This window comes from Cololabis saira, chromosome 12, assembly GCF_033807715.1.
Source record: "Cololabis saira isolate AMF1-May2022 chromosome 12, fColSai1.1, whole genome shotgun sequence".
Lineage (NCBI taxonomy): Eukaryota > Metazoa > Chordata > Actinopteri > Beloniformes > Belonidae > Cololabis > Cololabis saira.
Window position 1 is genome coordinate 32,567,387 of NC_084598.1, and position 143,398 is coordinate 32,710,784.

At 40.2% G+C, this 143,398-nt stretch overlaps 8 protein-coding genes across 16 annotated transcripts in view; 5 read left to right on the forward strand and 3 right to left on the reverse strand.

Moving 5' to 3' along the window:
• The first annotated feature begins 9,047 nt into the window (after positions 1–9,047).
• LOC133456550 (succinate dehydrogenase [ubiquinone] iron-sulfur subunit, mitochondrial-like) lies at positions 9,048–12,389 on the forward strand. Its single transcript, XM_061735047.1, has 8 exons — positions 9,048–9,184; positions 10,211–10,344; positions 10,450–10,535; positions 10,633–10,769; positions 10,881–10,997; positions 11,262–11,363; positions 11,717–11,839; positions 11,922–12,389. The coding sequence occupies exons 1-8, from the start codon at positions 9,125–9,127 to the stop codon at positions 12,000–12,002; spliced, it is 840 nt and encodes a 279-aa protein (XP_061591031.1). The 5' UTR covers positions 9,048–9,124; the 3' UTR covers positions 12,003–12,389.
• A 4,895-nt stretch (positions 12,390–17,284) lies between these two features.
• atp13a2 (ATPase cation transporting 13A2) lies at positions 17,285–40,832 on the forward strand. Of its 2 annotated transcripts, none has more exons than XM_061736638.1 (29): positions 17,285–17,420; positions 23,141–23,217; positions 24,600–24,767; positions 25,193–25,251; positions 25,364–25,430; positions 26,575–26,654; positions 26,853–26,930; positions 27,004–27,073; positions 27,176–27,310; positions 27,401–27,467; positions 28,254–28,385; positions 29,692–29,853; positions 30,469–30,579; positions 30,685–30,731; positions 30,833–31,021; positions 31,116–31,322; positions 32,654–32,761; positions 33,011–33,167; positions 34,112–34,223; positions 34,337–34,461; positions 35,196–35,374; positions 36,371–36,463; positions 36,544–36,623; positions 37,775–37,927; positions 38,033–38,129; positions 38,592–38,815; positions 38,904–39,055; positions 39,185–39,357; positions 40,556–40,832. In XM_061736638.1, exons 1-29 carry the CDS (start codon positions 17,408–17,410, stop codon positions 40,721–40,723), a joined length of 3,483 nt encoding a protein of 1,160 aa, XP_061592622.1. In that variant the 5' UTR covers positions 17,285–17,407; the 3' UTR covers positions 40,724–40,832. The 2 variants fall into 2 exon arrangements, with proteins under 2 accessions (XP_061592622.1, XP_061592623.1); XM_061736639.1 differs by lacking the exon at positions 17,285–17,420 and adding an exon at positions 20,545–20,650.
• An 81-nt stretch (positions 40,833–40,913) lies between these two features.
• On the reverse strand, positions 40,914–51,761 carry szrd1 (SUZ RNA binding domain containing 1). The gene is made up of 4 exons (XM_061736640.1): positions 51,615–51,761; positions 48,944–48,993; positions 47,439–47,705; positions 40,914–42,892 (listed from the first exon to the last, which is right to left on the reverse strand). Exons 1-4 carry the CDS (start codon positions 51,660–51,662, stop codon positions 42,781–42,783), a joined length of 477 nt encoding a protein of 158 aa, XP_061592624.1. The 5' UTR covers positions 51,663–51,761; the 3' UTR covers positions 40,914–42,780.
• An 8,218-nt stretch (positions 51,762–59,979) lies between these two features.
• On the reverse strand, positions 59,980–63,656 carry smim1 (small integral membrane protein 1). The gene is made up of 3 exons (XM_061734877.1): positions 63,570–63,656; positions 62,092–62,254; positions 59,980–60,799 (listed from the first exon to the last, which is right to left on the reverse strand). The coding sequence occupies exons 2-3, from the start codon at positions 62,187–62,189 to the stop codon at positions 60,676–60,678; spliced, it is 222 nt and encodes a 73-aa protein (XP_061590861.1). The 5' UTR covers positions 62,190–62,254; positions 63,570–63,656; the 3' UTR covers positions 59,980–60,675.
• A 2,153-nt stretch (positions 63,657–65,809) lies between these two features.
• Positions 65,810–86,552, forward strand: cdk11b (cyclin dependent kinase 11B). 6 transcript variants are annotated; one of them, XM_061736641.1, is made up of 21 exons: positions 65,810–65,833; positions 68,144–68,274; positions 68,511–68,650; positions 68,795–68,922; positions 69,033–69,177; positions 69,770–69,924; positions 70,143–70,268; positions 70,349–70,447; positions 72,440–72,571; positions 72,653–72,727; positions 73,642–73,764; positions 73,933–74,150; positions 74,268–74,358; positions 74,437–74,558; positions 74,646–74,751; positions 74,911–75,032; positions 77,118–77,225; positions 77,608–77,724; positions 78,088–78,236; positions 85,215–85,404; positions 85,971–86,552. In XM_061736641.1, exons 2-21 carry the CDS (start codon positions 68,164–68,166, stop codon positions 86,061–86,063), a joined length of 2,550 nt encoding a protein of 849 aa, XP_061592625.1. In that variant the 5' UTR covers positions 65,810–65,833; positions 68,144–68,163; the 3' UTR covers positions 86,064–86,552. The 6 variants fall into 6 exon arrangements, with proteins under 6 accessions (XP_061592625.1, XP_061592626.1, XP_061592627.1 ...); XM_061736642.1 differs by lacking the exon at positions 65,810–65,833 and having other exon boundaries at positions 69,788–69,924; XM_061736643.1 differs by lacking the exons at positions 65,810–65,833; positions 73,642–73,764.
• Positions 84,406–103,939, reverse strand: mmp23ba (matrix metallopeptidase 23ba). Of its 2 annotated transcripts, none has more exons than XM_061736648.1 (8): positions 103,421–103,939; positions 95,530–95,662; positions 94,537–94,676; positions 93,889–94,056; positions 93,619–93,783; positions 90,241–90,351; positions 88,014–88,140; positions 84,406–87,930 (listed from the first exon to the last, which is right to left on the reverse strand). In XM_061736648.1, the coding sequence occupies exons 1-8, from the start codon at positions 103,530–103,532 to the stop codon at positions 87,756–87,758; spliced, it is 1,131 nt and encodes a 376-aa protein (XP_061592632.1). In that variant the 5' UTR covers positions 103,533–103,939; the 3' UTR covers positions 84,406–87,755. The 2 variants fall into 2 exon arrangements, with proteins under 2 accessions (XP_061592632.1, XP_061592631.1); XM_061736647.1 differs by having other exon boundaries at positions 95,530–95,666.
• A 17,146-nt stretch (positions 103,940–121,085) lies between these two features.
• Positions 121,086–132,147, forward strand: ubiad1 (UbiA prenyltransferase domain containing 1). Its single transcript, XM_061736649.1, has 3 exons — positions 121,086–121,260; positions 126,345–126,966; positions 130,796–132,147. Exons 2-3 carry the CDS (start codon positions 126,402–126,404, stop codon positions 131,281–131,283), a joined length of 1,053 nt encoding a protein of 350 aa, XP_061592633.1. The 5' UTR covers positions 121,086–121,260; positions 126,345–126,401; the 3' UTR covers positions 131,284–132,147.
• A 5,200-nt stretch (positions 132,148–137,347) lies between these two features.
• mib2 (MIB E3 ubiquitin protein ligase 2) overlaps positions 137,348–143,398 on the forward strand; it is a 50,753-nt gene continuing 44,702 nt past the window's right edge. The window contains exon 1 of one of the 2 annotated variants that reach the window (XM_061736653.1): positions 137,348–137,497. Coding sequence is in view for 1 of the 2 variants with exons in the window: in XM_061736651.1 (XP_061592635.1) it covers positions 143,268–143,361 (94 nt within the window). In the remaining variant the exon portion in view is untranslated. Of the gene's footprint in view, positions 137,498–142,677; positions 143,362–143,398 lie in introns of those variants that run through there. The other variant, XM_061736651.1, reaches the window with a different exon arrangement.

Consider the following 143,398-nt stretch of genomic DNA (forward strand, 5'->3'; position numbering starts at 1 on the left):
ACCTTGAGTGGAAAATCTTTAGGAAATACGCGATCCACGGTCACGACCGCGGGTCAAAGCCTCCCTTAACGGATTATGAAGCAGCAGATGAGATCATCTCCAAGAGGCCTGGAGCTAAACATAAAGCATTAACATTTTAAAATAATGGAGATGTTTGTTTTCTCGTAATGTTTAGAGGAAAAGGGGAAAAGAAAAGAAAGGCTCACCATGCAAATGTATGGGCACCCCCAACAGATGTGAGTTACCAAGGCCTCAGACCTCAGTTAGGACTGTTTGGACTATGGTTTCTTTATAATCTTCATTTGGAAACATTTATAAGATGGACATGTAGCAGGGGAAGACAAAAAAAACTCAAAGCAAACAAACCAGAATAGAAAAATGATCTGATATCTGTTTCCTCAGTCACTTCAATTCAATTAAGCTTTGTTTAAATAGTGTCACATCACAATGTCATCTCAAGGCGCTTCAAGAATACAATCCAGCTCATAATTGCCTAGCTAATGAAGGCAACAGATAGCATCAAAACTTTTCTGTGATACAATCCCCCATCCTGAGCAAGCACCAGGCGAGTGTGGAGAGAAGAAAACCTCTGGCCGGACCAGACTCACCCGCGTTGAGTATGTAGTTAACAAAATGGGAATTATCAACAGACAAAGATCTGGAAAACTAGGACCAGATTGCTAGAAATTCAAAACAAAGCCCCTGTTTGATTTCAAACAGACTGATCAGACTCTGAAAATGCGGTGATTTGTTCTGCCGCACGTCAACATCTGCACAGATGTGGCAGACGGTCGTATTTGTGCAGCACTGTCAAGCAGAAATTTGAAAATGATCTTCTTTTTCAAGAAGAATTACCGTATTTTCTGGACTATAAACCGCTACTTTTTTCATAGGTTTTGAACCGTGCGGCTTATACAAAGGTGCGGCTATTCTGTGGATTTTTCTTCCACCGCTCGGGGCGCTCTAACCAGAATTAGAATCAAAACTAAGACAAAATAAATGCAAAGAAGAATACGCTACTTCATCTTTAGCAGATAGAAGTAGCAGATTTCAAACAGATAAATAGATAAATAAATACCGGTTATTTTCTCTTGGTTCTGTCCCGTTTTAATCAGCAAAGTTGCTGCCGTGTTAAAAGACACTGTTAGGAAAGGATCTATTTAGGTACAAACATGTACATCATTTACAGTTCAAAGTCCTTCTGTACATGTAGTAAATATCTAATCTAACAACATAAATATCTGCGGCTTGCATATCTTTTTTTTTTTTAAATAGAGCGGATGCGGCTTATATACAGGTGCGGCTTATAGTCCAGAAAATACGGTATATTCTTTTTCAAGAAGAGAATTTTGCCTGATCCATTTTTTAGATAATAATTTGGAAAGGGAGAAAAAAGGTGGAGAGATAAATGAAAACCCATTAAACTATTAACCACAGAGCGTGATCAGCTACGACTTGACCTTTAGCTACAGCCGGCGGAAAGAGAAACGCTTCACTGTTCGAGGGGAAAGTGGGATTAGTTGCACAAAGGAGGGGAAAATAGCTGAAGATGAAAAGGATAGGTTATAAAAAGTGACAAAAATAAACTTTCAAACAATTTCCAAATGTTATTTTGGAGATGTTTTAGGGTTTGAACCTTTACTTTACTTTAATGACAGTGATTACAAAGGGTCATTACAAAGTGCCAGGGGCCCAGAGTAGAGCCGATGAGGCGGCTCAGGCATCTGGTCAGGCAGCTTCACCAGTGGGGTTTTCTTGGCACGTCCCACCGGCCGGAGATGCCAGGAAAAACCCAGGAGACATCAGGGAGACTATGTCCCTCTGCTGGCCTGGGAACCGCTCCAGATTCCCGCCGAGGAGCTGGATGAAGTGTCTGGGGACGGGAGGTCCGGGCTTCCCTGCTCAGGCTACTGCCCCCATGACCCGACTCCGGGTAAGCAGGAGAAGATGGATGGATGGATCTCCACGTTTAACATTCTTGGCCGCTGACTCTTCCTGTGCAGGATTGTCCTGGTAGCATGAGCTGAACAGACTGGATGCATCCGGATCTGGCTTCACATCAGTCTGTGGTTAAAACCCGCTCAGTCAAATCCTTGACAGTTCAATCTCCCGCAATGGATGCTGCTCGCTTCCTTTTTTTCTGTCGCAGCGGTTGTTGGAGCAGCAACCTCACTTTACGTAACCAAAGAGCCTGCCACTTGGAGGGTAATATCTGATTGCGTCTCCCAAGATTGAGTGCCTTCTTCTTGCCTTGCAGATGTTTCCTAAAGGAGGGAGGTGGCAGCTTTTACAGCTAATCTATACTTCTTTTTTCTTCCATTAACATCTCAGCTCCTCCCGGCAGAAACACTCAAGAATTGAGGACCCAAATTTTTGCATCTGGTCTCCCTTGATCCATTCTGCATCAAGGGAGACCAGTGTGAGGCCTTTTTGCCAGTGCAAAATGATGTCAGAATGTGTGCTACATGTGGAGGATTGTGAATTATTTTCCCACTTTCCCACAAGGTAAGTGAGTCCTACGACCTCTTGCTTTTTATTCCTTGTCTTCGCAGTGGGCATTTAAGCGATTCTCCTTCTGTGCTTGGTGATAGAGGGGGATCAACTACCAGGTCACAGGAGGAGACCAGATCCAAAGAAGAGGGAAGAGAACCTGCCTCTATAGAAACCCCGCCCGTTCCCTCTGAAAACAGCCTGATTGCATCATTTAGGGCCAATCCCAATACACCCCCTACTTTCTACCACTAGCCCTCCCCCACTACCACTACCCCTAAAAAAGAAGCCACAGATTTTAGGGCACTTGAAATCTTCCCAGGGGCCTGTCCCAATACTCCCCCTACCCCTACTTTCAGCACCACCACTAAAATCAGGAAGCTGAGAGCCAAAAGCTGTTTTAATTTCAGCTGTAGCGCTGTTAATATGCCACTTTATTAAGTTTAAATATTGAAAAAGTAAAAGTAACCGTTAAGATCCCCAACCTGGGCTCAGTTTATCCAGGTCAACTTGCGCCGTCGGGGAGAAACCTGCAGCTCTGTGGAGAATTACCGCTGGCCGAAATAAATCATTTAGGAAGATAAATGTTGGTTAAATAGATGAAATCTAACAGCTGTAACTACGCCTGTTAAGAAATTTGCTCCGAAAATTTTGGCGATTTCTGCCTGCCGGCTCGGAAGCTGATTTATGGGTCCGGGTTAAATCGACACAGAGCCTACGGCGTAGGGTACGACGTACAGCGCGCGTCGCCGCGTAAGCTACACCGTAGGCTCTGCGTTGGTGTAACGCGGAACCATAAATCAGCCTTTATTCTGGCGAGGTTTGAAAAAGACTTTGCAACAACGGGCAAACGAGTGATTATGTACATTCACTGAGTGAATATTATGAAAGTAAAATATATATTTCTCACTAAAAATGTAATCAAAACGCATTTTTATGCAGAAACTAACTGAAAATATTGATTTTATTCACTAAAAAAATAAGAAATGTCCGCCATGTTTTTTTTTTTTATTCAGTCCGCAAATGAAGACGAAAAGCATTCTGGGAAATTTTTCTGGCCCTAGTTCAACTAGGGTGCATCCGAAAACCCTCGATCTGTAGATATAGATTCATAGCCACTACCCTCGTTTTCTCCACTACCCCTAGGTGAAAAGAGGAATTGGGACACCACTACCCTCACGGGAACGCGCAAAATTTAGGGGTAGGGCTGAAAGGTAGGGGTAGGGGGAGTATTGGGACAGGGCCTTACTCTTCTCTTTATCATTGCTTCAGAAATATCTCCATTTATATGTGAGTATTGACGTATTCTCTTGAGAAACTCATTAAAGGATGAGATTTTGGTTTGGTTCAAAGCAAATTTTCATTGGTTTTCTTTTCACACTTCTTCTACTGAAGATGCCACCAGCCTTCTTAATATTTGCACACTTGTGTCCTTTAGTAAACACTTTTTTGCCTCCGGTTGAGGTCAGGCCCCCACAGCCTCTTGAGTTGTAACATCTTACTTACTGTATAATCGATACGGACATTTAAATTGACCACGGAACTCTGCTTGTGTACTACTTTACGAGCACTTGAATGCCGTTTCATAAAAGCAGCCAGTGGGACTCAGACACCTCTGCGGTTTCAGTATCGAACACTTTACACACACCGTTACGCAACTTGAGCCGGCAGAGCCGCCTCCGGAGACCTGGGTTTTCCTCTGAGGCGGTAAATCAGCTCGGCGACAGAACAGCGCTGCCTCCATCTTAATGAAATACTATAAGTGTATACTCACCACCGCGCTGCAGAGGCGGGCCCAACACTAATCTGTTGAAATATAAACGCAGCAGTCTTACGACTTGGAATTAGCCAGTGACTTTTTCTCTTAAATTTATTTTATTTATGTAGCACCAACTCAAAACAAAAGCCACAGCCAAGCTCTTCACAGAGAAAGAAGATAGCCTAAGTTAAATGTAAATCAAATTCATTATATACGAATAATGACAATTAATTAAAAGAAAAATACGTTTTTTTTAAATCTAATGAATGAAAGTCTTTGAACAACTAATTTCTGTTGTAAAAATTATTGTATATTCTTCTATCTATGAAGAATGTGATAAAGAAAAATCATCATGACATTTAAATCAAAATAAAACAATGACGCCTCCTCAACTTCAGGGTCAGATATGGAAAACAAAAGAAAAAATTGCCCTTTTTCTGTATTGAATATAAACCTCTGGTTGCAACTGTAGCTGAAACTATACAGCAGGTTTTTTATGAAAAAAGCCTACATTTTAAGTGCTTTGCCACCTCAAGTGACAAACAATTACACTTTTAATAAGATAAATAGAAAAAAATATATATTTAAATAGGAGATTTTATGAAGGAATAAATAAATATATACTTTCTGGGTGTGTATGAATGTATATATGGGCCAAGCGGGACGGGGGACTTCCTGGTCCTGTTCTTGTTCGTCACGGGGGTTGCCGGGTGAGGGTTGGTGGGGGACTGGACTTGTATGTTGTGGGTGTATATATGTGTATATCCATACTCCATATGTATGTGGAAATGTGTGTATGAACAGAAACAAGTACATGTGTATGCTTTAATGTGTGTATAAATATCTCTGAGTAAGAATCCTTGTAATGAATAAGATTGTACACGGGTGAATATAAATTCAGATCGTAAATAATGAATGCTTTTACATAGATGAATACGGGGATTCTGGGTAAATGACTCAGGTGATTAATACTATACCACAATTTATATTTATAAAATTGTTACTATTAATTTGTGCAACCTTAAACTATGTCAAGTTTTTTCTTTTCTTTCATATTTAATAACGAGGGTCCAACTGAGCAAAATAGTATTGAGTTCAAGGCCTAGGAGTTCATACGTTTTTTACTTCTTCCTTCTCCTTTTTCGAGCATGACACATTTGCCATTATATTTATTAATTCTGGTCTACTTTGTTTACGACGGTACATTTATTATTTAGTGATTAATATAGTTTTTTTATGTTATTGATTTATTGTTCTGCTGTTTTATTTATTTATTTTATGATTTTTTGTGTGTGTGCTTATGTTCGGAATAAAAGATATCAAATCCAACACGACATATACTGTGCATGGAGCAGATAAAATGTCCTGAGGAAAGTAGACCCACGTTAAACGCGCTAGTGAGATAAAATCGTAGCAGTAAAAGTGCAACAAGCCCTCCTGGTGTAAAAACAACGAACATTGCCCTAATGGCCAAGTGCAACATAAAAAACAGCATCTTTGTAGAGCTGCAATAAATGACTAAGTGGTATTGTTCATGGCAGATATGGCCTGTGGAGAGAAGCTTCTACCTAAGAGCTTAGTCCTGGACATCAGCAGATGCATCCAGGTAGCCTCTGGAACAGTTCATGGTAGTGAGCGTCCCCCACAATCCTCTGCTGCCTGGACCTGCTTCCCCTGATGTTGATGCCTGGAGGTCAGGCAATAGTCTTGCTTGATGCGTTCGGCTCAGTGGATCACCCTGCTGAAGTCCCTCCCGTTCTCGACTTAGAGAATAAGAGAGGTTGCGTCCCAACCCGGCGCCGGAAGCCGGTTCGAGGGAGAGGAGCCTGACAGCTGGTCCCTCTGCCTCCACTTGAACTTATGGAAACTTAAGGAGCTAAAGGCGACTCTGTAATCTGAGAGAAAAGTGCCCTATTGAGAAAACTATAAACTATGATGCTATGTAGTCTTTTAAATGTGATCAAACAAACAAAAGGGGAAAAAGAAATTATGCTTTTAAGAGAGAGTCAAAATATAGGTGGTAAAGGCTCAGAAAAGCTCCGTGATAGTTCCTGTCACAGTTTACTTTAACTTGAAGTGATGTAAACTGTGTTTTTAATATATTTTTGATATATTTTTATATAATATATATATATATATATATATATATATATATATATATATATATATATATATATATATATATATATATATATATATGTATATATATATATATATATATATATATATATATATATATATATATATATATATATATATATATATATATATTATTATATTATTTAATATAATTTATTAAATTAAAAAAAACATTAAAAATGTTTAAAATTAAATGTGTTTTTAATATATTTTTGATATATTTTATATATTTATATTTTTTATATTATATATTTTTATATCATATATATATATATATATATATATATATATATATATATTAAAAAAAAAAAATATATATATATATATATATATATATATATATTTATTTATTTATTTTTTCAACATTACTGTCGTATCGGATTAGAGCAGTCCAGCTGATAGATAACAAAATTCACTAGTTTTTCCAAATCGCTCCAGGAGAATATGTAGGTGAAAGAAAAATAGCCCTAGAAACATGATTAAGACAACGAAGCCATCAAGAGTAACTACACAGTTACTGTGTTTCATTTCAAATACAACACTGTTTTGTTTGAATTTAGAAGCAAATGATGTTAAAGCAGTCGAGACCTTTGCATATAGAATACATACGTGTAATGTAACGAGTTTTATTTGGCAAGAAAACCATCAAATCTGACTTTGCTTTGTCACAGTTTTGCACAAATGCAACATTAATTTTCTTGACCTCAGCATGCCGTAAGCAGGAGTCTCTAATGAAGCATGCACTCGTGGCAGGAGCAGGTTACAGCCAGATGGATCTCAGAGTAAATAAAGGAAACCAGCAATGGAAATAGAAAGGGAAGTAATCCTCTGAGAATTTATGTTTACTTCACTGATTGTTCCTAATCTGTTTCAGCCTTAAGAAGTCAAAGAAAAGAAGGATTGCGATGAGAACAGGTGCATTAACATACTGCCTGTTTTCACGACAAGGGAAATACAGTCAGAAAAAACCAACCCACACACATAGAAACCACCATCCTGCTCGGGAAGAGGAGGAGATGTAGAGCTGGAGCAGGGGTGGGTGGAGGATGGGGAGTCTGGGGGTGGAGGGAGGGTCTGAGTTTTTCTTTTTCTTCTTTTTCTCTCCTCTGTCATGTTCCCTCTCATCTTTCTTCACATTCTCTCCCTCGTCTTTGTTATCTTTCGTCAGCTTCTGCTGCTTGTCCCTCGCGTGTGGTAGTCATCTCTATTGTTTAGTATTTTGGTAACAAAACCCCACAGATTTGATTGGACGAGGAGCTTGATCTCCTCCTCCGGCTCGTGGGCCTTGTAGAACTGCTTTCTGTCTCTTTTCGCCCTCTTTCCACCGGTTCATCTTTGCTGTCAGTATAGTGAATCGCTGCCTCCACCCGTGTAATCCCACATGCTTTTTGTCATCCATTGCTAAACATTTCAACCCTGACTTCATTTATTTCTTGTGAACATGTACCTCTCTTTGACAGTCTTCCTATAGATCTGATTTGGTTAAACCTTTCCTTTAACTGTTTTCTGACCTCCTGGTTCTCAACCTGATGAAAGTCTTGGAGAGCTTTTTTTTCCTTCCTCTCCAAGGAGTTAATTCTCCTTCTCTGCCCGAGGTGGCACTGTTTTCCTTCAGTCTGCTTGAACCGACACCCTTGATGCCTCCAAATGTATACTGTACTTGTGCTGTCTTAACACGTTGAAGCAGGACTTTTCTTTTCTTTGCATTTAAGGATGTTAAGTGGCTACGGGAGTGAAAACTGTACTAAGTATTTGTTTTTTCCATATTTGAATCCATAACTGAATTCCTTGTCATTCCTGATTTTGTTGGCTTTTAGAGAGAAAAGGTGAATCTTTTTTATTAGGGATTATATATATATATATATATATATATATATATATATATATATATATATATATATATATATATATATATATATATATATATATATATATATATATATATTTCCACATTTTTGTATTTTTATATTAGTTTTAGTTGAGGAATTTAAAGTTTCTAGAGTATTGAAGAAAGATTTTGTATCTTCTTTGTTCAAATGACAGTTATAATTGGTTCCTACAGTAATCATGCAGCTTATCTATTTACAGTTTACAGTTTATATATTTCAATACAGAGTTATATCTAATTAACAAAATGAAAATAAAAATAAAAACATTCCCTGGGTTCAGAGGTATATATCATTGGCTTCTGCATCTCAGGCCAAATACAAAATCCTGGGGATACTGAAAAGTTTGGCTGCATATTTGTGAGCATTCAAAGTGGTCGAGGCTGTTTTTCAGATGGAAAGAGCTTTAACTCTTCAAATTCCTATCACACTACAGTGTATGTAACTGACCCTCCATCACAGCAATGAGAATTGTGAAAGAGCTTCTTGTGTAAGCTGCCTTCAGTGGCTTGCGGGTATATTAGGTAATCCCAAATATACTTCGTGTATAACTGCGACCCTATTAAGTTAAAATTGTGCTCATGTGTTTTTATATACAAATATTAATGTATCATACTTCTTTTGTCATTGTCCTTCAACCGTAGCCCGAAATATCTTTATAAAGTGTCTGTTTGGCTTCCGGCAACCCTAAGGACCGAGCCATGAGGGTGAACCTGAAGGCAACAGCGGTGACGTCACCCCGACGTGGCTATACATAGCGGGCGCGGCTTCTTTTGTGAAGCAGAGTCCACCTTTACCGTAGTGGCGTTACTGTTAAATAATAACATATTTATATATCCAGTAAGGAAAGATGTCCGTCGCTTGCCTGAGCCGAAATGTTTTGGCATTAAGGAACTCTGGAATGATGGTGGTAAGTATTAAATAGTTTCATTTTATTCAGTATAAGAGCAGGTTTGCCTCACAAACTTCTGATATGTTATAACCTCACATATGAGTGTTTCTGTTGTTAAATTAACTCTCAATGATGTTAATAGTTTTCATAATGTTCAATAAAGACCAGGGAGTTAAATTAGTTTTCTCATTGAAAAAGGGGAAATTAGACATCTTGATATCCAGCTGCAATTTGCTTGTGCAATATGTTTTTATTTATCATCTCCTACACAATTGCATACTGGTGAATCTAGCAGGAAAACACATTAAACAAAACGAGTCCACTTGTTTTTATTGATATACTGCACTATTTCATAGCAAAAACCTATTTATAGTTAAGGGACTGAGCTTTTGTGTAGCTCCATGCCTCTTGGAAACTTATACTTTGTTTATTCTAATCTTTATTTGCTTTTAGCAGAGAATTTATGGTATATTGACAAATGTCCTTGGCTCAACTGAGCAAAACTTTTTCAATAAGTGCCTTTAAGTTGATCTTTTATTGTCCTCCACGAGTCAGTTAGGTAACTATAGGACTGCTGTGATGTAACATTTCAGTGTCAGTTCATCCAACCGGCCACTAGAGGGAGACTCGGCATTATGTTATGGAACCAGTGTAACAACCTCGAGACGTCCAAAACACGAGATAAACAAGTCTTACATGAACTATGTCGTCTTTCTTGTTTGGTTTACATCTGTCACATTATGTTAATGTGAATTAAAACACTTTTTAAACTGAAATATTAAAACCTAAACGTGTAATTGTTGTAATTTGTATGAGTTGATCATGCAAAGTTCTTCTTATTTTAACCTTGACTGACATAACCAAGAGTGAGGTCAAGTTATGATGTTTTTCTAAGTTTTATATCTGCTATTGTTTGTTTTTCCCAACCTTGAAAGGAAGTATTTTTAGTCGAAGGGATCATGTGAGATGAAAAAAAAACTTATTTTCAAAGCGACTCCAATATTGATGCATAACTCCATCTCGCGTTGGGTCCCTGTGATACAGATGGTGCGGTATGCTCAGACCGCAGCCGCTCCGGCTCCAGAACCCAGGATCAAGAAGTTTCAGGTTTACCGCTGGGACCCTGACACCCCGGGGGACAAACCCCGAATGCAGACATATGATATTGATCTCAACACGTAAGTCAAGCCTGGATCTCACAGTATTTCTTTTTTTTTTTTAATGATTTTTACAAATTAACTCCACAATGTTGCGTCTAACTGACATGCCCCGTGTTCACACAGCTGTGGTCCAATGGTTCTGGATGCGCTTATAAAGATCAAGAATGAAATGGACCCCACTCTCACATTCAGACGTTCCTGCCGTGAGGGTAAGAAAAAAAAAGTCCATCTTGTCTCGAATTGTGTTTTTTTTTCTTTTTTATATTTGCCAGATTTTAGTGATGTAACATCTGCAAATTTCTTCAGGTATCTGCGGCTCCTGTGCCATGAACATAAATGGAGGAAACACACTGGCGTGCCTTAACAAAATTGACAAAAACACCAGCAAACCCACCAAAATCTACCCACTGCCACACATGTATGTCGTCAAAGATTTAGTGCCCGTAAGTACCGCGATAGCCGTCCCAAACCGTAATCACCAAATGAGTGGAAGTGGCTTGTGAGGACGTTTAGAGTATAATGAGCATCTGTGTTTGTGTCATTAATCCCACCAGGACATGAGCAACTTTTATGCACAGTACAAATCCATCGAGCCGTACCTGAAGAAGAAGGACGATAGTCAGGAGGGGAAGCAGCAGTATTTCCAGTCAGTGGAGGACAGGCAGAAACTGGTAAACGGGGCTCACAAACATCCCAGCAGCAGTCACATCTTTGAACAAGCAACATGATCAGAAATAAAGTTTCCTGCAACGTCACATGTGGCGGAGAACAGATGCATTATTGACCATCACATCAGTCCTGCATTAATCTCTAATGTTATTGAAGAGAATTGCAATTCAAATTAAGTGTAAAATCAGTAAGCGTTTCCTGCAGTCACAGAAGGTTACAGAGGAAGAATAAAAAAACGTCCTGATTTTAAATCTTTACCTCCACAGGATGGTCTATACGAGTGCATCCTGTGTGCTTGCTGCAGCACCAGCTGCCCCAGCTACTGGTGGAATGGAGACAAATATCTGGGACCTGCGGTCCTCATGCAGGTGGGTGAAGATGCACTCCGAACATCTAAGGTTTCCATGTTTAGTGATAAGATTTATATCCGGATTATTCAAATAAAGATTGACGGTAATCCTTGGAGACAAGTTTATTTGAACCAGATCTGTATCAGTCTCTCCGATGTGCTTTGACAGTTCAATATTAACGTTTGAGGTCACATGTAATCATAAACTAATGAATATTGATAACGGTGAGCTTTTTTCTGGGATAAAGGTACTTTTTAAGCTAAGAACTGTCAGTGCGTTACACATGATGCAACATGTAGGAGAATGACTCCAAGCTGCGAGCAGGAATTGCTGAGTGCCTTTTTAAATCTCTTAAACTTGTTTCTCCACAGGCGTACCGATGGATGATTGACTCCCGGGATGAATTCACAGAGGAACGTCTGTCTAAACTTCAGGACCCCTTCTCTCTGTACCGCTGCCACACCATCATGAACTGCACTAAGACGTGCCCCAAGGTACAGCTCGCATACGTGCTCATTTTCTCACATGCCTGAGAGTTTCCGTGTCTCACCGTCAGTCTCACAAACTGCTCCACAGGGTCTCAACCCGGGAAAGGCCATCGCAGAGATCAAGAAAATGATGGCGACCTACAAAGAGAAGAAGGCGGCAGCTTTGTGAACGACTGCAACATGAAAGTGGCTCCAGATCTATTCCTGATACCTCAAACCGAGTTGAGACAAAGAGATGAGCCGACCTCAAGCTTTTTGCTACATTAGCACTTTCTATGATATTGATGAGTGTCTGAGGTGTGTGTGTGTGTGTGCAAATGTGTGCGAGTATGCAGGTGTGTGTGTGTGTGTGTGTGTGTGAAGGTAAATGAAATTCTGTAAAAACAAGCAAACGGCATATATGCTGCGACACTATGGACCACAGTTGTGCCGTTTGCCTGCAGAGCTGAAGCTTCAGACTAACACGACGCTGTAGTTAGTCGTGTATCATTAAGTTATGTATCTCTGGAGCTCTGTATGGCGGTCACGTGGATGTTGAAGAATAAAGAATAAACAATAGTCTCATTGTCAGCTGTTTCCAGTTACATCACAATACATTTAATGAAGCATCTTACAACCTTTAAGGTATTATATTTTCTTCAATACTCTGATAATATAATTTTTAATGAAATCCTAAAGTTCAAAGAATTGGTCTGTTTCTCTAGATTTGTAGGGGGCAGTATCAAAGGACACAAGGAACTGCGTCCGGATGCTACTGTACAGGTGTATAACCACTCAGAGAAATTAAGCCTGTGACGTCAGCAGACCAACAACAGATTGGTGTAAACAAAATACAGCCAAAACGTGCAGTGCAGCAGGAACACTGCAGAAGGACTTGTTGATCCAAGATGTTATTAACAATTCTGAGGTTCATTTGGTCTTTTTGGGCAGGGCTCTTGGACAGTCCTGTACAAGTCATTACATAAGGGCCAGCTGATTTTCAGGCCATATATATATGTATATATATATATATATATATATATATATATATATATATATATATATATATATATATATATATATATACATATATATCATACACACACACATGTGTATATATATGTGTATATATATATATATATACACATATATTAGATATAAATGTGTGTATGTATATATATATATATATATATATATATATATATATAAATCCTGTATGTGTAAACAGAAAACAAATATGATGTCACAGCACATTATTAATTTGATTTGTTTCATTTCTTTATTTACTGAATTTCCACAGCCCTAATAGAAAAGATATTTAATGCATATACCCCTTTTAAAAAAGTAGGTTTTGTAGTGTCTGTGTAAATATAACATTAAAAATGCAACTTTAAGTGTTTAATTGAATTTCCTTTATCAAACACAGAGACCACTCAGTGTACACCAAAGCAAACAACGTGTCACTTGCATGTTGTAAAATTTCCAAAAGTCATTAGTTATTAACTGTGAATGTTTCATGGTAACTTTTATTTTAAATGTTACCCAATAACGAGCTCTGTGTACGGTAACAAATCGTGGACAAGCCGGACCTCCACCCCACCCTGGACCGACAGAGGAGCTCCTTCTCTAACACACTATTACAGCACCGCTGTCGAACAGACGGATACAGAAATCTTCCCTGCCACATGCCATCTCCGCATGTTTCTAGTTATAGCACACAACTGACTTTTCCTTGCAGAAGGGCAACATTTGCACATTTATTATTTACTGTATAATTTCTGCTGCACACTTACCATTATATATGTATAGGATGTAAATATCTATAGGCATTTTTAGATATTTCTTTTTTTTTTTAAGGAAAAAAGACATCTCAAGCAGCCTGTGCTCATGGGATGTCACAGAATTTGGGTCGGTCTTCATCAACAGTATCAGAGAAACTCAGAGAAACCTTCAAAGTGAAATATGACATTCGACATGGACATGAAGACATTATGATTTTAGGATGTTTAAATAAAGGTGTGATGGAAAATTCAGCCTTGGCCACTTGATTAAACCAAAACTGCTGAGAGCAAAATAATAGCCTTGGCCCAGCTAAATGTACAGACTGGAAGTCTGCCCCAAAAAGATCACACTGACCTTTAAAGATGTTTTTGTCTCGAGACACCTCGTGTATGTTTTGACCCTTTTACATGCAACTGTTAAATTAAATCTACTGAAATCTGGATCAGCTCTCAAGTCTTATTCTTGGTAATTTACACACTCAGTTTCAGTCCAGTTATTCACCTAGTTGGAAAGAACGTATAATAGAGCATTAGATGGGTTTTTCCACAACAAAAGGTTGATGCTGCACAGTGGTAAACATGTTTCAGGTATCAAAGCAAGGGGGAACTGTTTGTTTTAAAGCAATAAAACTTTTAAGTATTGGTATGTCATATGCGGTTTATGTCCTTTTACCAGTTCAATGTGGAGCTGAAGTTAGTTGGAAATGTATAGCACTGATCTACTTTGCATTTTAGCCAAAATCCACAATTTTAATTTAGATAAAAGAACGAATATTGCTGTAAAGCTGGCAAAGCGGAACACAAGTGGACTCAATGACCTTTATTGAGTTTCTGAGGATCTGGTTTTATTTACATGCCAATGTAGAAGATTACAATAGAACAAAGAAGCATCTGATTATCTGCTACACCCATCTCACTCATGGTGCACCAACAACCAGAAACAGAAACTATTGGAACTGGGAGATAACAATAAAAACACAAAACGGCAAAACCACACATATAAAATCACAGTTAGTGAAGGAAACGTGACGTCCAAAAGAATATGGCATCCCATAAGTGCCTGCCATCCCACCTGACAGCACCCCAACATGAACAATTGAATAAATTAAAAATAAATGTTGGGGTTCCCCATGGATCAATTTTAGGCCCATTACTTTTTAATCTATGCATGTTGCCACTTGGGGATGTTATCAGGAGACACGGCGTTGGTTTTCACTGCGATGCCGATGATACACAACTTTACATCGCTGTGTCTCCTGATGACATAGAACCAGTTAACGTTCTTTTAAACTGTATTTTAGAGATTAAGTCATGGATGGCAAATAATTTCTTTCAGTTTAACCAGGACAAACCAGAGAACCTCAGCTGTGGAACAACCTACCAGAGAACCTCAGGGCTGCAGAGACTGTTGACTTTTTTTTTTAATGGCTAAAGACCTTCCTTTCTTAGTTTATATTATATGTGTCCCGTGTGGGTATCAATGTGAGGATGCCTACCAGAGAACCTCATGTGTGTGAAAATGAACTGATGAGTGTTTTTAACCATCAGTGTGTGAGTTTATATGTGTTGCTGTTGATTTTTGTCATGGGTTTATCAGACTGATCACTGACTGTCATATCTTGGCAGATCCTGCCACGCCTTTCTGCTTCACTTCCCACTCACCTGTTTGGTCTCCACCCATTTCATCACCTGGTCCCCATCAAGCTCATCAGTAGCTCCTTTCATATATGGGCTGATTCCGCTGGCTCTTTGCCAGATTGTCTAGTTTGTTTAATTAGCTTTCCAGCATTTGTTCATCCTGCCTGTCTGTTGGTTCCTGTCACCCTGCTTGTTTCTCTGTGTACTATCTGTCCTGGCACCTTTTGGATTTGTCTGCCTCCGCTGCCTGCTGGCCTGGATTATTGACCTCTGCTTGTTTCCTTGGACTTGAATAAAGCCTTTCTGACTATTCTCTGTCTCTGCATTTGGGTTTGTCTAGTTCCGAGTCATTACAATGTTAATATGTAAAGCACTTTGGGCTACTGTGTATGAAAATTGCTATATAAATAAAGTTTGATTTGATGCAATATTGAAAAACAAAATAAAATTACAATTTTAATTCAGGAAAACTTGTTTTAAAAAAAATACAATTATGGGTGCTGGTGGCATGGGTTTAGGTTTCTTCCTTGTTGACCTCTGGGTGGCGTGGTTCTGCCCTCCCTCCTCCACTGTAGTTGCAGTAAAGCCTTGTTTTCACTTTGCACACACACATTTACACAGACATACACACCTGCTCACTCACCTACCGTACATACTCACCCCACAGTTTTGGGGGATGGATAATCGCAGTAGCCTAGTCTTGATTTAGTTTTAGAGAACTGGAATGGTTGCTGTTTGTGTCTCTGCCTCTTTCTGTTTGTTTTCTGTCTTGCATCAAGCCAGAAATCTTGGTGTAAAAAAGTTTATCACTAAATCTGCCTATTACCACCTGAAAAACATTGCTAGAATTAAGGGGATTCTTTCTGCACAAGACATGGAAAAACGTATTCATGCATTCATATCCAGTAGGTTGGATTATTGCAATGGCATCTTTACAGGCCTTAAGAAGAAATCTATCAGGCAGCTGCAGCTGATCCAGAACGCTGCCGCCAGAGTCCTTACAAACACCAGGAAACTGGACCACATTACACCGGTCATGAAATCACTACACTGGCTTCCAATGAGTCAAAGGATAGATTTTAAAATCTTACTGCTGGTCTACAAAGCACTGAATGGTCTTGGACCAAAATACATGGTTGATCTGTTAGTTCCCTATGAAGCTCCCAGACCCCTGAGGTTCATCTGGATCTGGTTTGTTGTGGTTCCCAAGAACCAGAACCAAGCAAGATGAGGCAGCGTTCAGTTATTCTGCTCCTCACCGGTGGAACAAACTTCCTGTAGACCTGAGGTCTGCTCACACTGTCAGCTCCTTTAAATCAGGGTTAAAAACATTACTGTTTACTCAAACGTACTCCTAAATTAAATACTTACCTGCTGTACTTTACTGCCCTTACTTTGTAACAACTTGTGCTTTTTATTATATTACCTCTTTTCTTATCATTTTATTTTATTTGTTATTTAGGCTACTGTTTAATTGTGCCTTGCTGCTTTTAATGTTGATGTAAAGCACTTTGAATTACCTTGTGTTGAATTGTGCTATACAAATAAAAGCCAAATAGATGCCCCCCCTATATATATATATATATATATATGATAAAAAAAAATAAAAAAAGCTTCCAACCTCTGGAGTCGAGCCTCATCCTGCCACACAATGATAAGAAAACTGGCTTATAGGCTTCCTGCCTGTCATTGCTGGTACCTCTGAGTAAAAAATAAAAATAAAATAAAATAACATTTTAATATAAATAAAATAAAATAAAATTTTAAAATAAATAATAATAAAATAAAATTTAAGACGCACTTTCACAAAAGGTTTCCATGGTAACGCCATTGACCGCTGCTCAATAAAATCATGTTGACCATATTTAATTCCTTATGTATGAACATAATTGAACTTTTGATTAATAAATGCTTAAGTAGTGTAGTCGACCTTAAAATCCCACGATGACAAAAGTTAGGTGATATAGAGTAATAAGTAATATGTTTTATAAAATGCTGACTCTGACGTCACGACTGTTGCGGTTCAACGGTCACGTGACAAGTTTTGGTCGGTTAGACTTGCCGTAGCACGAGAAAGCAGCTGCTGCTTCATGTTTTTAAAGACGATTTTACGCCTTTTTAGAAGACAACCTGCCATTGAGAAGAGATATGGGGAGCCTGCTGTCGTGACGGGGAAATGGACAGGCGTAGTAAGTGTTTATGAATGCTTTTTTGTCGTTTTTCTTGTCCCACTGTGACTGTAGCTGCAGCAGTTGTGCTTTTATCTATGTTTACAGCAGATACAATCATCTGCCTGCTCAATCTATCTCCTGTTTCTCAATAAAAAGACACGTAAAAACATCCTTGCAAAGTCTAAAACTTGTGTGCAATATTACACGACACTTTTTCTATCCATATAATTATTTTTATATAAGGCAGTGCGCGTTTTATTTTTATTTTTGTTTTTACTTTTTATTTTTTAATTTTTTATATTTTTAAATGTATATGGGTGTTTGGCTTTTGGAGTGTTTGATTTGTAAATGACAGTGCTGTGTGTGTGAGATGGAGAACCTCCCAAAGGGATTAATAAAGTCATCTGAATCTGAAATGGCAATAATTAGGCTGAAAAAAGGGGAGTTAGTTCAAATCTTCATTATAAGTTTACTTACTTGGTGATCATTTCTCTGGTAATTTAAATCACCATAACTAACGAAATAAAAACACAAACAAAACAACAACAAAAAACATAATTATCTCTACCATTCGGCAAAAATAATTTGTATAATATTCAAGATACTCAAAATTTAAGCCAAAACTAGCAATACATAATGAACTGCTTCTGTATGGCTAATACGGATAAATTAATGTTTTTATATTTAATACAACCTTCATATATAACAGTTTTGGGCACCCATAAAAAAATCTAATGATGCTGTGATTAAAAACTAATTTTTAGTAGTTCTGGTCAATTTATAAGAGGAAACAAAAGTCATAAACGTTTTGGATAGATTTGGGATTGTTCATATAAAACATAATCCAGTGGTTGAAACAAGAAATCTATGGTCCCTGTCCACGGTCGATGTGTGCAAATCTAGTACATAAGGTTTTACGGGACCTAAACTTAAGGCCAGTTGCTTTCTTAAAACTAGATAAATGAATACGTGACACAACAGCAAAGAAGACTTGTAATCCAAACATTTCACATAGGAATTCAGTAAAATAAATGTACTGATATGTCAGATTTAATTTTTTGGTCCAATTTAGGGTCATGGGGATGGGATGGGCTGGAACCCAATCCAGCTCTCTCCAAGCAAACAGTTCCAACCACCAAGCCCCATACCCCCTCTACTTCTGCTGATCTGCAGATGTAGGGCATCTATCTTACTTTTTCCGGCCATCTTCCATTAACTGGACTTCATGCATATCAGCTGATACTGATCATCAGTGTTTGGGAAAGATTTGAAGACTTCCGGCTCGATTTGAATGTTACTTTCCTAATCAATCAATCAATCAATCAAATTTTATTTATATAGCACCTTTCATTCAGGTACATGAAATACAAGGTGCTTTGACATTTTGATTGAAAAATAAGCATAATAAACAAATAAATAAAAACTGGGAGACCAAAAAATAAAAACTGGGAGACCAATGCGCCCTGACATACAATATAGAATATATAAAATTTATAAAAAGATAAAAGTTCAAGGATTAAGGCTAAAAAATAATCAGTCCACAACAATATCTATAAAATCACACAGAAATAAATACGCTTAATTGTTTATCAATTGTAAAATACAGTTGATGGATGGATGGGTGGATGGATGGATAGGCCTTGACTGACGGCACCAACTCAGGGTGAGTTTGGCTGCCTAACCTCAACGGCAATAACATAACCCATGTAAAAGTTGTTTTTTGACATTGGGATCACAGCACAACACACACCATAACTTAAGTTAGGTTTGGTTTAAGTCTGGTAATGTCTAGCCACTGGACAGCTGCCAGTTCCATACATGAGAACAAGAGTTGGTCAGATTATGCTCAAATGTGTCTGCTATACAGGGTTGTATATCCTGCCAGTGAAGACCAGTGTTGTGTTATTTGAGGTTGAGGGTTGCTTTTTGCTTCATCAGCTCAGATGACTGTCTTGTGTCTGCCTCGTCATTTATGCAAGTTCCCTATTTCCCTGTTTTGACACTGCAGAAAATGTGGCTCTGTGTATTCAGGGTGAAACTGAAAGTCTGGAATTTTTAGGTTGCTGTCAAAAATTTACTGAACAATGTGACATAGGCGTTGTAAAGCTGTCTTTTTTTTTTTCTCTCTTTTAGAAGCTATAAGTGTAGGAGTGGCTTATAATAGCACTATTGATTTATCTCTGGGACAAGATGAATTACAGGAGGCATATGATTGCTTTCAGTGGCCTTGAATTCCTGAGGCTGTTGAATCTGTCAGTTTGGGTGAGGTATGTGAAATGGTTCATTGAAAATATTTGAAATGTAAAAAAAAAAACCCTTTGACATTATCGTAGCCAAAGCTATTGTTGGAGATTGTCTTTGAACATGTCATTTTAAACAGTATGAATTACTGAAAACCCTGGTGAATGACTTAAAGACTCTTTGCCACAGGGTTTTGATTGCAAACCTGATACTTTTAGCTGGGACTCACCTAGTTGGATTACAGCCAGCATGTGAAAAAAAACAACAACTCAGCCTTGAAAAACTTCCACATAATTACCCTAAAAGTATTGCTACTGTAGTTTGTGCAGTGTCTGTACACAGCAACAGGATGATTTCCAGCACAGCACATGAATACCTCCTAAGGTATAGTATAAGCAGCCTGAATTGTGACTTACACTTAACATAGCTTCTTTATTATGAGAAAAAATATAGTCTTTGTTTAAATGTTTATTTTGGTGGTTTTGATAAGAGAGCATCTATGTTGGTATGAAAGGAGATAACGTATAGTTGATGAGAAATATGCCTCTCTTGATGTATTTGTGCAAAAACATCAATATATATCCATTTTATTGCTTTAGTCCTGTATTCTTTTCATCGTTTAATTGTAATTATAACCCAATTTCAGGTCTTTTTGCATTTCTTAGTGAACTGAATGGCATTTTTGTGGATTATTATGTAGCCAGGACCAGTTTCCTGAGCCTGTTGGACGAGTTAAACTATGCGAGGATCAAGGCTGATTTATGGTTCCGCGTTACACCAACGCAGAGCCTACGGCGTACTGTGCGTGTCGCCGCGTACCTTACGCCGTGCCCTACGGCGTAGGTTCTGCGTCGTTTTTTGCAGAACCATAATTCAGGCTTCAGAGTCTGCAGCGCGGCTGAGAGCGACTGCAGCGCGACTGAGCTGGGTTCACCAAAGGAGCGCCCAGATACATTATAAACTTAACATTTAAGGGGAATATTTACCGCATAGGGTTCGAGTTGACGGTAAGATCATGTTTTGTTTCGGTGTTTTCCTCATAATTAAAACCGGAAGTGAGCATCCCGATCTAAACTCGACTCAACTGAACTTTAAACTTTCTTTAGTCCTCTCGTAAATATTGTCAAAACCCCGACTTTACAGGCAGAGTAGCGAATAAAGAAAACACCTAGGGCTTTATGGGACATTTACTGTCCTCTATAGTCTTTTAAAAGTTTTTATTAAGTTAATGTTTGTCTTTGAGCTTCAAGTCTTTACATACTTCATTAGTTTATGAATGTTGGGAAATGTTTTTATTTTATTTTTTGGTCATAGGGGCCATAATTCTTAAAGTATTATTATTAATTGATAATACTTAATTATAATTATTATTAATTATTAATTAAAGCAGATAAAGGGCCACAAACTGTACCTGGGTGATTTAATTAAAAGTTTACCTGCTGACCCTAATATCTTTTTTTATTTCCTTAAAAAAAAAAAAAAAAAACTCAGGTGAGGGCTTGTTCAATTTGATCAACTTTAGTTAACCGTTACATCTTATATGCAGATTTGGGAGTGTTTTATAAAACTTTTAGGTGTTCATGTTGGTCTGGAAAACATAAGCTCCAGGTGTGAGAGCATTGTGGTTTAGTGGTTTTGGTTGCCTCGCTGCTCTCTGGTTTCTGTTTGATTCCTGGCTGCATGGTTTCATTGCAATTTGCATGTTTTCCCTGTGCTTGCATGGATTTTCTGCCCCCCCAGAGGAATCTGGTGTTAGGTTAACAGGGGATTTTTAAATTACCCGTAGTAGGAGTGAATATTTGTCTTAATGTGGCACTGTGATTGACTGGTGCCTTTGGCCCGAAGCAAGCATAACTCTGAATAGGAATAAGCAAAATTAGGTAATGTATGCATAATAACATCAAATCCACTGCATTACTGACCTGCAACTGCAGAGAATGTTATTAGTCCAGTCTGAACATAAACAGCACTGTGCTCTGACACATTAAAATACTTTAAAAAAAGTTGGACACGATTTTCCTTCATCTAAAAAATAGTATTGACTTAGATGGTTCAGCCCCAGGTGTATTTTGCCCATGTGTGGTTTATGGTGACTATTCAGTATTCCTTTGTTTAGCATAGTTTGTTGAATGCACCTCTATTTGCATTCTGGCTTCTTTTTTAGGAATGTATTTGTTGAAATGTATTGCATGTATATGTAGGGGAGAAAAAAACCTCCCCATAATATAATTGTGACCACATTAACCAAAATGAATCCTATGGATGATCACATTCAATAACATTTACAGTTACATCAAGTTAAAACCTACATTTGTTTGACATTAACAGTAGCAGTAGTGCGGTTTTAGGTAGGCATGTCAGGCCTAGATGGAGATCAGTTTTAACTCACTAGAAGCCTCTGCTCCTGGCATTTGGGTGTGTCTTCATCTAATCATAAGAGATTCAGAGAACCCAGCATGTGAAATATATCAAACAAGGATGTGCATACATTCTGGTTTGGTGATGTTGTTTATAGAAGGGTTGTTACTGAACGGTGGTGAATATGATTCTGGTATCAAGCCAAGAGTGATCAAATATCTTTTAAAAACCACAACACTTTTCAATGTTGATATGTTTTATATTGTCTGTGTATTTTTTCCAGTTGAGCATGGAGTTTAAATTAGTTGCAAATTGATGCATCCTGCTCTTGTTGGCAGCAATAACACCATAACACTGCCTCAACCATGTTTGACACATGACAATAATACTCCTACCATCTCCAGAATATTCTGTTATCAAAGTTGTGAAGGGCTTTTCTTTGTCAATGGAAGCTAAATTAATGAAAATACTTTATTTTTAAGAATGTAACAAACTGTTAATTTGGCCACAACTAAGGTTTATTTTCTCTCCTATTGATTATAAGTTGGTTTTACATCTTAATCATGGCATCTTTCACTTGCATTGAGATATCTTTGGACTTCTTATTGGTAGTTCCAGTCAAACAGCTGCCAAATACCAACCCCAGTCCTTTCATCTGATTCATTTGTCTTGGATTAATGATATAAATAACTCACTAAGCGATTAACTGTTTTTTTAAGTTAAATGAGTCTCAGAAAATGTAGTGAAACCTCTCAAAGCTGTGCTACAAACCAATCCAGTTACAGCTGAAAATCCTTGCTTGGTGATGCCAACAGGACCACATCATCCACAAGAAGATGAAATCCTGACACTTGTGAACCAAGCACCCCTGCCCTTGGCTTCAGTGAAGAATATCTCAGTTAAATTCCTCCCACCTGGACTTTCATCTCCTCATGCATCCTTATCTCTTTCTGCGTCATTATTAGTAGATGGCAGATTGCACGGGAGGAATCAAGGATGTGGAAATTAGTAATCGAAATGAAGGATGCGGATCACAGCTGTGTGTTTTGCTAATATTGATTTTGAAGGTGTGCGTCGTGATGCTCACTTTGAAATATGAGAACAAAGGGTGTGTTACCATTATGTATCTCTTTCTTCAGGTAGTGTGGTGGGGCTGCAGAGCGGGCTCCCCTCACCCAGTCCTCGAGACCCCCTGCTCAGTCCTGACTCTCACATGGTAAGATCCTGCTTACTGTTTAACCTTCATTGATAGTGACTGCTAATGTGGCAACTATTTTTTACTGTATCAACAAAAAGAAACGAGTCAAAATGATAAAAGTAATGGTGGAATCTGAAGCGTTTGTGTGATTTGCTTGTTTGACACTGATCAGATGTTGATGTGGACCAGCTTCTGTGCTTTATAATAGAAGGTGAAACAGGCACAAAAAAAAGAACTCTGTCAAATAATTAAAATTTTTTTGATAACTACCTTTTTTTATTTTTACCACTAAGCTTTAGTTATTGGACTACGACGGAGTATTAGGGCCAAACTAAGACAAAATTGTTTTTGGAAATTACAAGAATAAAGTTGTAAAATTACGAGAATAAAGTCAAAACCTAATGTTGAGAGAATAAAGTCGTAATATTACAAGAATAAAGTCGTAAAATTACGAGAATAAAGTCAAAACCTAATGTTGAGAGAATAAAGTCGTAATATTATGAGAATAAAGTCGTAATATTACGAGAATAAAGTCGTAAAATTACAAGAATAAAGTCATATTGTTGCGAGAATAAAGTCGTAATATTACGACTTTATTCTCGTAGTATTACGACTTTATTCTCGTAACATTAGGCTATGACTTTATTCTCGTAATTTTACGACTTTATTCTCGTAATTTTATGACTTTATTCACGTAATTTCAATTTTTTTTTTTTTTGTATTAGTTTGGCCCTAATACTCCGTCGTATTGGACAGATGGTCTCAAATGTGACTTTAGAATAGTTTACAGATGAGGTTGTAACTTCCATAGTCACCAACTATAAGATTCAAGTTATGTGGCTGCAAACAAGCCTACGTCATGAACCCTCTGCCACCATACTGTGACGTAAAATCCTGGGAAAATGTGTTATATTTTACAAACACATTTTTTAGCATGAAAAGATGAACTCCAAATTATTTGCAACTGGTCTTATGACCCTTCTGGGATTGGCGGGCAGCAACAATTGCTTCACTTACATCATTACTGACGTCGTTCATTCTTGGCATTTTGTTGACATACAGCTGAATGATTCAGACGTTAGTGGGTTTGATTAGCAGCACCTGGCTCTAATTCACATGATTAGTTCCAGTGGAAACAGGAAGCCAGTACTTGGTTTTCTTTACTGCTTCTGCATTTTGGCTTACTTTTAAATCAGTAAATAATGACAGTAAAATGTGAAATGTGTTGTAGTTAATTTGAGGTTTTGTTTTACCAAAAATGTAAAGACCTGTACTTAAAGTTGGAGCAGAAAAATAGTGCACTAGATGCTTGTACGTTCTGATAAACATTTTGTGTGAATAAATCTCTGCATGTGGAAGTTAGTTGTTTGAATCTGAATGGACTGTGTTTGCTCCACCAGGACGTTCAGGGGTACAAGTGGGTTCGCTGGAGGGTGTGGTTGTGTCGTTTGGCCGCCCTGCTGTCCTTGGGTCTTCTCCTGATTGTGTTTCACTGGCGCCCACGCATCGCTGTCCTTGCCCGCTGCTGCTCCTGTCCTCTGGCTTTGGCAGATATTCTGCTAATAAGAGTGAGAAAATAAACCCACGTGCACAACTAAAACCTGACTGGCACCTGGTATTAGCTCTGAAACTGAACACCTGTCACTGTGCTTTCCACTTCCTCATGGAATAAGAGACTTGGATATTATTTAGGCTCATTAACACATATACTGGTTGATGGTAAAATGTTGCTGTTAGACTAACACTTTAGTTGACCATGGTGCAATAAAAAATAAATGAAAAAGGATGAACAATGACAGTTAATCTAGAGCCTGCATATACTGTAATGTTAATTCTTTGCTCTACACTTTTTCATTGTCTTTTTTTAATTAAATTCTCTGCATGAAACTTGATGCCTCTTTGTTCACAAACACTATGTCTTTTCTATTTCCTGGGTTGGTCAGTCAAGCGGTCTGATTCTTGTTATAATGAATGTATTTATATATGTGTTCAGGACAGTTTCGGCCAGCAGCATGTGGTGCAGGTTCTTACAGAGGAGGTGGAGGCGGGCAGGTGAGGGTCATGTTTCTATCCAGCGCTATCATGTGTGTATTTACTGAGACCTGTTTAAAAGACAGATGAGAAACCACACCTAGACTCTGCTTACCCAGCCGTCTCCCTGCAGTTTGGACTTGCTGGGACAACTGGAGGACAATGACTGGAGAGATACAGTTCAGCTGTACCAGGAAGAGGTAAAGAATATGAAGTGTGTGTTTTTTTTGTTTTGGTAAAATTATGTGCTGCTCTTGAGAAATTGACCTATATTATCAGAAAGAAAGCTTCTGAATTTTATGAAATTTGGAAAATGTTTTTGGACCTTTTGAGGGTTGGTGACATAGAGGGGACAGTGGAAAAATAGGACAATGGAGTAACACCTCATTGGTTCTCAGGAAGGCATGAAGTTACAGACATTTGAAATTTTTGTTGTTGCTATTTAATTATTTTTTTATTTTTATTTTTTTTTTATTTCTTCCCTTATTATTATTATTATTATTATTATTAATGTAGAACAATTTGTCTGGCTACATAAATGTATCTTTAATATCTCCATGGTACATCCACATCAGACAGTACTCTATTTAATATTTTTATTTTTTTCCCCACTTCTGAATTAATTCATTATTAATATTTGGTACAAATGTGTACAAATGTATTTATTTTACATACTGCCATTTGTTTTGATGTTATAAGTGTTGTTGAATGTTACTATATTACAAAAATCAATAAATATACTGTATTTTCTGGACTATAAGCCGCACCTGTATATAAGCCGCATCCACTATATTTTTAAAAAAACAATAAAAAAAAGATATACAAGCCGCACCTGTATATAAGCCGCATCCACTCTATTTAAAAAAAAAAAGATATGCAAGCCGCAGATATTTATGTTGTTAGATTAGATATTTACTACATGTACAGAAGGATTTAGAACTGTAAATGATGTACATGTTTGTACCTAAATAGATCTTTCCTAACAGTGTCTTTTAACACGGCAGCAACTTTGCTGATTAAAACGGGACAGAACCAAGAGAAAATAACCGGTATTTATTTATCTATTTATCTGTTTGAAATCTGCTTCTACTTCTATCTGCTAAAGAAGAAGTAGTGTATTCTTCTTTGCATTTATTTTGTCTTAGTTTTGATTCTAATTCCGGTTAGAGCGCCCTGAGCGCTGGAAGAAAAATCCACAGAATAGCTGCACCTTTGTATAAGCTGCATGGTTGAAAACCTATGAAAAAAGTAGCGGCTTATAGTCCAGAAAATACGGTATGTTTAAAAAAAAATGATGTGCTGAGTGATGTACCTGGCCTTAGAGTGGTTTTTACTGTGTTACAGAAAACCAAACTGCGGTTCTACCTGTTCGAAGGGCTGCGCTACATTTGGCTGGACAGGAGAGGGGCGTTCTGTCGTGTTAGGTACTGTAGCCGGTTGTAATTAATAAGAGTTCCCTGATGACTTCTCTCAAAATTGTACTGTGTATTTATTTACTTTGTTCCCATATGTTATGAGTTGACTAACATAGAAAGAAGAAAATATCTAAAAAAAATCATCCTTTTAAGTGATATTATCACACTTATTTCTGGTGTTTGAAACTCTCTTGTCTCTGTCTTCAGTGTCCTCAGTGAGGACTGGACCTGCAGAGACTTGTATGGCTTCCAAAAGGGGCTGAGCCCTCTGGAGCAGAGCCTGAGGTAGGAGAGGATGCTTGAATGCATGGAGAAGTTTTGAATCATAATCGGTTTGCTGATCGCATTTAATCTTCAGGCGACAATTGTTTGGGGCCAACCTCATTGACGTGCCTGTGAAGTCTTACGTGAGGCTGCTGTTTGAGGAAGTGAGTTGGAAAAATCTCATGCAATGGATGTTTGAAGAGCTGGAATCATAGTTTATTGACAATTCAGATGTAATCTTCCCTTTCCCTTTTCTGCTTCTTCAGGTCCTCAACCCATTTTATGTATTTCAAGTGTTCAGCATCACCCTGTGGATGATAGATGCATATTATTTTTATGCCATGTGTATATTTATAATCTCCGTTGGCTCCATAAGTATCTCACTGTATGAAACTCGAAAGGTGGGCCTTCAGAAACGTACATTACTTGATTATTTAATTGTGCATTTAGCGTTGGATATGATATAATGTATATTTTCTTTGACCTCACAGCAAAGCATCACTCTTCGCAACATGGCCAGGTTGATTACAAATGTCACAATACGCAGAAACTCAGGAGGTGAGATTTTTAAAATGTTTTCCAGTGTGAATTTCTTTGATATTGAAGTTTTAATGGGTTCTTATCTGACGTCATTTTGACACGAGTCCTGCGATAATGAGTTTCATCGGAATGTGTTTGAGTGAAAGAAATAATAATCATGATAATTAAGGATGATAGTAATAATAACAGGCTTTAATGATATTGCTTAGTAAAGCTCCTCTGTCAAAACAGTAATAATAATACAAGAAAATGGAAGGAAGCAAGTATTTATAATCAGAAAACACAGTTTTAAGAGTTCATGTTGGGTTTTATTTACAAAGTGACACTGAATAAACATCCAGTCATAAACAGCTTAAATATATACATTTATATTAGTTATCGAGGGTAGACCATTATTCAAAAAAAAAAGTTTGCAAACTTGAATGAAATCAGCTTTTATAAATATCTGATGAGGAAGAACATAAATTCAAAAAAAATGTATCAGTTTTAAACAGTTTAGCACTAATATAAGAGGAATACTGGACATTAACGGGAAATAATACCACAAATAATTATTAATCTGTAAAAGCTGTATGATTCTCCCCTTGAAGAGGAACTGTCGTACAGCTTGTGTGGTGCCTTATTCAGACCAAAGCATGTCACTAATAGTTGTAAACAAAGTGCTATTTTTGTCTGTTCTGTCTTTAAAAAAAAAAAAAAACTGAATTAAGGAAGTAATCTGTTTGCTTTTGCTTTATTGGTCAATAAAGCTGGACTGTGATCTTGGGGTCATTAAGCATCAAATTGCGACCTTTGTTTTCTCAGTGGAGGAATGTGTGAGTTCAGAGGAGCTGGTTCCTGGCGACTGTCTCCTCATCCCTCAGGAAGGTCTGCTGCTGCCCTGCGACGCTGCCCTGCTGGCCGGGGAGTGTCTTGTCAACGAGAGCATGCTCACAGGTAATCATTGGACATGCAGGGGCTAACCAGAAGAATTGATCGTTCTTTTGTTGTCAACTACAAGATTCCATTCTTTCCATCAATGAGGTGCCCTTATCAATGAACTCATGACATTATTTCAGAACTCTGAGTAATTTTGAGTAGAAAATTATATCAAATATTTGAAATCAGGGCTTTGTGGACACAGAAATAAGATGGTCAATTCCAGTTTCCAGATTGAAGTTGGTATGTAATTATATAGTCTTAGATTGTCATGCTGAAAGGTATCTGGAGCACGTTTGCTGTTTGCAGGAGGTTTTTGTGTTCAAATCAAAGTCTGCAAGATGGTTGATTTGAACCCTCAAATCTGACTTTTTTTTCCTTATAAACATATTTTATAGACATTTTCATAGTCATCGCATCTCATCGCATAAACATGAGTTGTTCCAATACTGAAAATGGCAATCTGTGGCCATGGTTCAGTCATTTGTCCCGGTACTACTGAGATTATTCTAAAATAAGGCTCCCTGTATTCCCTTAACCTCAGGCACGACCAAAACATATGAGAATGGGGACATCTGTCACAGGTGTCTGTCATGTCTGGGTATCTCTTGACTAGTGCTGTAGTTTACCCTGTGAACTATTCTGAAATGTATAAGCTGAAATTTCATAAAATCATACTTTTACCAGATCAGAGTTGCCCAGTGTGGCTGGTAACGTGAACGCAGGTTTTGAGTCACAAATTGCTCATCAAATTGACCACAAACTGGCTGGAGGTTAATCATGACTGCAGACTGGTGCTGCCTCTTTAAGGCAAGGCAGATTTATTCACTACATAACATAATTCAAAAAGAATAAAACATTAAAAAAAAACAAAAAAAACATTGAATCCTGACATTTAAACAGGGACTAGAATAATATACAATAAAAAGGGGGAAAATGTAAATAAGACCAAACCATAAAACTTAACGTTCAGTTATTAATCAAAGTTAGACAATAAAACACTGTGGTAAATCTTTAGGAATTTGTTCCAGATATATCTACTTACAAACTGAAAGCAGCTTCTCTATGTTTTGCTTTAACTATGAAAACAGAATTTAAACTGAATGTTAGTTTTGAAAATGACTGTGATGTGTGAGGGCTCAAGCCCCCTGAAAAAAGATCATATGTGTGAGTTCACTATTCACTTCCTCAGTTTTTAAATCATAAATATAAATGCTTGGTTGTGATTGTGAAAATCACTCAGAAGTTAAACAACATTTTTGTCTTATCTATAAATCTGCCTTGTTCCTGTGAGCAGTCTTGTGTTTATCCTTCCTGTGTCCAGGTGAAAGTGTCCCGGTTCTGAAAACCCCGTTGCCAGCGGGAGATGGGACGTACAGCTCGGACACCGAGCGCAGACACACCGTCTTCTGCGGCACCCAGATCATCCAGGCCAAAGGTGGGAGACCAGGAGGCAGCGGGGCTGTTGCCGTGGTAACCAGCACTGGTAGGTAGATACATTCAAAACCTGCAGGACCCACATGGACAGAAAAGAGGCAATATACAGGACTGTCTCAGAAAATTAGAATATTGTGATAAAGTTCTTTATTTTCTGTAATGCAATTTAAAAAAAAAAAAAAAAAAAAAAAAAAAAATGTCATACATTCTGGATTCATTACAAATCAACTGAAATATTGCAAGCCTTTTATTATTTTAATAATGCTGATTATGGTTTACAGTTTAAGATTAAGATTCCCAGAATATTCAAATTTTTTTAGATAGGATATTTGAGTTTTCTTAAGCTGTAAGCCATAATCAGCAATATTAAAATAATAAAAGGCTTGCAATATTTCAGTTGATTTGTAATGAATCCAGAATGTATGACATTTTTGTTTTTGTATTTGCATTACAGAAAATCACAATATTCAAATTTTCTGAGACAGTCCTGTACATTCCTGCTTTTACTAATGTGTTGGAAATAGATTTGATATAGTTTCAGTTAAGTTTTTTTTTTTTTTTTGGGCCTGAAATACACAGATGTGGCAACTGCAAGAAAACTGCATGAGGCCGCTGTAGCACCTCTTGTTTGTTGTAGAAATGACCCCGGTTCTTCTTCTTTTAGGTTTTTTCACAGCCAAAGGTGACCTGGTCAGCTCTATTTTATACCCTCAGCCGATAAACTTCCGGTTTTACCAGGACGCAGTCAAGTTCCTGCTTATTTTAGGTTTTACTGGTAAGCTTGAACAGTCACCTCACCCCACGAAAGTTTCATTTTACATGCAAGTTACTCACATTTTGTTCTTTTAGCATTTTTCTGATATTGTCCTTTTCGTTTCAGCTCTGATTGGTACCGTTTACATTTTCGTGGTTCTGTTCAGAAGCAACGTAAGTCCTACAGTGTGAATGCATAATATTTTCTGTCTGTATTCAACATGTTCACAACGTGTAAGGTGTAACCAGGGTGCTGTGGCTGGATGTCTGTCCAGGTCACCTGGCTGCAGTTGATTATTAGAAGCTTGGATATTGTGACCATTGCAGTGCCTCCCGCCCTGCCCGCCGCCATCACCACGGGAACCATTTACGCTCAGCGCCGGCTGAAGGGCCGAGGTATCTTCTGCATCAGTCCTCCACGCATCAACATCTGTGGAAAGATTTCACTGTTCTGCTTTGACAAGGTGAGAAATGTTCACGAGTGTGTATGCGGAGCAGATTTGCTGCCAACTCACATGGTAAAAACCTGGTGTAGTAAGAGGTTATTTGTTTGCGTAGACAGGAACTCTGACAGAGGACGGTCTGGATGTGTGGGGGGTGATGGAAGGGGGACCCTGCGGGTTCTCGGAGCTGGTCCCGGAGCCCAGACTCCTGCCCTCCGGACACATGCGCTCTGGCCTGGCGTGCTGTCACACGGTCACACTGTTACAGGGGCAGCCGCTCGGAGACCCGTTAGAGCTCAAGATGGTGGAGTCTACTGGATGGGTAGGAGGCATTAATTTTTTATTTATTTATTAACATACAGTGCAAACAACGACAAAAGACGACATCTGTGTGTGTGTGTGTGTGTGTGTGTGTGTGTGTGTGTGTGTGTGTGTGTGTGTGTGTGTGTGTGTGTGTGTGTGTGTGTGTGTGTGTGTGTGTGTGTGTGTGTGTGTGTGTGTGTGTGTGTGTGTGTGTGTGTGTGTGTGTGTGTGTGTGTGTGTGTGTGTGTGTGTGTGTGTGTGTGTGTGTGTACGTGTAAATAAGATGACGAAAGTAGATGCATAAATTGAGAGTATTAATTCAAGAGTAAATAAGTAAACAAATAAATAATTATCATATAGAGTGGTGTAGCACGATATAATATAAATATAGCATAATAATATAGTAATATCCTAATATAACATCATTTTTATAAAATATTATAACATATAACCAAATTATATCACCATACTATAATATATAACATACAACAATATAATAATACTATAGTTTAACATCCCATGAGATTTCATAACTTAATATAATAATACACTATGAAACAATATATCATGATAATGCCAGGAATGATTATTAGAGTTAGAATTGGTAATTTATGTATTGCAATGAGGGGTGAGGTCAGACCGGGGCGTCAGGATAGGAGGCTTTAACATGAAAAGTGAAGTTGGATATGCTTTCTGACTTACAAAGAGCTTTTGTCTTTTACAAAAAGAAGCCTATTATCACAGTAACACGATACCATGGACACATTTTGGTCTTTAATAGTGAGGAATGAAAAGTAGACTTTTAAAATCAGAATTTGTAACGATATACCAACCAAGTTTTAATTTTTTATATTCCAATAGTATTTGTACATGTATAACCTCATATTATTATTGAACGCTCGCCTTTTAAAGGGAATGTATTCCTTCCATTCCCAAATTTAACATGAAACATCTGACATATTTTGCTCAGTATATCTCAGACGTTCAGGTTGAGTTAGCATGTCAACTCCAGTTCATCCCACTCATCTGCAGAGATGCACCTCTTCATCAGTGTTGCTGCTTTCCCCTACCCACGTTGGAGGTGCAGCAGATGCAGCAGAGGAGATATTAATGAGGAAGCTAAATATTTTTTATGATCTCGTTCTGTGATGTCACAATATGCTGCAAATCTGAACCGCTTGTGACTGACATGTTTATACATTTTTTTGGAGATGTTTCCATTCCAGACACCCAAATTTATGCTTTAGAGTTAAATATGTCCCATTTTTCAAAGCTTCCTTTTTGTTCTTACTTCAAAAGGGAAGAAAATATTAAATAAGCAGTATTTTTGTCTTCTTTCTAATTGTTAAGACTCTCCAGGAGCCAGAGGGAGACGGGAACGAGCTAGATGCAGAATTTGGAGGCCACAAAGTTTTGGCTGTTATGAGATCTCCGACCCAACAGGCTCAAGCGGGATCGGTGAGTGTTCCTTTAATCAATCACTGGGACTTAATAGATCAGACTTACTAATGATCCCTCAGTGAATGTTATATTCTCTTCTCTTTGGTGGAAAGACGCTGGAGTTCACTAACATCAGTTGTAAATGAAGACGGTTGTGTGCACGAAAAAGCTTAAGCCAAGCAGTGAAATTTCAGTTTTTATCAAATTTAAAAATGCTTTATCTGCCTGGACTCATGTCTATATTTCAATCTTTCATTTTCCCATCAGTCCACCAGCGAAGCAGTGGCCATCGTTCAGAGGTTTCCCTTCTCCTCGGCCCTGCAGAGGATGAGCGTGGTGACGGTGTCCTCCGGGGGGCGCTCCGCTCTGGCCTTCATCAAAGGTTCCCCGGAGATGGTGGCGAGCATCTGCCGAGCTGAAACAGGTCCAGCATCCTTCCCTATAACCAGTACTCGAGTTGAGGAGGGATGGCATACCCCCTGAAATAAAAACGGTCAAAATCATCCCCCCAGTAAAACTGCCATCCTGCCTTTCCATCCCTTATGTTGTTTCATCAATGAATGTGGTTTTACTGCTATTTCAACATTTAGTCATCACCAGAAAAATAACTTATTTGACAATTTTCACCTGTTTCAAGTAAATTTTCACTTGAAATAAGTAGGAAAAATCTGCCAGTGGGACAAGATTTATCTTCTTATTACAAGCAAAAAAATCTTCCACTGGCAGATTTTTCTTCTTATTTCAAGTGAAAATCTTCTTGAAACAGGTGACAATTGTTTTTTCCAGTGATGAGTCTTGTTTTAAGTGTAATGAGATTTTTTTACTAAAATGAGACATTTTAACTAGAAATAAGACAAATATTCTAAGATTTTGCGTTTTTGCAGTGATCCATTTTACTTATATTGTGAAGGACAGAGTCATATTGATAAGTTCAGAAAAAAGTTTTTTATTGTTGTGTTTTGATTTATTTCATGTAAGCCCAGTGGATATTTAAAGCTTACAGAAGGCTGCATTTAACTGCTGCTATGTCATTCCTGCAGTATTTCTGCAGGTGTTTTGGTCAGTGCTATTATTTGTAATCAGCACAAATTATCTGTCCCCATATGATAAAATCCACCATCCCCCGTGATTTTCTTTTTACAACTTGAGTACTGCCTATAACCCTCTGAAATCCAGTTTTACTAAACCTTCTCATCTTTTATATGCAACCACAAGTGTTTTCAGCGATGTTTGAATGAAAAGGTTTCAGTGTATTTTTCATACATAGAAATCAGCGTATCCTTTTAATACGCTGATTTTTTTATTTATTTATTTATTTATTTTTTTACATTAACCTGGTATAAAATCGGGGGGGGTTTGTGTTCACAGTTCCGTCTCAGTTCTCCAGCACACTGCGCAGCTTCTCCAGTGAAGGCCTCAGGGTTCTTGCACTCGCCTGTAAACCCGTGGATGTGAATTCAGACTTCAGGAACATTGAACGGTGAGAGCAGACTCGGCATCTTTAGATTCTTTGTGGCAAGAAAACAACAAACTTTTCCTTTTGTACACAGTTACAGTAGTGCTGTGTTAACGGGGCTGTTTGCTGGTCTGCAGGAGTGAAGTTGAGAAAGACATGCACTTCCTGGGCTTGCTGATGATGAAGAACCTTGTTAAACCTGAGAGTGGGGAGGTCATCAGCATCCTGAGTCTGGCTCACATTCGCACCGTCATGGTGACTGGTGAGAATTCTCCCTTTAGTTGTTTTGTACGTTTAACAATCATTACAAAACCATTAGCTAACCAACACTGTCCTCCATTGACTGTGTTTACATGCAGTCAATAACCCTTTTAAAACCCGAATATTAGCAATAACCCGAATTTGCACGGCCATGTAAACACCAATAACCCCTTTGAATAACCCGAATTTGCTCATATTCTGGTTTTTAAAAACCCGAATATGACCCCTGGGTTACTCCTTTTGAAACCCGAATATTCGGTCATGTAAACGCGAACAGAATATCCCGATCAAACGGAACATGAATTTGTCCAGGAAGTTCTTATAAACACGGTGAAACGCAAGACCACGACACACTTTTGGAGTGAGGAGGAGACTAATCACTTCATAAATGTAATGAAAGATATGAACATTTTGGCATTTGTAGACGGTAGAAAGTACCGGGATAGCAATATTTACAAGAATGTGAGCGAAAAGTTGCGCGAAGCAGCATTTGTTTTCAATTTGGATACAGGAAGAAGAAGCGGAAATGACGGGAATTGCGTCATCACGTTCGCTGTGCGTCGCTGGTTTGATCGGGATATCCCGAATGATTAATTTCCATGTATACAGGGATAACCCTGTTTGTTCACGCATGTAAACGGAATATTCAGAATGTTTCAGTAACCGGAATATTAGCAATAACCCGAATTTTGACTGCATGTAAACGTAGTCAGTGTTTTGTTGTTTTTCACACAGGCGACAACATTTTAACTGCAGTAAACGTTGCGAAAAGTTGTGGAATGATCCAGTCTGACGAGAAGGTGATTTTTGTCACTGCAAGCCCCCACACGGCTCAGTCTCTGCCCAGCCTGCGGTTCAGCCTGGAGGACGGCGGGGCCGCCGGCGCTGAAAGCTCCGCCGGGGGAATCAGTCAGGTGGGTGTTTCTGCAGTGAGACAGCCGGCCCGCGAGCAGTGGAGCAATGAAACACACGTGTTCCCTGAGAGGTGCAGAAAGCTCAGGTTGATTTAGTACGCATCAGTTTACGCTTCCACCGACCAAAGCTGGAAAAGGTACCAAAATAACCCATCCATGAGGATTATTTCCATGTGACATGATGAAACACAAAACACAAGGGAGAACTATTGGTTCGTAAAAGCATCAGCTTTGAATGCTCCCTGTGATCTGTGGAAATGGAGTTTGATGATGTGCTGAGGGATGAGAGAGTAGTCAGTCTGGTGGCAGAAAGTCAGATTACAGGGATGAAGGGTTACAGGGGACATGAGAGAAGTGCAAAATAAATGTAAAAAGGTGCAGAACGAGTACAGAAAAATGAAAGACCACAGCTGCTGGCAGCACAAAAAAAAAACCCAAACCAGAAAAATGTTTGTTTGGATGCCACGTAGATGTTGGCGAGACAGCTGAGCCAGTAAACTCTGTATATTTCTTGAGGGGTTTTGTTCTCGGTTTCACTGACTGAAGACACATTCTCACATGGCTGTAAAATCTCAGTTACGTAACTCAAACGCAGCTGCTGTCATCTGTCCTCCAAATGTGGCAGTGGAAACACAAGCCGGGCCAGTGCCAGCCGTTCCAAGCCGGGCCGACCCAAACCGAGCCGTCCATCTCACCTGGTTTACGTCTGAGGTGGACGAGGGCTGAAACTGTAACTCTGTGACGCAGGCTGCCGGGATTAACTCAGCACATCCGCTTTCTCACAAAGGCCCTTCTGACTTCAGCTTTAATTGTGTTATTTTATAATCAGTATCTAATGGGATGATTTCATGTCCACACATTAGGACGAGAGGATTTTACTAATCGGATTTGTTGTAGTCAGTGATATTTGTAGCCCTCGCCGTGGTGTGCAGAGCAGCACAGTCATGGACTCTGTATTCCAGTAGTTGTTCATGGTTGTTTTTCTTCTCCTCTCAGGGTCTGTATCAGGGCGGCTTCGGCCATCACCTAGCAATTAATGGCAAGTCCTTTGCTGCCCTCTGTGACCACTTTCCTGAACATCTTCCAAAGGTAAACTGTAAAATACCAGTGATAATGTCCTGACAATCACCTCAGTAATGCAGTAATGACTTAGTATACCGTTGTTGCAGGTTTTGATGCAAGCCACCATATTTGCACGCATGTCCCCCGACCAGAAAACCCAGCTGGTGAAGGAGCTGCAGAAGCTGAAGTAAGTCTGCAGAAGAGGAATGATGTCGTCCATGTGCAGGTGCAGTCTTCAGCCACTGAGAAGTAAAGTTGCTTTTGTCAACAAAAATGATGACTAAATATCGTCGTCAACGAACCTTTATCACCTGAGGAAAACGAGTCCCAGCAAAAATGCATGTCTTGTGATGATAACGATAATTAAATATATAATGCAATATCGTAGTAGAATAAAAACGAGACTAAAATGTAGATTTCAAAATAAAAACTGATAAAATGTGTCTTCATTTTCGTTGACCGACATGAGACAAAATGTTCTACCAAAGATCCTTAATGTCCATGTTTTCAGTAGTTTCCTCTGGTTTAGTTCTGCTGGGTGACGTTAGTCCTCAATCCCAGTCGCTGCAGCGGGGAATCAGATCCAGAAGATGCAGCTGCAGAGTTAAGAGGCTGATGCCGTTAACGCAGAGCTTTAGGTTCACGTCAATTAAAAACAAAGTTAAATAGAGAGACGCAGGGATCTTCTCTGGGGCTAGGAGAAGAAGAAGAAGAACCATCTTTGGATACACTTTCCTACATGGACGTGGAAAAGAAAACCCAATGTGTAAGAAAAAAATGTGGAAAAATAAATATGTTGTAAACTCAAATGAGTCTTCTGTATCTGGAATGAATGTATTCTTGAGTCTATAAGGTAACAATAATATAATAATAAGATAACCTTGTTTGAATTGTAAAATGGGTTTGGCTAAATACAATCTTTGACTAAAATGCTCAGACTTTTAGTCGACTGAAACTTCACACGACTAAAAAGAGTACAGGATGAACGTGACTAAAACTAATAAAAACTAAAATGATAGCTTGACCCAAAGACTAGACTAAAACTAGAATTGAAACGGGCTGACAAAAAAACAACACTACTGAGAAGGGAGTTTATGAAAACTCCTTCAAGTTTAAAACATTCGCATCCTCTGTTTATGTGTGAACTGGAGTTTGAGGCTCGCGGTGTCGGATTGTCAGAACAGAATCACCAAAGTTGCTGGTTTTGGAGCCGAACTGTGGAATTGGAACGATTTGATGATTAGATAGAGACGATGGTTCCTCTATGTAATAATTTTCTCAACTGTGTTTTGGTGAGCAGCTTCGCTCATGAATAAAATCCTACCTGTATTTCCGCAGCTATCGCGTGGGCATGTGTGGGGACGGGGCCAACGACTGCGGGGCCCTCAGGGCCGCCGACGTTGGGGTTTCTCTGTCTGAGGCCGAAGCTTCAATCGCTTCCCCCTTCACCTCCAAGACGGAAAACATCAGCTGCGTGCCGCTGCTCATCCGGTGAGGCGGTAGGAAGTCTGAGGAAAACAACCACAGCTATCATGTTTGTAGTAGAACATTTGCTGGAGAATTTAAATATATTTTTCTTTATTTTCATCTGTGCAGAGAGGGCCGATGTTCTCTCGTCACTTCCTTCAGTCTCTTTAGGTACATGGCGCTGTACAGCCTCATCCAGTTCTGCTCCGTGATCATATTGAACACAGTGAGTAGCAGTGAAGGATCACTCCTCTTCATCCCCGGTGATTCAAAATAAAACGTATCGCTTTCATACTCTGCTTTTATGTCATGGATCACATGTGTAGAATACTTTCCCTGGTGCAAACATTCCCACTGCCTTCATCAGATCCACAGATCAGACTACGGGAGCATTTTTAAACTGATGTGGAGAGACAGTGTGACTTGTAAAAGTTCAGTCACTCCCTCCTGCTATGCTCACATCTGTCTTTTTTGTTAAGACTTAGAAAACACAAATCTACGTTTTGTAGTGGTTTAATAATATAATTTTTTATCAAGTTTTCATGTATTTGCATCGCTAGAGCCTCTTAAAAATGTAATCTATCAAATACTTGGGGGAAAAAGAATAATATGGCAAAGACATTAATGGTTGATCTGATTTTTATCCGTGAAAGTGTAATTATGCGTAACTGGTGATGTGCGTGTCCAGGTGAAGACGACCCTGGCTGACCTGCAGTTCCTGTTTTGTGACTTGATCCTGGTGACTCTGCTGGCCATCGTGATGGGGAGGGGGGGCCCGAGCGAGGACCTGCACCCCTGCAGACCCCCGGCCAGCCTGCTGGCCGTGCCCGTCTTTGGCAGCCTCTTCATCCACACCGGCATGATCGCACTGGGACAGCTGGGCGCGTTCTTCATCACCACCTCGCAGGACTGGTCGGTTAAAAGCAACAATCAGAATGTTCTTTATCAAGTATCAATCGCATTTGAATTTAGTTTATAGTGTACTGTACTCTTTCTTTAGGTTTGTTCCACTCAACTCAACCGTGTTCGGAGCAGAAAACCTGCCCAACATGGAGAACACCAGCGTGTTTGACTTGTCAGGTTTCCAGTACATCATCATGGCAGTGGTGGTCACCAAGGGATACCCTCACAAGAAACCTCTTTACCACAACGGTGAGTCGTCAGACGCCCAGGAAGGATTACTGGGAGTGTGATGCCTTCAGGCCCGTACTCTTAATCCGGCCATTCTTCATGGTCCTCCCACTAAATGCCTCAGGTGTGATTGCTCTTCCGTCTCTCCAGGGATCTTCCTCTGCATGCTGCTCGTCCACTTCTCCGTGATGATCTGGCTCGTGTTGGATTCCGGGCCTTTCTTCGGCCGATTACTCCAGCTGTTCAACATCACTGACATGAACTTCAAAATGCTGCTCGTGGCTCTGGCTGCTCTCAACCTCCTCGTTTGCTTCGTTGTGGAGGTGAGTGATGACTCTCATGCCCTCTGCGAACAATTATCAATCTAACATGTTTAAGGAAATTATGAAAGACTGTTTTACAAGATTCCAGTTGGAGATAAGCTCTCGGGTTCTAACGTAACTCAGAATTTTAAAATATTAATCAAACTATTAGTACTTTTCCTAGAAAGTGGAGGTTAGCTCCACAAAAGGTTCAGCGTGAGATTGATTTTGAGGAAAACGCAGCAACGGGTGCCTGTTAAAAGACGGAGCCTTTATATTTCTGTACAAAACACCACAAATAACCAAGTCAACACATCCTTGTATTATATTGACATAATTGCCAAAGACTCACCGTGATAAAAACACTCCAATATAAAGTTGCATAAATCTTCATGAATGTAATTATGATTAAATTAAATGGATGAGCCAGACTGAACCTGTAACTAAAGCTGCATAGATTCTCCTGGGTTTTACTATTTCCCCCCACTTTTACTTTCAGATCCTATTTCTTAAAATAATTAAAAATACAACAATCGTTTCAATATATTGAAAAACAGTTGTGTCGATAGCATCATTAAGTTTCACTCTGTGCAGGTGCTGCTTTTCTCTCCTCACTGCAGGTGTCTGTCTGACCAGAGGGACATAATGTTAATCATTTTGTTCCAATTATCTCACGGTAACGGTCACAATGTAACATTAGAAATAACTGCAGGATTCGCATTTACATCAAAATAGCCTGGAGCGTTTGGACAAGCATGAAGGTTTGAAATTGATGTGTAGGAGCAAAATGGAAGAACCATGTGCTGTTTCTGTGTTCAGAACATTTTTAAAGCCAGTCTATGTAGCAATACGACTTCTGATCACATGGGGTCAACTTCATGGCTAAATTCCAAGTTTTGTACTTACTACTTTAAGTACTCAAGTGTTTTAATGCAGCGTGTTTGAGTGTAGGCCATAGGGAACACTGCTCAGGTGTCAGCCCTTGATGTGAGACAAGTGCACCTCTAGTGGAACAAAGAGGCATTACAATGTCTTACCATCAGCAGAGCTAAACGCCCCCATGTGGTCAGAGGTGGTATTGCTACAGAGCAGATTTAAATGTTTGTAGATTGCTCATTATAGTAAAGCTGCTGTTAAACGTTCAAGTACTAACAAGCCACACACACTACTTAAACAATTTTGCATTAAAAAGCATTTGTCTGTTTCTTTCTTTCTTTAGTTACTGATAGATTTGGGTATTTTGAACTGCCTTCGGTCTCTGCGTGGGACGCGTCAATCCAAGAAACAATACAAACGTCTGAAGCTCCTCCTGTCCGACTCGTCGTCATGGCCGCCCCTCAACCAAACCCTGTCCCCCAGAGAGCACAGCGTCATCTCGCTGAGCTAGCATTCCTCCATCTGTCTGTCCTCCGTCAGTCACGTGACTCAGCGTTGGACATCTGAGCCAAAGGTCCCCAACTTGATCAACAATGCAAAATCCTGTTTACCTGCTGAAATAAAACTATTTTTTTAAGCAACTGTGTCTGTGTTTTGAAAGAAGAATTTCTTGATGCAGAGTAACAAATGTGTAAACAAGGTACATTTTTAGTAAATCCATTTTATTAAATCAGTATTTACAGTTTCTATTTTGAGCTTAGCCGAGCCCATCTGTTCCTGCTCTCAACTAAAATCTCTTAATATTGTCAGTTTCTTGAACTAAAACAATAAAAAACAACCAGGAAGTAAAGATGTGATATAGGAGGCACAAGCTGAATTCACCCATTAACATAAGAGCCTTTTTGTATTAACAATGTTGCACTACTAAATATGGCTTTGAGATCTCCGCTGAACATTTAAAGGTGAAAAACATCACATCTATCCAGCCCAGTATCTTGGAAAGCCCGAGCCAACTCCTCAAGTTCACATCCTGCTGTTGCTTTTTTTAATCCTCTTATTTTTTTTAAGCACTTGACCGTCATTTACAGGACAGGCCTTTAGGGAGTGAAGTTACCGTTCCTTGAAGTTCTCTGCAGATGCAAACAATGGCAAACAAAATAAACACGCAGCATCCACGTATCCACCGTACACTTGACATTTTAGTTGTACTTTCGCCGACCGAGTGCCGTTTCCACGGGCCAACCCAAGCTTTCATACGGACATCAAACCCACTGGAAAAATACAATCTTATATCATTTCATTCATTAAATTTCATTTACATGGACCTGAGTTCCAACATGTACTCTTGAAGGACACGAAAAGGTGGCGACATGACGGAGGCCTGTGGAAGTACAGCAGTTAATTCATTCCACCGTCACACTTTGAAACACCACTTTTAAATTTTGTTTCAGTATAACTTTTTTAAAAAAAGTAAAGGGGCTTTTGGTTCATTTCATTAAAACACTGCACTGACATTGCTGCCATTTCTTACAAAAAAAGGCAGAAAAGCTACTTTAAAAAAAAGAAAAAAAATCCACCATCTCCTTTTCATATTTTTTTTCTTTTAAATAGAAATGAAATTGACAGATGAAGCGAGACAGTTAAAAAAAAAAAAAAAAAAAACGTAAACAGAACTCGTCAGATCTACAACATAACCATGATTCTTACCATCTATTTTATAAAATAAATGGCAATTTACTTATTAGGGGTGCACTGATTCTTTGAACGGCTCAGTTTTAAGACACCACATGCTTCAGTTTAATCTGTTTATTAAACCGTATGAGGAAGCCAAAATTAACCATTTTGTACCACGAAGAAACTGTAAATATGATTTGATTTAAAAAAATAAATGCAAATTTCCATTTCTTTGACAATATAGATATTTTTAGTGGTGTGTAAGAATTTTAACCTGTATTCATTAGATATCAGTGCATCCCTAGTGTAGATAAAGACAGCAAGACAAAACAAAAAAGGTAAAAGTTTAGAGAATCATTTGAGATTTTTTTTTTTTTAAATTAAAAACATGAACGGTCACGTGTGGCATTATTGCTGGGAGGAAGCTGCTGCACGAGAACAGCCAGCTAGATTTGACATGGCCCCTCGTCTTACCTTATCTGAACCATCTTATTGTATTCTATTTTTCGCTCAAGTCTTTGCTGTTGTCCTCCTGGCGTCCTCACACGGAGCCACTGAGGACATGATGAGAGCGAACCGGAGGTGAGGGGCGTCTCTTAAAGGGGGATCGTCACAGTGAGTCCAAAAGAAGTCCATAATCACAGTGCCAAACAGACTGGAGTGGGGAGAGAGGAGAGCACACTTCCATTCCACTTCCTTTTTGGAGTTTCTTGCTCCCTGACAGTTCCACGCGACTGCGAAAGGGAAGAAGAGGGCGGCGTTGCAGCCGTACGCACGGCCCGTCTCACACGAGGGAACTGAAGGAAGGACGTTTTGAGGAAACAGTACTGCGTTTGATCTGTCGCCACCCTCGTTCTCTCTCCCCTCGATGGCTGGGTTGCCCTTGAGGCCCACTTATCTGTGCTGTCGGAACCCCTGGGTGCCGTCTGGGCCGGCGGGCTGCCGGATAGTGTGATTGCTTGATCTGGTGTCCTCTGAAGGCGACGTAGAGTTATTGCGCCCTGGCCTGGCGGGAAAGAGCAAACGGGAATAAATCGTGAGATGACGGCATTTCCCCCGGCGTCAGCTGCCAGACGGAAAGACAGACGTCGATTACAGTCCAGCCCATCAGACATTATTCCTTATCATTCAGATCCAAATAAATGAAATATAAGTCCCCCCCCTCTTAATTTGACTTAAAATCAAACATGTTATTCACAGCGACATCAGAGATAATCATTTAGTCTCCATTTCCTGTCAAAACCGTGCAACACAAATAGAAAGTCTGTTGCTGCCAGCCGTAGTCAGAAAAAGAAACTAACAGCAACGTGAGAAGAATGGAAGAAGGCAAGACTTCACACAACTTTGTTGACATGTGGGTTATCAGAAGAAAGAGAAGGAAAAAAAGCCGTTCTCAGCTCAGAATTGTATGACTGTGTTTGACGGTTCCAAACTCTTGTGTGTACTGGCACACTAATCTTCAGACATTCCTCAAGTCAGAAGTTATGACTTGTCAACAGAGGTGTCAAAAGTATTCACATTCATTACTCAGGTAGAAGTATAGATAGTAGAGTTTAAAAATACTCCTGTAGAAGTTGAAGTATCAACTCAAGTTTTTTACTCAAGTAAAAGTATAAAAGTACTGGTTTCAAAACTACTTAAAGTATAAAAGTAAAAGTAATGTAAGGGGGAAAAAAGCCATTAAGGACAAAAGCCATTGAAAATGAATGTATCTTAGTATAATGAAAATATATTAAAGAAGCATATATGTGTACTATTGAGCATTAACATGTGTTTCAGAGAGCAGAAGATATGATGACTAGTTGCCTATAAGTATTTTAATGGTGCAAAAAGTCAAACTTCAGAGGCATGTTATCATTTATCCTAACCTTTATTGGAATGTACATCCAAGTTTAGTTGCAGGAATCTGAGGACAACGGATGTAAGAACAAAACTGGACAAGAACATCTGAAACAACCACAACCAAATTCACTCTATGGAGCGGATGGAGCAATTTAACTGGATAGTTTTTTTTTTAAAGGCCGAAATGAAATAGAGTAACGAGGCTGTTTTTAAAATGTAAGGAGTAAAAAGTACAGATAATTGCGTGAAAATGTAAGGAGTAAAAGTAAAAAGTCGTCTGAAAAATAATTACTCCAGTGAAGTATAGATAACCAAAATTTCTACTTAAGTAAGGTAACAAAGTATTTGTACTTCGTTACTTGACACCTCTGCTTGTCAAGTCAGTGGGCCACATCTGTGTCACCTATAGTCCCACATTTTAGTAACTTTATCATTATTATTATTCATCTTATCATGGGGTAACTTGCATTGCTGATACAATAAGCCCCCCCCCTTCTATTTTATCTTCAAATATACACTGTAAATACTCAAACATATACAGTCAGGGAAGGTATTAAAGTAATTAAAAAATGTCTAGTTTTCAGTGCCTTTGGTTCAGGGGGGTCCAGGTCCAATCGTCGGTGTCCTCCACCTTTTAGATATTTCTTTGCATCAACACACCTGATTGAGATTAATGGATTATGATCAGCTCGTCATCAAGGACACGAGTTGGTTCCGTTTACATTGGTGGATTCCCTGCGTTTAACATGGAGATTTGACGCCTGTCCCTTTTTACATTGACCGACGCGGCGTGGCCCCACGAATAACTAACCTCTGTGGTAAGTCTTAACCGCGGGTCAGGTCTAATGTAAACAGAACTAGCGTGCTGGGAGGGGGTTGTTGATCACGTAACCTGAGTACAACCCACCACCAGGGAAGTTTTTTTTTTTAAATGTATTTATTATTTTACAAAATAAGGAAACAGTTGATGAGATTAACAGCAGCAGGTAGGGCCTATATTTGTAAGATGAGTAACTGGGGAGACGAGGAGATCCGAGAGATACTCAGCCTCAGAGCCGAGACGACGTATGTCCGGAACCACGAAGGATGGTCCATTCTACAACTGGACACAAAAAATGACAAACCGGGGCTTTGCAGGAAGCAAAACCTGGCCAAACAAAAATAAAAAACCCACTCATTTCAATGTTCACCCACCCTCGCTTTGACAATAACTGATGAAGGGAAAATACGTCATTCTACGCGCCCACACAGGTTACGTTATGATTCCCGGACAACGCCTCCCAACTCGCCTTCAGGCAAGAGGTTGCCTTTATATTACCCAACGCATCTGAAACACGCATACATCATCCAGCGAGATTCAATCTAAACAACACGTAACAGGTCTGTCATTTGAATCAGGGTGTGTTGAAACAGGGAAACATCTAAAACATGCGGGACAGCGGCCCCCAGGGCCCAGAACTGGACACTCCTGCTTTACATACTTTTGTTTCCCTCTCTTAATAACAGTTATTCTGCTTTGAGACACAAAGCCCTGTTATTTAACCCATCAAAACATAGATGTTGTGACCATCAGACAGACCTTTAAATATCACTAAATTAACGCTAGCCAACAGTCAGCCTCATTTGTGCTAAACAAGATATTTAATAACATCTATCACCTTAGTTTTGAGGCTGCTCCAGTCTCTTCCGTCATAATTCTCTTTCTAAACTGCTCAGAGTTGCAGGACTGAGAGCAGATTGGATGAGGAGTCCTGAATGATAAGGGACTGCACGTTTCAAAATGTGTCCCGCTCTCTTGACTGAATCACACACTGAGAAAGAATCCCTGTCCCAAGGTGATAACCAGAGGTCCCACCTGACCCGCTCCCACGAGCTGGAAACTCTTCCCACAACAGCCGTCGTCCCATATCAAATACTCAGCCATTGTTACTTAAGAAACTAAGTTATTTAAAGGAATTGATTGTGACACCACTTTCGAGGGAATGTTTAAACAATTTCGTAGTAGATGACTGCACTGGCATCACTAATCTTCAGAGGACTGCCTTCCTGAGAACAAGCAGCTGACAATTCCTCGATTTGGTTGTCATTCCAGTTTCCTGTCACCCTCTTTTCCAAAATTTCCCACATTCATGAATGAGTCTCCTGACGACTTGTAGACATTATTTTAGTGTGATATGTCCCACATTGACTTTTAATACTTATTCATGTTGCTGCACCCTCCAGTCACACCAGGCCAAGCGCTCCGCTGTGGTTCGGACTAGATGACGACTACTGTGCTCGCTTTAGCAGCTTCAGATGTACAAAAGAAAAATCTAATCCTCTACGTATTATCAAACAAAACCCTTCTAGGATATGGTGCAGTCAAAGTAACTAAATAAGGACTATTGAGCAATTGGCAAAAGCTGTCAACGACCATCCAGTCAGTACGTTTACATGCACTAACAGAAAGTCGAATTGTCGCCTTAATACCACCGATATCGAATTTTTAAAAACCATATATACACCTTAGCCGGGCTATAGTCGAATCAAACTTTTAGTGCCAGATAATGCATCCTAATCTGAGTTATTCCAGCATGAATACGCAATAGGGATGGGCGGTATGGACTAAAAAATGTATCACGATTATTTCTGGCATTTATCCCGATAAAAAAAATACCAATTCAACTCCACCTTTGTAACTATAAATCTATCTCGCTCTCAGATCCGCCATGTTTGTCATCAATGGGAATTTATTTATTTATCTTCCTTCCTTCCTTCCTTCCTTCCTTCCTTCCTTCCTTCCTTCCTTCCTTCCTTCCTTCCTTCCTTCCTTCCTTCCTTCCTTCCTTCCTTCCTTCCTTCCTTCCTTCCTTCCTTCCTTCCTTCCTTCCTTCCTTCCTTCCTTCCTTCCTTCCTTCCTTCCTTCCTTCCTTCCTTCCTTCCTTCCTTCCTTCCTTCCTTCCTTCCTTCCTTCCTTCCTTCCTTCCTTCCTTCCTTCCTTCCTTCCTTCCTTCCTTCCTTCCTTCCTTCCTTCCTTCCTTCCTTCCTTCCTTCCTTCCTTCCTTCCTTCCTTCCTTCCTTCCTTCCTTCCTTCCTTCCTTCCTTCCTTCCTTCCTTCCTTCCTTCCTTCCTTCCTTCCTTCCTTCCTTCCTTCCTTCCTTCCTTCCTTCCTTCCTTCCTTCCTTCCTTCCTTCCTTCCTTCCTTCCTTCCTTCCTTCCTTCCTTCCTTCCAAAAATCAGCTTTACACAAAAACATCATCAACGGGAATTTATCGTTTTTTTTTTCGTGAGGAATTTTTTTGACGGTATATCGTGAACGGTAAAATATCGCCCATTCCTAATACGCAACCCATGCTTAGCCGAGCTACTGACTGCCCCGGGACTCCCCCTTCTGGAAATGACCACACCGGGAAAGCCAGAATATCAACACAGTATGAGAAGAAGAAGACGAACAACAAAGAACTAACTAGAAGAACACGAAAGTGTGTGTGGTGCCACCTAGCATCAACACACCTCACTCAATAATCGATTGTCTTTTTGCGCATGTACACTTGGATTTCTCTGAACCTCCAGTTTAATCCTTAGCTAGATTGTTGCCAATAGCTTGATTTAGATGTGCATGAAACCGCACTGAGCATGTGTTGGTAACCGAGCAGCCAACAGAGCAAAATGGGAAGATTTCTCACAGCTCATACAGTGAACCTCCTAAACCTTTTGTTTGTTATTATCACCTGTCAGTGCTGGTCTTGTCCTGAGGAGTCTCCTCTGGGCAGGCGCTGCCCAGTATTCTCTTCCTGGCCTCTGCATACTCTGCTTCTCGCTGGGCCAGAGATTTCACCTGCGGCGTGGGCCTGTTCTGATTCATGGATGATCCCAGTGAGCCGTTACTCGCTGGCCGCTTCAATATGCGTATCTGGGGTGGGGGTGCTGCTGGTAGAGAGTTGTCCTGTATCACCATGGCTGTCTTCAAGAGGGACCGTGAAGAATTACTGGACTCCCTGGAAGAAACAAAGGCAAACATACACAGACTATTGGCGCTTTTCCACTAGTACCTACTCAGCCCGGCTCGCCTCGCCTCAGTTTGGCGCTTTCCCACTAGGGGTCTAACGTGCTGAGTAGATACTTTTCTGTAACTACTCTGCCGAGGTTCTAAGCGGCTGAGTCGGCTGTATCTGACGTCATCACACTACAGGCCAGCGATTGGTCGGGGGGTTGGAGTCAGACGTCTGAGTCAGGATGTGACATCAGCGAAAGAGCGACTCTGACGTCGGCTTCTTGTTCATTTTATCCGACAGGCAATGGCAGCGCAAAAGTCTGTTTGGTGATCCAACTCTGAGGTGCAGATGTTCATAAACCTGGTGCCGAGGAGAGAATTAAAAAGGGATCTAGACGGGCGATAAGGAACGACCAGATCTACCTGGAGCTCTGTCACTTCATAGCTGCTCGCCGCTACCAACGGACTTTTCAGCAGCACCGAGACAAACTAAAAAAAAATAAATAAAAAGCCTTGCCGCTTGAAGCTTCTCTCAATCTCATTTTTTAACTTGCTATCGAACACAAGCCACAGACCCAGCAGCACATATATCATCTCCTCCAGGTTCTACATTTTTAGTGTTGTTGTCTCCGTTTAGATCACACAATCAAATACATCACAGCAGCTTTGCTCCAACCTCCTACTTCTGCTCCAGGTGCTGAATTGAAAGAAAAGAAACCAGGCCGAGTTGAGTCGAGTAGAGCTGAATGGAAACTAGAGGAAAAGTGCCATATGATAACTTTATGGGGAACAGACTGGTGATGGGTCGACCCCATTCTCCAATTTGATCAGAATCAGGTTTATTGGCCAAGTTTGAACATCCCAGACAGGGAATTTGACTCCAGTTATTTAGGTCACTGTACAGTAAATAGACAAATGGCTGTTATTAACATATGTACAATTAAAAATAAGTGAAAGGTGCAGCAGTATGCGGTAGTCATGGTTATTGAAAGGTGCAATTGTTACAGCATATGATTGTGGTTATTATTATTGCACAGTGATTGATTACTCTGAGACTATAAGAGTGTTGAGAGTTCATCAGAGCAACAGCTTGGGGGAAGAAAACCGTCTGTCCCTCTGATGTACTGTTGTTTGCGTACAAGTGGGAGCTAATGGGAATACGCTGTATTTTCTCTTTTTTATTTACTTTACAGACAGCCATCATAAACCAAAATCCCTGAGACATTTTTTTAAGCTCCTTACTTTTCTTTCTGGCTGATCCGAAGCTTCTCTTCTAACCGCTTTTCCATTTCCTGTGGGAAAAGGAAAGTTAAAAAAAAATTAGAAAAAGTAAAAGTAATTTATGTAAACAAATATCACATTGATTTGAGACAGGAAGGAGGGCAGCAGGTAGTGAGCAGGAGAGAGGAGGGAAAGCAAGATTCAGTTACCAATCTATTTATAAAAGTGAAGACAGCTGCCAAGTCACAACAGAGCACATGTTACATCAGCCAGCATTAGATATATGTCCTGAAGTCCTGACTAACGGCAGGAGGGGGATCATAGTAAAAACCTGCCATTAGTTGAGTGTGAGGATTCTGAAACGATGACTCACTTATTCTGGCTGTGCCCCATGTGCAAACTTTTTGGAGTGAAATGTGTAATTTTGTGTTTTGGAAGGATGTGTTGTTTGGTGTTTTTGATCATGTAACAATTAGAACAAAGCCAAAAGAAACATTTATTATTCATTTGTTGATTATCCTCGCAAAATTCCACATCCACAAATCCAAATTCTTACGCAAAAAACCCTCTTTTTTTACTTTTCATTGTGAATTAAAACAGTATCTGGACTCTATTAGGTTTCCTACTAATTCAAAGGCAATCAAAACCATAAATGTATGTAAATGTTTTGGCTTTCTGTTATAATTTCACCCCCCCCCCCCTGGCTGGTTATACACTTGATTTCAACCACAGGAATGGCTGGTTTAAAAAGTAAACTGAGAGAAGCTCTGTTTCGACATAATATTATGTTACAATTGTCTATTAGAAAACTACGTTAAGGGAATCCATTCATGTTAATTTTTCTATCAATCAGGTTACTTATAAATTTATATTGTACTCGGTACATTACATTCTACTCTGTAATTTACATTAATTTGCATTGTATTATTCAATGTTCATATTATTATTATTAGTATTATTTAATGTTCATATGCGCTGAAAATTCATGTTAATATTTTCAAGTTAATTGATCCATGTAATTCTTTGTATAAATGCTGTATTGTTGATTAATTGTTTGATTTAATATGGACCCCAGGAAGAATAGTCTTCATATTTATGAGGACTAATGGGGATACAATAAATAATAAATAAATAAATATAATGTGTTGGGCTTTTTGTTTTGTTTTTTTATTTGACTTATACTCTTTATATGTTATAATCAGTACTCGAGTTGAGGGGGGATGGCCTCCCCCCTGAAATATAAACGGTCAAAATCATCCCCCCTGTAAAACTGCCATCCCCCCTTTCCATCCCTTATGTCATTTCATCAATGAATGTGGTATTACTGCTATTTCAACATTTAGAGTCATCACCAGAAAAATAACACCAGAAAAATAACTTATTTGACAATTTTCACCTGTTTCAAGTAAATGTTCACTTGAAATAAGTAGGAAATCTGCCAGTGGGACAAGATTTATCTTCTTATTACAAGCAAAAAAATCTTGTTCCCCTGGCAGATTTTTCTACTTATTTTAAGTGAAAATCTACTTGAAACAGGTGAAAATTGTTGTTTTTTTCCAGTGATGAGTCTTGTTTTAAGTTTAATGAGATTTGTTTTCACTAAAATGAGACATTTTGACTATAAATAAGACACATATTCTTGTTAAGATTTTGTGTTTTTGCAGTGATCCATTTTACTTATCCTGTGAAGGACAGAGTCATATTGATAAGTTCAGAAAAGTTTTTTTTAAGTGTTTTGATGTATTTGATGTAAGCCCAGTGGATATTTAAAGCTTACAGAAGGCTGCATCTAACTGCTGTTATGTCATTCCTGCAGTATTTCTGCAGGTGTTTTGGTCAGTGCTATTATTTGTAATACATTATATTATTTGTAATCAGCACAAATTATCTGTCCCCTTATGATAAAATCCACCATCCCCCATGATTTTTTTTTTTTTACAACAAGAGTACTGGTTATAATGCAACGTGAAATTGCACAATGTGAAGTTTTGTTATCATTGTACTGTTTGCAAATGTTAAATTAAAAAAAATAAATAAATAAAAAAGTTGAGTGAGGAGTCACCCTGGGTCACGTGATCAATCAGCGATGACGTAGACTGGCTGCTCAATGAAGCAACAAAACTACTCTTATTTAAACACGTCTATTGGGTAAAAAACAGTGTTCTAACTTTATTTAAAAGGAGAGAAAAAACACATTTGCACTTATTTAACTCTTATCTGGTTCTGCTTTCGCTCCAACGCTCACTAACTTGTACGCAGTCAGATTAACTCATGAAATACAGCAAATACGAGCCTTCACGTGTCCCGTGGGGGGGTTTGTTTTATTATCAGAGCGTTAAACTTTTAATTTTAGCCACTTTATACAAGAAACTAGCCCCGGCGAGCTAACGTGCGTTAGCAACATTAGCATCTCAACTCTCCTCCGCGGGTTTAGTTACTCCTTAATAACCTTATTCACGAGCCCACCGCCATTCTGGGTTCACTTTAGTCCTGCTCTAACAGAATAGTGAGCTAGCGGAGCGGTGTTCGGCGGGGTTTGTGTCCTAAGTCTCCTAAATGTAACTAAGTTAGTTGGTGCTAGCATTAGCGTAGCCACATTGCCGGCCCTGGGGACTCTCCGCCAGAGACCCGGATGTGGCCGCTCCGCGGCCCCGACCCGCTCCTACAGAACCCGTCCCGGCCCGCTGGTTACCCCGCTGTCGGCCGCTTCCTCCCAGCTCTCGGCGACCTCCTCATCCATGGCTCATGTTGGCTCGGACGCCGCGGACAGAGCTGGAGCTGCTGCTGGAGCTCAGACCCGCCCCCTGACGTCACGCTGGCGGAGCCCCCGAGGCAACGGAGAGGGCAAAGGAGAAGTAAGGCAAGGGGTAGGGGGAAGGGGGAGGCAAAGGCAGGGGAAAGACAATTGGAAAGGCGGCTTTACCTATGTTTCAACCGTTTCAGTTGAAACGGGCCCCGGCCACCAGGGGGCCCCCAACTGACTGACAAAAAAATAAATGCGCAAGGAAGACACAATAATAAATCACTACCCGCCATTAAACTAACCAGCTAACATCCAAGAAAAATTAAACAAACATACCAGAGTGGTGCTGAAAAGCGAAAATTAGCAGGTATAAAAAAGAAAGCTGTGAGTAGTGTTACCGGCCAGCCCGGTCCCCTTTGAAGGAGCTTGAGGCTCCTTTTAAGAAATGAGACTCTCTAGCGCCACCCTTCACCACGACGGCCGTTGGGGGTACTGCAGCCAACAGTGAAGCCGGTGTCGGTGCTTTTTTTTCCCACCTGCTTTTTTTTACCGGCTCCCCGTACGTGATGACGTTCCGTCTTGTGATTGGCTTTTGACCGTACGTGATGACGTCCCTAATAAATATTTTAACTCTAATATTTTTTTTAGCCTATGTCAGTAAGATCACTGATAATTCTGATAATTCCTTGTATATGTTTCTTCTCCCTTTTACCTCCACTATGATCTGCTGCTTCTGACTTTACAGAAGTGTATGTCTCTATATGTTCTCATTGTTGAATCTGTAAATGTCTAAGCAAAATAGTCATAATACATTATATAAATATAATTAAAAAAATGTAACGTCAACTAAGCGCTCACTGATTAATCCGCAAATTGCCAAAAAAGACGTTTTGAATGTGAAGACATGGTGAAAAACTACCTTCCTAGCTTAACATGGCAAAAAAATACCATCGCGGGGAAAAAATGCACACTTCCGGGGAAAATATTGCAGTCCGATACAATCTGGTACCCACACCGGTACGGGAGAACGGGGAGAACATGCATGCAGCGTCATGTGACGTCACATCCGCAGGACAGCGCGGGAAATTCGGGACCGAATTGCAGCACATTTTGCAGCACACAGCCTGTTCAAGGCAAAGGAGAGATACACTAGAGGGCTCATTCTTTTTGGTTTGGAACGCTTCATCTGACATTATTACTAGAAAACTTAAAATGTATACAGATTTTTTTCATAAATCTTGCCACAATCCGGCCTCAAGCTCCTTTAAGGCGGTGTCTGTGTTCGGGTGTGTGTGTGTGAGACGTAGTGGGTGCAGCGGAGGAGAGAGAGGGAGATGCAGGTGTGCGCGTGTGGAAGACCGGTACACGTTTTCAGTTACTTTTCAGTGTGTCCTCCGTTAGCTTTCAGTCGTCGGCCCTCACGTGTTTTGTTTGCTCTTTACAAGTTTGTAATAAATGTGCGAGGTTGCACGGACAGTATTTTTCCTCCGTCCTTTTTTCCTTCACTTTCCCCGGACTCCTAGACAACGCCGGTTACCAGCAACGAGCCAGAAACCGTATTTAAATACCAGCTCTCCCAACTACGGTTCAGAGATAGGACTGGAAATTAAGAAAGGTAACAGTAATCTTCCGAAAGTGACCTCTTTCTTTGGTCCAGCATCTGCACCGACTTCAGCAGCGGCTGCCGCCCACTCTAATAACACCAACGCAGTAAACGCATCCATGCATCACGCATGGATGCGTTTACTGCGTTCTTTCAGCTTATAATGCGTCACGGACACAGGACACATAGCTGGCAAATAAAGTAATAAATAGGGCCCCATATTAAATATTGAAACGGGCCCCCTGATGCCAAAGGCCGCCACTGGGCAAAGGAAAGGCAAAGGCGAGGCAAACGAAAGGGGAAAGGCAAGGAAAAGGCATGAGGAAAGGCAAAAGGGAAAGGAAAGGCAAAGGCAAAGTCAAGGGGAAAGGCAATGGAAAAGTCAAGGGGAAAGGCAAGGGAAAAGTCAAGGGGAAAGGCAAGGGAAAAGGCAAAGGCAAGGAAGAGGCAAGGGGAAAGGCAAAGGCAAGGAGAAAGGCAAGGGGAAAAACAAAGGCAAGGGGAAAGGCAAATGCAAGGGGGAAGGCAAGGCAAAGGCAAGGGAAAAGGCAAGGGAAAAGGCAAAGGCAAGGAAAAGGCAAAAGGGAAAGGAAAAGGCAAGGGGAAAGGCAAAGGCAAGGGGGAAGGCAAAGGCAAGGGGAAAAACAAAGGCAAGGGGAAAGGCAAAGGCAAGGGGGAAGGCAAGGCAAAGGCAAGGGGAAAGGCAAGGGGAAAAACAAAGGCAAGGGGAAAGGCAAGGCAAAGGCGAGGGGAAAGGCAAGGCAAAGGCAAGCGGGAAAGGCAAAGGCAAGGGGAAAGGCAAAGGCAAGGAAAAGGCAAGGGGAAAGGCAAAGGAAAGGGGGAAGGAGGGCCTAGGCAAGGGGAAAGGTAAGGGGAAGGGCAAAGGCAAATGCAAGGGGAAAGGCAAAGGCAAGGGGCATGGCAAAGGCAAGGAGAGGAGAGGCAAGGAGAGGAGAGGCAAGGAGAGGAGAGGAGATTCAAGGCAAGGCAATGAGAGGCAAGGAGAGGCAAGGCAAGAGAAGGCAAGGAGAGGCAAGGCAAGAGAAGGCAAGGCAAGGAGAGGCAAGGCAAGGCAAGGAAAGCTTATTTTAAGACACAAACAGTAAATAAATAAAATGATAAGAAAAGAGGTAAAATAATAAAAATCTGAATCAAGGCAAGTTTATTTTTTATAGCACAATTCAACACAAGGTAATTCAAAGTGCTTTACATCAACATTCAAAGCAGCAAGACACAATTAAACAGTAAATAACAAATAAAATGAAATACAATGATAAGAAAAGAGGTAAAATAATAAAAATCAGAATCAATGAAATGCAAGGCAAGTTTATTTTTTATAGCACAATTCAACACAAGGTAATTCAAAGTGCTTTACATCAACATTCAAAGCAGCAAGACACAATTAAACAGTAAATAACAAATACAATGAAATAAAATGATAAGAAAAAGAGTAAAATAAGAAGCTTACATCACATCACATCACATAAACATTAAAGATAGAGAATCAGAATCAGGTTTATTGGTCAACTATGAACATGCCAGATAGGGAATTTGACTTGTGTGTACAGTAAATAGACAAATGACAGCTCTTATTAACATATATACAATTTTTTTTTTTAAGTGAAAGGTGAAGCAGTACGAGGTAGACATGGTTATTGAAAAGTGCATTGTTACAGCATATGATTGAGGTTATTATTATTATTATTATTATTATTATTATTGTTATTATTATTATTATTATTATTATTATTATTATTATTATTATTATTATTATTATTATTATTATTATTATTATTATTGCACAGTGATTGATTACTCTGAGACTTTATGAATGATGAGAGTTCATCAGAGCAACAGGTTGGGGGAAGAAACTGTCTCTGTGTCTGGAGGTTTTGGCGTACAGAGCTCTGTAGCGCCGTCCAGAGGAGAGGAGGAGATAAAGAAAGGATGCAATTTCCTAAAGATTGAAAAATGCAACACTTAATTAACTTGATTAGTGTAATTGCAAAATTCCACATACAAAGGTCCAAAGGTCGACCTTTCTTCCCTGTTTTTGAAATCGATTTCAAGAACTACTTTGAATGTATGAAAAGAATCCAGAATAAAAAATGTATACACACTACTAACATAATTGAAGAAATATTTGTAGAAATGTAATATGTATTGCCTTTGTCTTCTTTCTTATTTTTATTTAATTTCATTTACTTTTCTATCATATTTATGTTACTTATGCAATAATCTACGGACTTCATCCAATTTATGTCTTGTACTGTATTTGTTTATTTTCTCGATGACAGACTTTTTGTATTGTTCAATGTTCTGTCTGTGTTTGAAACATTTAAATAAAGTTTTGGGAAAAAAACGCAACAGAACCGGGGGATCCAGGGACCTCGTTCACATATGTACTGTATAAACTGTACATACGTTTATATATACACAAACACCAGCCACTTGTTTAGGTATACTAGTTCACACAAATAGTGGGAGAAAAACCTTAAGCCAAACAGTGGCAAGAAAAAAACTCCCCTTTAGGACTGATAAACCTTGAGCAGGACCAGGATCATGAGGGGGTGACCCTCCTGCCAGAGGTCATCTGGGCAGAGCAGGAAAATAGACAGAGAGAAATAAGAACAGAGAAAGGAGAGACACAATGGCTAACCAGGTCAGGATGCAGGTCAGGATGCCAGTAGGTATCCAACATCCATACAGACAGGTGGAAGCAAGCGGTGGGATGATCAGAAGATGGGACTTGCGAACATGTACAGAAGAGCACAACAAACTACAAGAACAATGGAGAACAATTATGGTTATGAGATACTTATAATTAATAACTGAGAGTTGATCTGAAGAAAGGAAAGAGAAGGGGGGTGATGGGCACCGCTCAGTGGATCATGTTGGTGTCCCCCTGCAGCGTAGCTCTATAGCAGCATATGTGGGATGAAGCTCTGTTTAAGGCGAGCTGCTCTAGTCTTGTCCTGTAGCTGCAGCTATGACTACTGGCCCTAAACACCCTAGGAGTCCACTGGACTGGAGGACTTGCACAACGACCACTGCATTTAAAAAGGCAAAGCAGATCACAAAGGACACCTCTCACCCTGGACACTCTCTGTTTGCACTGTTGCCCTCAGGTAGGCGGTACAGAGCAATAAAAACAAGAACAACCCGTTTAAGAAACAGTTTTTATCCTGTAGCTGTAACAAAACTCAATCTACTCAAAAGCAAACTGTAACTGATATGAGGGATTGTGTGCATGTGTAGGCTATTTTTAATCATTTATTGGTTTTAATCGGTTATTTGTTTTATTTTATGTTGTGTGTAAATGTTTTATTTACTATAGTATTTATCTATTGATTTTTTTAGCACTGACTAATGGCACTTTCAATTTTGTTGTTATATAACAATGACAATAAAGATCTAATTTAAAAAAAAAACTATAGTTCTCTATTGACGTTTTAAGTTTGGTTTTAAAGGTGGAGGTGGTGTCAGCCTCCTTTAACCAGATTGGAAGTTGGTTCCATAGTAACGGTTCCTGATAGCAGAAGGCCCGCCCTCCACATCTACATTTAGATACTCTAGGAACTACGAGTAAACCTGCACTCTGAGAACGGAGAGCTCTGTTAGGAACATAAGGTACTACCAGGTCTTGCAAATATTGCCGGGCTAGGTCATTTTGGGCTTTATACACAAGTAATAACCTTTTTAATAGGATTCTAAGTTTTACAGGGAGCCAATGGAGGGAGGCTAACACTGGAGAGATGGTCTCTCTTGTTGTTTCCCGTCAGCACTGACACTACTGCATTTTGGATCAGCTGGAGGAGAATATTTAATATTGGAATTAAGATGTTGTTCAACAGAATAATTTGAAAAAAACTGTTATTTTTCAATCAATCAAACTTTATCTATATAGCACTTTTTGCACAGTAAAATGCAGAACCAACCGCTGAACAGTAAAAACATAGTCGATCCTCTTCCCCACCAACTCTATTCCCTACCAACAAAAGAACCAGGGAGGGCTATCACACTATCACAGGGAGCCGTCTGCATCGGGAGGCAGCTGCTACACCCGGGGGCCAGGCTGCATGGTAGGGGGGCCAAGACCCAGCCTCAGGCAGGGGAGGGTAGCAAATACCACGGTGGCAGGATGGAGGTATGGACCCCAGCACAACCCAGGAGAGAGTAGCAAATACCTTCTATAACTCTGAATGAGACCTCTGCACCTGTAGTCAGGTATTTTGGTCCCCTCCTCCTGGATTTATCGCTTCAGCTGTCTCTGGTGTGAAGGGTTTCTTCATCATTTGACTAATTGTTGTGTTGGAGTGTGTCTTGGGAGATTGCAAGACCAAAGTCATGCATGCATACGTGTAGGGGCTTAGTCTACAGTAAGTGCAGACGTCAGTTTCTCCCAGCACTGATATGCATCTGCTCTCCGGAAGACCGGTTTTATCAGCATGGAAGTGCAGTATCTTAAACATATTCTTGATTTTCATTGTGTCATAATCATGTATTAAAGATTAACATGCATTTTGCTGATCCAGCAGACGTTTTCTACTTTTTTATAGGACAGGGCAGGAATGGTGTTTTTATTACTTCCTCCTTATCAGAGTGTCGCTCACAGATAAGAAACAAACTATACGTTTTCAGAATGATTTAGGCCGGTTGCACCAGATCTGACCTGGAAAGTAATAAAGTTTTATTCAAAACTCCAGCTGACGTGCTCGTCAGCACGTCTTTCTGTGGACGGATATTCTGCTTATCTTGTGCACGCTTTATAAAAGTGTTGAATGGACTCTTTTGCTTCTTTGTGGAATCCCCTTGTGTGTCTGTTGTTATTAACGGTCACATCTATAGGGTCACCACGACAAATTTTATTGAGAACAATAGATATCCCATACAAATTTCCGTGCGGCCTATTATTTATATCTAATAAATAAATATTAATTCCTATGAAGCTAAATTTCCGACACAGTGTGTCATGGTGCGTTTAATTTAAGCGCTCAAATTGTTTTAAGTTTGTGCTGTTCTCCATCACATCCTGTTCAAGTCATGAGTCTTCCAAAGGGTCAAGGTTCAAATGTTAGTTACAGATCTATTAACTTTAAACAGTTCTTTCATTGACCATAGAAAAGGACTATTTAAGTCCATTGTTCTTTTATTAAACGGACCCATGCTCATATATGTTTCATTTGTGTTAAAGAGAGTGTGAAATTGGTTGTTCTAGGGTGGGAGGGGAAAAAAAAAAATTAACACATTGGAATGTGAAGTAATGTATCAAGTGTTGCACTTTCAGACCTTATGCACATATTTTTATTTGTGCTCGACGATTGTATTGTATTATTATTATCATTGTTTTTTTTATTAATACTGTTACTATTGTTGTATCTTTTTCTATAAGCAGTATACTTGAAGTTTTCTGTAATGTCTGAAACTGGTTCTAATAAAAACACTTTTTAGAGAAAGAGAGTGTGAAATTAAATGTAGGGTTTATTTTAAATGCTGGTGGGAATTCCAGGCCGAAGGGTCTACTGGTGTTTTTAAACTGCACACTACATGCTGCACTTACAGTGTAGTATACAAATACAGTATGTACTGCATACTGGTCCAGCGATTGTTGTGAGTATGTAGTATGCTACCAACTATTTTTTTTGTTCTATTGTGAGAGGCAATGCATTGTGGGATATAATATGTGAGATAGACTGGTCTATCCTGACTGGCCATTGTAATTATTTGACTTTTTGAGGCAAAGATTTATGCTGGTTTTATTTGCACTTCCAGGGATAGTACCAACGGATGCAGAAGGAACTGCCTCTAGACACCTCTGGCAGGGATACAACTAATCCATGTCACAAAGTAATACTACTTAAAATACTCTGACATTATTACTGTGTTATTATTAATATTTCTATTGATGCCTCTTGTTTTGCACTATCCCCTTTGCTGCTGTAAACTGCAAATTTCCCCTCTGTGGGACTATTAAAGGATTATCTTATCTTATCTTAAAGCTTGTTCAGTTAAATTCAAATCAATTTTATTTGTATCGCAATTAAAACAATACAATTGTCTGTAGGCTCTTTCCAGAGACCCAGAGCACAACCCTTGAGTAATTATGTGATAGACAATGGCAGGTAAAAACTCCCCTAACACAGGAAAAACCTTAAAGCCAAACAGTGGCAAGAAAAACTCCCCTAAGAGGGAAGAAACCTTGAGCAGGACCTGGATCAATAGGGGGGACCCTCCTGCCAAAGAGCAGCTGGGTAGAGCGGGGAAACGCTGAGGAAGTCAGATGGTCGGACAGCAGGTCCCACCCACCGTTGTGAAGTAAACAGAGCAACAATCACATTAGTACCAGCATAATGCACCTAAAATTGCATGTAGAGTAGGAACGTCTTTGAATGACCATTCACAGTTTTGCAGTAAAAACTTAATGGTCCAAAGTCTTATTAACATTTGTGCCAAAGGGAGGGGTACAAGGGCAGTAAACGAGAGGGAATATTAATAGATATGGCCGGCGCGGATACTGCTGGAAAACCAGTCAGCTCTGCTGTTTGCGTCTCACAAAATGTTTATTGTATACTTGTTTGCATACTGCATACTGTGTACAACGTTTTGGCAAAATCAGTTTGGAGTGAAGTGTGCAGCTTACACTATTATTTGTTTAATCATCAGTAATCTTTAAAGAGTCACTCGTTCATAAAATCAACACAGAATGCAGAATTCATCTCATTGAGTTTTATTCATTTTTACAATATTTTCATGAAAACTGCTTTTAATATTAGGCTTTAGTTATTAATTGCTGCAACATTTATGGACTTGAGTTGAAACATATGTAACTGGGATGCATTAATATTCAATGACATGAAGGGTTTAAGAAACGGTTCTGAGGAAGGATGTTGTCTTGTGTTGTCACATTTCTAGAGATCGGTGTTAAATGAAGGGACAGCTGGTGACCCTGGGGGATTTCAAGAGAATCAGTTCTGTCTCCGTCTACAAAAGCATCTTTCAGGTCCTTACATTCTAAATTAGTGGAATACATTGCTGATATATACAAATATCAAAATGTGTTGTTACAGGAATGAGATCAATATGATTGATCTTGTGAATATCATTTAAGAAAAATGTATAAACTGCTGTTCCTCTCAATTCATTGAGAACCACAGGATTTTACCACTGTAGTATATAAAACCCACATTTTAATCCGAACATTTTTACAACTTCTTTTCTTTCATGAAAATTCACATGAAACCAAACAAATGAACTTAATTCCCACAAAACGTTTATGCTTCATTTGTGAAGTTCAGGAAGAAGAAAGTATTTTTTTCACATCATTTTTATATGAAAATATAATTAATTTCTTGAAATCATCTGGATTTATGAAATGTCCATCTCTTGTTTCCCATCAGGGCTTTTGCATCAGCACCGATGGACGTAGTACCCGGTCGTGTATCCTATCACGTAAATGACCACCAGTACGGCTACACCTCCGGCTATCTTCGCGGCCAGTCCAGTGGTGCCGGTACACAATGTGTTGTAGATCCTGTGAAAGACATATCATTGATTAATTATTGATTAATTTCACCATAAAAGTGTTAGAAACTCAGCATCTTATTCAGGTGATGTACTAAGTCCACAAACATATATCCAAAATATGATAATAAGACAATCGTTAAAGGAGCTGTATGAAAGAGCAATAATAAAACGAATCATAAAATGACCCCGATATGTCAACAGACATTTAAAAATCATGTTCATTTCAAATACTTATGTCACTGACAACAGCACTCAAGCCAGGATATTCCAGTTTAAAAAGAGGAGTTGCAGCCCTCAACTGATGTTCATGTTGTCATTTTTTGTTTTGGCCTGAAGCTCCACCCTCCACCTATCTCCCAATCACAAAGTCAGTATTGTTTCGGCATGCGGGTTGCCAGCTTGGCTCTAATTATCGCAGCAGCCGCTACGAACGTGCTGGATGAAAAACCTGGCCACCTCTGGTCGGGGGGAGGAGGGGGAGGGTACACGCCGCTCAACAATATTTTGAAAGTGACTGCAGTACCAGTTTTGGCCATTTCTTGCAGACGGCTCCTTTAAGTTAACAGGCAGTAACCCAAACCAGAAGGAAAAGCAAGTATCTACCATTGAAACATGAGAAAAAAAAAAATAATAATTGAGTATGAATACCGTGGGAGCTAATTAGAAATGTGAAGTGGGTGTAGCAATCAGTGAGGGATTTAAGGGCGGTGGAGTCAGGGAAAATGGCAGTTCACTGGGTGGCCACTAGGGGTTGGCTCCTAAAACTCTCCTTTGATCCCCATGTGATCATATTTAGATAATATGAGATCACAAACACATGCATGCTTTGCAGTGTGGCCTCTTGAGTGATAGCTGCACTGTAGTCTATGGTGTAAATTAAAAGCTAAGGGAGGATAATCACTTTTATTGTATTACCGTACTTTTTCTTGTTCCTATTAGACCGTGTGACCGGCTCTGAGCTGGCCCCGAAGACTCCAGGATCAAAAGCTGCTACTGCTTGACTCACAGCTTTTGGCTTTTAGGATTTTTGCCCTTTTGCCCCATTCTTAACCAGACATAAACAAAGTTGGGCAGGAAATGAGGCAAACATAAGTGCCGAAGAAAAACTGACAAAAGAAACAACATAAATAAGGATGCTCAAATACAAAACAACATTCTCCAGCCCCGATAACCATTCTAATCCATACACACATCATTATAAGGTTTTTTCTTGTCCATATCTTCAAATAATTTGAGTTTGCTTGTCGGTAGATATAAAGCGACCTCTCGTGTGTGTCAAATAGTTGATCTCCATCTCACCTCGTTTGTAAAGGCTGTGAAGCCTCAACATTCATGTTGATGTTTTCATTGTTCCAACGATTATTATATTCCACGCCGCCAGGATTGTTGGGATCCATGAAGAACTCTTTTTCTAAGGACTATTAGCTGAAGTCAGTTCTCACTCACCGCTGCCTCGTTTGGCCTGGACACAGAGAGGTGACAGTGAGGATGGATGGTGTGTGTGGGCTATAAAATAGTTTTAATTAAAAAAATCATGAAACAAATAGCACAAACCTTGAAACTTTGAAAGTAAAAAATATTGTAATTGAGTCTAAACATTTACAAAAGTACAGAGTGTGTTTACAGCAGGGTTACATCATTTTTATTTTTTTTTATTTTGTTATTTGTCTCATAAAACGTGTCAAATGTTTCCAGAGACTGACAGATGGACTGCGGGCCGGCCAGTGTAAAACCTGATCTGCTGCAGAGGCATACAGGCGGAATCTGCCAACACATTTTCTTGCTCAAATGAGCAAAACCTTCCCTGTAAAACCTATATTCTACAGTTATCTCGTTTAACAGCCTATATGTTTTGTGCAACTCTACTGATAAACTTATCCCGACTTATACACAATTCAACTTCCATATCATCACGCGTGCTTGAGGGCTGGACTTGTGCTCTGATAACAAGCAAAACTTTCTGATTATATTGCAACCTCGTTTGAGGATCTAAAGATCAAAATTGTATCCCCTTGCATAGCCATGCTTCAGAATCTCAGAAACATAAAAATACATTATTTACTGCATGAATTTATTTCTCTAAACACGATTTCACAAAGAAGATAACCCCTATCCCATCTTTATTTCTCAGCCCAGTTGGAGATGTGAATGTTATACACACATATGTAACTGACAATATTCCTAATAGAACAAATGAATTGTTTTCAAATCATTGCAGCGTGGTTTTATTTACATTTTATGCAGGATCTCAACCATTTTTAAAAATGGGGTTCTGCAATCAAACATCTCAACCAGAATTTGCAAGTGGAATCCACCTGAGATATAAATGGGCTGAAAAATGGGTCCCCATAGAAATATCCATGTATCCCAACTTGGGGTAAATGCATCAGACATCTCGAGTGGAAAATTAATGTGGAGCCCAATATGGAACTAGTGGGGAATCCCACATGAGGCCCCATTTTCAGTCCATTTAGCCCACATTGGTTCAGCAATTTTGACATTTTTGTCTAGTTTTTTGTTTTTCCAGCCCTGTTTTGGCTTCTGATTATCCCGCTGTTTTGTTTCTTACAACCACCGCTGGTTGTAATCAGTTATTACTCATTATACCTGCATGTTCTTACTGGTTTCTGTCATTCAATAATAAATCTTGCGTTATGTATTTTATCTGGCCGAGTCCTTTGGGTCTTCCATTGCATGCAATCGTCACATTTATTGAATATGATTGCAATGTACATTAATTACATCCTCAGATTTAAATAAAGTTATGTTTTACTCACCCTTTAATGTCAGCAAACTGCTTGGGAAGTTCCTCCAGCGCGTCTAATCTACGACTGACTGAGTCAAGCTTCCTGCTCAGTTTTATACTTTGCTCATAGTGCTGGGTCACTGAGTCCAGCCTATCATTAACCACTAGCTGTTTCCAGCTGTGCTCCTTTACCTTTATGACTTAATCTCAAGGCCAGCTTAGTCCTGTGTCTTAATTTTATGGTTTCAGGTACAGTACACCTAGACTATGAAGCATTGAACATTAAACGTTGAAGATTATGATCCCCTTGTCTTGTCCCTGATGTTCAAAATATGATTTGGTTAAAAATATTATTATCCATGTTGTTTTCATTAGTTTTGTTTGTTTTTTTCATAGCTGTGCTGCAAAGGATGAACACAGATAATGTGTTATATAATAACAGCTTCAGTTCTGTAACTGTAAATTAGATGGAGTGCATACTTACACAATTCTGGTGACCTCAGAATTTAGTCTCTTCTTTTTGCAGATGATGTGGTTCTGTTTTCTTCATCGAGCCATGACCTGAAATGTGGGGTTCACTGCCAAATGTGAAGCAACAGGGATGAAAATCAGCACCTCCATATCCGAGACCATGGTCCTCAGCTGGAAAAGGGTGGAGTGCCTACTTCAGAACAGGGATCAGATCCTGCCCCAAGCGGAGGACTTCAAATATCTTGAGGTCTTGTTCACGAGCGAGGGAAGAATGGAGTGCGAGACTGACAGGCCTGTCGGTGCAGCATCCAAAGCAACTCTGTTGGAATTATTGTAGTAAGTTATCATGCTCGCTATTAACAGAACGTATGATAATTTGCTTACGCCTGTGACACACTGATAAAACAATGCTGTGTTAAGTGATTAAAAAGTGCTGCACAAGAAGTTTCCTGATTATCAGCATAAAGCAGAAATCTGCAGAGAAGAGGAAACTTCTTATTACTAACAAACACGATCAAGAACAATCTATACCTGTCCACTGACTGCAACCACTGCCTTTCCCCCTCCCTTTAGGGGCGCAGTCAGCTATGTAAACTAGGGCATACCCAGAGTGAATAAAAGCAGGGGAGCAGCAGAGACGAGTTAGAGTATGTTGGAGATTTTACACGTCCTGACTGCTCTCCTTGCGCAAGCCATTTCTAATTGTGTTTGTGTCTGTTTTGTCTCCAGAAAGTTTGATGATACGAATGTTAAGTGTATGAACCTAACAGACTCCACTCCAGAAAAAGAAAAATAGAGCCATATCAGGTTATAATGTAAAAGGTTTATTTATCCAAAGTGACTTGCATCTGGGAGAACAAACACACCATTTTGCGCGGGGAGTTATGGGCCTTGTTCATGGGCCCTTGGTTGCCCTTCCGGGGCTTGAACCTGGGTCCCAAGCCCACTTCTGTAGCCACTAGACTACCACTCCCCCAATTTAATAAAGTATTTATGTTCAGAAAATGTGACAATATGTTGCACAAATGTGGAAAAATATTATTAGAACAATAACATTTTAACGATATAACTTGATCAAATAAAAATTTTAGGAAGTAAAAGGTTAGAAACTCTTTGTCTGCATGATGACCAACTTTATAACCTTATATCTTAATTATTTTGTATTCTAACAATAATTGTAATATAAAGATTTTCACATTTTCACAATGTATTTCAATAATATATTATCACTCTATTACTAAATAAATGACTGTTAGAAAAATAACGTTTTTTAATTACATTTGATAATATATTACATAAACATGTCCTACAAATCATGACACAATGAAAATGTGTGCATCATAACTAATCATATTGCCTGTATATTAATTACAATATAACGAGTTTTATATAATATAATTGTTTTCTTCTTCTTTACTGCACTACTTTTATTTTTATTCCACTGTATATACTGTTTATATTTTGTAATTATATATTTTTTACTTTTTTATTCCTTCTTTTGCTGCATGTGTGTGTTGTGTGTACTGCTGCTGCACAAAGCTAAATGAAATACTGTAAGAAAAATAACGTTTTTTTCTTACATTTGATAATATATTACATAAACATGTCCTACAAATCATGACACGATGATATCGCCTGTATATTACAATATAACGAGTTTTATATAATATAATATAATATAATATAATATAATATAATATAATATAATATAATATAATATAATATATATAATATAATATAATATGTTTGACACCGGAAGTTCTACACAAACGTTGCCTACGTCACGAGACTTCCGGTAAGTCGTTACCGCTGCGCGTATTTCAGGTACGTGTTCACTGATTTTTGTTCCCGGTCAATAATTTCACTTTGCTTTGCGTTGAGTTTTCTTAAATTCGTTAAAGGATACAGATATGTATTACCAAGTTTAAAAGTGCTGCGATTGCATTCACGTCTTCCACCAAAATGGTGTATTTAGCTGCAGAATTTGTCTCGCAACAGTCGCCCGTGCTAGTTGAGCTAACGCTGCTAGCACACGTTTTAGCATCATCTTAAATGATCACAAACTTAACTTCTGGTGCAAACATTTATATCTAAAATGTGCTGAACGTGACCACTTAAAGTCTTGTTTTGATTAGTTAGTAATCCGTCCTCTTATTGCATTGTGTAGAGCAGTGAAGAAGGTTTATTGGAACATGTTTCAACCTGGAAAATCTTATTTAATAAACTTTTGCCTTTTTTTTCAATATTATCTTTATTTGATTTTCAAAATCCTTCCAATGATAAACAAAAATAAGAGTGCTCTTACATAATAGGAAACATCAAGGGCAGCTGAATTATTGTCCAGCATTTGAATCATATTTCCTTATAAGTAAGGTATTTATGAGATATCAGAAACTGCAACTCAGTTTAGTTTTATATGAGAAAAATAAATAAATGAATAAAACCCCAAACAAAAAAGTAACAACAATCAAAACAACAAAACGTCAGGTATTTATGAGATATCATAAAGCAACACAGTTTAGTTTTATGAGAAAGGAAAAGAGAAAAAAGAAAGAAAAAAATAATTAATTAAAATAAATAAATAAAACCCCAAACAGAAAAAAATAAATAAATAAAACCCCAAACAAAACAAAAAAGTAAAAATCAAAACAACAAAAAGTCAGGTATTTATGAGATATCATAAAGCAACACTCAGCTTAGTTTTATATGAGAAAGTAAAAGAGAAAAAAGAAAGAACATTTTTTTAAATAAATAAAACCCCAAACAAATCAAAAAAGTAACCACAATCAAAACAACAAAGGTTTCTCTATCTTTCAAGGGTTAGGCCAAATTATTTCACCGTTGTGCATAGTTCAGAAATACAAACTCGAATGTAGAATTCACACAGAATAAAGAAATCAAGTATCCGAAGAAAGGAAATTGTTTTAGAATACTTCAGAGGATCACTGGTAACTACGTCTCATCTGCCTCACTCCCCACACGCTTAAATCCACACTCTCCATATTTTTCCATAAAAGGACGCCAAATGTTTTGAAATAATGATAGTTTCCCCTTTATTATCTATTTGTTTAGTATCCCTCTTTTCCATAGGTAAAGTTGTAGACACTTCCTTAATCCAGTTAATGAATTTTGATTTACTGGTAACTTTTGCCTTTTTGTGGTTAATTGTAAATAACTAATCCATTTTCAATTCTTAAAAATGTGTTTTTTTCCCTTTTTAAAAGCAAGCGGAGATTTTTGAAAAGTATGTATTTCTAATTGTGATATTATTGACAGTTTATGTAACATTATAATATAAAAATAGAAAATTGAGGACTACCAAGTAGTAGACTCATATTTTGTCATAAATATCTATTATGAACATTTGAATTTAAAGAAAAATCAATGTTTGTTGTAAAATTGGTTTAGGTTCACAATTTAGAGTTATTAGTTTTCATTAATTAGTAATGTTGAGGACTTATGTACTATTTGCTTTTTTGTTTTGGAGTAAAGTTACCTCTGGACCTCCAGTAATTTAGAAATAACTTCATAACTGAATTTAGTTCAGCTTTTTCATGCTGGATAAACAAAATAGGTTTTACTATAATTTGCAGATATTGATCCTGCAAGTGATGTTGCAGTTTTGCTTATTTTTAAACAATTACCTTTTTATTCAGCATTAACTTTAAACTTTGAGTTAAAAGTGTCTGATTAAACACTTAACAATTAGATTTTAGTGACCGAATGGCACATTTTGTGACAAAATTAGAAATGTGTTTAAGTTGCTCATGGTTAACTAACAGTAAACGTAACCAGAGCTTTTGTTATGACCTAAACGTTTTGTGCTGTCAGATGTTGTGAATCTACTGTAAGTTAAAGTCATTATATGATATTGCACTGTCTATTGCAGTTGCCAAAGGTGACCAGAGGAAATTATTTTTAAACCAAACCACAGAAACTTTGAAACGTTCAGTCTACTGTTAGTTTCATCCAGCTGTTTTTATATATGGAATGGAGATAGTTCTGATAATTATCCAAAAATCGTATAGGTCTTGTGGGATACAGCAGTTATAACTATTTCCAAGCATTGTGTTATCAAAGTGAGCTGTGATACATCTGACCAACTCTTCTGTATCTGTTTGTCATTTGAAACAGATGGTGGCGAGTGGGCGCTGATGGGGGACGAAAAGGACACCTGGAAAGTAAAAACTCTTGATGAAATCCTACTAGAGAAAAAACGCAGAAGAGAATTAGAGGAGAAAACAGACCCTAAGCGCCATAAAAATGTAAAGTATCTCAAAGAAGCAGTAATGTAATATCCACATGTCACCAAAACACAAAAATGATTCTGATGGAAACAGTTTTTTAGTTATGTGTTGGCAAAAAAACACGTTGAAATTGACTGATTACCTTCAACTGTATCCTAAATGCTCTTGAATCTGTTTAATGTTATAGTTATAAGATGAACATATTTTTGATTTCAGGCTTTAACCAAAAATTTAATTTTTCTCGTTTTGCACAGTTCACTCAAGGCCTTGTTCCGCAGGCGAATGATCGGGAAACCAAACGAGACACTCCGGAGGAAGGAGAACTACGAGATCAAAGGATGGAAATAACAATTCGTAATTCTCCATATGCTCGGGAAGATTCAGTAGAGGACAGGTAGTTGAAATTAAACTAGACAGGCTTAGGTACTTTTAAATATCACATCTGATGATTTAGATTTTTTTTTTATTTTATTTTTTTAGTTAGTATACATGTACATACTGCGTCTTTATCAATGTGTTCTCCTTATGTTTCTGTTAGAGGAGAAGAAGATGAATCACTAGCAATTAAGCCTCCTCAGCAGGTAGCAAGGAAGGAGAAATCTCACCACAGAAAAGAGGAGAAGAGAAAAGATAAGAGACGTCATCGCAGTCACTCTAACGAAGGGGGTGAGGGAGTGCTTCTTAGAGAGGTGTTTTCAAAGCCCATTTTCACCAAGTCTTGTACAGCTTGTTCTAAGGTCAATTTACCGGTATGTTCATGGTTATGACTAAAACAGGGGGGAAGCACTCTCGAGTCAAAGACAAAGAAAAAGAGAGAGAGAGTGATCGAAGGAAGCGTCAGTGGGAAGAGGACAAAGCCCGGCGAGACTGGGAGAGGCAGAAACGAAGGGAACAGGCCAGAGCTCATTCACGTAGAGAGAGGTGAGCATCAGCCCGGGGAGGTTTTGATGTCACGTTGGAAGAATGAATAGATTTTTGAGTTTGATTAGTGTACGTTATTTTAAAAGTTGTTGCTCTGGATATTTTTCTTCCACAAATATTAAACCTTAGGGACAATATGAAACATATTCTAGTATGTTTTGTTTTTTCTCAATTTTATTTTCAGTGTGGATCAACTTTTTGAATGCATATAGTCAATAAAACATTAGTGCAGTGTAGCCGATGATATTGTATTTGTCACAGATACAAACTACCATTTTCGTGTGAGTTACATAAATAATGTATACTCAAGGAGATGCTCCAGGGTATATTAATGGATTTTCCTTGTTGCTCCCTCTTACTGCTAGTGGCAGTAAACACAGTGGATACATGTTGTTGCAGGTTGAGATTTTACGTAAAAAAGTCACGTATGTGACCTGTCGGCCACCGCTGCACTTCCACAGTAAATACAGTGTTGTAGATGAGGCCCGGTTTCACAATGAACCAAGTGACTCGTGTGACTAGCAATCACCTAGGAACTCACAGAACCATAGTTCCCTAGGTAACGTAGTTAACTATGTCATTCATTTTTTAGTATTCCATTTATACACAGGGACCGGCTTGAGCAGTTGGAGCGCCAGCGGGAACGGGACCGAAAGCTTCGTGAGCAGCAAAAGGACCACCGGGACATTAAGGACAGGGAGAGAAGAGCTGATGAGCGGCGCAAAGACAGAGGGACGCGACGAGAAGGTCGGTGACTCTATCGCTGCGCTACAGCGAATTGATCTCAACAGATGCATGTTACCGTTATTTAACTAAAGGTAGCAAAAAATGTTGTTAGATTTTTCACTATTATGACTCTGGGTGTAAAATCACTCAGTCAGCTTGAACTAATCTCATTTCTAAATCCTTTTAAAGTTTGAGCTTGGTCTGGTTCAACATTTAACAAGAGATTGTTTCATCCAAAGTGCCGACTCATCATCGAATGCTACCAGACGATTATGATGACAAGCTAAAACAAAGTCACCGCAGTCGTAGTCCCACTCGCCTTCCTCGGGACAGGTCAGACCACGGGGAACCACGGAAAAGCGCAAGTGAGTTTGCTCGCTACATGTATGTTTCTAGAAGAAAAGAAAAATTTAACATGGCTCACAACATTTCTTTTTTCTTTCAGCCTCAAAGGAAGAGAGACCAGACATCAAAGACCTGCTTGCAGACCTCCAGGACATCAGTGACACTGAGAGGAAGACCAGCACTGCAGAATCCTCGATTGGTAATGCATGACATAGTAACACTTACAGCAACTAGCAGTCGGCTTTCAAGTCCTGCTCAAAACTTTACTACAGCTTAATCATATTTTAATTAAATTTGTGAAGATGAGAGAAAATCAGTCACAATGTTTGGACATTGAGTGTGGAGTCCCCCAGGGGTCAGTGTTGGGTCCTAAACTGTTTATCATCTATATCAATGACATATGTAAAGTATCATAAATACTGAAATTCATACTATTTGCCGATGACACAAACATATTTTATTCTGGTGAGAATTTACAGCAACTTTTGGACAATATTACCTCAGAATTTGACAAAATTTAAAAATGGCTTGACAATAACAAGTTATCATTAAACTTAAACAAAACAAAAATGATGGTATTTGGAAACAATCTTTTTTTTTTTTACATGTACAAAAATAAAATAAATCAAATAAATCAAATCAATTCCTAGTAAACATGGATTAAATCGTAAAAACGAATTTTCTTCTCAGTTAAATAATCTTTCCCCTATGAAAACAACCTAAAAACGACAAGAAAACGTTAAAAATGTTTAGATGTAACCAATGTTCCCTCTAATTTTTCATGTATCTGGGCACACACGCAAGCTCCCTGAGCAAACTGAGGACGACTGTGAGCAACATCACATATGCACGCTTTATTTTTAAGTATCTCATTACACTTAAAAACAAGACTCGTCACTGGAAAAAACAACAATTTTCACCTGTTTCAAGTAAATTTTCACTTGAAATAAGTAGAAAAATCTGCCAGTGGGACAAGATTTATCTTCTCATTACAAGCAAAAAAGTCTTGTTCCACTGGCAGATTTTTCTACTCATTTTAAGTGAAAATCTACTTGAAACAGGTGAAAATTTCGACTTTTTTCTCGAAATTTTGAGAGAAAAAATCGAAATGTCGAGAAAAAAAGTTTTGAGAAAAAAGTCAAAATGTCCAGAGAAAAGTTGAGATTTTGAGAAAAAAAAGTCAAAAATTTTATGAAAAAAGTTGAAATGTCGACAAAATTTTGTTTTAATTGACCATTTTCACTTGTTTCAAGTCAATTTTCACTTGAAATAAGTAGAAAAATCTGCCAGTGGAACAAGATTTTTTTTGCTTGTAATGAGAAGATAAATCTTGTTCCACTGGCAGATTTTTCTACTTATTTCAAGTGAAAATTTACTTGAAACAGGTGGAAATTGTCAAATAAGTTATTTTTCTGGTGTTATTTTTCTGGTGATGACTCTAAATGTTGAAATAGCAGTAAAACCACATTCATTGATGAAATGACATAAGGGATGGAAAGGAGGGATGGCAGTTTTACAGGGGGGATGATTTGGACCGTTTTTATTTCAGGGGGGATGATTTGGACCGTTTTTTTATTTCAGGGGGGGGTGCCATCTCCCCTCATCCCCCCTCAACTCCAGTGCTGCCGCACAGCAATGGTATGGATAGCTTTTAGCAGAGGCTTCAGACTTTCTTGTGTCCGGGATCCCCACAGCTCCTTGTATTCCCCAAATCCTTGAATACTTCTCCTCCTCTCGACTCGCGGGACCTCCGTAAACTGATTTATGGTCCCGCGTTACACCAACGCAGAGCCTACGCCGTAGGGTACGCGGGGACGCGCATGTACGTTGCGCGTCGCCGCGTACCCTACGGCGTAGGCTCTGCGTCGATTTAGCGCGGAACCATAAATCAGGCTTTGCGAGTGAACGTCTCACGAGGGGCAGTCGCGTTGCGACGCCACTGTAGGAGAGAGAGAACTGAGCTCATGAGAAGTCCCGGTACGCCAGAGGCTAATATTGAGAAGTGGGGGTACTCCGTACCGGCGCGTACCGGCCCACTTAAAGCACTGCGCTGGATAGACTTTCTTGTGCGCTGAGAATATGCGGTCAGTGCGCGATTGCGCACGCGCGCAGTTTAGAGGGAACATTGGATGTAACTGTAGCTTTGCCTCATTTAGTATAAGTATTTACTAGTACTCTCCACCTTCTTTAGCATCAGGATCGGGCTCAGAAGAAGAGGAGGATGACGAAGAAGAAGAGGAGTCCAGCAGCCAGAGTGAGGCGGAGGAGGGAGAAGAAGAGGAGGAATCTGTTTCAGCCTCAGCACCGTCTGAGCAGAGTGCCGGTAATACTTTCTAACTTCTCTTTTTATGAGAGTTATGCAAGTCCAGTAACACGCAGGGTTAACGCAGAGGCTCCCTTTCAGAGGATGTGAGTGAGGACGAACAGTCAGAGGAAGACTTCGAAGAGGAGAGGGAAAACGGAAACCACATAGCTGTAGGTGAGTAAACCACTGATGTCGTTACAACCCAAGACCAAGGTTCTCTCTGTCTGACCACTCAAATTAGCATTTTGTCAATTAAGTAAATTAACCAGTACATGGGGGGGCACATGTACATGCACATGACCATTACTTCTAGAGCCGCTTAAGAAAAAATGAGCCTAATCCTAACAAAACCCCAAACTGAGATTAGAGCCAAGAGGAGGAAAGGATATTGGGTCTCTGTGTTCTGCCATGAATTCTGAGAAGGCAAACAAAATCAGCACGGAAGTCTTATAATCACGAGTGCACATATTTGTCAAGAGCACAGAGATGCCTAAAACAAAAATGTCAATAAAACAATTTTCTACTTCGGTCATCATTACATTTGACAGTCTCTTGGTATCACAACTTCCAGCGTGTAATATTTGCTTGTGGTTTATTTCTCTCGTCTCTCTGTTCCGATACATTAATCACATCAAGAGACAGTGACTCTGGCTTTTAAAATGAAGCCTTTCATTTGAAAGTAAGGTGTTGGCAAGTGAAAATAGTTATTTATGACATTAAAGCATTAATTTTTAAATGAAATGATAAATCTTGTGATAAGAGGATATGAAGTATGCAAAGACTGTCCCTCCGAGTCACGTTGGAGGAATGTGGGCCGATACAGATAAACACTCAGACCTCTCTTCAGTTATGCAAGTAGGATTTGGCAGTCAGTTTAGGTCGGTGACTTGTCAAAATAAAACATATTTGTTTGAGGAAAAGCTTTTTCATGGTGTCTGCTAAATATCTTGGAGTTATATTTATACCATCAATACCAAAGGTTAATAAAATGCAGGTTTCTTTAAAGCACAATGCAGCTGACACTTCTGACTCCTCATCCTTCCATCCATCCATCCTTCCATTTTCTATACCCGTTTAATCCTGTGCAGGGTCACGGGGGTCAACCGGAGCCTATCCCAGCTCAGTACAGGGGAGCGGCAGGGGTACACCCGTGACAGGGCGCCAGTCTGTCACAGGGCTTCTGAGTCCTCATGATCAATCATATATAATAAGTACGTTGACTGACAATGATAACGTGCAGTTAAGTTCAATATCTGATAAATGTGACAGAAATTCTGGGTTAGAGATTTAGTTTAAACAGTGACAGGATCGTGTCTAGATTCTCGCAGCTCTTGGAAAACGCAGCTGATCAACGCTTAACTTCACTCTTCGCCTCACAGTGCCGGAATCCCGCTTTGACCACGATTCAGAGGAAAGCGGTGAAGACATGGATGAAGAGGATGAGGAAGAGGATGAAGGGGCAGATGCCGATCCCACCCCACAGTCTCAAACTCACTCACGCTCCCCCACACCTGAGGAGAACTACATCCCAGACTCTCCCCCGATATCACCTGTCGAACTGAAGAAAGAGCTGCCCAAGTACCTGCCAGCTTTACAGGTGAAACTCAACATGACATAAACACTCTTCACGTCATATGAATAAAAATATCCACATGCATGTTGTTGTTCCACGCCAGTGAGCAGTATGTGGTACTCAAATGCCGTTTGTGTTCAGGGATGCCGCAGCGTTGAAGAATTTCAGTGTCTAAACCGAATAGAGGAGGGAACGTATGGTGTGGTGTACCGAGCCAAAGACAAAAAGACTGGTAAAATAAAATTAACTATGTGAATGTGTGATTTTACAGTTTCAGATGTGCTTAACGATGATTATATCTTAACTGCAGATGAGATTGTTGCCTTGAAACGGCTGAAGATGGAGAAGGAGAAGGAAGGCTTTCCCATCACATCTTTGAGAGAGATCAATACCATTCTGAAAGCTCAGCATCCAAACATCGTCACAGTGAGGGTGAGTGAACTACATGCAGAGTGTTAGCCAAGTGTTTGAGGTCAATCTAAGACTACTTTTTTTCTACTTTTTCCATTGCATTATCAGGAAATAGTCGTTGGAAGCAACATGGACAAAATCTACATTGTGATGAATTATGTAGAACATGATCTGAAGAGCCTGATGGAAACCATGAAGCAGCCTTTCTTGCCAGGTAGTTTGAGTTATTGTCGGGTTACGATCCATCTCTTTGTCTCCGAAACTAGAAAAATGCTATTCAGACTAAATATGAGGTTTTTTTGCGGGGTTGATAACAGAATAACTCTTCCGTACCTGGCAGAAGCTCATGTAAAGCTGGACACTTATCTTTCAGGGGAAGTAAAGACCCTGATGATTCAGCTTCTTCGTGGCGTCCGACATCTCCACGACAACTGGATTCTGCATCGTGATCTGAAGACGTCCAATCTGTTACTGAGCCATAAGGGCATCCTCAAGGTACGCAGTGCTGCCGTTTTCATCCAGACCCGTTAAGGACTTCTTACCTGTGACCTTAGCGACAGCTCCTCTTCCTATAAATTCTTATAATGGAGATTAACATATGTTCCTTGTTAACATCTTTTTACATTTTTTTTCATTTCACATCTATATTAGTAGATTTTGTTTCATTGCTAGGTATTAATTACACACATCACTTTTAGTTCGAAGGAGTTATGTGTCAGAGCATAATAAAAATAATTATCAAGTCTTGACAATGTGTTATTTCAGGTCAACACCAACATGTGATTTATGACATCAAATAAATAAAAAGCCGAATTGCAAAAGTAGTGTGTAGAAAAACCTAACTTGAGCCAGGTTTAGTAGTAAACACTCTTAAGTAATTATTTTCTGTATGATGTCTTAGGTCTCTAAAATCATCTTTGACCACTTTTAGTGAACTTGGGGTCAGTTCATTGAGATCTGCAGGCATTTGTTCATGAAAAGCTCTTTTATGGTCGTACCATAGTATTTAATCTTGCTTGGTACCAGTGTCCTGCAAGACCCAAAGGAAGCCCAGATTTAGCTACAGGACAGATGACCTTACACTTGACACAGGTGACATACTCAGCTTAATTACTGCAGGTGCTCAGGTCCTCTGGCTGTAAAACAAGCCTTGAAGGATCACGTCTCATTGTGCTTGACAGTTCAGGTGCTGTATTTGGTTTTAGCTTAATGAAGCATTACGTTTTAGCACCATGCATGTAAACTTTGGTCTTGTTAGTTCTAATAAACCTCTTTCCAAAAGTATTTCCAAAAGTCTTCAAAAGTGATTTATACACTTGTAACTTTGGAAATGGCATATTTATATTGTTTTTTCCCCCAAAGACAAAATGTTTGGTATCGTTATTCTTCTAAACCCAATTCGATCTTTTCCTAGCTGTCCTGGGATTAACTGAACATGTCATATCCTAGCTGAGACATATGTAGTCAGAGATGTAGATAGATTCATTATTTCATTCAGTCATTCATTCATTCAGTTTCTCTGAGCATTGCAGAGTCTCAACTCGGAGGGAACTTGCAGGTATTTCCCCTCCTGGGAAGATTGGCAGCCGTCTTGAATGTTTTCCACTTGTGAATAATCTTTTTGAATGATGAACTCCAGCTTGTTTGGAATCAGTGTTACCGGCCCTCCCTCATGGGCATCAACAACAGATCATTCCTGATTTCTTTTCTTTTTGGTATTGTGTTTGCAAACTATCAAAATACTAAAACATCAGATTTTGTAGACGGTCACGTTTACTGATTATCAGCTAATCAACTACATTACATAAGCAGCATCTGGCTGTTGCTTATCTTTTTAATTTTTTATGAAATCATATTGTTCTTTTTTTAATGTTCTGCTTAACCGGGTTTGCTTAGTTATGTGAAATAAAGAATGGCACAGCATAATATATTACATGCTTTTCTTTTGAGGGTGTATTTACCAAATTTCAAGACTTTGTAAGAACCAGATGTAAAACCTTAGAATGGAAAGAGGGTCTAATATTGATTATGTCAGTTTCTAAAGCGACTGGTTGACACCAGTAAGGAACTCAGGGTCTTTGTCCAGATTTAAGGGGACATGACTTGTCTCCAACAAGGAAAATTACTTCATTTGTTTCACTGAAGAGGGTAAAACTTCTGAGGACTTAGTAGGTTTTCAATCTTTACACGGTTTTGATAAGTTGTGATGCTTAAAATATTACCATGCAAGATTTGAATGTTTGAATTACAGTCGATTCGACAATAAAGTCTCATTTTTAACTACAGAGAGTTAATATCTTATTAGGATTTACACAAATCTATATAATTGTATGTAGGACTAATCTTTGGATCAATATTTTTGCTGATGTTTATATTTCAGGGAGTTTGTGTGTACTTGCATCAGATCTTTTCTGATTCACACCCCACTGTGGAACTTTTAATTTCAGCTATTTCTGTATATTATTGCATCATCTTATTTGAGTCTGATATAAACACCCAGAGAAGCATCTTATTAAGACGTAATCCCAAAGTAACTAAATGAAATGTTGTGGTCTTTCCCCCGTCTTCCATGTGCTGTAGATTGGTGACTTTGGCTTGGCGCGAGAGTACGGTTCTCCCCTGAAACCGTACACCCCTGTTGTGGTGACCCTGTGGTACCGATCGCCAGAGCTGCTGCTCGGAGCCAAGGTTAGAATCCAAACCCGAGCTGCCTACCCAGACCGCAACCCAGACGAAATACCTTCACAGGGCCTGAAATTGCATACATTAAGATGATGAACGTTCACCGAGGTGACGGCATCATCTCCAATAACACTTTCAGATATAGATATATTTCCATTACAAAACAACATCTGTGAATAATTGGGCTCATAAGATACCAAATACCGCAACGTGCTGCCGGAGTTGTAGCGTATGTGATTAATCCGGCCGGATGGCAGGGGGCCAGCCAGCCGTCAGTGCACATGCACGTTCACACACAAGACGGACTCAAACATAAACGTGCAAGGCAGACTGTCTGTCTGGTTGATGTTTCTGTGGACTACCACTGTATTTGCTCTTCTCTCCACAGGAGTACTCCACAGCTGTGGACATGTGGTCAGTGGGCTGCATATTTGGCGAACTCCTTACCCAGAAACCTCTTTTCCCTGGAAAATCTGAAATTGACCAAATTAACAAGATTTTCAAGGTAAATGTTGTCATTTGCTCTCAACTGTTACCATAAAGGGTGAAAGTCTTGTGTTCACGGCTTGTAAATCTGGAGTAGAGTTTTGAGTATTCACCATGTAGTTCTGCCATTCATCTCAGGGTGGAGCTGTTGATAGATAGATGATGAGCTATAAATCTGCAAGGCTGCTTGAATACCCTTTAAGTGGCTGTTTTACATAGAACAGCTGGATGAACTTGAATCTTTTTGGCCTCCGATGCCAAACTAGACCGGCGATCAGTTAAATTGTCCGATGAAAATGTCAACCAAAGTAGGAATGCCTCAAACGCATCTCTCTTTTTACTGAAGGCATGTCTGCTGACTCGTGTGTCTGTTTGAATGCAGGATCTCGGGTCGCCCAGTGAGAAGATCTGGCCCGGCTACAACGAGCTGCCCGCTGTGAAGAAGATGACTTTTACAGAGTATCCCTACAACAACCTGCGGAAGCGCTTCGGAGCGCTTCTCTCAGACCAAGGCTTTGACCTCATGAACAAGTAAGACTTTTAAAGACTATTGAGAAGTGTGAAGTCTAGAACTGCAGCAACTCCAGGATTATACAGGTGATAACGTAATGAAGACCTGGGAAGGGGTGATTTGTGATCAGTAAGCCTGTGTTGAAAAAATCGATTTTCTGATTCTAAATCGATTCTCATATTAATTCCTAAAAATCGATTTGTATGTCTAAAGATCGATTTATTTTTTTATTATCCCCCCCCCCCCCCCCCCCATCATTACATTTTTGCCTGGTGAACTTTAATCCCAGTAGTTTTGAAAACTCCTGAACTAAATGAACTTTTCTTTAGAGAAAATGCTGGACATTTCAGCTTAAATTTCTAAATGTTATATTAGTTCAATGAAGTTCATATTATTTATATTTACTATAGCTTGTTTGGTTTCTCTGTTATCGGACACGGTTTATCATGAAACACCTGAAAAATGCCGGGTGCTTCATGGCAAGCTGTGTGTCTGGTGACAGAATAAATCAGACAAGCTAAAATAATTTGTTTACTGCTTGAGCTGTTGCAGTTTCTTTCTTTTTTTGCACTTTAAATGGATATTGAAATGCCTATTTGAGTTATTTATTTCTTAGTTATTTCACAATAATTATTGTGAAATTATTATTTCAATAGTTATTTTACAGTCATATAATCCAGGCAACACTAACCCAAATCAATATCGAATCGAATCGGATAAAATGGTGATAATTGATTCTGAATCTTAAGAATCGGAATCGAATCGATTCTTGACATTTGAATCGATACCCAGCTCTAGAGATCAGCAGAAGGATTTCATGCCGAGAAGGAACACCACAGTGGCAAAGTTTGCTTTATGAATACACATTGAGAAGTACGTGCAAGGTGCTGCACCGTGTCTTTGTGGATTTACAGTAGAACCGCATGTCGGAGCGGTAGAGGACTTGTGTGAGGAACCTAGGTGAGGAATCTGTGAACTATCCATCACTGGCGGATGGGTTGACAGATGTGGTCAGACAGGAGTCTGTACGGTATATGATGTTTGCAGATGTCTTCTCTAGTAGGTAGGGAAGACGGTGCAGGACTTAAAATACAGGGGCTCTACCGTTCAGAGCAATGGGGCATGTGGAAAAGAGGAGAAGAAGAGACGGGCCAGGCAGAGTGGAGGCTGTGGAGAAGATTATCATGAGTTATCTGTGATAGAAGAGTAGCACAGAGAGTACAGACTAGTGAAACCAGCCCTTCTCTGTGTCTCGGAGACGGCAGCGCTGATCAGGAGACAGGAAACGGAGCTGAAAGTGGCAGAATAAAAGATCGTCTTTGGGAGTGATGAAGGAGGATAGGATTATGAATAAATACTTAAGAGGGGCAGCCAGAGTTGGAGGACTCTGAGAAATAGCAAGGGAGACGAGATAGAGATGGTTTGGACGTGTAAAGAGGAAGGATTGTGAATATATTAGTAGAAGGATGCTGCAGATGGAGTTTCCAGGCAGGAGTCAAAGGGAAAGCTGAAGAGGAGATTTTCTGGAAATGGAGAAAGAGGATATGCAGCTGGTTGGTCGATGGAGAAGAGATGGTAGGATGGAAACCAGTGAACCATTCTGGTGACCACTAAAGAGAAGGTCACATCCTGCAGATAACCCACATTGCATACGGAAGAAAATGACAAAAAAAAACATGAGAAACTGTCTGTTTTATGGCATAAATAATTTCCATAAATGTATATGTATATAATCTTTAAATGACCTACATGTCCATGATGCCTGTAGTACAGGGATAATCAACTGGCGGCCCGCCAGGAGCTTTTATGTGGCCCCTGGTCATACTTCAAAAAAGGGGCGGAAAGTAGTGTTGTCCCGATCGATCGGACGTCACTTCCAGCCGGCAAGCGAAACTAACATGGTTTACATATCCCATTTTGTTAATTAATAAAAGTTTCAGATGCTTGGTAGCCTTTTCAGTTGGTTAATGATTCATTGGACAGTGTTTGTAAATGTTAATCTCTGTTAGAGATGTTTTTTACTACTTCAGATTTTTTGCCAGTGTTGCACAGTGATAATGTTTGTCACATTATTTGTTATTAACCTCCGTTTATAGAGGACTCGTTTACATCATTAGGCTTCTAGGATTTGCCTGAAATTTCTTTCATTTGAATCTCTAAATGAGGACTTTGCATTTTAGACGGACTTCTAAACCTCCTATAATTTCATGCGATTGTTTTGTTTTGCTGATATAATGCACAGATGTGTCATAACTAAAGGAGCTTACGGTTAATATTTTGGTTGCTTATTTATAACATCAAACTGGCTACTATGGACTGAAATGCTTGTGCTCAATGCTTAATATAATATTTAAATAAGGAAATCTTGGTGGAAAGTGGTGCTTTATCATTATGGCGTGTTTTATTAAAAGTAGGTCAATATCAACTTCATTAAGTTTGCACAATGCATGGTTTCAAAATGAACTTGCATTTAAAATAATATTTCTTTTTCTGAATATTATATTTAACATTCACAATGAATAAATTTGGAGACAATTAATACATAATTATTATGTAAACTAGACAGATATGTTCTCCTGCTCATTCCTGAGCACAAATGTATTATATATACATAAATCTTCGTCTTTGAGTGCAAAATACATTTTGAAAACCCCCAAATTTTCCGCGTGCGTGCTTTGTGTGCGCACGCAGTGCGGCCCTCTCCATACAGTCTTATTGCAGATGTGGCCCCCTGAATAATCTAGTGGAAGACCCCTGCTGTAATATCTAATGGCTTTTTATTTGATTACATTAAGTAATAGGAGTCATACGTTTAGTGACGGTCATTGTGGCTCATACAGTGGCCGTCATTGTCCACGAATAAAACAGGCCAAAATACTGACGCTGTTTCCATAGTTTTTCATTCAGACGGTGCATTCCTGGCAAGCTGAATTAAAACATGACAGCGGTAGTGGAGTGGTAATTCATCAGCGGGCCGCAGCGAGAGCATCCACATGTTCCATTTCAGGCTGCACACTAGAGGAAAATGTTTTTGGGAACACACTTTTCATTTTCACATGCAGAGTAGTAGCTCCATAATTCTCTCCTCACATTCCAGATATCAGCACCGTTTAGCAGCTGCAAGGGTGAGCCTTTCAACTTTCATTTTAGATCTTTACCGAGCCACTGCGTCTGCAGGCTTCACCTGTAATGACCAAATCATGCTGCACAAGGTGGGAACAACATCTCCACTGTGCTGCTGCAGGCTCGCAGCTCAGCGGAGGTCTGGCGCCGCTCCAGCGCTGCTGAAACCTTCCAGCTGTCACAAAACTCAGGGAGCATTTCGTCCTGGGACACATTCAGAGCAGAGCAGGCCAGGAGGCAGCTCCAGAGCAGCTCCAGAGCAGGAATGGCCGATATTTTACCGTTCACGATAAACCGTCAAAAAAATTCCCCACGGTAAGAATTTGTCATCTCGCGGTAAAAATGATAAATGACAGGAAGGAAGGAAGGAAGGAAGGAAGGAAGGAAGGAAGGAAGGAAGGAAGGAAGGAAGGAAGGAAGGAAGGAAGGAAGGAAGGAAGGAAGGAAGGAAGGAAGGAAGGAAGGAAGGAAGGAAGGAAGGAAGGAAGGAAGGAAGGAAGGAAGGAAGGAAGGAAGGAAGGAAGGAAGGAAGGAAGGAAGGAAGGAAGGAAGGAAGGAAGGAAGGAAGGAAGGAAGGAAGGAAGGAAGGAAGGAAGGAAGGAAGGAAGGAAGGAAGGAAGGAAGGAAGGAAGGAAGGAAGGAAGGAAGGAAGGAAGGAAGGAAGGAAGGAAGGAAGGAAGGAAGGAAGGAAGGAAGGAAGGAAGGAAGGAAGGAAGGAAGGAAGGAAGGAAGGAAGGAAGGAAGGAAGGAAGGAAGGAAGGAAGGAAGGAAGGAAGGAAGGAAGGAAGGAAGGAAGGAAGGAAGGAAGGAAGGAAGGAAGGAAGGAAGGAAGGAAAATAAATTCCTGTTGATGAGGTTTTTGTGTAACAAACATGGCAGATCTGAGTGATTACAGTTTTGCAGTACAGGTGGACTCATTTAATTGGTTTTTATTAATTCTTTTCGTAGTTTAGTAGCATTTAGTATCTTTTAGAGCAGTGATTTGGGGGCTCCAAAGACTGAATGTGGTGATAGATTTATAGTTAAAAAGGTGGAGTTGAATTGGTATTTTTTTTATCGTTATCGGGATAAATGCCAGAAATTATCGTGATACATTTTTTAGTCCATACCGCCCATCCCTACTCCAGAGCGGCTCAGAGCTGAGCGGTTCAGAGGGCGTTTGGCAGGTAGACATCACAGAACTGTTTGGAATATCACACCCCCCTGTGTAGGAAAGTGTTTGAGGGTTGTGGTATTTACTCTTCAACCTGTGGAGTAGCCTCAGCCCACAAGTGGTTTCTGAACCTGCTGGCCTTGCAGTTCCAGAGGGGGCCGGGCACTGAACCAGTACTAGATCAATATACACTGCCGGTCCAGTAAAAGTCCCACACTGTTATTGGGTTGAACAGCTGTGATTACGGCGAGCATTTGCTGTGGCATCGCTCTGATAAGCTTCTCCAATGTCGTTTATTTCCATCCAGATCATTCATTTTTCACCAAGACCTTGTAGAGATGGTGGGAGTGTCTGAACACATCTCCCCTCCTGGAAGATCATGGTTCCCCACTATCCTCGCCGTTTTTAATATTGGGCACTTCTTAACTCAGTTTAAGTAGGTTCAGCAGGGAGAGTTAAATATCAGATGAAACATAATCATCCATGTTGTAATTATTCACTGGGAGGGTCTAATTTATTTGCTCAGTTAAATCCAGGTGGAGACTTTAGTGAGCAGGTTTTTTAAGTAGATATATTGTGATGTCGATGTCCCGTCTGCATGTGCATCCAGACCTCTTTGTTGTATGTGACACCACTTTCTGCTGCGTTTTACTGCACAGAAAGTGCTATATAAATAAAGTTTGATTTGATGAAAGGATTTTAGAGCTTTTGATAAAATAAAATTGTGGAGTAAAAGGAGAAAAACAATTCTGATTTTATGAAGAAACGCTAGACAATTCTGTTGAGGAAGAAACGTCTGTTTTAATATAGACTGATTATTCTCTGGTCTTCACATGTTAATAAATACCGTATTGAGTGCTTAAACACTTCAATAAAAAGGATGTTGTATAATTTGCGTGATCAAATGTATATAGTACCGTATTTTCACGCGGCGTGGGAGCGATGGGTGGAGACCACAGTTTCACAAAGAGTGGAAGGCAGCGCCGGGCAAGTTACGCCAGAGTTTGCGGATGGATTGTTGATGCGTGGGCTAACGTGTCTGCTGGCACTGTTGTTCGAGCTTTCGCAAAAGCCGGCATCATTTCCACGGAAAGTGACTCTGACAGCGAAGAAAGTGGAACTGTTGTCAGGACTCAGCCCGTCGGGCTTCATCCGCAGCCCAATCGCGCTGAGTCCAGGAGAACTGCTCAGCGCGGCCAGAGAGCTGCGCGCTGTACAGTTCTGTCCTGACAACTGTTGCATATTTGATTTAGCGCAGCTGTTTAATTCAGAAACGGAGGATGAGGACTTCGATGGGTTTGATTAATGACGCTTGTTTTAATTTTTGATTATTCATTGGTGATTTAAAAAATGTTAGTACTTTGTAATAAAGACTTAAATAAAGCACAATCAAACTCAGTTTTGCTCCCGCTCTATTTTTAAATACGCACACTTGTATGCTTGTGTGTGTGTGTTGTAAGGCGGCGAGCCATGTGTGTGTAGACGGCGCCTTTTCGTACGGTGCGCCTTGTCTGTGTGTTAAATACAGTAATGACACACATAACTGAGACTCCCTTTTCATACAGCACGCCGTATGGTCGTGAAAATACGGTATATGTGTACTCAGCCTTAAAAGAAAAGAAAAGATGAGTATCACAGGAGTAATCTAAGTTAAAGCATTCAGATTCAAGTTTTCTGTCTAAAGACCGGGGATATTACTGGCTCTCTGTCCGGTTAACTGTTTTCCAGTTCCTGGGGTCTCGGGGACATACGGGACTGCATTGCTTAGATGAAAACCAGCTGGTTCTGAGGGTCCAGATAAGAAGCAACTCAGGCGCCAAACAAAACGAAGAAGTTTGGAGCCGTGCAGGCCTCAGCGTCATTATGATCAAGTTAACGTCAGCATAATTAACCCCAGAGTCGCTAATCCTCGTCAGAAATTCCTCACAAATAACACGAGACAATTTATTTGGTTCAATTATTTTCTTTTTCTACTGATTTTGTCTCCACTGACACGTTGATATGGTTAGTTTGACAGATGTTTTCCACAGCTGCGCAGCTCTCTACCATAATTTACCCCATCATTTACAATTAGTATTCAGTGGCTAAACTGTGCGGTTCCTCGTGTCACGGCTGCACGTTGTTCCCAGATCATCCACCAAGATGTAGCTTCATAAAAAACAGGTTTCAAATTAGCATAATTACCAGACTTTAGTATTTAAAACGTATCTCTCATTTTAACGGTAAAGAGCAAGACTTGCAGATAATCTGTCCATATTTACATTCCACATTACTAAAGTGAAACTGATTGGAAGTCCACATGTCCACTTCTGCGTAGATGCACATCAGGCAGAGCCATCAAACTTTGATCGGCTTAATCTCAAGTCGACAAAGAAGCAGTTAGTGGTGCTAACTGGCTGCTCGGAGACAAACCTGTACAGCTGTGTCAATCTCATCTGCTCCTACGTCATTGGTCGGCTATTTCTTGTCCCTATTTTTCTGGCCGTGGCACAGAAAGACGACTCCTGCACAGTTAATCCTGCCTGCAAGGGCCTGATTTAGAGAAACGGACCTCGGTGAGCTAAATGCCAGACGTGTTTGAATCTCTGAAGGAATCTGAGGTGAAGGCAGCTGCAGGCGTCTGGCACCTGTTTCAGTCCACACGGTGCTCCGAGCTGCCGGTGGCACCTCTGCTCCTTTTGATGAAATGCCAACCAAGAATGTCCGTGTGGCTTGTTTTCAGGTTCCTCACTTACTGCCCCAGCAAGAGGATCCTGTCGGACGAGGGGCTCAAGCACGAGTACTTCAGAGAGACGCCGCTCCCCATCGAACCCTCCATGTTCCCCACCTGGCCGGCCAAGAGCGAGCAGCAGAGGGTGAAGAGAGGCACCAGTCCACGTCCACCCGAGGGAGGCCTGGCCTACAGTCACCTGGTAAGGACATTAGGCTCCTTTTTCCCCATTACACACAGCTACCAGGCTTTCTGAATGCTGTCTGTGTTAAATAGATTACAGACATGCAGGCTTCTGCTTTGTGTCAGAGTATTTCCTCCTTGTGTTTTCCAAAATGAACTCCCTTTAGTTCCTAATGTTTTCAGCAGTGGTCCTATTTGCCCATAAGCTCCGGTCTGATATAGATATTCCTCAACAGAAGCAGCAGTGTCGATATTTTCCACTTTGCACACAAATTAGAACCGTGCCAGAGTTATTGGATATTATTTTCAGTTTTATTCTTATCAGGGTGGAAGAGCTTGTGAAACATAGCACAAGCCTACGGAGACTCGCTGAAACCCAGAAAGAACAACAACAGTGTTACCAATTAACATCCTCATGCATGCTTATGTGGAATAACAATCAAAAGGTCTCCTTAAACTCTGGTTAACGGTCCGTCTTAACAGCAACCAGTGTTAATATTCATCAGATCTGTTTAGAAAGAAATGTAGGAAATGAAACCAGGTGATATCAAAGGCCCGTTTTTCCTTTATGTCTTGTTTCTCCAGGGCGATGACGACCTGAAAGACACCGGTTTCCACTTGACGACCAGCAACCAGGGAGCATCGGCAGTTGGCCCGGGATTCAGCCTCAAATTCTGAGGCCGTGGCTGCAGGACCGTTGGCCGCCTCGCAGAGAAGCACGGAGCGAAGAGGGCTCGGACTCGTTTGTCTGACGCCGGACAGTTTAGCTCTCTAGGCCAGACCAGAATCGGATCAGAATCAACCGCCATCAAAGTCAGGACTGTCTAACAGCAAGACTGTGACTCGAACTTGTTGAATTTCTGCCTTTTTTTCTCTATTTTTTCTTTTTTTTTATAAGCCATTTGATCATTTCAAATGTGACGATTTTAGCTCTTCAACAGGGGAAAACCCTAAACCCCAAACTTTTGTCCTTATGTTGCATTTGTCTTCATATACTTCATAAGAGAGGACTGGATCTTATAAATAGCTGGATACCTGAGCTTTACTGTATGATGACGCAGCGTTAAAAGTACATGTTCCATCCAACACTGTCAGAGATCTTGGTGGGAATGCCAGCTCACAAAATGACAGACTGTTTTTTTGTTAGAAATAAAGTTTGAAACTTTGTTTTGTCTGCCATTTTCCATGTATTTATAAACTCAGTCCAAACTCACTGCACACTGCAGTTGAGAAGGAAAAAAAAAATGAAGGGAAGTTGAGCCTAAAAGAAATTGAGCATTCAACCCAGCTTGGAAGTCACTCTCCAAAAGTGATGTAATTCTTGTATTGCACATTTTGTCTCAGTGCTTTTCTTCTTTCAGGCGAAAAAAGAGGCCCCGACTTTGCTCTGCCTTTTGTTTTTAAATTGGCTTAACAACTCCAGAATTAAACCAATAAATTCTCTTGATTACGAGCCAAAGAAAAATAAACATTACAACTTTGGTCCCTGCAAAGCCGCGCACTTCTCCTGCTGGATCGGGCACCGAAAAATACTTCTCATCCCAGAGCTTTTATAATGGAAATATTCATTAATAAGTTTTATCTGTTTCCACCAGTGGCCCTTGTGCAGATTATTACACCTGATGTGTTGAATAAGCTTGGAAAGGGAGCCGCCAGTGGAACTGGACCGCTGCGTCTCTGGAGGGAGACTGCTGGCTTCGCTGAGAGGCTAGTAAAGCAAGCTAGACGTCTGAGGTTCTCCATGTGTGGGTTGAGGTCCAAATAGCTCAAAAGGCTGCAGGCAACATTGCTTATTCTGGCTTTAGTGGCTTAGTCGGTCAGTGTGTAAATTATTTGAACGGCGTGCATCTAAGCGAGGGTTTCTGCGACTCTTTCAGGATCATAAAAAGAAGCACATTAGAGATGTGGATTTTTTTTTTTCTTCCTTCTCTTTTTCTTTTGTCACCAGGACTGATTTTTGTAGATTCCCTCGGTCAGTCGCTATGCCATAATAAAATAAGGCTAACTTTTAGATTACATATAAAATCTGTGATTATGACACTATAAAATTATTTGAGCCTCAATTTATTAAGCTACCTCAGAGCTGATGGGTGGGCTTGAACCTCATGAATCCATGAGCTCAGAGCCGGAGAACCGGGAAATGTCTCAAAACCCAAAATTGCTGACTAGGACTGCTCAGGATTTGTCTGCCATTGACAGCTTTACTCAGGTTGTTTGTTTTTCCCCCGAAAAAAGTGTTTTACAACCTGTGGTGGATTTTTCTTTTCTTTTTTTAATCATTCTTTGTGAATGATGACAAGGAAATTATTTTGCAAAACTAAAATATGTGCCCTTGCTCAGCATGCATGGGTGGGGGGGGCGGCGGCGGCTTCAGAAGCGCACGCGTACCCTCCACGAGTAGTTGGTGAGGACTTTGTCTTTCTTCTTCACCACGCATGTGTAAGTCCCTTCGTTGATGGCGTTGGCCACGATGGTGATGTGGTCGGCCTTCAGGGAGATGTAGTTGGGCTGCGAGTACTCCAGCAGCTCCCCGTCTTTGTACCAGCTGAAACGGGAGGTGCGCGCATCAGAAAAACATCCAGCCAATCACGGCGCACGCAATCATCGCCGCCGCTCGGGAGGACTTACTATACTTTGCCTTTCTTTGACGCAATTTTCTTCCCGCAGCGAAAGGTCAGCTTCTTGCCCTCGATGACCAGTTTGTGCTTGGTCCTCGGAGGCGTCAGCGTGGGGGCCACCGTGGGGAAGGGGAACTCTGGGGAGAAATGAGAGGAAGGATGATGATAAGAGCTGCCATTTGCCTATTTACTGTACAGTGAGTGAAAATAGCCGAGTCAAATTCCTGTCTTGTTTGACCAGACTTGGCTAAATAAACATGACTCTGATTCTGACAGGTGTGCCACAACTGTAGGACTGCTCTTTGCAGCTTAGTGATGTTCGATACCACCGACTTGCTTTCCGATCCAATATTGAGTAAAATTCATGCTGGGATCGGAGATACCGATCCGATACCGATACATTGTGCAAATATACTTAATGTGCCTGGAAAATCTAAGAAAATTGGTGTATTTTAGATAGTATACTGAGGTAGCCGCCTCATTCAGAATACAGCCGAGCTGTTACAACAACAGAAAAAGGTGTTTCCATCACTAAAAAAGATCTTATGTAAAATAATAAAGCCATTAAAATAAGGGTTCGGCTATTTACACCCGGGTGCAAGTACTGAGACTGGCTATTTACACCCTGCTACCAATATCAATGTTTGCACCCATGTATTATTAGAAAAAAAAAAAGGTTTTATTGTGCACTTTGAGAAAAAAAATCGAAATGTATTTCAACTTTATTCTCGAAAGTTCGACTTTATTTACGAAATTTCGACTTTTTTTTACGAAATTTCGACTTTTTCCCAGAAATTGTACTGCAACATTAATCTTGACAATTCAACTTTTTTCTCGACATTTCGACTTTTTTCTCGAAGTGCACAATAAAAAAGAATCTTCCCCTCTCAAATATTTTTTCTCCTGCATGGCCCTAATACTCTTCCGTACAAATACAAAGCGTAACGTTACCTCTGAATTCCGTTTCAGAATGGGTTTCTTCATTCTTTCTTCATCACAGGGAAGTGAAATATGAACGAATGAAAATTTAAATGAAATTGCGCCTTCCAGTTCAGACACGTTGGTGCACATGCGCATGGGCAACGCATTTGTTTTAATATTGTTTTCATATGTCACCAGGGTGTGAATAGCTTAGCTGATAGGGGCTTGCTATTTGTACCCTGGTGCAAATAGTCACTCCGTTAAAATAAATAAGGGAATAATAAACAAAAATAAGAACTAAAAAATCTGAATAGTTTAGTTACCTTCCGCCTTATTCCTGTTAATGATATACATCACCACAAATGACAGAAGGATCAAAAGTATCAATATTTTCATCTGAGAATCGATTTTAGAGCATACAGATCTGGTATCGGAAGTATCAATACTTCAGTATTGATCCGCACATCAATACCGAGAGGGGAAGGAAGTCAACAGAGACATGAGTGGTTGTCTTAATTTAAAAAAACACTGATTACAGTCAGAAATTTTGAAGCGTCGGACACCAAATATGCTGATCTGCCTGCACCGCGAGGCTCTTATCAATATAATCTCTCCCATCTGGATTCTTTAAAAAAAAAAAAAAAAAAAAAAAATCACGACAATTTTGTCTGCTTAAGAAACAGCCAATCTCATTAATTCAGGGAAAAAAAAAAAATCTGAATTGACCTTGTGTGTCTCTAACCCTCAAGCCACAGTCTGAAATTCCAGCGGTTTGGAGTCAGTCAGGAATTTTCCACAGCCGTATGTCTCCCAATCAACAATGAGGAACAGATTACTGTGAGCCAGGAATCATATTCTCATGCCTCTCTCCACACTGTCCCTTGTTGCTGACAAAAGAAAAAGAAGAAAAAAAAAAAGTCTCAGAAAGCCACAATAATCTTTGGGCTGTGATGGTTAGGAGGAGACATTTCCTGTTGTGCAACAGGACACCTCGGCCCCGGAGCATCCTACAGTATTCCTAAAGAGGCTCAGGAAGTCAGACTGCTGATGTGTCCCACTTGGAGCAAAGCGGCTCTTATCGACACTATAATCGATAAGTATTGGCTCTACTGAGCCTCCGTGGAGATGCAACTCTTTTTCAGAAATATAATTTTTTCAAAACCTCAGAATGGGATTGTTGAAAACCTCCATCCCAGCTCTGTGTGGCTGGACCTGTTGGCTCCCGTTGCTTCATTGGCAAACGGTTCACAGCAGCTCCTTGTGCTGGGGGAAAGCTTTCAACCCCCCCCGTGCTGCTGCTGCCGCTGCTGTCTTACCGTAACAGAAATCACAGCTGGAGGGGCAGTGCTTCTGCATCAGCTTGCGCTTGCTCTCGCAATATCCTTTCCGAGCCCAGGCAGGACAGATAAATAACCGGTCCAAACATCCTGGAAGAGAGAGAGAGAGAGGGGGGGGGGGGTGGATGGAGTGAGACTGCAGCTCTCAGTCAGCAGCGAAAGAAACTGGATCCCCAATCCCAATGTCAGGCCAGTGAAAATGACTCACTGTAATACACACTAATGATGACTCACGACTACTTTATACAGTATTCGTTAATGCCACGTTGGCTTTCGGTGTCGGCCGTCCACCGGGGTCGTCTCCGCTCCTCCTGACCAAATAGGTCAGGACAGTTTTCACGCCGTTGGTTCTCCACAAGTGTATCGAGAGACGTAATTCCCTCAATTACAGGATGAGGTTACAACATGTTTCTGCATTTTGTCACAGTTACCGTGTCAGAATGGACCATTACGTTAATACTTTAATTCTCACCCCGACTTGGCCGACGGTCTCAACAGCTGATCTCCAACCTTCTTCCACTTTCACTTAAGAACACTTAACATTGTAGAGTCTGTTATAAAAGTTGTCACACCATTCCACCAAACCGGTTCCAGGGCTGGTTCTGGTTCTGGGCCAGTGCTGAGTTTTCTGTTCCCACTGACAAAGAACTGGCTCCGGGCCAGAAAAACCGGTTCCAAGGTAGCGCCAACTCTTTGCTGCATGGTACATGTCGAGGACAGAAAAACCCTCTTTTCCACCAAACCGGCAGAGGTGTCAAAAGTATTCACATTCATTACTCAGGTAGAAGTATAGATACTAGAGTTTAAAAATACTCCTGTAGAAGTTGAAGTATCAACTCAAGTTTTTTACTCAAGTAAAAGTATAAAAGTACTGGTTTCAAAACTACTTAAAGTATAAAAGTAAAAGTAAAAGTAATGTAAGGGGGAAAAAGCCATTAAGGACAAAAACCATTGAAAATGAATGCATCTTAGTATAATGCAAATATATTAAAGAACCATATATGTGTACTATTGAGCATTAACATGTGTTTCAGAGAGCAGAAGATATGATGACTAGTTGCCTATGAGTATTGTTATGGTGCAAAACGTCAAACTTCAGAGGCATGTTATCATTTATCCTAACCTTTATTGGAATGTACATCCAAGTTTAGTTGCAGGAATCTGAGGGAACGGATGTAAGAACAAAACTGGACAAGAACATCTGAAACAACCACAACCAAATTCACTCTATCCGGATGGAGCAATTTAACTGGATAGTTTTTTTTTTAAGGCCAAAATGAAATAGAGTAACAAGGCTGTTTTTAAAATGTAAGGAGTAAAAAGTACAGATAATTGCGAGAAAATGTAAGGAGTAAAAGTAAAAAGTCGTCTGAAAAATAATTACTTCAGTGAAGTATAAATAACCAAAATTTCTACTTAAGTAAGGTAACAAAGTATTTGTACTTCGTTACTTGACACCTCTGCAAACCGGTTCCCAGGCTGGTTCTGGGCCAACTTGTGAACCAGCTAAGAACCGGTTTGATTTTCCATAGCTCGGGTGTTAAGGGGAGCCACCTTATTACGTCACTGTAAACGTCAGTTACGTTCGTAATTCGTTTGCATTGGCACTTGGCAACAACTATGGACCACCTCGCGGTTGTACACCTGCTGCTTCTGGCTTCACGCTCCTTCATTGTGATCAGAAAACAGCAGATCCAATGCCAAAAGACAAGTTGTCTCCTCCACAGACCACTGCTGCTTCGCTGGATCCATACTTCGTCACTTATTTTTAAAAAATTACGCCGTCTAGCAGTCTTGCTATTGCCGTTGGTCTTAACAACTCTGCCCCCTCCGCTGACATAAGCGGTTCTTTCCTCTAGATCAGGCGTCGGCAACCCAAAATGTTGAAAGAGCCATATTGGACCAAAAACACAAAAAACTAATATGTCTGGAGCCGCAAAAAATGAAAAGTCTTGTATCACAAACACATGCTGCATGTTTCTATATTAGTTATGACTGGGGGAAGATTTATTTATTCATTATGCACTTCGAGAAAAAAGTTGAAATGTCGAGAAAAATGTCGAAATTTCGAGAAAAAAGTAGAAAAGTCAAGATTAATGTTGAAGTACAATCTTGAGAAAAAAGTCGAAATGTCGAGAAAAAAGTCGAAATGTTGAGAAAAAAGTCAAAATGTCGAGAAAAAAGTAAAAATTTCGAGAAAAAAGTCGAAATGTCGAGATTAAAAAGGAAAGGTAAGAAAAAGAGATTAAATAAAAAAAGGAAAAAAGAAAATAAAGAAGGAAAAAAAGAAAAAAGAACAAAAAAAGAGTAAAAAAGAGAAGAAAAGAGAAAAAAAAAAGGTCAAACATTTTTGAAAAAACTCCAGGAGCCACTAGGGCGGCGCTAAAGAGCCGCATGCAGCTCTAGAGCCGCGAGTTGCCGACCCCTGCTCTAGATCAACAAAAAGTTGGTGCCACCTTGGAACCGTTTTTTCTGGCCCGGAGCCAGTTCTTTGTCAGTGGAAACCCGGTTCCAAACTCAGCACTGACCCAGAACCAGCCCTGGAACCGGTTTGGTGTCACTGTGGCAGAAGTTGCTAAACATGCAGTTCCTCAAATGGCCACTAAAGGTTGACTCTAAAAGTGAGTCACATTTATAAATAATTAGAGGTGTGATTTTGAAACAGCTGTTATCATCACTTCAGCTATTTAGACTATATGATGAACGTCTTGACGTGAGCTGGGGGAGCGAGGAGAGGATAATCACTCCCATTCGGAGGAGGATGTGGCTTGTTGTGCTGTTAATAGCACAAACACATGGCGGTGAGCGGCTGCCAGCTCGGCCGCTCCTGGGTACACAAGGCGAGTGTGACGTCCACCAAACAACTAGCTGCCTTCAGCTGCGGGATGAGAGCTGGCAGCCCAAGTGGCGTCTGGCCGCGGAGGAGGCCCGTGACCGGCTACAGACTGACCGCCACCGAGGCCGGGCTACCTGGCTGGAACACGCTGGACGGCCACAGTAGCTCTGGCAGACGTCAGCTGGCGGTCTGGCAGTCGTCTTTCTCTGCCACTCCTTCTGCTGTGGTCGCTGGCACAAAACTTCTTTCTTAGCTTCTTAAATTTGTATATGATGCTGTTTTGTTTCTCTCAGAGCTGAAGTCTGTCATTTTAGCAGCCAGCTGCAAATTACGGTTCCCGTAAAATATGCCAATTTAGGGCGTCTTCGGGGTCTGAGGGTGAGGAACTTGCAGGGACGCCCCCTCACCATCCTGCGTCAACCAGTTTACACCAGACCGGACCGTCCGGTCCAGAGTCAGCTAATCTAAAGAGGACAGGCGACACTACGGTCTAGGAAGCAACGTGACGCCCAAGAACGTACCATAGAGGCGGTGCAAGCCCCACACCTCATCCTGCGTTATTAGCTTGCGTCCTGTCAGAGTTGCATTCAAGTGCATTATAGCTTTTGGGTCCATGGAGTGCATGAGTCCCAGCACGTGGCCGATTTCATGAGTCGCCACGTGGACGAGGTCCGTCAGCCAGACCCCTGCAAGAAAGACGGAGCTGGTTATTTTCACTACAGGCTACCGTATCAACCGCATTACGGGGTCGGCGACTGGCATGTTTGAGCAAAAACAATGAAGATGGATGCCTTTCTTCCAGCTGAAGCGCATGTTTCCCAGAATCCAGTATTCGTGGTCGTCAAAATGGATCTCGCCGGTTGGTGGGAAGAATGCATGGGCCAACTCTCCTGTGATGCCGTCGAAACAATGGTGCAAGTAGGACTGCCAACAGTCTGTGTGGTTGTCTGGGTAGAAGCCTGCCAAGACAAAGAAGAAGACTTGTAACGCTGAGCCGAGGAGGGAAGCCCTCACTTTTCTCTCCTCTCCTACAGCAGGGAGATGATGGATTGCAAAAGAAAGAGAGCTTCGCTCGGCCTTCGCCCGGCAGGATGAAGGCCATGCCTCCCACTGTCACTAAAAATTTAAATCAGGACTCGTCCATCCCCTGAGGGACCGATAAAGCATAATTTTGATGGCTTCGCCATGGGCTGACATGATTGGAAGTCGTTAAGCAGTCACGTTTTTTTTTTTTTTTCATCTCAAATTATGAATCATTCTGAGCTTCAGCTTGGTAATACTGTCCCAGTAGTGTGATTTAATGATACTGGAGTCCAATGCGTTTCGGAGATGACAGCATGGAGAGAGAGAGCGGTAACGACATAGCAGAAGTCTGCAGCGTGGAGCCAAAGAACATCTGTCGGGGGACCGATGCAGCCGCCGCCGCGCAGAGTACCCACCGATCTTTATGTCTGCCTCCTCGTCGGCCGCCACCTCCCTGAACGTGAACGGTGAGACGTCGCTCCACATGGTGAACGCCTTGGCGATGCCTCGACGCGTGTCGCTGGCATTTATCAAGTTTGTAGGAAAAGAGAGCAACCTGTCGAGAGACAACAGCGTCGTGTAGTTTAGACTTGTCTCCGTCCACATTCCTGGAGGAAACTGCCAAAATAGGATGGCTACTGTTCAGACACACAAGAACTCCCACAAGCACGGCGAGTACAGCTCCATTACTGAGAGCTCTTACTGTTACATATGTTAGGTTTACCCCTGATCCCTTTATTTCTCTTCTTTTCTCTCGCTCAAGAACAATTTTAACTTTCTTTTAATAAGGTTGACGCAACAACCTTAAGAGCCGTCTGCTCAAGGTTGTTGCATTAAGACAATTCAGTAAGTGAGCCTCTTCAGTTCAAACCAATCTCCCCATTAAAGACTTTATGGCTTCATTTTACAGCTCCAGAAGGAGTAAAGTTGTTGGATCTATCAAAACTGTTAGTGCTGGGCAGACGAATTGATTCGAAGCAAAGCGTCTGCGATTCGACTGCAGACGTCCCTGGTATGCTCTTTAATTTTCCTCTCCTCCTCTGATGGAGCTACGGGGTTGTGCGTGGCGATCGCTGTTGGGTGGAGGCCAACTTCTGGCGGACAACCTTGATTGTGTATGTTGGATGGGATGGCAGGCGTTTCAGTTCTGAATAAACAATCCTTTTTAAAATGCATCTAAACCACATCGGCAACTGTCAGACTCGTAGGAATGTAGCGAGGCCTTTTTCTATTTAAAAACCGAGGGAGTTCGTGCTTGTCCTCCTTGTCAAAACCAACATCACTCAAATGCTCATCTTCCCCTTTTTCCCTCTTAAAAGAAAAAAAAAAGAAGCACAATGTAATTGTTCTATTGTCAACAATCATGCTTGGCTGTCGTCATGACAACAGGAGAGACGGGGAGTAGATACTTGTATGTCAGCTTGAACTTGTCCCACTTGAGCTGCTCTGGGGTCAGTGTGTAGCGCTTGTTCCTGGAGAGGTGCAGCACTTGCGACCGGGCCTCTTTGCGGATCCCGATGAGGAGCACAGTGGTGTGAGCTTCTTCCTTGGACAAAGCAAAAACCATTAATGAATCACCGCGCAGCGTAAAGCGACGTCAGCACCTGTGGCAGATGAGAGTATGGAATCAACTTAGTGATGAAGTGAAACTGTGTAAATCTCTGTTGAATTTTAAAAAAATATTGAAAAGTAAAATAATTAAGGATTACAATGCTAAATTATTGGAGTATAATTTGGTTAAGCAGAACAATTTAAAGGGAAATTTCTCTTTTTGTTTCTTTTCATATTGCAGATAATCTGGGTTTTCTGTTGGAAAGTACAGGGTAGGCAAATATAAGCTTTGGCTTCAGCCTATTCCTTTTTCGGTTACAGAGTTTATTATTATTTTTTGTGTGAAACTGATGAGTGTAAACTTGTATGAAAGTGTTTTGTCATTTACACACACACACACACAGTTTGAATTGCAAATAATGTAATGTAACCGAAATAAACAATTCATTCATTCATTCATTCATATTTGGTAATAAAACAAATCATTTCATTTTTTTTAGAAAACATAATTTCATTCCTTTTCGGAGTATTATAAAATATTCGTTTTTTTGTTATTTCTGCTAAGTTGCTCCGGTTATTACTGTGAAGATAAGATATACATTTAAAGTGTAAGTGTTTGGGGTAATTGTGCGTCAATCCAGTGGTAATACCTCAGGGCTCCAGTAGGGGGAATAGCGCTCCTCTTCCTCGCTTAATACAATCGAATGAAGGCAAGAGCTGTGTCTGTCTTTCATACATCTTCCCTCACTACTTTTCCCTATTTAAGGTAATTACTGTACACAAAGTACTATAAACTTAGCGACACATTTCTTGATGATTTTTATTCTGTAATTGTTGTTTATTTTAAGTGAAGCAAGTGAATTGAGTTATTTTATATTGTTTAAGTTACTGGCTAACTCCGTCATCGTGGGAGGCTAAGCTAAATGCTACTATTGTCTCACCAAATGGCGTCTAACTGTTGCACCATTTTATTTCATCTGCGAGATTGTCTGTATGGTGCTTAAAAAAACGTTATTTCATTACTTGAATAAGTTAGTTAATGTGTTAATTAGGATATGAGTTAAAAAAGATAAATGTATTTAATTTGGGTTGGAATCCATGTGTTATATTGGTTGAGGGTGTAATTTGCATCTTTAAGAAATGGATAAGGATTCATTTGGTTGTTGACCTGTGATTTTTGTTGTACTTTTGACTTAATACAATCGAGTGAAGGCAAGAGCTGTGTCTGTCTTTTATACATCTTCCCTCACTACTTTTCCCTATTTAAGGGCACAACACACCCGTGTCTCGATTTGTCTCCCATCGAGAGAGCTTACGAAGAAAACAGATAATGACCCCAAGCTTTGCAGCTGTAGGCACAAGACAGTGTTTGTTGTCTCGACAGCTGCTATTTGTTTGTTTTCCATGAGAAAGCTGGATATTTTATTCTCTCATGAATGCGCTGCGATTCATCAAAGAAAAGTGAACAGCAATAAACATGTTGTTGTGGTGAGTGTGTTTACAAGGATCCACTGAGGATGATATCTCTTCGGGGGATATGCAACAACAGCTCCACGTAATCCCTTTTAGATTCTGCATTTCCATAACTTCAGAAGGTTGATTTGGGTCACTTTTTTTTATTACTTTGATAAATCTGCAATTTTTTATGGAGTTGGCTTCAACGAATAAATCCTCCTGTCAACACTTGAGGAGGTGCAGCAGTTCTGATCCAAAAGAAACAGTTCTGCGCTTCACAACAGGAATGTGTCTTGTCCTGACCGATGACCAGACACCGATGATAAAATATGCTGGTCAAGAGCCGCAATCGGTCGCTTTTATTGTTCTTTCAGCAACAGAACGAGTAACAATCAGCCATTGTCTTACTTCTCTGCACCAATCACTCATTTTCCCTCCTCCGCTCCACCTCTCACACATAAGTTATCTCTGTTAGGATATTATACCGAGGTTTGTTGATTTCCTGTAGCTTAACCATCGAGTGAGTTAAAGGCCATAACATCTCTTGATGATACACTATTGATGATCAAATCCATAAATCCCTGAAACTTAGCTCCAGTGTTATCGTGACCATAGGCCCTAACGCTCACCAAACTAATATAAAGACCACATGGATTTGTTCCTCTGAACCTCCTCCTCCTCCTCCACGTTTTCTGCTTTTTCATCACATTCACAAGGGTCCTTATGTCTCCTCTAAACCACTCCAATCTTGTTTCCGCTGCCTTATTTACGTCTTCCTTTCTTTCCTGCCCTAACCATAACCACTTCCCCTGCCGTCTTTGTCTGACCCTAACCACTTTCCCACATCGCCGCGATTCCTGTCGCCTTTCCCTCGACTCCACCGCATTTCCTGTCGTCTCCTTTTAAACTTAACCAATGCGCATCTTTGTCTTTACTCAACTTTAACTCCTTGAGTTAATAATCTGTACACACGAACCACAAACACAAACAATGGTGCAGTGGGTTTTTCCATTTCTCTATTTCACCCTCAAGGATGAGCTGGGTTACTGCTACACCCCCAACTCTCGGTGTGACAGTGCATTTCCTTCTATCTCCATGCCAAACCCTCGGTCAGCTACTAATACACTCAATCTAACCTCAATTATTACCAAGTTTTTCAATTAAATACTGAAAATTGGTATCAGTTGGTATCAGCTTTCTTTCCTCTCATACATTCTATATTGGTCCAGATTTAAATCAGTTGGATTCTACTGACAAATTAAGAAATTGGTCTACCAATAAACACACGTTCCTGACTGGCGAACTGGGAGACTTTAAAAAAAGAATAAATGAAATAAAGTGCGTGGAATCGTGCATGAAGAAGTCTAGAGAAGCAGAAAAAGCATGATAAAGTGGTTCAGGATACGTGTGAGGACGGCAAGACAACAGTGAGGTGTGCAGTAGGAGCAACAGATGGATTTCAGGTGGAAGTAGGACTGCGTCCGATATCACCCCTGAGCCAATCCAATCCAATCCACTTTATTTATATAGCACATTTTTAAAACAACAAGGTTACCAAAGTGCTGCACAATGAGTAAAGCAAGACATAATAAAATAGTAAAAACTAAAAACAGAGTAAAATAGATAAGAGCACATAAAAGCATGAAATAAAAACACACCACACAGACAACAACCAGTGATTCAGAAACATAAAAGACAGGACAGAGACCACACAACTCTCATGCTGGATTAAAAGTCAAAGAATAAAAATAAGTTTTAAGACGAGATTTAAAAATTTCGAGTGTGGGGGCCATTTCATGGTCGCCACGGTGATGGATAGGTTGACAAATGAAAGTCAGACGGGAGGCTCCATGGACTATGATGCTTGCAGATTACATTCTGATCTGTGGTGAAAGTAGGAGGAATAATAACCTGAAGAGGTCAGAGATATGTCCCAGGGTGAAGAGGGGATGAAGGTCAACAGTGAGGATGCTAGGAGTGGAGGTGGAGAAGGTGCAGGACTTAACACACTTGGACCTAACTGTTAAGAGCAGTGCGGAGGGAGTTAAATAGGTGAAGGGAGGATTGAATTATCGGAGCATCTGGAGTTTTTTGCACTAGAAGTGTAGCAGAAAGAGTGAAAGGAGAGGTTGGCAAGGCGACAGGGAGAACAGTACTTTCACTATGGCAGCACTGACCAGCAGACAGGAAGCAGGGCTGGAAGTGGCAGAGTTGGATGTGACTTTCTTTTGGGGGAGACAACCGATGAGATTCACAGTGAGCAAATAAGAGGGTGAGATTTCCTGGAGTTAAAGTAAGAGAGGTTAGATTGAGATGGTTTTGGACGGATCGAGAGGAAAGGAAGAAGGCAGAAGGATGCTGGCGATGGAGGATCCAAGAAGCAGTGCCCAGTTTCTGACCTGCTGCCGGGGCTCAAGTGCCCACAGTTAACGTTCGGGAGGTTGTCATGAAAAGGTAGACGTTTCATGAAACTAATCATGCTTCACCCTTCCCTTTTGAATGCTTTATAAAACGGAGCCTTCCAGGTTTTCTTCCTGGGGCAAGATGCTGACAATGAAAAGCAAATATCAAAGCTGTTTCCTTCATTTCGTATTCTCCACCCCATTGTCTGGTTCCTGTTCCTGCTAAACCCAGTTAAGACTAATAAAAACAGCACTTCCCTTATTTCCTTCCCAAAAGAGTGAAACGGGGCTAGACAGTCTGGAGCGCCGTCCCGTTCTCCTGCTTAACCTGATAATGTCTCTTGTTATGAAATAAAGGGCTGCATGCAGGCCAGTTTTTCTTGACTGCAATTGCTTTTCTGACCTCACGCTGACACACGAGTCCCTGGTTCAGAGACTTATGAGGCGTTTGATGTATTAAGGCCAAAACAAGTCTTTCCGTGTCACCTCTTGTTATATCCACTCCACATCTACTCTCACACTGTGGCTCAAATTAAGATCAACCACAAACCACGAGCCCTGGAGCGATCCCCCTAGACTAAACTTGGAAGCCGGCGGTGAGCTCCAGCATGCAGGGAAAAAAAAGAAAAAAAAAACCCCATCTGAGGACAAATCTCTGAGGATCTTGCGAGGAGTCTGGAAGAGTTTAACTTTAAACTGCTAAACAACGGATTATCATTTTTATTCCTAGTCTCAGAATAACAAAAGGGTCTATTCGGCATAAAATTAAAGTGCAGACTTTTCATAAGCGAGTGCGTCTGCTTGGCAAAATGAAAACGAAAGGAAGATTAATCATCTGGATGACCATGAGGTTTTAAAGCGACAGATAGCGTTGATTAATGTTTTACTTGCCTTTTAAATGTGATAAATTGCTTGTTTGGGAATTGTGAAAATTGTTAGTTGGCTTTAGTATAAATCACAGCAACATTTTGATTTAAATTTAATATAAATCTATAAACTGAAATTTCTCGTTGAAGCACACAAGTTTACGGCCGTGTGAAAAAAGAAAGTAAACTCTTTCTTTTCTAATGTTTTCTCTATGAATTCATCACAAAATATGATAAATAAAAACAAACATGGTTCTTATCAGGTCTTTTAAGTAAACTACATAAATACACCCTCAGATAATAGAATAACCCCATGACACATTACAGGATTATTTATAAAACAAAGGCCAAATACAGAATGAGTAAATGGAAAAAATAAAGTTTACTTTGATTTCTGGAGACGCCTGTAGCCGCAATAACTTCCAGAAGTTGTTTTCTGTAAGATTTTATCAGTCTCTCACATCACTGTAAAGGAATTTTGCTCTGCTCTCTTTCACATTGCCTCAGTTCAATTATTATTTATATATTTAATTACTAGTGAACAATATGCTTTGTTATAGAAATGGCGATTTAACTCCTTCCCGGTTGAAGATTATCAGCATTTGTTTTTCTAAGATCACTGCTGATGTCTTTACTTCTCAGCATTGTGTTATCACAAACCTAAATGACAAGATCAGAAATCTAACAAAATGACTGCTTTTGTAAAGATGCTCAAACCCTCTGATGATCAATGAAGCAAGTGCTTTTTATTATCAGAAATTGGCTTCTAATTGCAAGAAAAAAAAAGTAATTAGCCTGCCGGCGGTTTTCACACTGCTTCCACATCTTGGCCTTGGTATTCTTGGTGTAAAATATCATGTGTTGCTCATTTTGAGGTTGTAGTTATCTAATTTCAAGACCTGGTGGGGAGCAGATGGTTTTCGTCAACCTTGGAAGCGTAAGAGGGTGTACTTTCTTTTCCATGCGACTGCCAGCAACGTTCGGTGATTGACACGTAATGAGAATGTGCGGCAAATGAGATGACATGGAGCTATCCCTCAGGCTCCTCGTCACAGTGGGTGGTTCGTGATGATAGAAGAGTGTGGAAGAGCACGTTTATCCAATGGAGATATTGCCACAGAGATCCACTGCAGAGGCCTCGGTTTAATTCCTGGCGTTCATCTAATTTCACTTTGGCTCAAGATTAACTGAAATGAACTGAATCCTGCATCTTTCTATCATCACTGAGTGATTCCATCTCCGAATGAATCATAAATAATCCCATTAAGGAAAACAAAAATTGGAACGACATGAACACTGAATCCCTATGAAAAGTCTTGCACAGACTACTTTTATCTAATTTTATCTTTGTTTATTAAATCAATGCATCTGCTGTAGATCTCCTCCCGACTCCAAAGAAAATTAAAAAGAAAAACGTTTAAAAATTCCCAAAGGTACAGTACAGTACCGTGGAAAGGTTTTACGCAGCCTTGATGCTTTACCAGAGTTTAAATGCAACCCTAAGAAGCCAGACCATGTAACGATACCACTTCTGACCACAGGAGGGCAGCATGTCAGACGGAAGTTCACGGTGTAAAGCCCGGATTATGGCTCTGCGCTACACCAACGCAGAGCACACGCCGCTGCCGTGACGTCGTTCTTTTCCTGAATGGTTTATCCGACTTTTCCGGTCACAGTGAATCAAAGAGATAAGGACAACTATTGTGCAAAAAACAAAAACAAAAAAATCACACACACACGAAGAAAAGAGCGCTGAAAGTTCACGACTGCTTCACGAACCGGAACCGGAAATGCGTTGCTACCAAGCGAACCAATCACAGCCCTCTCGTCTGCGTTGGGTCTGCGACCTCTTGACGCATAGTTACAATTTTTTGGGAGGTGCGCGTCAGGCACGGCGTGGCGTGCGCCATGGGGTGCTCATTGCGGCGCAACCCGCGGCGCACGCTCTGCGTCGATTTAGCGCAGAACCATAATCCAGCCTTAAGACACAACAAAGTTCATGTCCAACTAGAAAGTTACGATCGATCGCCAACCCCGTAAAGTGGAGACATGTCCTTAACTGGGATAATTAACACCCTACTGCCCCTACTGCCCCAGCCACCGAGGGGACACATGCCAGTACTCTCATAGTGCCGGTCCCGGGGCCAGATGAATGGGGAGGGTTGTGTCTAAGTCAAAGTAATGTGCACAACATGATAATCCATAAGGACCCCTAAGAGGGAAAAGACTGAAATAAGTTACTTTTGTCAACACAACCTATCGACAGGCTCCCATGGGGTCATAAGCGGGATTACTACATACAGTGGCTTTATTTTCTAGTGTCTTTAAAATAGCAACAGCAATCCCAGGAACCTTAATAGCATGGAACTGTAATTTTTATGATTTCAAAGATGTGTATGGGACAGTCTCCCTAAAAATAGCTAAATTTGTGCCTTGGTTGTGATGCATGTTGCACTGATCTTAAAATTGACTGAAATCGGTCTTTCTAAACCTCACGCTGTTCATCAAACAGCCCATAATCGGCCAAACGATTAATCAGTCTACTTCTAACTATCGGTGTAGTTTCTGTTTTTATCTTTATACAGCTAGGCTATGTAAGCAACCCCACACCTTGTCTCCACTCATTAGCAGGTATTGTCTGTTTTACATGCCCCCATGTGGTCAGAAGTGATATTGCTACATGTGGCTTTAAACTTTTTTTTTAACGCGGAACCATAATTCAGGCTTAAGGTTGCCTGAAACTGTTGCACTACAGAGTGAGTACAACACATGTTGCATGTAATATATGTCATATGGAGCCTATCAAAGCCTAACCCTGACTCAGGTTCACAACTTAAGCAAAACTGAGTGATCAGAAACAATATCACACCTTTGTCTTCCCAATATGACAGTGGCATGAAGCAGCTATACACATCCTGCAGATGTGTCAAGGTTAGTGCATGGAGCTCTGAATGGGATTTGGTAGAAAAAAAAACTAATTTGAATTGGTAATGAGAGGAGCGTGTGTGGAAGTGGTCCCAGCATACCTCTAACCTCCAGGAGGGGAACGCCGCGGTGAGCTGCATCCCTGCGGCCAGAAGGCTGAGCAGCGCGGCGGCCAGCAGCGGCGCGCAGCACCGCTGGCTGCTGCGTAAACATCTGGATGTGCCAGAGCACACCATGGCTTGCGATGTATCACACCTCCGGGAAAGAGCTAAATAAATAGGCTTAATAAAAAAAAAATCTCTGCAAAAAAACGAGTTGAGCATGGATGCCGGCGGAGCAGCTACTTGTGCGCCATGGCCATGGCGCGCGTCGGGGCGGCTCGTGTTCGTGCGGCAGCAGCAGCAGTCCAGCCTGCCGACCCACCGACCGACCGGGTTTTAATAGTGAAAGCAGCGCACACTGCACATCAGCTCTGCTCGGCTCTCTTCCGCACAGCACGGCTGCCAGCTTTGGGCTGGCTTCACATTTCTGCAGCAGGAGGGCAGGGGGTCAGTGTCGAGACAACATAATGAAAACCAAACGCTGCGCTGCCTGTCCGACCGACGCACCGCGCGCTGCGACCGGCGGAGCTCCGGGAAGAGCAGAATCAGAGCTCTACACGATTTGTTAAGGTTTATGTAACACTGCTGAGGAAGGGAAAAAAAGCTGTTTAGTCTCCTTTTACCACTGTGTCATGCACAGACACTGAGGTAGAGCAGAAAAAAGCTTTTATATGACCCACCGTGACAACCCCAAATAACCCAGATGTGAAATAAAACAAGAAAATGATAGAAAGTTAATTAGATAACAGTACAACCCCAATTCATGCTTTTAATATACCAAGTCACATTGATCCACCACTGCCAATTGACATAATGAGTTGCAAGCTATACCTCCTGGTACCATATATATATATATATATATATATATATATATATATATATATATATATATATATATATATATATATATATATATATATATATATATATATATATATAAATCAATCAATCAATCAATCAATCAAACTTTATTGTCACATCATATTACTCAGTAACATGGGTAAAAAACTTGTTTGTGCAGGCTCATCATCATTATTTGCAGTTAAAAGATAGACATACAAACAAAGTGCATAGTGCATGAATAAAAGCATAAAAACAGTATGTGGAATAAGAGGATAGAAAAACAATAAATAGTCTTGGGCTTCTATGTATGATATAAAAATCTTCAGTTCAGTCTTTCACAAGAACTGTCTTGTTCAGTAATCTATTTGCAGATAAAAACTGTTCAGGAATCTGGTATATATATATATATATATATATATATATATATATATATATATATATATATATATATATATATATATATATATATATATATATATATATATATATACTTGGAGGAATATCTTGCAACTCATTAGGTCAACTGGCAGTGGGTCAGTGATGTGACTTGGTATATTAAGAGCATTTTAGAAAGACAGTCTCCGAGAAGTAAAGATAAGTGGAGGTTCCCCAGTCTGAAAAAACAAATAAACAAACAAAAACTGTGTCTACATACTATTTCAGAACAATGCTTTTTCAGTATCACATCATTGACTCGGAGGATCCTCAGAATCTGGAATGATACATCAAGTGTAGTTCTGCCATGGAAATCCCTGCTTGGGCTCAGGACCAGTCTCAGAGGTCCCAGTCTAAGAGCTCACTGTGCCATCCAGGGCAGGTTAAGGCTCCATCGTGGAAAGAAGAGAGTCATGTGTTAAAATAATCCAGAAACAAATCTGATACGGACTGAGGCAAAGTGAACAACTCTCCTGTGTGGTCCAAATAATCAAAAGTTGACTTTCTTTTTGGAAACCGTGGACACCACAGCCTCCAGACTACAGAGAGACCGTCCAGCTTGTTTTCAGTGTGCAGTTCAAAAGCCTGCAGCTCTGACTGTACGGAGAAACGTAGGAGCATCTGGAATGGGCAGTTAGTTTACACATCTGGACAGAAAACATCAGAGGTATATGGGTCTTAGAGTAATGTGTGCTCCTGTACATTCAAGGACGGCCTTGCATCTTTCAGCAAGTCAATGCCAAACCACATCATCCATCACAGCAGCATGGCTTCAGAGGAGAGCAGTCCAGATGCTGAACTGGTCCAGCGGCAGTCCAGACCTTTCACCAACAGAAAACATCTGGCGCATCATGAAATGCAGAACCATGGAACAAAGGCCCAGGACCGTTGAGCAGCTCGAATCCTGCATCAGACGGGAATTCCTCTCCCGAAACTCCAGCAACGGTTTCCAGGCAGTTGTTAAAAAAAGAGAGGCTGTTACACGGTGTTGAACATCCCCTTGTTCCAACATTTCTGAGCCGTGTGGCTGCCGTTAAAATCTAAAATGAGCTCATATTTGTTCATGAATTACAAAATGTCTCGATTTCAACATGTGATGTGTTGTTCTTGTTCCGTTGGGAATGAAATATGGATATATTAGATTTGGAAATCATTGCATTTTGTTTTTAATTTACATTTTTTTAAACGGCATCGCAACTTTTTGGGAATTGTGTTTTTTCCGGAGAAGTTCAGCAGCTGCTCTCCTCACTTCCCAGATGTAAACAAGTTAAAAGAAGGAGGAATGTTGCACAATGGTAAACATCACACAAGTCCAGCTTTTTGTTTTTGAAAATGTGAGATGGAGAAGATGTGGGAGGTGAAGACGGCAGTGGTGCCAGTAGTGGTTGGAGCCGTGTCCTCCAAGCTGGGAGAGTGCTGGCTCCAGCCAGTCCTAGGAACAACATCAAGTACCGAGCAGAACCTTCGAGCACCCAGGCCTTAAACTTAAACTTAAACTTTATTTATTTGTATAGCGCCAAATCATACAATATAAAATGCAACACATGGTGCTTTACATGCAGAATAAAATAACAATAAAAAACACAATTTAAAACATTCCATACGACCCCACCCCCCACGCGTACACACACACTCACTCACACTCATATACATGTGCACACACTCACACGCCCACACCCACACACACACAATAAGTGGACTGGTGACATGGCTTAGCACTAACGATCCAGGTGAGGAAAACACTACCTATGGGTGGCCGTCCACACTGAGAAGCTCCACCGACCACGACCACCAGAAGCATCGCCACAGAGACCCCCCCAACCCGGACAGACCGGGGCAGACCCCACACAGCAGGTGGAGTCCCTCCCCAGCTACCCAGGCCTGAGGGATCCCCATGACGACACCCCCATGGGCGGAGCAGGCACACCTCCCAGTGTGAACGACCCCCCTGAGGAAACACTGGAGCTAAAAACTAAAAGATTAAAAGAAAGTAAGAAATGCCTAAAAGTGTAAAATTTTAGAGAAATATATATAAAACTTAAGATGAATAATAAATAACATAAAGTAAAAAGTCACTAAAATGGATTAAAGTTTTAGAGATGATAAAAGAGCTAAAGAAGTACACACAATACATAGCTAAAAACACTAGGTAAATGAGATCAGATAAAAGCCAAACTAAAAAGGTGTGTCTTGAGCCTCCTTTTAAAAATATCAACATTCTCTGCGGCCCTGAGGTTCTCTGGCAGGCTGTTCCATAAAGAGGGGCCATAATGGCTGAATGCAGCCTCCCCGTGGGTTTTGGTCGCGGTTCGGGGAATGGTTAAGAGGCCGGTGCCAGAGGACCTCAGGGTCCGTGAGGGTTGATACAGTAAAAGCAGATCAGATAAATAAGATGGCCCAAGACCGTTAAGACACTTAAAAACCAGTAAAAGAACCTTAAAATCAATCCTGAAACGGACGGGGAGCCAATGCAGCGATTTTAAAACAGGTGTAATGTGCTCCCGCCCTCTGGTCCTCGTCAGCACGCGTGCGGCTGAGTTCTGTAATAATTGTAGGTTCTTAATACTCTAGGCCTCTGGTAGATGACCCGAGCTTGAAGCCCGCCGATAGTGGGGGACAAACAGGTCTGTTGTCCTGGGCCCAGGGTAGGGGGGGGGGGGGCAGAACTGGGCCCTCATTAATTTTTTATTTTTATTTATTTATTTATTTTTATTCTCATTAAATTATGGAATCATTTTTCAAAGTTTTTCAAAATATGGCTATTTGTGGAAAAAATATGTAGTATTTGAGTTACATAAAAGCTTGTTATTTGTTTTCTTCCTAATTGTCCTTGAAATAGTGGTCAAGAACCCCCCACCCCCAACACAAAAAATGTTTTGGCCGCTGATCAAAATTTGATGTTATCATTTAATTCAACCATTAGAATGGTCAAAATGTCCGGTCAGCACAAGTCCGGTGCTCAGAAAAGAAGAGAAAAGAGAAGAAGAGAAGAAGAAAATAGAGGCCTCAGAGATTCTCTACACAAATATTTTAAAAAGGGTGGTGACGGTGAAGCTGGAATTAATAAAGTCAGCGTAGAGCAAGGTAAGAAACAGCGCAGCCAATGTTTACCAACCTTGTAACTTAACCTAACTGGCTAGCTCTAATGTTAACGTCCATTAGCTTGTATAAAAACCTGAAGAGCAGAGGGAGAGGAGAGGAAGAGGGAGAAGGAGAGATCCGGGCGCAGGGGGGCCCATCTTAGATTATTTTGTCCGGGGCCCAGGCAAGACTGTCAGCTGGCCTGGGTGGGGGTGAAGTTAAGGTTATAAGTGGTGGTGTGCTGGTTAGCGCTGTCAACTCCCAGCAACAACATTCCTGATTTGAATTCCAGCTGGAGCCTTTTCTGGTTGCTGTTTGCATATTCCCTCTGCGCCCACACGGGGTTATCTTCTGTGTGCTCGGGGTTCCTCCCACAGTCCAGTAACTGTTACGTAAACCGGTGATTCTTTATCCACCATCGGCGTGAGTGTCTGAGATCATTGGTCGTTTGTCTCCGTGTGGCTCTTTCACCGACTGGGAATCTTTCCAGGATGTTTTAGCTGCTCCTCTCTCCCTGTGACAGCTGGGAAATGTCTCAGTTGCTCTTATCACCCCCGAGCAAGGAGAAACGGGAGGATGGCTGGAAGCATTAACGTCAGAAGTGTGCAAAACCGCTGAAGAACCTGCTCCTGAGACATGACCCGCTTCATGACGCAGTCTGGCTCATGCACCGGTTGAATGATGGGACCGCACGACGCAAGTGAGGATGTACGGATGAAAGAGTAAACAGATGACGCACATGTCTGAGGCACAGAAGAACCTCAGTAAGGTTTAGAAATGGAGAAGTGAGAGAGGTTAGGTGTGATACGGTGCTGTGCAAAAGTCTCAGGCCACCCTGGGACTGTTATTTTATCACCATTTAGTCAGTGTCAATATCCAGGTGGTATTTTACCACAAATGTTTGAGTGGAGATATAACCAGAAGAATGTTTTTATACTATGTACACAATATAAAATCCCACTGCGTTAGCAGCAAATGAGCCTCCACACTCACAACCAAGCACTGATTTAACTCTGACCCATGCTGGTGCTTGCAATCAGTTAGGATTCACATGGATTTAGGTTTAAAAGATTCAGGATTGGCGGTGACGCTAGAAAATGAACAGGGATGGTCAAACTAATCAGGTTAAACAGGGCTAGCCTAAGACTTTTGCACTGTGCCGTATTTTGTTGCGAGCCCAGGAGAGTGTAACTGTAAGCAGAATGAACTGAAAGAAAGAAAGATGACAGCGTAAACTAGAGTAATATCAGCTATCATTTGTGTAAAGATGTAGCAGGTTAAAGGACACGAAGATGGTAGAAATTCAGCTGAAAGTGAAAAAAGAATTGCCTGTAAAAAATAGAACATCACCCAACACACGACCTTCTCAAACATAACACTCTACATACAGCTTTAGACAAAGCAGAATGGCCAGTATCATCACACGGAAGACATGCTTTCTTCCCACTTTCTTCCCTGCTACAGTGAGACTGATGAGACTGAAAAGCAAAGTGCCATCAGTCCTCTTGACTAATCTACCTCTGTTCATGGACAATCAACCGGGAAACGTGCAATATCGTTAGGTGAACTGTAAAGTGTCTGATATTTATTATTTTTATTTTTTGTTTTAGTTTTTAAATGTTTACTCCTTTTTATTGTTGTACTCTGAGGGCCTGATTTACTAAGATCCTAAATAAAGAGTACTAAATTGCGTGTGCACTGAAAAAGTTTGCACGTGCTGTTGTTGTGGGTTTTGCGGGTGATCAACTAAGATTGCGTGCGCAATTGATAACAGGTGCAAACAGCAGTATTTAAATGAGGTGTTGCGCGTCTTACGGTTTGCGGCCCAAACTTTGCGCCATGGAGAGTCTGGATGGAAAGCAGGATATAGTCGCAAGTGCAAAATGAAATTTGACGAGTTGGAGTTAGAGATATTAGTGGAAGAGACAAATTGTTGTGCCGTATTCAGCACCCCTGCCGTGAAAAGCACCCCCTCGTATATTCAATGATAAGTAGACCAAGAAAAAAAACAACACACTGACACTTCAATATATTTATATATACACACTCACACAAACACATACTTAGGAGTTTATATTATATATATTTACAAATATTATGGAAGACAACACAGTAAGCAGGCTATTAATTAATGACATCAATAACCATTTACCCGATTTTTATCTGTGACTGTGATTGTGGGAAAGTATGACTATTGTGGAATCCATGAGCGCATTTAAACATGAATCATTAACACAAAACTGGACGCTAAACAGAACATGACACGGAATGAGAATATCATTTTTGTCAGACGAGGGGGTGCTTTTCACGGCAGGGGTGCTGAATACGGCACAACACCGGGGTATGACTGCAGAACAGGCGCACAATAAGAAACACTTTTTTCTCCATGAAAACACGTGATTTATTTATTATCACAAATAAAAAAATGAATGTGCCTCCTGTGGCAACCTTTTGCTGAATACTACTCGATTTAACATTCAAATAAAATATTTCTCCTTTTGCATGTGGAGATTAGCACCTTCCTTTCGGACGTATTAAATACAGACGCAATCACAATCCCCGCAATTACTTTCAGGCTTGGTAAATCTCATTGCGGGTGGTAAATGGACCAATTTGCATCTTCCCCTCCCAATATTTAGCGATTTCTGGCGGGTACGCCCCATATTGATTATTCATCAGGGCAAAAGTACTAAATGAATTGCGTGTGCTATTTTGCGCATTTGAGAGGCGCAGTCCTCTTTGCACGCTGTTAGTAGATCAGCTGGCACATTGGTTTGCGGGTGCTGTCAAGTTTGCACACGTTTTTACACACGCAAACCTTTAGTAAATCAGGCCCTGAGTGTCCTCTGCACAAGAATTCCTATGTACTTTAACGAATGTACAAATGGCATCTATCTATTCGGCGCCTCACAAGGGGGAAGCAGTACTCTGCCGGCACCATTTATGGTGTGGGTGGGGAGCTGTTGACCTCGACTGGGGACATCGTCGGGCGGTGGAAGGAATACTTTCGAGGATCTCCTCAACCCGACTGACATGCCTTCCATTGAGGAAGCAGAGAGTGGGGACTCTGGAGCGTGCTCATCCATCACCCAAGCTGAGGTCACTGAGGTGGTTCATAAGCTCCTCAGTGGCACCGGGGGTGGATGAGATTCGCCCTGAGTACCTCAAGGGTCTGGATGTCGTAGGGCTGTCTTGGTTGACACACCTCTGCGGCATCGCATGGAGGAAGGGGACAGTACCGCTGGGGTGGCAAACCGGGGGGTTGGTGGTCCCTCTTTTTAAAAAAAGGGGCCGTCCCGGTTGTGGAACACTGGACCAGCTCTACACCCTCCGCAGGGTGCTCGAGGGTTCATGGGAATTTGCCCAACCAGTCTACATGTGTTTTGTTGGTCTGGAGAAGGCATTTGACCGTGTCCCTCGTGCCATTCTGTGGGGGGTCAGTGAGTATGGAGTCCGGGGCCCTCTATTAGGGGGTGTCCGGTCTCTGTATGATCGGAGCAGGAGTCTGGTTCGCATTGCCGGCAGTAAGTCAGACTTGTTCCCGGTGCATGTTGGACTCCGGCAGGGCTGCCCTTTGTCACCGGTCCTGTTCATAATTTTTATGGACAGGATTTCTAGGCGCAGCCAGGGGCCGCAGGGGATCCAGTTTGGGAACCTTGGATTTCATCTCTGCTTTTTGCAGATGACGTTGTCCTGTTGGCTTCATTGGACCAGGACCTTCAGCATATGCTGGGGCGGTTTGAGGCCGAGTGCGACGCGGCAGGGATGAGAATCAGCACCTCCAAAACCGAGGCCATGGTTCTCCATCGGGAAAGGGTGGCGTGCCTTCTCCGGGTGGGTGGAGAAGTCCTGCCTCAGGTGGAGGAGTTCAAGTATCTCGGGGTCTTGTTCACGAGTGAGGGAAAGATGGAGCGTGAGATTGACAGACGTATCGGTGCAGCGTCTGCAGTTATGCGGTCGATGTACCGGACCGTCGTGGTGAAGAAGGAGCTGAGTCGAAAGGCAAAGCTCTCTATTTACCGGTCAATCTACGCACCTACCCTCACCTATGGTCATGAACTTTGTGTAGTGACCGAAAGGACAAGATCGCGGATACAAGCGGCCGAGATGAGTTTCCTCCGCAGGGTGGCTGGACGCTCCCTTAGAGATAGGGTGAGGAGTTCGGTCACCCGGGAGGAGCTCGGAGTCGAGCCGCTGCTCCTTCGCATTGAGAGGAGTCAGCTGAGGTGGCTTGGGCATCTGTATCTCCTGGACGCCTCCCTAGGGAGGTGTTCCAGGCATGTCCCACCGGGAGGAGACCCCGGGGAAGACCCAGGACACGCTGGAGAGACTATGTCTCTCGGCTGGCCTGGGAACGCCTCGGACTCCCCCCGGAAGAGCTGGAGGAAGTGTCTGGGGTGAAAGAAGTCTATTCAATTCAATTAAATTTTATTTATATAGCGTCTAATACAACAGATGTTGTCTCTAGACGCTTTCCAGAGACCCAGAACATGATCCCCGAGCACATATTACATAAACAACAGTCTGAGCATCTCTGTCGAGACTGCTGCCCCCGCGACCCGCGAACGGATAAGCGGCGGACGATGGATGGATGGATGGATGGACAAATGGCATCTATCTATCTATCTATCTATCTATCTATCTATCTATCTATCTATCTATCTATCTATCTAGAAAAGAGACATGGCTTCTGTGACTTTTATACTGTTGTATACAGTACAATGCTGTCGAGTATTTATCAATGATGTAGCCTATAGGAGAAATAGGCAATATAAGTGTATTTTTTGCGGTTGCCAAAGGACCTACTGTCACCATTTGGGTCCTAATGAAATGATATATAGTGATATAGTTCCCTCTTTACTGTAATGTGTGTTTTTTATTTACATTTATTTACTTTTAGCAGCAGAAAGTGTCGAACACTCAGCTTGAATCAGCTTGAATCAACACCTGCAAGCGGCTTCACCTGGACAGAGTCGGGGGGCTGGCTGCGGTGACGTCATTGTGTCATAAACCGGTTATATCTTCAAAACTAAAGCAGCACAAACGAAATTTCTATCTGCACAAACCAGCACTAACGCAGCAACGATTGAGAATATTTTCACTGAATTTTGCGTGGGGTCGGGGGCCAGCTTCACGCAGGTGAATCAACCCTTTCGTCTTCATGATGCACATTGAATGTGATCAGCATTTCAGCTTTGAGCTTTACAATACGCAGCAAAAGATGGAGAGACAGAATAATTCCTCTCAGTGTTGAGTCTGTGACGTCTCAGTATCCCACAGATCTGAACGGCTCACTGAATGATGTATTTTCGTGATATGTTGATAAAGTGGAGCATCTATAACTTATAGATAACAAGCTGGAAGCTCATTTTGAATTTCATGGTTAATTTCTTTAAGGACTGATGAGAAGTCGTAAACTAGTATCAGAGATAAAAGTAACAGCATCTTACTGTAATAATGACTTTATCCAAATTACAGGCCAAACCTTAAAAACTGTTTAAAGGTAAGACCAGAAATATAAGACTTAAGGTTGAATCTGCAGGCATCACCCAAAATGTATAATCTCTTCCTGTTTTGCACATCATTAATCTTAATTGATACAGCTACCAAAGCTATCTGATTAATGCTGTTAATTTAAAAGTGCTCATTTTAACTCTATGTGCACTTAAAAATAATAGGCAGGTATTGAATATTAAAGAAAAAGCGCCATCTGATGCAAAGTACTTGTATCCTGATTCACCAGTTAGTGTTGAACTTGAGTAAAACTCTGTAGTTACATTTGAACTCTGTTTTCTTTTCTTGTTGATGGAATATTAATTCTGGTTGCATAAAATCAAGTCCACAACCTGTATCTATTACACTTCCTGTAATATGCAACACAAATCTGATTATCTTTCAGCAAAGGTCTAGATTCGATCTTTATTGTTCTATAACAACAAAATTAAAAGTGCATTCAGTCAGTGCTAAAAAAATGTATAAATACTATAGTATTTAAAACATTTACACACACAAATAAAACAAATACCTGATTAAAACCAATAAATAAAAAAAAAACGTAGCCTACACATGCACAATCTTACACACAATCCTTCATATTAGTTAGTTTGTTTTTGAATGCATTAGGTTTTGTTACAGCTGTAGGATAAAAACTGTCTCTGAATCAATAAGTTCTTGTTTTTATTGCTCTGCACCGTCTACCTGAAGGCAACAGTGCAAACAGAGAGTATCCAGGGTGAGAAGTGTCCTTTGTGATGTGTTCTGAATTTTTTAAACACTGGTTGCAGTGTAAGTCCTCCAGTGAGGGGAGAGGGCAGCTGATGATTTTTTGGGCTGTATTCACAACCCAAAGTTTAGGGGCTCTCGAGCATGTTACAGCTGCTTATAAACAGAACAAAATGGAGGAAATACCAGCTTAACAAAACAACAAGACAGCAGCAGTTATAACACCCCAACTCAGTTCTCCTTTGTAGCCAAAAAGCAGAAAAATGCAGTTGCAGAATCATTTTAGTGCATTAAAACGACCAAGAGAATCTTATCTTGCGTCTTTTTTTACTCCAATAATATAAGATCCCGTCAGGACTTCTCTTGTGGTTTTTTTGTGACCATAAATTCCGCTGGTATTACAAACATGAACAGCTTCAAGGTTTCAATGCTGCACATAAGTCCTGGCCCGTCAGTCCAACAAAGCCATCACTGACAGTCATTTGTTCTGTCTCTAATTTTCCTGCTTCCTCCGCTTTTATAGGCGCTGTGAGAATCTCTTCGGAGAGATTTTGCACTTTATTCGCTGCAGTTTTGCCAACAAAAGGAAAATGCTGTAATTTGTGCTCCAAAAACCCCTAAAACAATGGCTTTTAAGTGGCGTCCTGGACCTTCAAATTCTCCTGCTATCACTGAGAGGGTTTCTACTTTCATGGCTCTGGATAGCGGCTCATCGCTCAAATATGCACACTGGAAGTCAGTCTGAGCGTATCTGCTCCTTCTGGTAAATAAGTTCTCACAGCAGCGTTTCCAAAGACCGCATGCAACACTCGGGTCACCGAGAAGTAAGCACTTAATCCTCGCTTGTTCCAGGGTCAAGGACGTCCAAGGAGCCTCCCTGCTCCTGTGCCGTGACCGTAGGAGATACAAAAAATACAATAAAATAAAAAAATGACAATGACTGGGACATGTGACGACTGTTGTTGGAAATAAACATGTCCCACTGAATGAGATGCAAAGCCGAGTTTTTGTCTCTACGGTTTCAGACAAATAGTCAAAAATATGACCTCCTACCGACCTGTGTGATGCAGTTTTCTCTGCAAAATGTTGCAAGGTCAGACAGAAGTGGTAGAAGACATTCATGAGGACTTTGGACAAGACGACTGCGGTGAGAATCCGTCCAGACTGTCTTACAAAGCTTACATCATATTTATTAACGTCACACGATGCACTGCTTCTTCATCAACATTGGCAATCCAAAAAAATAAAGAAATGGCTGCAAAGGTGAAAGAGGTCAACCACCACCCAAAGAGGAGACACTTTTTTGGCTAATCTGGGTTTTTGCTTGACGTTTATGGCTCAGTTATGGATTTGACGAGTGTTATGTCGGCCAGATGTGAGCAACCACTGACCTGAGCAGATCTATGTTTTTTTGGCACATGTTGTATGATCAAAGATGTTGACCAGACATTGCAAGTCTGCGTTGACGTGAGTGAAAACGAGCGATGACTTGAGCCATGTGTGGTGGCAACAGGGCCAAAATCAGAGTTTAGGCAAGTCACACTCGCCCTGAGTCAACGGGCCAATCAGTTATGGGTAAATCTGGGCCACAGTAAACAGATGTGGTTTATTTGTTAACTGGGAGCCTCTTGTCAAAGCCAGTCAGATAATTCCACATCATTTCACACAGTTCGAGACCATAAATCTTTAACGGGCCCCACTGGCCCCTGCATGCTTTATCCCCTAAATTTTACATCCTGCCTATGATTTCATGTTGGGTAGAAAATTACAAAATGATAACATGAGCAGTGCGTGTTGTAAACAAGGAGAGGGAAGCAAAGTTTATACCTACTCCTTGTTTCCGTTCACAGATATTTCCATTATTCACATGATTAATTCACGTTTATTTTTATTAAATTTATTTTTGGTTATTTTCACCTTTGAAATTAAAAATAGCAGCTTTATATGGAATTTTGTCCTGTGCATTTGTGGATCGGCGTGAATTTGTGAATTATGAGACTGTTCTAGCTCCATAGCTTTGTGTTGTGAATGATATTAATAATTGTAAGACATAGTAAATCATCATTATCATATCATGAATTAAAGGGTTAAAACCCTTTAATTCCTGATATATACAATAGTAGCCTACGCCCTTTTTTTAAATAAAATTAAATGTTTATTATATATTGCAATTAAACCAATAATAATGCAATAATACCTCCAATTTTGTCTTTAACAGTTTCTAAATAATATATTTTTGTACCATAATGAATATACATTAATGCTTTTTATTTTATATATAGTTGTGATGGAAAATTCTGCCTTGGCTACTTGATTAAACCCAAGCTACTGAGAGCAGCAAAAGAACAGCCAAATGTACAAACTGGGAGTCTGCACAAAAAAGATTAACACTGACCTTAAAGATGTTTTTGTCTATTCGAATCGTAAGAACGAATCATCCTTTGTGGCTTTAAATCAGTATGCTTCTGTGGCGAGACGTAGTGCAGAGGGGGAAGTTGTCCAACAACGCCACCTGGGGAATTGCACCCCAGGAAATAAACTCGACTCGGTCTACTATGAGGTCACACAGATTCGTTACACTAAGTTAAAAGGAGGACATGAGACGGACTTCCAAAAATATACAACTTATTTTTATTTAACAATGTTTTTCTGGATTTAAAATGAACATGTTCTCTACAACCCAAGTGTATACTACAACCTGGTAGGGTAAGGGGGAAATACACAAAAAAAAGGGGGAGCAGGGCCAAACTCAGGGAGGCGGACAGATTAAAGAAATGTAAAACACACAACACTACAAACCAAACCACCACGTGCCACAGCAACTTAAGGGATGTGAGATGGGGACCACCACCAGGGAGTCTGCCACGCACTACCCAGCTCCTGTCCAGGGGGAAAAGAAACAAAATTAGGGGAAGTGACACTCAAGGGTTGGATTATACAAATATTTAAAATGGCCTATTCTAAAACACTCTCATAACATTCACACCCACATGCAGACCAACATAAAGAATACAAATTTATTGTTTTAAGGTAAACAGAAATACTTAAATAGTAACTCAGCTATGGGTGGCAACCCATAGCTAAATAACAAAATCAGAAATGTAACCAAAAACTAAACGACATAACCAGATGTGACTAAAAAAAAAGAAAATAAATAAACAAAGAAAAAAATGCTTTAAACAGCTGGCCCAAGGAGGAACCGGAAAGCAATTGAATAATTAACCAAAAACAAACAAAAGAAATAAACCAACAAACAAAGAAACAACAATTGCGGTGGGGCTTCAGTCTGATGCTGCGTGGAGAGCCGCAACCAGAATTAAAACAATGGCGTGGAAGACAGAGTGAAAACTGAGTGAAAACGGAGCGGCTGCACCAAGGCTGGAGGCCGCGGAGGTTTAACTTGCGTGGCCGTGATGGTCAGCAATAAGCTGTGCAGTGGATCCTCGGAGCGCAGGAGGAGAGACAAAACTGCTGCAGATTCCGCAGCTACAGCAGGACAGAGCAGAGGGCAACAGCTGTTAGCACAGGGCTACTATAGCCAACAAAGATGAATAAAACAAAAGAGCATGCGTACCGATAAAGAGAGCTTTAACACTCACGATCCAGTCCCAGTCTGCAAAACAGCAGAGAGGGGACACCACACTTCCTCCAGCTGCAACCCAACTGACACGGCCAACACAGAGAAGAAAATCCCGGTGGTTGTTACACCATAATGTGCCACCACGTTGCACAACGTTGACACACCTACACTTACCTTGCGAACGACCACAATAATCATGCCAAGACCAAGCTAACAGAGCACGCCAAACAACTGGAGCAAGCCGACACAGGTCCTTTCCAGGTCAATGCCAGGGAGAGGATGCAACCTGCAGGAGTGCAGTACTTAACAGGTGATACCAAATGAACAATCAAGCACCTGTGATGCCGATTGAGTGGGAGGGGGTGGAGCAGAGCAACACCCGACCTGCCACACTTCCTTTGTAACGTTGTCATCTTGCATCCCGCATCATCCTGAATCCTTACAAAACACCAGGAAACTGGACCACATTACACCGGTCATGAAATCGCTACACTGGCTTCCAGTGAGTCAAAGGATAGAGTTTAAAATCTTACTGCTGGTCTACAAAGACCTGAATGGTCTTGGACCCAAATAAATGCTTGATCTGTTAGTTCCCTATGAAGCTCCCAGACCCCTGAGGTTCATCTGGATCTGGTTTGTCGTGGTTCCCAAGAACCAAGCAAGGTGAGGCAGCGTTCAGTTATTCTGCTCCTCACCGGTGGAACAAACTTCCTGTAGACCTGAGGTCTGCTCCAACTGTCAGCTCCTTTAAATCAGGGCTAAAAACATTACTGTTTACTGAAGCGTACTCTTAAATTAAATACTTACCTGCTGTACTCTACTGCCCTTACTTTTTAACAACTTGTGGTTTTTATTATTTTACCTATTTTCTTATCATTTTGTTTGTTATTTACTGTTTAATTGTGCCTTGCCGCTTTTAATGTGGATGTAAAGCACTTTGAATTACCTTGTGTTGAATTGTGCTCTACAAATAAACTTGCCTTGCCTAGCCTTGCATCGAGACGCCTGATGTATGTTCTGAGCCTTTTTGAATGCAATTGTTAAATTAAACCTACTGAAATCTGGATCATCTCTCAAGTCTTATTCCTGGTAACTTGGACACTCAGTTTCAGTGCAGTTGTTCACTTAGTTGAAAAAAACATATTAAAGAGCATTTGATGGGTTTTTCCACAACAATAGTGCAGAGGCGTTAGAAATTCAGTATCATATGTATCAAATATGATACATATGGCATTATAAGGTCAATCAAACCACTTGGCAGTTCAATTCATTTCAATTCTGCTTAATTAAAGGGGACCTATTATGAAAAACAAGTTTTTTCTTGCTTTAACATATATAAAGTGGTCTCCCCTAAGCCTGCCAACTCAGAGAAGGAGGAAAGCAACCAAATTCTGCAGTGTCTGTACAGCCGCCTGGATGAGCCATCCAGTGTGATGTGGATCTACGAGCCGTTCAGATTCTGCTCCCGTCGCTATGTAACCAAAATGCAACTAAACACAGTGTCCTAACTGCATGCGAGCGTCCGAGTATCGCGTCACACTGCGTGACATCGGACGCTCTCTGTCCATCTCCCTCCAGCCAGCTGCCACTTTATTAAGGTTTTTGTAATGAAATGAGGAGGTATCATAGAGATAACTTCTCATTTCAACTAACTGGATCAGCCGTTCCTCATCATGACTGTTTCCTACAGCGCTTTCAACCGGCTTTCAACGCAAGCGACAGGAAGAAAATAGAAGCAGGGCGTCCGACAAATGTTCAGCTCAAAACGGCGCGCCGCATCGCGCTGTGCAGCACTGCGTCGCTCGCGGCCAGTTAGGACAGTCCAATAGAAAATAAAGCAATGGATTGATTTTGTCGCTGACGCTCGCTCGCATCGCATGCAGTTAGGACACGGTTTAATAGTATACGCAGCCGGCTGCTCTTCTGCCCAGAGCGATGCTATGTGCCCTCCCCTGCTACGCGTCATTCAGGCAGCCAATCAGCACAGTGTCTCATGATCATAGGCTGCGTCCGAAATCGCATACTTCCACCCTAATGAGTATGCAAAATGAGTATGCCAAATTTTTTAGTGCGTCCGAAACATTAGAACGTACTCAATAGTATGCTCTATCCATACTCATTCCGGAGAATTTTATGAGTGTGGATTGATGGACACTATCCGAGCAGAAACTTCCCACAATGCAATGCAGCGGCGATACGTATAGTCATAAGTATAATATTAAGTATAATAATATTAATATTATAATATTCGTATATAATAATATTATATAATGTCATCTTATTTCGGCCAGTATAAACGAGAAAGAGCGGAGCGGAGCGCTGCTACTGCTGCTGTGACACGTCACTTCCTGACGTGACGTGACTACTGCTTAATGTAGTGTTCATGAATATGCATTGTCCCGTCTAAATAAACTTTGAAACTACGTGTGCGCTCTTAATAGTACGTCCGAATTAATGCACACTACTGATATTTACTCAAAAGTGTGCCAAATTTAAGTATACTTTTTAGTATATACTGTTTAGTATGGCATTTTGGATGCACCGATAGCCTCCCCGCCCCCTCAAAATCCCTCATAGAGAAGAAGGTTAGAGAATGGGAAGATAAAGACATTCTTCAGAGACTGAATTTCTAAATTATTTAGAAAAAACTATCAAAAGCTTGTTTTTAAGACATTCAAGGCCTGTTTAAAATAGATATTCCATGCCATAATAGGTCCCCTTTAACTCATCACGACAAAGACATGTTGTAACCATAGACATTTTTTTTTATTCTTTATTTAAATCTCAAAATACAATGCAAAATTAAGAACAAGGGTAACATACAAATACAGACATTCGAGCACCATATAGAAAATAAATAAACAAAAGAATATATAAAGAACAAGACAGTTGAATGTAAATTAAACAGATAAATAAAAATAAAAACATAATGTGCGAGAGTGGGTTTCATGTAGTCAAATTGAATAATTTACAGATGCTGATGGTTTTTTGTGCCTTTTGGTTTTTTGATGAGTAAATTGTCCTTATATATAGATCAAGTTCTTTTTTAAGTACAAGGAGTTCAGGTTTTCTGTGGATGAATTTGGACTTGTGTATGTGAAATTTAGCTAAAAATAAAAACAGATTAATAAAAAAGAAAGCATCCCTATCTTTGTGATTAAAATTATGAAAACCAAAAGACACATTCTTAAAATAAAGATGAAAATCAGAAAGGACAAAATCAACAATATACTTGTGGAAGTCCCTCCAAAATGTATAACTGAATTCACATGACCAAAATAAGTGGGAATATGTCTCAGGATATTTTTGGCAAAAAGAACAATTAACGTCTATATCCTTCTTAAATTTAGATAAATATTGTTTTGCAGGGTAGAATTTGTGTATCAAGAAAGAGATCTCTTTGTTGTAACCATAGACATGTCTATGCTTGTAACCACGCAGTGACGTCAAGGCGGAACCTTCGTGCGGTGCGCTGTTTCCTGGACGGACACGCTGTGACACACGTGACGGAGGAAATGGCGTCCATGGTCAGGTGCAGCGGGGTTCCTCAGTCACTGGTGTCTCCTCCAGCCCTGCCACGTAACCTCTGACAGGGTGTCCCGGTACCAGGTCCAGCGGGCGCAGAACTATGTTTGTGGGTGAGACGCTGGTCACGTGTCGGCTGCTGAAGACGGAGCAGGTAACGTAAACATGGCCATTAGCTCCGGGCTAGCCCGCAGAGCTAATCCCATAATCTCTGGTTAGTTACTTCATCCTCATCCTCATCCTCACCTCCTTCATCCTCACCTCCTTCATCCTCAGCTTCATCTCCAGGGTGTCCTGTCTCTCCCGGGTTCCGTTTTAACCCTTCTCCTCCTTCAACTACTTTATTTGGCTGCTCTTTCTGGCTGTCAAATGAAATAACACTTTCAAACAGCCAGTTTTTATCTCCAAAAAACACTAATTTATAGATAACAGAACTTCTTATCAGTCTGCAGCAACAACATTTGGCGTTTTTTATTTATTAATTTTGAATTTCCATTTCTGTTTTGCCCAAGAACCAACCCCCCTCTTTCCATTTGATTTTTTAGAACCAAACAAATCACACACACATTACATTCAATACAATTTCAGTGAATTTTTTCTTTTAATTCTCTTTAATGTGGTTTTAATAATAATTGTTGAGGCTAAAATTAATCTTGGTTAGTCTAAATACAGGACTGTCTCAGAAAATTTGAATATTGTGATAAAGTTCTTTATTTTCTCTAATGCAATTTAAAAATAAATAAATAAATAAATAAATAAATAAAAAAATATGTCATACATTCTGGATTCATTACAAATCAACTGAAATATTGCAAGCCTTTTATTATTTTAATATTGCTGATTATGGCTTACAGATTAAGATTCCCAGAATATTCAAATTTTTTGAGATAGGATATTTGAGTTTTCTTAAGCTGTAAGCCACGATTGGCAATATTAAAATAATAAAAGGCTTGCAATATTTCAGTTGATTTGTAATGAATCCAGAATGTATGACATTTTTGTTTTTGTAATTGAATTACAGAAAATCACAATATTCACAACAGTCCTGTATATTATGGACTAGGGGTGGGTTAAAAATATCGATATGCATGTGTAGGAACGATTATCGATACATAAATCCAAGTATCGATTTAAAAAAAAAAAAAAAAAATATATATATATATTTTTTTTTAATCCCGATTTTTTTCCCCCATTTTATCACCCAGTGCTCCTACCTAAGTCAGTCCTGGGCATTGCTCCATCTACCAACCCCGGGAGGCCCTGCACTGAGCTCAAGTCTCCTCCTTACTTGAGGAGTGAGCAGGCTGCTTCTTTTCACCAGGCAGGGTGGGGTTTCTCTGGCCAGGACGTGGCGCGTGGAAGGATCATGTTATTCCCTTATTGTAACCAGAATATCGATATCGTATCGCATCGGAAATCGTATCGTCTTGGGACCTAGTGTATCGGAATCGTATCGTATCGGGAGGTCAGTGATGATACCCAGCTTTATTATGGACAGATAAGTTCAGAAGGAATAATTTTTTGTTTGTTGCCTTGTCTTCGCGCCCCTCCTTTCTGATGTCAGAGCTTCTGCAGTGATTTGATTAGTGATTAATGAACCTGCAGCTGAAGGGAAGAGAGTGGGAAGCGGGACAGTTTTTTGACTGCAAAGGGCAGATCGCAGAATTATACTACGATGCTTTTTGTCTTTTGATGGATACTTTTTGTAACGGTATAATCTGCCGAAATGGTACGCTATTATTGAATTGCATCAACTTGGAAGTGACGCTGGATCCGCGCCTGTCTTTTGTTTTTGACTGTGTTGACCTGCTCAGTAGCGGCTCACAAAAGGTCGAAAGAGAAGCCGCAACAACAACAATAATAATAATAATAATAATAACAACCACTTTATTCGTCAGTATACATGGAAACACACTGAAATGTGTCCTCTGCTTTTAACCCATCACTAATTAGGCTAGTAATCTAGCAGTGGGCTGCCTTTATTCTGGCGCCCGGGGAGCAAATAGGGTTAAGGGCCTTGCTCAGGGACCCACGGTGGTATATTTTGGTTGCCATCTTCGAACCTGGGTCCTCCAGACCCAAGCCCACCTCTGTAACCACTAGACTACCACTCCCCAACGTTTTTATGGTTCACATGTACCTCATCCTGACAATTCACAATCGTCATCAAAGTCAAAGTAGCTTTATTGTCGTTTCTTCACATGTCAGACATACAAGGAATCGAGAGGATGTTTCCCACTTCCCTCGGTGAAACATTAAAGATAAGATTTTTTGTGCAGTATGTAAAAACAGTTTTATAAATATATGTTAAAAAAACAGTGAGCAGTAAATTAAGTGAATTTATTTAAAGTGACACAGTGGTGATATTAAAAGAGGCAGTTGTTTCGTAGTCCTGAGTGTTCATGGGGGGGGGGGGGGGGGGGTCATACATCCATCTCAAAAATTAAAGTTGAGTCACATGGTAGTATATCTTAGAATATACTATATATTGGGGCGGCAGTAGCTCAGTGGTAGAGCGGGACGTCCAATGATCGGAAGGTCGGCGGTTCGAATCCCGCTCTGTCCCAGTTTGCTGTCGTAGTGTCCTTGGGCAAGACACCTTACCCACCTTGCCTCGTATGAATGTGTATGAATGTGTATGAATGTTGGTGGTGGTCGTCGGAGGGGCCGTTAGGTGCGATATGGCAGCCACGCTTCCGTCAGTCTGCCCCAGGGCAGCTGTGGCTACAAATGTAGCTATCACCACCAGAGAGAATGTGTATGAATGAATAATGATCTCTGTAAAGTGCTCTGGGTGCCTAGAAGGGCGCTATATAAATCCAAGTCATTATTATTATTATTATTATTATTATTATTATTATTATTATTATACTGTACAAAGATGAAAAGATCCTTCCACTTTATTACAAGAAATAAAAACTAAATAAGAACTAAACTCCCTAGAACGGGGATGCTTGGGTGCACCTTTATGCTACTACAAAACCTTCACAAGAGGTGTAAAAAGACAAAGCAAAGCAAAAGGGGAGAGAGGGACACAAAACCAAGCTTAAGCATTAGATAAAAGATGGTTGTTCCGGTGTGACATACATAATCCATCTATCCCATCTTTTCAAAAACACTCCTTGTTGCAATCTTATGGTGAAAATGTATTTTTATGATATTTGGCAACCAATACCAGTTTAACTGTAGATAATATGCACTCTGTGTGTCTTTTATGTACACACTTTGAAACCCCACCTTTTGTCTTGTAATGCCCTCCCTTTGTTGTGTGTATATTTGGGAGGTGCTTGTTATGTGTATTTTTCATGTTGGTAATAAAAAAATTGGCGTTTTAATTTATATACCGGTACGTTAAAAACAGAGAAAGCAACAATAGTACGCAAAGGTACTTTAAAAGCATTTTAACAGGGTCGTATTTAAAGAGGTAATCCATTTTTCTGAAAGTGCAACAGGTCCAGAAACCAGAGGAGTCCGGGTGTCTTAAAACTGTATGTACAATTATATTCAAACTGTGACTGCGCTCAATATATGAGCGCAATATATATGGAAAGCGTCTAGAGACAACTCTGTTGTATTAGACGCTATATAAATAAAATTGAATTGAATTGAATTGAATATATGAATAACATAACATCGTAGAACATAAACAGCAATGTTTAGAGTTGTGTATTAGAGGAAGAAATATCCGTTTAGTAAGTAGATGAGAAAATTATGTTTATTCCAGCCCTCAAACAGAGTGAAGATTACTCCTCCACCTGATTATCCATTCATCATTATCCATACCCGCTTATTCTTATCCAGGGTCGTAGGGGTCAGCTGGACTCGGTCCCGGCGCTCTTCAGGTGCAACCTGGACGGGTCGTCGGTCCATCACAGGGAAAACACTGACAGATGACTGCGGTCGCTCCTTTGGGCTAAATAGAGTCACAAGTTTCACGTGAGCAATGATGGTGCAGAAAATGTTCTCCCTTTGACATCAGAGAAAAATTACACGCAAAAAGTCTAAGTTACTCTCACCTCTCCCGCACGGTTGCAGTTTGTAATCAACTTTCTTTTTTGTTTTTTCCAACAATGTCTTTATTGATTTTAACATATTGCATTTATATACAAATGTCATTCCCGCTCTCTTGGCTTCATATGTCTTTAGATTCGGCAAAATGACCTTGTGCAAAAACGCACATTTAGCAGACAACAAACAAAAAAAAGATGGAAAAACAATGGACACCTCAGCAAAACAACAGATTGTCAGCAATATTTAGGGTTGATCATATTATTTTGAGGCACTTTAATTTTGCATTGAATTCAACTTTTGTTTTTTTAATTAGATTTTTCTTTGGGGGCGCCGGGGTTGTAAAGTGACAGGAAACTGGCCAAAAAGAAGACCTGCAGCAAAGACTGCACTAGGCCTGGGGATCGACTCAAATATCAAGATTCGATTCCGATTCTTAAGATTCAGAATCGATTATCACGCTTCGATCCGATATTGATTTGGGTTACTGTTAATAAAACTGTTTTTTCAGCTGTTGCATGAATTATATGACTGTCTAGTTATGCAACATATTAATACTAGAATTACCAATCAGATCCAGGGCAGCAAACAGAGTACGAAAGAAATCGCTTTTATTTTTTCCCACATTTATGAGAATTTGGTTTTTAACATTTATGCAAATGTAACCCCAAGACAGTATATAAAGCAAAGAAATATAGACAATTTACACACTTATAACTGAAAACTTTAATGTTTTCATACCTTTAAACATATTTAAAGGCAAAAACATGGCACCAGTTATTCTCGTGTCCAACAAAATATTCCTTTTTTGGGCATAAACAAAAAAGTACCAAAAGTTGTAATGTAATGATGAAAAAAAAAAAAAAAAAAAAAAAAATTTAAATCGATCTTTAGACATATTAATCGATTTTTAGGAATTAATATGAGAATCGATTTAAAATTGGAGAATCAATCTTTTCAACACAGGCCTAGACTGCACGTGGGACTGGAGCCTGGGCCTTTTGCATGGAGGACTTTTAAACTTTATTGCATATAGAGTTATGAATAAAAGCTTTGCCCTGAAGGCCGCTGTGTTCACTTCCTCTAAATCCTTGATACTGGAGAAAGCAGCGTGTTTACAGAGCGTTATCACCCAGCAGTGTCAATACTCGGCTGCATTGTAATCATTATTGCCGTGGCTCCGGCAAGTGTCCGTCTTGTAACCTCGCTAATGTGTTTTCCCTCCTGCAGGAACACCGGAGGTGTACTTTGGGAGTGTTGCTCATTCTGTAGACCCTGTGCAGAAGAATGGCTCAAGAACAGAGGCAAAGCCCGGCGGAAACATTTGTGGTGTCTGGATCGAACGGTCATAATGGCCAGCAGTGGCAGACCGGTCTGAATTCCTCGACACAAACTGGACCCGCGGCCACTGCCCTCATGTCGAGGATGGCCCGCGTCGCCTCAGAGGGCCAACATAAGTGTGCGGCGTACGTGCTGGCCCTGAGACCGTGGAGCTTCAGCGCCTCGCTCATCCCCGTGGCCCTCGGCAGCACCTTGGCCTACAAGCTGGAGGGCTCCGTGGACTTGGTCATCCTGCTGGTGTGCGCGGTGGCCGTGCTCGTAGTCCACGGGGCAGGAAACCTCGTGAACACCTACTATGACTTCTCTAAAGGAATTGATCACAAGAAAAGTGACGATAGGACTCTTGTGGATGAAATCTTGGCGCCGCAGGATGTTGTCATGTTTGGTGCTTTGTTATACTCTTTGGGGTGCTTGTGTGCCACTTTGCTCTTCTTCTTGTCAACACTAAGGCTGGAGCACTTAGCCCTTATTTACTTTGGGGGACTTTCCAGCTCCTTTTTATACACCGGAGGTGAGTATAAAATAAACTTTATTCTTTTTGGAATTGCTCAGTCAATTTAAACACAAATCAGAGCATGTTTAGCATGAATATGGCAGTAAATTGAGCAAAACATGTTAAAATTTAGCACAAAAAGTAAGAAAATTTGTGTTTGGGAGTTTACTACCGAGTCAATGATAAACCTGCTCTGTGGGGGCGAGCAGGGTTATCTTGGAGGTTAGAGTTTGGTCCAAGACTGTGGACATACTGGTTGCAGAGTCTCATCTCAATATCTCTGCATTGAGATGGCCTTCAATGATGAAGAGGCTTGTTTTTCCAGTGAGGGAGATCCCGGCCCACACCATCACACTGCCTCCACCAAAAAAAGTTAACATTGTGTCAGGGATCAGGATTCTCCATGTCTTGTCCACACTTTGACCCTACGATCGAACTGGTATAGGCAGAATCTGGACTCATAACGTTCCTTTACAATCAGGTGTCACTCAGGCACCCGACTGGGGAGAACCAGGGGTACCAGAAGCTGGAAACAAGAGTCCATAGTAAAAGCAAAATAAGCTGTTTGGCATTGGCAGAGAAAATTTGCTACCTTTTTCATGGGTCCAACCCGGATCCTCGGCTCTGCTGCTCATCCCACAAATGCAGGTTCCCTACAAATATGTTATCATTTAAAAGGGGAATAAACAGGCTTTCCAATGGTGTAACATTTAATGCCAAGAAGCATCGTTACAAAAAAGATATAATCTAATAATCTAACTATAGAAATAATCTAACAGACATAAATGTCCTTACTTTTTGTGCAATCTTTACATCTATACAGGACTGTCTCAGAAAATTAGAATATTGTGATAAAGTTCTTTATTTTCTGTAATGCAATTTAAAAAAAACTAAAATGTCATACATTCTGGATTCATTACAAATCAACTGAAATATTGCAAGCCTTTTATTATTTTAACATTGCTGATTATGGTTTACAGTTTAAGATTAAGATTCCCAGAATATTCTATTTTTTTGAGATAGGATATTTGATTTTTCTTAAGCAGTAAGCCATGATCAGCAATATTAAAATAATAAAAGGCTTGCAATATTTCAGTTGATTTGTAATGAATCCAGAATGTATGACATTTTTGTTTTTGTAATTGCATTACAGAAAATCACAATATTCTAATTTTCTGAGACAGTCCTGTAGTCTTGGACACTGTCATGCCTTTTTAAAGGCCTGTCCGATATCTTGTCAAATTTTATTGAGTAGAATTAACTTGTTTTGTGTGAATGAATTAGGCCCCGTTCACACTGCAGGTCTTAATGCTCAATTCAGATAGTTTCCTCAGATCTGATTTTCTTGTTTGGCTGTTCACATCACATTTTAAAATGTGGCCTATATCAAATCCAGTGTGAACTGTTTGCAGTTTAGAACTGACCCGCATGAGCAGAACAACAATAACAAAGAGGGCAAAGGCAACGGGTTGGAACTATGGAAGGGATAAACAGTGACAAATGTCGACCTAGATTGAGGTAAAAGTCACATCAAATCCGCCTTGACTGTTCACACTGCGGCCACATCGAAAAAGATCCGACCTGGGTCTGATTCAGGACCACATATAGAAGTGGGCCGGATCTGATTTAAAAAAAAAAAGAAAACAGCTCTGGGCCAGATTTGAGTGTTCACACTACTCCTGAAAAAGTCTGACCTGGTCACTTGACCCCCAAAAGATAAGATTTGGGCCACTTTTGCCTGCAGTCTGAACAGGCCATTATTCTGTGTAGCCTCGCAGACGGTGATAGTAGTGAGGAATCCTGGCTAACCAGAAACGGCTTGATGGGGAACACGCAAAACTTCAAAATATTAATAAAAATAACAACAGAAAAAAGGGACTGGAGTATTTTTTCAGTAAGATAAGTTGCATATTCTTTCATGTCATCCAGTATCAGTCAAATGTGTTTTGCAGAAGTGGAAGTCGCTTGTTCCCGTCATCAGTCAAGTCAAATGTTCACAAAATCAAATGCATATTTTCAAAATGTGCTTTTCCCTTTTTCATAATTTCATTTCATTTTTTTTTTTTAATCCAATGAAAACATGGTTGTTTGCACAGTTCAAGCTTTCTTTTGGAATTTAATGTACGTGATTTATCTGAAAGTATTTTACCGATAGCTGTGGAAAAAAAGAAAAAAATGCCCTGGTGAATTCCAGCATCGCTGTAAAAGTTATTCCTCTCGCAGCGTGTCGTCCTGCATAATCTGTTTAAGCTATTTTACCTCTGTTTTCAGTGAGTGGACATGTTTTATTTTATTTTTTTCAGGAGACACTGAGGGTGTAATTAAATCGGTAACAGGAACCCTCCATTGTAGCGCAGGAATGCAGAGCTTTGAAAACTGTTTTACAAGCAGGGATGGTCTACTGGCTTATGTTTGGATCCGTATCGTCAGAATTGCAGGATTCAGGGAATTTGTAGGTTTAACTTGGACTCTGGAAATGAAGTCACAGCATCTTACAATCCCACTCCTTTCATGTGTTCCTGACAACAGTTAACCTCTCGACTTCCGAGTACGAACCAAACTGTAAAAACTGATATTCTTACTATATTTTTTGGATTTGTTTGATGCAGCTATGAACAGAAAAGAGCAGTGAGAGTCATTCACAGGGTAGGCATCAGAGAACCATCAAACAGATTATTTATTTCGGCAGGTTTGTTGAAAATGGCGGATATAGTTGAACTTCAAACTTTAAAAATAAGGTTTAAAGCAAAAAATAGATCGTTACCAGAACAGTTACAAAAATTTTGTATCGGCTTAAGAAAATGTTTAAAAAAGAAAAGATAAGTGCCTACAAAAAAGAAGAATGAGAAAGAGAAAAAAATAGATAGGAGAGTGGTATTTTTGTTTGTTTTCTTGTTATAAATATGTGTATAGATAGATTGGTGTTCAGTAAGTCAACGTAATGGTATTAACAGAGAGGGGCAGGTATCATAAGTTTTCTTCTTCCTGCTCCTTTTCTTTCATGGTGATAATGTGTACTTCATGGAATTTTGTACAACATTATTAAGAATTAGGGCTGTTCGATTTTGCCCCAAAATAAAATCTCGATTTTTTTCTCTCAAAATCCGATTTTCGATTACGATTACGATTATTTTGTGAATTGACAAAAGGCAAAGAAATGATTTCAAATATGCTGTTTTTTTATTGAACATTTGCCCCATTGGGCTTTAAGTGCAAACTTTGCTTTTATTAAACCAAAAATGAATGAATAAAGTGCAAAACTCTGTAAAATAAGTTGAAAAAAAGTTTCAAAAAATATAATAAAATATAAAGTTTTATCTCTGAAAAAAAAAATCAGCAAATCAGCACTTGCAAACCTACAGTAAGTTATATTTCCAATTAAATAAAACAAGATATTTTCTAATTAAACTAAACTGGGTCTTTGCATGCTAAATAATAATGCAACCCATGAAGGAGGTAGAGGTGTGTAATGTCAGTCATTACATTTGCTATTCACATTTGCAAGTTTTTTGCAAGGAACACGAGCCGGTCTACCGGTGGCATGTTCCAACGCCCCCTCCTACACTAAAGAGCCTCTCCGATGGGGCACTTGTCGCAGGTATTGAGAGGTATTTCCAGCAATCATTAATATGGTATCAATCATTAAAAAAAAAAAGTGAAAAATCGATTTTTACGATTTTCACGTTTTAACATCGTTCTAATTATATAATCGCAATTACGATTTAAAATCGATTAATCGAACAGCCCTATTAAGAATATATACCATGAATGGAATAAATGAAATGAAATGAAAAAAAAATCACAAGGTTGAAATCATCTTCCTCCGGTTTTCCTCTTTTCTCTCCAGGCATTGGTCTCAAGTACGTGGCGCTGGGAGACGTCGTCATCCTCATCACCTTCGGCCCTCTCGCGGTCATGTTTGCCCACGCCGTGCAGGTGGGCTACCTGTCGGTGCTGCCTCTGGTGTACGCCGTGCCGCTGGCTCTCAACACGGAGGCCATCCTCCACAGCAACAACACCAGAGACATGGACTCGGATAAGCAGGCCGGCATCGTCACCCTGGCCATCCTCATAGGCCCGACGCTGTCTTACTGCCTCTACAACCTCCTCCTCTTCGTCCCCTACGTGCTCTTCTGCATCCTGGCTACCCGGTACACCATCAGCATGGCGCTGCCGCTGCTCACTCTGCCCATCGCCTTCCCCCTGGAAAAGCAGTTTAGGAGTCGATGCTACGCCAAGATCCCCCAGAAAACAGCCAAGCTCAACCTCCTCATGGGACTTTTCTACGTCTTCGGGATCATTTTGGCTCCTCCTGGTAGCTTGCCATTACTGTGATTGATTAGATTTGCTATTTTGAAAGTTTGTTTTACTACAAATTAGTTTATGTCCTTCAGTGTATTTGTACAAGGCTTATCTGAAGGCTTTTTGCTGGCTTTAAATTATTGTTTAATTTATGATCTGAACAGCTTTAGTTTAGTCGCCCCTCTGTTAATTAATCAGACCGCTTTCTCTGCAGAAATAAGCCCTTGAAAAATGTTTTGGTAAACGCAAGACCTCTCATTTTGAAGTTGTGGCCGACTTTTTCATCATTTGAGGAAAAATCATGAACCTTGATTACATATCAGTAGCTTTAAATGCATAACGTGGGCTTCTAAAAACATGTAATTTGTTATGTCTATATGGTACAAGTATTTCAATTTGGTCACTTTTTTTTTGGACAGACAAAGTATTTATGTAATTGTATTAAAACTCACTGATGCTTAACTGCCATGTTTTACTTTTTGGTTGAAGATGAGAATATTTTATTTGCTGACTGTAAAGCTAAAGAACCACGTTGTTATATTTGTGTTTTACACATATAAAAAGGTTTCAGAATTATTGACTTTATTTTATTAATTGTAGGATATTACAAGATTATACGGCATATTTGATTAGATCACCGAGTTACTGAGCAGTTTAGGATTTATTACTCTTATTTCCTTTGAGCTGCAGAACAATGAGCAACATATTTTGTTATACTGGTGTCTAAGAGAAGCCTCCAAGCCCATATTTATGACTTATGAGTTCAGGATTATAAAGAATAGCATCTATTGTCTCAAGGCTCAATGTTTACAGTTAACAAAGCTGGGAAATACTTTTTATGCAACATTTTAACCTGAAACTTGTGTAATTAAAGGAGTATTCTCATGTTTCTTTCAATTTCTGGAGTATTTCCTTTGTCTGTCGGCAGGTGGCGCTATTTAACAACTTAACCAACCCGCGCAGATTGCTGTCATTCTGTCTGCAACCACGTGTTTTTGTTCACTGTCATTTTTCAGCTATTCCGTCTCCAGGTTGTAATATTTTATAAATGTCCCTTGTTTTTACGGGCAGAATATGGACCCATACAACCTCTGATTTCCAGTAGAACCATTGTCTTGATTTAGTATTTCTTTAAAGCTCATAAACCACCAAAATTGTCTTTAAAAAGGTGGGCGTAATCATATGAGTCACGTGACAAATACTTTGCTTTTGTTTTCAAGTTTATTAGTGCAAGGACCCTATTAAAATCGCGCTATTTATTATTATTTTTCTGCAACTAAACTTGCTTTTCGGAACTTTGCCATACTCAAAAACTCACCAAATGTTGAACATCCATCAGGTCTGGTGACATTTTTTTAATATGATAATGATGCCTCAAATGGGCATGAAAAAATGGCTCAATAGCGCCACCTTGAAAATTAAAAAAAAAAAATCGAGCCCCTCGTATGAGTTTTGCCTACATGCATGAAAATTGGTAATTCTATGTAAATGGGAGACCTGCACTGAAAGGTCTTAGGGACCCATATTCTTAAATGTACAGGAAGTCCACCATGTGGATTGAATTTGGGATTTAGGGCTGATTTTTGTGATTTGGAGACCTCGGATCTGAACAAACTCCATTGGATTGATTACATTTTCTTGTGTGTTTCATCTCAGGGCTTTGCTGAAGTTAAACTGTGGAGCTTTTGAGTTTGCCTCCAGGGACCGAGTTGCTGGCACTGGCTCTTACTCAGTCCTGCATCGTCCCAGAGGCCTCAGATGTCCTGTGTGTGTGATCACGGCCCAGTTGTTCAAAAGGTGTAATCTGGATAAAAACTATCCGGATTTAGAAATCCCTTTTTGTTATCCAGGGTCACGTAATCCGTCTCAATTTTATCCCAGTTCACAGCAAAGTAGGATTGTATTAGTCTGATCCAAATCCAAATTTTCAAGATGACCAAATCCGGATAATGGGTGCTCCAAATTAGACTGCATGTGACACTGAAGGCCACCAGGTGCTTAAAACCAAACAAGTAAAACAGCCAGCAGGAGGTAACTCAAAGTATATTTATTTCAAGAAAAAAAACTAATTGAATACTTTTGTTTGATTTTGACAGCTATTGAGTGGATTATTTTATTTCTACATTGCTGGACTGTGATGCGAAGTAGTATAAAATGTCAACTGTATGGTTTGAAAACTAGGTTAAAAAATATCAGTACATAAATGTAGATTTACTACATGATGAATGTTATTTTATTTGACCAGTTTGAATGTAATAATATCACATTTTGTTCCTGAAATCCCCCTGAATCCACCCAACTGCTGGGATCAGAATGATCCTGTTTTTATGTGCAGTATCAAAGTCAACCCGAACCTACTAAAAAGTTTCGAACAACCCAAACTGAGGGTTTTATCCAGATCAAAACCAAGATTGGATTACGTGATCTAATCTGATCACAGAATCTTTTTTGGGTTTTGAACAACCCATTTCCATTTACTTTTTTTTGTTATTGATTTAATTTATTTTAATTGAATCACATTTTTAATCCAATCCATTATTCAACATCCGATCAGATTACCTTTGAACCACTGGGCCCAGAGTCCAGCTCTGAACAGGTCAATATGGTCATATTTAGTCACACTCATAGCGGCCCCTAATGGCAACAGGAAGTGACTCGCTTGATGTTTCTATGTGGCTGTTCTGACATGATGCTCAAAGAGATGCCAAACCTGGTCACATCCATACTTAAATGGTTGATGAAGAAAATCATGAGATAAAATTGAATTTTCATCAGAGGACCTTCCCATGGTGACGCAGCAAATTTCGATGCTTCGCCATGAGTGGAAAACTTGTAATCTGAACCAAAATTCCTATGCTTGATGAAGATTCCATGCTGAACAAGTGGATATGACAATCTGGCATTAACTCCATAGTGCCACCTTCTGATGAATGGAAATTTGTTTTTGTCACATTATGTTCTGTATTTTCGCTGTGGTTCATCGGATCAGCCTAAAATTTGTACTGAATGTACCCAAAACTGTCCTCAAGCAACACAAAAAGTTTCATGAATTTACAAATAACAGACCCCGTGCCTTTCGGCATGAAACAGGAGGTGGATGGTTCTGCCACACATGTATAAAAAAAATGTATTAAAAAATCACCCATTTGTCTTGTAAAAGTGAGATTCAAGGATCAGATCCCTTTCTCAAAGGCAACATTTTCATACATAGCAACATAGGGTCTAATAAGAACTTCATATTTTTCGAAATATTAAATCATAACCGACGGGCATAATTCTGCCATACTTTGTCATCTTCAAACTCCACAAAGATTGTTGAAGCGGAGCTCATCAAATCCGTTGGTGTTTTTGTAGTAATATAGCCGTATATCTTGGAATTATTCATGTTTTTTTTCATATTTTTTCAATGAAAAGTTGATTTTTGATGAATTTTTTTAACCATTATACAAGGATTTGCTGTTTGCAATCAGTAGAGAGAAGCAGAGGCGGACATAGCATTTTTGGGGCCCAGACTGTCTATGGCTGTAACGCAGTCACAACATGGTAAATAATCACCATGTTGACCAAAGAAAAACCTGTAAATGTTTATTAACTTGCTTATTGATTTTCATGCTTATAATTGACCGAAATAATGATTAACTAACTAACAGTCATACATAGTTTAATCTGCCCCAAATTTGCTGGATATGTTTGCAGTCCAACTCTGAACACGTCTGGAGTGTAATATTCAGGAAATGTTTTAGTGCCACCTGTTGGCATCAAGAAACATGCTTTGTATTACATTTTGCATAGTCTTAGAGACTTCAGATTTTCCGTGTGTGATCAGAGTTGTGCCCCTTACCCGAAGAGATCCATATGCTCATATTTGATCATGTTCATAGCGCCACTTTGTTGTGAAAGGAAGAAGCTACTGTAATTATTACGTGTGCCCTACTTTTCAAAATGATGAGATATGTAAAACTCTGAGAAAATACTAACGGTTGATGAAGCCTCACAGAAATAATGGTGAGTGTCCATTTAATGGGAAAAGCTAGCAAAGTGAGTCAGTATTGAAGGTGACTTTACACTGTTGACATTTGAAATAACTGAGTTTTTTAAATTATTCATATGTCACCATGAGAATGTGGACACCTTAAACTTGAACACATTAAGATTTAAGAAAATATGATGAAAATTAAGAAATATAAGGTAGGAATTTGATGTATTTGCAGCAGTTAACCCAACTCCTAGTTAAGAAAGACAAAATAGTGTTGACGATGTTTCTAATTACATCAGTTGATCTGTGAAACGGTCAATTACCCCTTAACTACAGGGTGGACAGCAGTTTCAGGGACACTGACAAAATGTTAAAAATTATTACAAAAATACAATATAGTTGATCAAAGTTACACTTTTTATTGAAGAACATGTGAAGAAAAATAAGGAAATATAAAAGGTATATATATATATATATATCGACCTATAGCCTTAGCCAGTATTTTATCCAAAATCCTGGAGAGGACCTTACTGAATAGGCTGGAACGGTTTGTCCTGACATCTGATAACCAGTTTGGTTTCAAACCTAGACATGGGACCGATATGTGTATTTTTGCTCTAAAGGAGATTTTAGGTCTGTATAACAGGCATAATTCCACAATGTTTCTGTGTTTTATTGATGCCTCTAAAGCTTTTGATCGTGTAAATCATGAAAAATGGTTTTATAAATTGCACAGCAGAGGTGTTCCCAAGTATCTTATAAGGATTCTGGTTTTTTGGTATGCTCATCAGGCAATGCATATAAAGTGGGGTAACTTTATGTCTGCTCCGTTTGGAATATGCAATGGAGTTAGACAGGGTAGCATTTTGTCTCCATTTTTATTTAATATTTATATGGATGAATTATCAAAGCTGCTCAGTGGTTGTGGTACAGGCTGCGTGGTTGGTAACACCATCATCAACCACCTGATGTACGCTGATGATTTAGTTATTTTTTCACCATGTAGTGCTGGTCTTCAACAGCTACTGAGGGTCTGCTCACAATATGGCCTCGACTTTGACATTCTCTACAATGCAAAGAAAAGCAACATAATGATCCTCAGGACCAAAGAGGACAGCAAACTGTCATTTCCTGACTTCTTTTTGTCTGGCACTGTCCTCAAAGTGTGCAATGAGATTAAATACTTGGGACACTACATTAATGACGACCTGTCCGATGATGGGGACATTTATAGATAGTGTTGTGCATTGTATGCGCAAGCGAACACACTTATACGCAAATTTGGTGTGTGCTCTGTACCTGTGAAGGCTGCACTTTTTAGAGCCTATTGTACCCCCATGTATACTGCTCACTTGTGGCGTCACTATAAAAAGAACAGTATGCAGAAACTTTATGTAGCCTATAATGATGGGATGAGGCTGTTGCTCAAGGTGCCACGCTGGAGCGGTGCAAGTCAGCTGTTTGTCAGTGTCGGTGTGCCTACCTGCACTGCTGTACTCCATAACCTTATGCATAGAATGCATAGATGTATGTGCAGGTTGTCGGACTCTGTTAACAATATAATTGTCACACTGACCAACCCTGCACAGAGCTCAGTCAGGTTCTTCTCCAAAATCTGGAATCATTGGCATCTCAGCCTTTATGTAAATGTGATGTGATATGTGATTACTGTGGATTTTATCCTTATTTCTTGTACCCTTTGTCTGTTGTGCTATGCACCTTGTGTCCTTAATAAAGCTTATTATATATATATATATATATATATATATATATATATATATATATATATATATATATATATATATATATATATATATATATATATATACATACATACACATAAAATGAATGTATGCTAAATTTAAGTTTCCTGGATGAGTGCAATCGCTCTAAATACTTGTTTATAGAGTTTTTAACGAAATATTTTCCATATTTTATTTATTTGTGTTCTTTTTACATTTTTTTCATTTATAAATAACATTTTATGATACATTTACCACTGTAACCGTGGGTTGATTCCGTGTGGTCGTTTATTTGAAAACGCCTCATAAAACAACCACGACATGAGCGTTGGTTTCTTTTACGAGGCGTACGTGAAGGCAGCATTAGTAGTGACGTAACGCATGGGCGTGTTGTCATGGGTATGAGCTGCAAAACCTCTCAGTCCTGTCAATACTTATTTATAACAAAACAAGTCATGTCAGCGCTCGCACGCCACAGCAATGTGGGATTTAATCTCCCTACAAAGTAGATATCCTTAACGAAGACCAGGTAAGTGACTGCGCCATGGCAGAAGTTGTTTCTGGACCAGCACAGGGTGGATAAACACTAGTTAGCTTGCTAGCCACGACGTGAGACAAGCGACTGCTGCATCCTTAAAAAGTCACATTGTTGTTCACTATTTGGGCGTTTTATGATCGGAAACAGCTCGTGGAGGAATATCTGTGCATTTGCATGACATGTTCCTCCCAAAATGGTTATTTCTCTCGAAAGCTGAGCTGTGGAAATGGCTCATGAGCTCAGCAACGACATGTGGTGGTGAACTGATTTCTAATGTTAAATTTAGAAACCGACATCAGCCCTATAAATAGAAATTGATTAGTTTTCCCCCCTGGGTCTTTATTTATTTATTTATTTTTGTTTTGCCAGTGGATTCGTCCAAGCTTTCTGCGTCTCAGGGCTGCTTACAGTTTACAAAACAATGGCAAAGGTGTCACTTCTGGATTAGTGTTACCTGTCAGCACGTTTCACATCATGTCACCTGACTTATTCATATAATCAGAATACACAATGCAGAATACAAAATCAGAATCAGGTTTGTTGGCCAGGTCAGGTCAAACAAGACAGGCAATTTGACTCGGGTTATTTCGGTCACTGTACAGTAAATAGACAAATGACAGTTCTTATTAACATATATACAATTTTTGTTTTAAGTGAAAGGTGCAGCAGTATGAAGTAGACATGGTTATTGAAAGGTGCATTGTTACAACATATGATTGTGGTTTATTGTTATTATTATTATTATTGCACAGTGATTGATTACTCTGAGACTCTATGAGTGATGAGAGTTCATCAGAGCAACAGCTTGGGGGAAGAAACTGTCTCTGTGTCTGGAGGTTTTGGCGTAAAGTGCTCTGTAAGGTGCATATGTGAATGTGCACAAGAAAATGTCTCAGCATCCTCAAGTATTTACTTCTATAAGGTCAGTCGGGTGTTTTGCTGGCTTGCTTCTTATAGGAACTGGGGAACCATCCTTTCCAATCACATTGCCAAATTAAAGCTGTAAGCAGCGTTGCCCGGGCCCTCTCACCTATGGCTACTACTACCACCACATTCTTGGTCAATAATATCATTATAAAGTAGCTTTTGTGTTCCTATCAAAGTCAACCATTCATCATGAACATTGGAAATAACATAATTCAGAGGTTGTGATATAAATGACCAAACATTTACACACAAGAGTGCAATGACAAGTCTCTTGACATGGATTTCCACCATTTTATACAATTTTCTTTCATTCGGTGTATCTAATTTTGGCATGTCCCTCATGCTGCTCCGCTAACTTCAGTGAAGGCAAAAAGTGGTTAATTAGTGGTTAAAAAGTGGTTATTATTATTATTATTATTATTATTGCACAGTGATTGATTACTCTGAGACTCTATGAGTGATGAGAGTTCATCAGAGCAACAGCTTGGGGGAAGAAACTGTCTCTTTGTCTGGAGGCTTTGGCGTACAGTGCTCTGTATTAATAATAATAATAATAATAATAATAATAATAAATAATATGCATCAGCATAAATTAAATGAACCCTGGTTGAGCTTGGGGCCCTTGGGCTTGAATATGTAAACTGGCATGTGTAGGGACATTATATATTTGAGCCTTTTTTACCCTTTACAGTTGTAGTTCATGCTGGTAATGGCGGTAATGGTGGCTGACACAGACACAGGAGCTGCAGATGATCATTTGGGATGTTCATTAGCCATATCATCTGTTCACTTCAGTTCAATAACATATTCTTCAAAGAGTCATCATAGAGGGCTATTGCTGTGGGCAGGAAGCGGCTCTTGCAGCGGATGTGAAGAAGCCTCTAACTGAAGACAGTTGTTGAGTTGCGGCCTAGTAAAGCGGATGCTGAGGCTCATCCATTACATTTTTGATTTTGTGAAGAATCCTTTACACAATCAGCTCCAGAACAGTCTCCAGAACAGAGTCAGCCTTCTTTAACAGTTTTTCCAGTTTTTTAAAAAGTCACTGCTTCAGATAACTACAGATGAGATTGCCCTCTCTACGACAAACACATAGAAGAAGAACAGCATCTTGCTGCAAACACTGAAGGGCCTAGGCTTCTGTAAACACCCTTGTTGCATGTACCGTTGTGCTTTTCCTAAAACATGTACTAAATTGCTTACGACTGAAATGCTTTATTGTTTTCATCACAGAAATTAACATTTTTAGAGAAACGGAGGCGTTCAATTGATTGCATTTGATTAAAACAAATTGGAAAAGTATGAAGGGGGTTGGGGGTAGACATAGTTTTGTTGTTTCAAGTTTAAGTCTAATCTGTGTAATAATTGCCTATAATAGTCTGGTATCCATCAATCTTGCATCATTTCTTGAAACCTGACGGCCTGCTGGACTGACATCAAAACTGGAATCTTGACAACATGGCTGCCACCATTATACTTTTCAAGAGAGCTAGTTTAGTTAACTTCAGACAAAAAAAATAGTCATAATGAAGGTGCTGAAAGAAAGATTCTTGCCTGAAAAATATGTAGTTTGGTATTACTCCCGGGCGTCTTAGTCTGACCAAGGTAACATGAGCACACCCACAAACTGGGATGTGTGAATTGTTTTTCCTTTAGCTCCATCTTTAAGACTTGTTGTCCTTTTTTTGGCGTTTTAAAGCCTAAACAATATTTGAATTTTTTTTCCTAAAACCTAAGATTTTTTTTGCAAAACAGTGAATTGTCACTGTTCAACAGTTCAATAAAATTTTTATAGTTTCTCTTAACAAGCTATGAATAAAATAGCTAAAAACCGATAAGTTCAGTCTTGAACTTTTAATGTAAATAGTTCATTTTTCGCTGATATTCAGCTGTCCATTGATGCATTTATCATATCCGCTTCTTCCTACTCAGGGTTATGCAGGTCTGCATCTAGCCTGATATTTATCAATATACATGTTAAAAAAAAATGACCACAAGACTAAAAGCGTGTTATTATCACTCCAGTCTGAAGGGAAGATACATACACTTGCTGCATCCAGTGTTGATGGGTTAAATGGCCTGACTCACTCCTGTTGCCTCTGACTGCATAGTCGCCAGTAGGGCTGCACAATATATTGAGAATTTATCATCATTGCAATATCCATCCATCATCTATACCCACTTATGTAGGGTCACAGGGATCTGCGGGGTCTGCAGGTCACCAGTCCATCACAGGGCCACATATAGACAAATAACCTTGCAACTCTCACTCCTATGTGAAGGTTTAAATCATCAGTTAACCTAACGCACTTGTTGTTTGGAAAACACCACACAAATATGGGGAGAACATGCAAACTTCACAACAGAATGACTCCTGCTGGGAGTCGAACAGGGAACTTTTTTACTGTGAGGCAACAATACATGCGCAATATCATAAAAACAAAATATCACGATAAATGGTGGTCTGTTATTTTCCAAATCCCATGCTTTACTCTCTAAATCTTAAAGATATATTTGACCATTCAGATGAAACTTCCCTGCCCAAGATACCAATTTAGATGCTTAGGTACATGGAGTGTGTACTTACATATCATATACTGTAAACATTACAATTTTTTAACAATAATATCACCATTCTTTTGTTTTCCTAATATCGTACAGCCCTAGTTACCACCGTTATGGGGATAAACAACGCTTTAGAAGTCTAAGGTGGTTTCTCTTGGAGTCTGAAGCTTTCGTCTGAAAATGTAGTTATTATCCTTTTGTGTTGGAAGTGAATCACAAACAGTTCGTTGATTATGTTTATGGAGTTTCAGTAGGATCTTTTTTTTTTAATTTGTGATGGTAAATTGAAGCATGAACCCTACAAGTGCAAAGCGACAAACCCCTTGATTCGGCTTTTAATTGTGTCAGAAATAATCAGAACTAAGCTTCAACTGTTTGAAATTGCTTTCTTTCCGAGGATGGATGGATGGATGGATGGATGGATGGATGGATGGATGGATGAATGGATGAATGGATGGATGGATGGATGAATGAATGGATGGATGGATGGATGGATCGATGGGCTCATTGTTGGAGAAAGAAAAAGAAACGGCGCTGGTGTTGACCAGAGCCAGGTAACATGGTTGGAACGGCTGACAGCGTCTCTGGTTCCTTTGAGAATATTTTGCGTTCATGGCAACAGATGAAGTCAGGAAAGATTAGAAAAGCCTCCAGCAGAACCAGCAGGTCCACATTTATAAATCTGCGAGGGAAAGGATAAAATAATACATAAATGGTGTGGGTTTTAACTGAGCAGGGACTCAAATAGAACAGTATTTGACTCACAAATTTGATTCTGCAGAGCTAAATATGGTTCCTGCTCCCTTTAGTCTTTTGGAAATAGAAGACAGATCCAATTAAAGCTTTGTTAAACTGGAATCTGTTTTTTTGATCCCACATCTTACAACTCTGTCCCAACTTTGAATATTGTACATTTTATCCTTTAACAACCCCGGCTTTTATCTGCCTTTGCGCTGTGGTGACTGACATTTGAAATGTTTGAGCGTATGTCGCTGTGTCTGTATCAGTGAGAAGAGGAATTGTGTGAATGAATGCCTCCTTTCATGTATACAAGTCCAAATACATGGACAGCAAAGGCTTTGTGGACTGGATGGGAGGGGGGTGTGATAAACTTCTCTATAAGCTTGTGACTCAACCTCTTTCTAAGCGTTGGTTCATTCATTGACAGTTCATGTCCATTCATGTCTTTTTTTCTTTTCTTTTTTTCCATTTCCCATATCAGCCGTGTGCCATTTCGGCTTGTTTCTGGAACCATATTGTTGACATCTCCCCCAGCTGTAGCTGTAGAGGCTCGGGGAGGACAGGGAAGTGGATCCGTCTTATCTGTGTCCCCCGCGTTGGAGCCGGGGGAGACTGCAGGCTGCACGAGCCAGTTTGCAGCTGAAAATGAGGACTTTGGCAGGTGTCCATTCATCTTCTCCAGCCCCACCCCTTTTTTTTTACTCCAATGCAACCCCCCACCTTGTCCACCTCTACAAAAAAACAAACCCATCCAAACCCTGCCCCCTGAAATGCATGCCCCCCTTCCCCCGTCCTCTGCTTGTCCCTCATTGGCAGGAGCGAGAATGGTCTCCCCGAGGGCTACGAGACGGAGAGAGGGGCTGTACATCCTTATGCGGAGATAGATGCGCATGTGTTTGTACATATTGGTCGTTAAAGACGGTGTGTTTGTTTCACACGCGTGTAGCCGATGATCTCCACCCCCCCAGTGATGGAATATTGCAGTGGAGGCGACCCAGACTGAACCGAAGCCCGCTGCCTTGGTTTTGATGCAAAAGCAAGGGAGCATCACGCTGAACGCAGAGCTGGTCGGGCAGCCACTCTCCCTGCCTGTCCTCCTCTCTCTCCCCTCCTCCTCCTCCTCCTCCGCCACGCTGGTAATCCTTGCTGACACAACGCACAAAGGACTAAATGCCGGCTGCATCCTCTAGCAACAAGGCAGCCGTCTTTCTTCCTCTTGATCCTCTATCGTCCGCTGGCTGACCTGTAAATCAGGATGCTGCTTCAGTAACACTGGCAAGTGTATATCACATCCCTGGAATGCCGGCCTCGCGGTCCTACTCCTCCTCCCCCCGTATCTCCTCCTCCTCCTCATCCTCCTCCTCCTCCTCCTCCTTGGCTGGTTCATTCAGAGGAAGCATCACCACCAGGTTTCAGCCGTGAAGAGGCATTTTTTGTTATTTATTTTTTATTTCTATTTTTATTTTTCTGTTAAATCTTGCTCGGAGCGGAGGGGACCATTTGTAGCTTATTTTTCTTCCTTCATCTGATGCATCAATGTAGAAGGAGGTCTGATCGGCTTCTTTTCCCCTCCTGTTGTTGTCGATCTCTGTTCATTCAGCTCCACATCACTGTGCCGACAGGTAAACCGGGTTATCTATTACCAGATGCAGACGCAGT

What these genes read in the sequence shown, in the direction of transcription:
- LOC133456550 (XM_061735047.1), top strand. Translation starts at nt 9,125, where the DNA reads ATGTCCGTCGCTTGCCTGAGCCGAAATGTTTTGGCATTAAGGAACTCT. An exon ending in TATGATATTGATCTCAACAC is followed by an intron (nt 10,345 to 10,449) that starts GTAAGTCAAGCC and finishes GTGTTCACACAG; the next exon opens with CTGTGGTCCAATGGTTCTGG. An exon ending in TCGTCAAAGATTTAGTGCCC is followed by an intron (nt 10,770 to 10,880) that starts GTAAGTACCGCG and finishes TAATCCCACCAG; the next exon opens with GACATGAGCAACTTTTATGC.
- atp13a2 (XM_061736638.1), top strand. An exon ending in CAGATATTCTGCTAATAAGA is followed by an intron (nt 24,768 to 25,192) that starts GTGAGAAAATAA and finishes ATATGTGTTCAG; the next exon opens with GACAGTTTCGGCCAGCAGCA. An exon ending in TTCCTGAACATCTTCCAAAG is followed by an intron (nt 36,464 to 36,543) that starts GTAAACTGTAAA and finishes CCGTTGTTGCAG; the next exon opens with GTTTTGATGCAAGCCACCAT.
- szrd1 (XM_061736640.1), bottom strand. Translation starts at nt 51,662, where the DNA reads ATGGATGAGGAGGTCGCCGAGAGCTGGGAGGAAGCGGCCGACAGCGGG. An exon ending in AGGAAGCGGCCGACAGCGGG is followed by an intron (nt 48,994 to 51,614) that starts GTAACCAGCGGG and finishes CTTTTCCCACAG; the next exon opens with GAAATGGAAAAGCGGTTAGA. An exon ending in GACAAGACCAGCACTGACAG is followed by an intron (nt 42,893 to 47,438) that starts GTGATAATAACA and finishes CTTTCCCGCCAG; the next exon opens with GCCAGGGCGCAATAACTCTA.
- smim1 (XM_061734877.1), bottom strand. Translation starts at nt 62,189, where the DNA reads ATGGATCCCAACAATCCTGGCGGCGTGGAATATAATAATCGTTGGAAC. An exon ending in TCACAGCCTTTACAAACGAG is followed by an intron (nt 60,800 to 62,091) that starts GTGAGATGGAGA and finishes TGTCTTTCACAG; the next exon opens with GATCTACAACACATTGTGTA.
- cdk11b (XM_061736641.1), top strand. Translation starts at nt 68,164, where the DNA reads ATGGGGGACGAAAAGGACACCTGGAAAGTAAAAACTCTTGATGAAATC. An exon ending in GCCATAAGGGCATCCTCAAG is followed by an intron (nt 75,033 to 77,117) that starts GTACGCAGTGCT and finishes CATGTGCTGTAG; the next exon opens with ATTGGTGACTTTGGCTTGGC. An exon ending in AAATTAACAAGATTTTCAAG is followed by an intron (nt 77,725 to 78,087) that starts GTAAATGTTGTC and finishes GTTTGAATGCAG; the next exon opens with GATCTCGGGTCGCCCAGTGA.
- mmp23ba (XM_061736647.1), bottom strand. Translation starts at nt 103,642, where the DNA reads ATGCTCAACTCGTTTTTTTGCAGAGATTTTTTTTTTATTAAGCCTATT. An exon ending in TCCCCTCCTGGAGGTTAGAG is followed by an intron (nt 95,667 to 103,420) that starts GTATGCTGGGAC and finishes GCTTTGTCCAAG; the next exon opens with GAAGAAGCTCACACCACTGT. An exon ending in CAGCTGTGATTTCTGTTACG is followed by an intron (nt 88,141 to 90,240) that starts GTAAGACAGCAG and finishes ATTTCTCCCCAG; the next exon opens with AGTTCCCCTTCCCCACGGTG.
- ubiad1 (XM_061736649.1), top strand. Translation starts at nt 126,402, where the DNA reads ATGGCTCAAGAACAGAGGCAAAGCCCGGCGGAAACATTTGTGGTGTCT. An exon ending in CTCCTTTTTATACACCGGAG is followed by an intron (nt 126,967 to 130,795) that starts GTGAGTATAAAA and finishes TTTTCTCTCCAG; the next exon opens with GCATTGGTCTCAAGTACGTG.